The sequence below is a fragment of the Musa acuminata genome, chromosome BXJ2-1 (genome assembly GCF_036884655.1).
Source record: "Musa acuminata AAA Group cultivar baxijiao chromosome BXJ2-1, Cavendish_Baxijiao_AAA, whole genome shotgun sequence".
Taxonomy (NCBI): domain Eukaryota; kingdom Viridiplantae; phylum Streptophyta; class Magnoliopsida; order Zingiberales; family Musaceae; genus Musa; species Musa acuminata.
In genome coordinates this window covers 13,574,593-13,717,819 of record NC_088338.1, presented here as the reverse complement: position 1 = coordinate 13,717,819, position 143,227 = coordinate 13,574,593, and the positions used below count along the sequence as shown (strand labels likewise).

General features: G+C 41.8%; 7 protein-coding genes, 2 long non-coding RNA genes and 1 other non-coding gene across 16 annotated transcripts; 4 read left to right on the top strand and 6 right to left on the bottom strand.

The window, feature by feature from the left end:
• Positions 1-19,772: 19,772 nt before the first annotated feature.
• LOC103998893 (basic leucine zipper 23) lies at positions 19,773-27,839 on the bottom strand. The gene is made up of 2 exons (XM_009420504.3): positions 26,649-27,839; positions 19,773-20,029 (listed from the first exon to the last, which is right to left on the bottom strand). The coding sequence occupies exons 1-2, from the start codon at positions 27,436-27,438 to the stop codon at positions 20,001-20,003; spliced, it is 819 nt and encodes a 272-aa protein (XP_009418779.2). The 5' UTR covers positions 27,439-27,839; the 3' UTR covers positions 19,773-20,000.
• Positions 19,773-33,367, bottom strand: LOC135580898 (rac-like GTP-binding protein 5). Of its 4 annotated transcripts, XR_010481757.1 has the most exons (10): positions 33,108-33,343; positions 32,811-33,018; positions 32,261-32,348; positions 32,037-32,146; positions 31,858-31,921; positions 28,919-28,983; positions 28,741-28,806; positions 28,469-28,653; positions 27,812-27,988; positions 19,773-20,029 (listed from the first exon to the last, which is right to left on the bottom strand). XR_010481757.1 is itself a non-coding variant. In XM_065093590.1 (8 exons), the coding sequence occupies exons 2-8, from the start codon at positions 32,907-32,909 to the stop codon at positions 28,552-28,554; spliced, it is 594 nt and encodes a 197-aa protein (XP_064949662.1). In that variant the 5' UTR covers positions 32,910-33,018; positions 33,253-33,367; the 3' UTR covers positions 28,282-28,551. The 4 variants fall into 4 exon arrangements, 2 of the variants coding, with proteins under 2 accessions (XP_064949662.1, XP_064949661.1); XR_010481756.1 differs by lacking the exon at positions 27,812-27,988; XM_065093590.1 differs by lacking the exons at positions 19,773-20,029; positions 27,812-27,988 and having other exon boundaries at positions 28,282-28,653; positions 33,253-33,367.
• A 14,937-nt stretch (positions 33,368-48,304) lies between these two features.
• On the bottom strand, positions 48,305-52,465 carry LOC103999126 (beta-galactosidase 11-like). Of its 2 annotated transcripts, XM_009420789.3 has the most exons (18): positions 52,109-52,464; positions 51,933-52,028; positions 51,726-51,838; positions 51,569-51,635; positions 51,415-51,507; positions 51,187-51,327; positions 51,017-51,111; positions 50,819-50,924; positions 50,661-50,745; positions 50,476-50,594; positions 50,232-50,399; positions 49,962-50,143; positions 49,663-49,882; positions 49,480-49,587; positions 49,294-49,395; positions 49,081-49,226; positions 48,660-49,005; positions 48,305-48,572 (listed from the first exon to the last, which is right to left on the bottom strand). In XM_009420789.3, exons 1-18 carry the CDS (start codon positions 52,301-52,303, stop codon positions 48,441-48,443), a joined length of 2,514 nt encoding a protein of 837 aa, XP_009419064.3. In that variant the 5' UTR covers positions 52,304-52,464; the 3' UTR covers positions 48,305-48,440. The 2 variants fall into 2 exon arrangements, with proteins under 2 accessions (XP_009419064.3, XP_064949659.1); XM_065093587.1 differs by having other exon boundaries at positions 50,476-50,745; positions 52,109-52,465.
• Positions 52,466-53,908: 1,443 nt separating this feature from the next.
• On the top strand, positions 53,909-68,263 carry LOC103998903 (synaptotagmin-2). Of its 2 annotated transcripts, XR_672755.3 has the most exons (13): positions 53,909-54,263; positions 63,544-63,642; positions 63,786-63,836; positions 63,935-64,058; positions 64,511-64,629; positions 64,763-64,864; positions 64,969-65,043; positions 65,838-65,914; positions 66,017-66,263; positions 66,380-66,733; positions 66,830-66,958; positions 67,886-68,079; positions 68,156-68,263. XR_672755.3 is itself a non-coding variant. In XM_009420514.3 (12 exons), the coding sequence occupies exons 1-12, from the start codon at positions 54,090-54,092 to the stop codon at positions 68,012-68,014; spliced, it is 1,680 nt and encodes a 559-aa protein (XP_009418789.2). In that variant the 5' UTR covers positions 53,909-54,089; the 3' UTR covers positions 68,015-68,263. The 2 variants fall into 2 exon arrangements, 1 of the variants encoding a protein (XP_009418789.2); XM_009420514.3 differs by having other exon boundaries at positions 67,886-68,263.
• A 131-nt stretch (positions 68,264-68,394) lies between these two features.
• On the bottom strand, positions 68,395-73,763 carry LOC103998915 (protein ALTERED PHOSPHATE STARVATION RESPONSE 1-like). The gene is made up of 4 exons (XM_009420528.3): positions 72,335-73,763; positions 72,005-72,225; positions 71,392-71,615; positions 68,395-69,252 (listed from the first exon to the last, which is right to left on the bottom strand). Exons 1-4 carry the CDS (start codon positions 73,029-73,031, stop codon positions 68,523-68,525), a joined length of 1,872 nt encoding a protein of 623 aa, XP_009418803.2. The 5' UTR covers positions 73,032-73,763; the 3' UTR covers positions 68,395-68,522.
• Positions 69,188-72,034, top strand: LOC108953109 (uncharacterized). The gene is made up of 3 exons (XR_001978504.2): positions 69,188-69,340; positions 69,462-69,518; positions 71,898-72,034. It is a non-coding gene; the product is annotated as an uncharacterized LOC108953109 (long non-coding RNA).
• Positions 73,764-93,033: 19,270 nt separating the features above from the next.
• Positions 93,034-94,977, bottom strand: LOC103998924 (protein POLLENLESS 3-LIKE 2). Its single transcript, XM_018823299.2, has 4 exons — positions 94,692-94,977; positions 94,397-94,609; positions 94,151-94,306; positions 93,034-94,074 (listed from the first exon to the last, which is right to left on the bottom strand). Exons 1-4 carry the CDS (start codon positions 94,860-94,862, stop codon positions 93,238-93,240), a joined length of 1,377 nt encoding a protein of 458 aa, XP_018678844.2. The 5' UTR covers positions 94,863-94,977; the 3' UTR covers positions 93,034-93,237.
• A 1,727-nt stretch (positions 94,978-96,704) lies between these two features.
• LOC135598989 (myb-related protein 308-like) lies at positions 96,705-98,723 on the top strand. The gene is made up of 3 exons (XM_065093586.1): positions 96,705-97,246; positions 97,405-98,007; positions 98,077-98,723. The coding sequence occupies exons 2-3, from the start codon at positions 97,745-97,747 to the stop codon at positions 98,537-98,539; spliced, it is 726 nt and encodes a 241-aa protein (XP_064949658.1). The 5' UTR covers positions 96,705-97,246; positions 97,405-97,744; the 3' UTR covers positions 98,540-98,723.
• Positions 98,724-101,812: 3,089 nt separating this feature from the next.
• Positions 101,813-101,884, top strand: TRNAP-CGG (transfer RNA proline (anticodon CGG)). The gene has a single exon. It is a non-coding gene; the product is annotated as a tRNA-Pro (tRNA).
• Positions 101,885-101,999: 115 nt separating this feature from the next.
• On the bottom strand, positions 102,000-122,012 carry LOC108952428 (uncharacterized). 2 transcript variants are annotated; one of them, XR_010481496.1, is made up of 4 exons: positions 121,720-122,012; positions 121,479-121,642; positions 102,909-102,980; positions 102,000-102,830 (listed from the first exon to the last, which is right to left on the bottom strand). It is a non-coding gene; the product is annotated as an uncharacterized LOC108952428 (long non-coding RNA). The 2 variants fall into 2 exon arrangements; XR_010481495.1 differs by having other exon boundaries at positions 121,479-122,012.
• Between the last annotated feature and the right edge of the window lie 21,215 nt (positions 122,013-143,227).

Here is a 143,227-nt window from a genome sequence, read left to right as displayed (position 1 = left end):
TAGTCTCGAAAACTATGCCACGACGGTGCCACTTCTTGGGTCACTATTTGGACCTTTCATAGGGCCCAACACAGTCCTTATATAGGCCCAACTGGCCCATAATTGGGTTGGCCCTATTCCAATCCCAATTACGTAGTAACTACGAAATCTAAGACATTTACTAAGCTAAACAAGTCCATAAGTCTAGTTTCTTTCGGCGATCTTCCGGCGGACTTCCGACGATCTCTCGACAATATTCCAGCGGACTCCCGACAAGCTCCTGGACTTCATAACAATCTTCTTGGCGAGTTCCAATGAGCTTCTCTAGCAAGCTCTAAGACTTCTTGGCTGGTTCCTGCAGAACTTCCGACGAACGTCCGGACTTCTGACGAACTCTCAAACTCCCAACGAAATCACGTTTTTGACTCTAGGACTTCATTTTTCTTTATTCCTTGCTATCGTAGTTAATCCTATGCATGTAAAAACATACTTCGATCTAGACAATTAATACTAAGCATGAATTGTTGAATCTCGAATTTTGATGATGAAATAAATTGATGGGTTAATTGATCTAATCCATATTATTGAGTTAAGTATGCAGGATTAACTACGATAACCAGAAAACACAAAGCAAGAATACCGGAGTCAAGATCGATGGACGTTTAAGAGTCCAAAGAATCGTCGGAGATGCTGCCAGAACCAACCGAGAAGAAATCGGGAACCTATCGGAATTTTCGGAAGTTCGCCGAAGAGATCGTCGGAGGTTCACGGAGATCACCGAGAAGGCTCGGCTACTCGTTAAAGTCATCACAAGATCGGGAGCTTGATGGGAGTCCGTCGGAAGAAAGTTCGTCGGAAAGCTCGCCGGAACAAGACTCGACGTTCGCGGTTGAAAACTTGCTTAGGATGTGTTTTATTATGTAGTTCACTTGTAATTAGGATTAGGATTAAGAGATAATCCTATATCCTGGTTAGGGGCCAACTAGGCCCAAAGTCAGATTTGGTTTAGGCTAAAATTAAGCCAAACCAGTGAACCGGAGAGCCAGGCGGTGGCACCGCCTGGCTGGGCGGTGGCACCGCCCAGCACCCGAGAGCTGGGCGGTGACACCTCCTGGGCTGGGCGGTTGCACCGTCCAGCACCCGAGCGTTGGGCGGTTGCACCGTCCAGCACCCGAGCGCTGGGCGGTGGCACCGCTTGGCTGGGCAGTGGCACCGCCAGCATCGGGAACCCAAAGAGAATTCAAATTTTGGAGCCCAAATTTGAATCCTCTTGAGGCCTATAAATACCCATCAAATCTCAGCTGAGATTACAACTTTTGAGAAGCATTTGATTGAGAGAAAAGTCTTAGAAAGTCTTAGCAAGTCTTGTTTTCAATTTGCTAGAGAGTTCTCCTCATTCTTTCTTATTGAAAATTTGTAAGAGGTTGAACTGCTTGTATAAGGTTGTAAGAGGGGTATTTACCCTTCCATTTCAAGAGATTTGCTAGTGGAAGGTGGGAGCCTCATCGAAGAGGGGCCTCGCAAGTGGATGTAGGTCATTTGACTGAACCACTCTAAAATCGGCGTAATCTCTAGTTTGCATTTCATTATTGCTATTTACATTACTGCAAACCTTCTTACATGCTTTAGTTCCTTATTACCTTTGCTGTGCAACTTCAAGAATACGCTTTCAAGTTAAGCTTTTCAAGTTCCGTTCTTATCGTACGAAAGATTTTTCTAAAACCGAAGTTTTAATCCACTGCACTAATTCACCCCCCCTCTTAGTGCCGCTCCGATCCTAACAAGTGGTATCAGAGCGAGGTTATCTCTCATATTTGGTTTAATACCCAAGAGAGATGGCTTACTCCGGCATGCAAGAGGGTCATTCTATTGCACGACCACCTTTGTTTAATGGGTCGGATTACACATATTGGAAGACTCGCATGAGGATCTTCCTCATTTCTATGGACTTTTAGCTTTGGTCTATTGTCGAGAATGGATTTCAAAAATCTTCTCTTCCGATGAGCAAATGGAATGAATCGGAGAAGAAGGTTTTTGCTTTAAATGCAAAGGCTATAAATGCCTTGTTTTGTGTACTAGACAAAAACGAATTTAATCGTGTTTCAATTTGTGATTCGGCTTTTGATATTTGGAGAACTCTTGAGGTCACTCATGAAGGCACTAGCCGAGTGAAAGAGTCCAAAATCAACATCCTTGTGCACTCTTACGAACTTTTCTGAATGAAACCAAGTGAGTCCATCGGAGACATGTACACCCGGTTTACGGATGTCATCAATGGACTCAAAGCTCTTGGTAAAGATTTTACTAACTTTGAACTAGTAACTAAAATCTTAAGATCCCTCCCTAAAAGTTGAGATCCAAAAGTTACGGCCATTCAAGAGGCCAAAGACCTTAAAGTATTCCCTCTTGAAGAACTCATTGGGTCTCTAATGACCTACGAAATGACATGTCAAGCTCATGACGAGCTCGAGAACCCCCTTCCAAAGAACAGGAAGGATATGGCACTCAAATCACAAGAAGACCACTTGAAAGGAACATCAAGTGATGAGGACAGTGACAATAACATTGCACTTTTGACTCAAAAATTTAAAAAATGTTTAAGAAAGAACAAATTTAAAAATAATATAAAAAATAAATTTGAACAAAAGAAGGACCAAGTGATTTGCTATGAATGCAAAAAACCGGGACACTACAAGAACGATTGTCCTCAAGCCAAAAAGAGAACATCAAAGAAGAAGACGCTCAAGGCAACGTGGGATGATTCAAGCGCGTCCGAAGAAGAGGAGTCCAACACCGAGCAAGTTGCTCATTACGCGCTAATGGCTTTAGGAGAAGAGGTATGTGATTTATTTAATGAAGATTTATCTTTTGAAGAACTCTCTATCGCTTTTCATGAATTATTTGATGAATGTAGAACTGTTAGCAAGAAGTTAAGTATCTTAAAGAAAGAGCATGCTTTGCTACAAGATAAGTTTGAGAATCTTCAAACTCCTCCATGCTCTAAGTGTGAGCATTTAGAAGCAATAAAAAATGAAAATTTGCTTCTTAAAGAAACCTTAAACAAGTTTAAGGTTGGTAGCAAAGGATTAGATATGATCCTTGCACACAAGGGTCACATCGCAAATAGAAATGGAATTGGATTTGTAAAAGGATTACATCAAAATCCTACCACTTTCATAAAAGGACCTACATTACATGTTTCCTCTTATATGAAATGCAACTTCTGTTGCAAATCTGGACATATTGCCTACAAATGTCCATTTAGGAAAATTAGTTCACAAAAATTAATATGGATTCCTAAAGGAACTATAAAGGATTCAATAATAAATAACAAAGTTAGTGGGTCAATTTTTGAGGCACCCAAAATCAAATGGGTACCTAAAAATCATCCTCTTTTGTAGACAAACCCACAAGCTAGGAGCAAGAGATGGTATCTCGATAGTGGATGCTCAAGACATATGACTGGAGATCCATCACATTTCTCTATGCTCACTAGCAAAGAAGAAGGGTACGTCACCTTCGGAGACAACAACAAAGGCAAAATCATTGGCAAGGGAACTATTGGTAACAAATTTAATTTTTCCATTGATGATGTTTTACTAGTTGATAGATTGAAACATAATCTCTTAAGTATTAGTCAACTATGCGATAAAGGTTATATCGTTAGATTTGAATCAAATATGTGCATTATTGAAAAACCAAATCATAACATGACTATGATTGCTTTAAAACAAAATAATGTCTATACCATCAATCTTGATGAACTAAGTAATGAAATGTGTTTCTCCGCCGTAAATGATGATGCTTGGCTTTGGCATAGGAGATTAGGTCATGCAAGCATGAAAACAATATCTAAAATCCCATCTCAAGAATTAGTACGAGGGATTCCGAATATGAAGTTTATTAAGGATAAGGTATGCGATGCATGTCAACTAGGCAAACAAATAAAAACAAGCTTCAAACCAAAAAATCAAATTAGCACCACTAGACCAATACAATTGATCCATTTGGACTTATTTAGACCAATTGATACAACAAGTCTAGGTGGAAGTAAATATGCTTTTGTGATTGTGGATGACTACTCTAGATACACTTGGACCTATTTCTTAGCTCACAAAAGTGATTGCTTCAAGTGTTTCTCTAAATTTTGTAAACTCACTCAAAACGAAAAAGGCTTCATGATTTCATCAATTCGGAGTGATCACGGTGGTGAATTCCAAAACCGTGACTTTCAAAATTTTTGCGAAGTTAATGGGTACAATCACAACTTCTCAACTCCAAGAAATCCTCAACAAAATGGAGTAGTTGAAAGGAAAAATAGAAACCTACAAGAAATGGCAAGAACTATGTTAAATGAACATAGTTTACCCAAATATTTTTGGGCCGAAGCCGTAAATACGGCTTGTTACATCATGAATAGGGTCCTAATAAGACCATCTCTATCAAAAACTCCCTATGAATTATGGAATAACAAAAAACCAAATATTTCTTATTTTAAAGTTTTTGGTTGTAAATGTTTCATTTTAAATGAAAATGATGCCCTAGGTAAATTTGATGCTAAATCCGATGAAGGCATTTTTCTTGGTTACTCCTCCGTTTCTAAGGCCTTTCGTGTCTTTAACAAAAGGACCTTAGTAATAAAAGAGTCTATTCATGTAGTTTTTAATAAAATTTCTGATTCAAAGAAAAATGATTTTGATGATGATCTTGGTTTTGATAATTTGAATTTAAACGAACCCCCTCCTCAAAATAGCCATTTGAATGCATCTTCTTCCGAAATTTCTTTACCCAAAGAATGGAAGTATGTAGATGCTCATCCAAAGGAGCTAATTATAGGAGATACAACAAAAGGGGTTCAAACTCGTTCTTCTTTCAAGAATTTTTATGCTAACGCCGCTTTCCTTTCTCAAATTGAACCTAAATGCATTGACGAAGCCTTAAAAGATGATTTTTGGGTCATTGCAATGCAAGAAGAATTGAACCAATTTGAGAGGAATGAGGTATTGAAGCTTGTTCCTAGACCAAGTGACCACTTAGTCATAGGTACTAAGTGGGTCTTTAGAAACAAGCAAGACGAAAATGGTATCGTGGTTAGAAACAAGGCTAGATTAGTGGCCAAAGGTTTCAACTAAGAAGAAGGTATCGATTACGAAGAAACCTTCGCTCCCGTGGCTCGATTAGAAGCCATAAGGATGCTCCTTGCCTATGCTAGTAGTAATAATTTTAAACTATTTCAAATGGATGTCAAAAGTGCTTTCTTGAATGGTTTTATTTCCGAAGAAGTATATGTCGAACAACCTCCCAGATTTGAAAATTCTCTTCTTCCTAATCATGTATTCAAATTGACTAAAGCTCTCTATGGCTTGAAACAAGCTCGTAGAGCTTGGTATGAAAGGCTTAGTTCCTTTCTTATTTTAAATAATTTTACCAAAGGCAAGGTTGATACTACATTGTTTATTAAACATTTTGAAAATAATTTTCTTATTGTGCAAATTTATGTTGACGATATTATTTTTGGCTCTTCGGATGAATCACTATGTGAATCATTTGCCAAATGTATGAGTCATGAATTTGAAATGAGTTTAATGGGTGAATTAACTTTCTTTTTATAATTACAAATCAAACAACTTAGTGATGGTATATTTCTTAACCAATCCAAATATACATTAGAATTGTTAAAACGATTTAACATGGATAATTCAAAAGCAATAAACACCCCTATGAGTACTGCGACTAAGTTAGATATGGATGAAAATAGTGAAAATTTCGATCAAAAAATATATAGGGGAATGATAGGTAGTCTACTCTACCTCACCGCGACTAGACCAGATATTATGTTTAGTGTAGGACTTTGCGCTAGGTTTCAATCTAATCCTAAATTATCTCATCTGAAGAGTGTTAAAAGAATATTTAGGTATCTTAAAGGAACTCCAAATTTAGGATTGTGGCATCCAAAATCTGAAAAATTCGATCTAATAGCTTATGCAGATGCCGATTTTGGCGGATGCAGGATAGATAGAAAAAGTACATCCGGAACATGCCAATTTTTAGGACATGCACTTGTTTCTTGGACTTCCAAGAAACAAAATTCAGTTGCACTATCTACGGCGGAAGCCGAATACATTGTTGCAAGTGCATGTTGTGCACAAGTCATTTGGATGAAAAATACATTAGAAGACTATGGAATTCACTTTAAAAACATTCCCATAAAATGTGATAATACTAGTGCCATATGTCTTACTAAAAATCCAATTCTACACTCTAGAACTAAGCACATCGACGTTAGGCATCATTTCATACGCGATCATGTCCTTAACAATGATGTTGTTCTAGAATTCATTGACATAAAGCATCAATTAGCAGATATATTTACAAAAGCTTTGAACGAAGATCAATTTGAATTCATTAGAAGGGAATTAGGCATGTTAAATTATCCCTAAAATGAGCTTCACGAAAAATGACTCGTCCTTTTCCTTTCTTTTGTGGATTTGATTTCTTCCTTCTTCTTCAATTCAAAATGATCCATTAAAGTATAATTTATTATCTTGAGGGAAGAAGCTAAACAAAAGGGAGGAAGAAAAATTTTTTTCTTTCCTCCGCGGGATGCCAGCGGTGGCACCGCCAAATCCGGCGGTTGCACCGCCTGAGCGCTCGGGCACCAGGCGGTGACACCGCTCGGTTTGGCGGTGGCACCGACCGAGCGACCCTTATTAACCCGAGGGGTTAGGGCCGGAGGTGACACCGCCCCCAACCCGAAGAAAACGCTCTCAAAACCCTCTCACATTCCCTCTAACCCTCATTCTAACTCTTAGAAGCATTGGAGAAGGATTCTTAGTGGACCAAGCTTTCCATCTCTCAACATAATCTCCATAAGGTAACACTTGAAATCCCTCTTTTTGGTATCCCATTCCCTTTTTTCTTTTCTCTTTCCCTTGCTTATTTTTCACAATTTCATCATCATTTTGTCTAGATAATGGCTCCTAAGATATCAAAAGGAAAAAGGATTGAAGGAGATTCATTTGACCATGATCTTTTTAGATCAAAAGAGGTAGCCCTTAGCTTTCCAAAATTTGAAACACAATGTATCCATAAGGGAAAATATATTGATCTGGATGAACTAGAGGACTTAGAACCCATTAGGTGGTTTGCACACCTAGAAGCTCTACCTCTACTATAAATAGATGAACCAATCTATCTGCGATTAGTTAGATTGTTCTATGCCAACCTATATGAGGACAACGATAGCCTAAGCACTTACCTTCTAAGAACACCCATTAGAATATTTGACAGCACTATTTGTGAGCTAATTGGCATAACTAAAAAAGATAGGGGATGCTATTTTAAAGGTAAATGGGACGTCAACACAATAAGAGCAACCTATACCGAAGTCGTAGAAATAATTTTTGCAAATCCAAACCTTGACTTCCTACCCAAGAGCTATGAACACTTACTGCCTTTCAACTCTAAAATTCTTCATCACATTATCACAAGCATCATATTCCCCAAACAATTTCATCTTGATGAAATAAGTCAAATAGAGATAAGTACCATGTATTGGATTATGACCGGTCAGCATAATTGTTTTGGGTACTTAATTCACCAACACATGCAGGATATTATGGCTAAAGATACTATATTGCCATATGGGAGGTTAATCACTAGATTTCTTCATGCCTATGACATTTGCATTCCACCCGATGAAGAATCTATTCAAAATGATCGATATAACATAATAAATAAAAACCTACTGAAAAGACTTAGGTGCACTTTTAGCAATGGCATATGGGTTAGGCAGCCTAGAAGGACGGATCCAATTCCTCCACCAATAGAACACCCCGAAACACCAATTCTTATGGGAAATTAATCTCCTCCTCCTAGTCCCTTTGGCGCAGCACCTTCAGCTCCTGTTTCCTCCTCTGAAGATCTCATTATGGCGGAACTATCTCAGATCAAATCACAGCAAGAACAAATTCAGAATCAACAAGTTGAAATTTTGAAGACACTACGACAAATGAATGAAAAAATAGATATCATGTATCAGCACTATGGATTACCTCCTAAGGATTAAATTGATGTATCTTTTTATTCTGTTCTGTTTGCTTTTAACAACAAGTTCAAAGTTTGTCATCGATTGAACGATAACTGATCCTTCCTTTTAGATAACTACTATTTTGATCTGCATAAATGATGATGTCTTTTGGATAAACTATTTCTGGCAAATTTGAATGATGAACTTTGTTTCCTATTAAATGCTAAACCTTTTTTCTATGATCATCAATTTGCTGGCTTGTCTCTTTTTGTTGATGACAAAGGGGGAGAAGTGATGCCTAAGTGATGACTTACACCATAACGATAGCATGACTTATATGAATTACAAAAACTTGTGTGATATGAATGTCTTATATGCCTTGCAAAATCCTTGAAAATATCGCAAGATTGATTGATCATATTGAAGGCATGCCTTACATTTATATCATGAAATTCATGTTGAAAATCTTTATCTTCTATCGTAGTAAAAATTGTCTCTTATCATGATTTTCATCGAAGTTTTATATTTACTATTGCTTAATGAGAATAACGATAAGTTCTACGATTAGAACTTATCGGTTTATGCTTGAATTCTATGGATGGAATTCAAGTGTTTTCATCTTCTCATAATATGGCATATAGATAGGGGGAGTTATGTTTAACTCCGTCATCAATTGATTGTCATCATCAAAAAGGGGGAGATTGTTGAATCTCGGATTTTGATGATGAAATCAATTGATGGGTTAATTGATCTAATCCATATTATTGAGTTAAGTGTGCAAGATTAACTACGATAACCAGAAAACACAAAGCAAGAATACCGGAGTCAAGATCGATGGACGTTTAAGAGTCCGAAGAATCGTCGGAGATGCTGCCGGAACCAACCGAGAAGAAATCGGGAACCTATCGAAATTTTCGGAAGTTCGCCGAAGAGATCGTCGGAGGTTCACGGAGATCACCGAGAAGGCTCGGCTACTCGTTAAAGTCATCACAAGATCGGGAGCTTGATGGGAGTCCGTCGGAAGAAAGTTCGTCGGAAAGCTTGCCAGAACAAGACTCGACGTTCGCGGTTGAAAACTTGCTTAGGATGTGTTTTGTTATGTAGTTCACTTGTAATTAGGATTAGGATTAAGAGATAATCCTATATCCTGGTTAGGGGCCAACTGGGCCAAAAGTCAGATTTGGTTTGGGCTAAAATTAAGCCAAACCAGTGAACCGGAGAGCCAGGCGGTGGCACCGCCCAGCACCCGAGAGCTGGGCGGTGACACCTCCTGGGCTGGCCGGTTGCACCGTCCAGCACCCGAGCGTTGGGCGGTGGCACCGCTTGGCTGGGCGGTGGCACCGCCAGCATCAGGAACCCAAAGAGAATTCAAATTTTGGAGCCCAAATTTGAATCCTCTTGAGGCCTATAAATACCCCTCAAATCTCAGCTGAGATTACAACTTTTGAGAAGCATTTGATTGAGAGAAAAGTCTTAGAAAGTCTTAGCAAGTCTTGTTTTCAATTTGCTAGAGAGTTCTCCTCATTCTTTCTTATTGAAAATTTGTAAGAGGTTGAACTGCTTGTAAAAGGTTGTAAGAGGGGTATTTACCCTTCCATTTCAAGAGATTTGCTAGTGGAAGGTGGGAGCCTCATCGAAGAGGGGCCTCGCAAGTGGATGTAGGTCATTTGACCGAACCACTCTAAAATCGGCGTAATCTCTGGTTTGCATTTCATTATTGCTATTTACATTATTGCAAACTTTCTTACATGCTTTAGTTCCTTATTACCTTTGCTGCGCAACTTCAAGAATACGCTTTCAAGTTAAGCTTTCCAAGTTCCATTCTTATCGTACGAAAGATTTTTCTAAAACCGAAGTTTTAATCCGCTGCACTAATTCACCCCCCCCTCTTAGTGCCGCTCCGATCCTAACATGAATCATGTTGTTCGGCATGTCATTGGTCCATCGACGCTTCGTCCGATTCTTCGACGCATCATCCTCTCTTGTGGCGTATTGCCCAACTTGACTCCGCAACTTCGATATCCTTGGCTCAATATCCGCTCTTCTTGGCCCGATCCCTGAATCCATGGCCCGAAACCTTCTATCGATACGTCGACCAATCCTCCGGCCCGACGTCCAATCTTCTGACATGTTTTCCTCCGGCTCAACATGATTCTTCCTGCTTTAATTGTCTCATCCTGATCGAAGTATCCTGCATCACTCAAAACGCAGATCAAATCATAAATACTTATAAATTGGTTTCATCATCAAAATACGAGATTCAACAATATGATGGATACAATTGGTCTTATAGCTACTTGTATGGGGATACTAGGGATAGAGTGTAGGTGCTCATTGGAGAATGAGTTCACTGATTGATCCGCTCACGGAATATTGGATGGTTAATGATACCTCATTGTCAGATGGTGATTTCGTCGTCCTAGTGGTGTATCTGGTCCTTAGACTTGAGACACCAAGGATGTCCTGTATAAATACTCCACTCTTTAATATCAGACTTATAGGTTTGGAGGTTCTAGATCTAGCACAACCGGTCATCGGGAGTGGCAACCAACCTTACGATGCTATTGAGTGTCGATAGAGAATCATCCACTCTCAATGTCTGAGAGGAATATCTCATGTATTCTTGCTTAGACAAATCTCTAGCCAGGGTCATTCGGATTGAGAGAAAAAGGAGTTCTTCAAGAAAATCTGATTAGAGCGAGACTCGAGTAGAAACTATATGGGTCTGACAGTACCATGCCCGGTATATGGTCTTTGGAGTATTAGATGGATGAGGGACTATCGATATACGGTAACTGAGGATAGATAGGTTCAAAAGATTGGATTCCCCTATATCGTCTAAGGACTACGGCGTAGTAGCCTAGTACGTTTGTAGTCGATTGGTCGAGTGAATTATTATGGAGATAATAATTTATTGAACTAGAAAGAGTTATGATACGTATGACTCACAACCAACTCAATATTAGGCCTAGAGGGTCACACACATATAGCAGGTATTGCGACGAGTAGATGTTCAAATATGAGATATCCGTTGGAGCCTCTATCTTATTGGATATCCAATAAGCCCATAAATTATTGGATCCTATGGATGAGATCCAATAATAGCTAATAAGAGATTATTGGATATAGATCCACTAATCTTAGAGGCTTGGGTAATTGGATGGAGATCCAGTACCCAATATGGCAGGATCATTAGGGTTAAGTTGATAAGATGCCTCTATAAATAGGAGGGAACCAAAGACCCACAAGGTAGAGGTTCATTTTGGCTACCTCCTTCTATTCTCCTCTCTCCCTCTCCTCCTCATACTATAGCCCATATTTGAGGCATGTGGACAGTAAGAAGGGGCAACCCCTTCTTGATTACGTGGTGTGCACGAGGAAGAGTTTTGGCAGCAATTTGAGGAGCATCTTCGTAATCCCTATCATGTGGATCACCGCTAGAGAGAAGAATAGTTGACCTCCTTCATTCTCTCTCATAGATCTGTAGGTTTTTAGGGATATACGATCGCCCTAGGTAATTCTCTTATGCGTAGTTTTTCAGTTTTGCAGGTTTTTGTGCACCAACTTTTGCACGACGATGAAACCTTCTTTTCTGTAAGAATTCTGAGATTTTATTTCTCTATTCTTCCGCTGCACATGTGATGTCGCCCTAGATTTTCTAATAGGTTCATAGCCCCAAGAGGAGAGATCAAGTCACTAATGAACCCCATCAATAAAAAAGTCATAGGGGTGAGGTCGTTAGTCGAGATACCGAACTTTTGAAAAATATTAAAGTAGCGGATATCAACAGAGCTCTATATATCTATCATGACCCTCTTCACTCGACCATTAATTATCTTTATGAAGACGACCAAGCATCATCGTGGTTCTGGTCGAGATACTCAATATCTTTTCCTTCTTCAAGATTATTTTAGTGTCCTCCACCATTCATAGGCACTTTTCAATAGTAGCTCAATCGTAAGCTTTACGACCTGAGGAGAAATCTCCTCCCAAGATGGTTCCACCAATAATGACATTAACCTACCTTTCCATTGGTCCTTGAGATCGGGGTGAAGATTCCTGAAGCCTTCGGACAAATCATCTAAGGTGTCCCCAACGAATGAGTTCTTCAATATGTTCTTTTAAGTCATGACAATCTTAGCCGAAGCGATAGTACTTAGATCTATCTCTCTTTGCTAATGGAGTCATCATCGGTTGAGGATCTTTTAAGAGTCTCATTTCTTTAATCTATAAAAAGATTGTAATTCTGCTTATATTCAACGGGGTTAACTCGGGTCTTGAGCGAGACAATTTGGGTCTATCGTTCTCGCCTATAAATAAGATAAAACCTCTAGAGATTGAAAGATAATATAACAATGCATCTCACGGAGGACGCAGTTGAGATATTACGATTTCTCTCTCAATCTCCCTGAACCATCAATCTAAGTGGTCCTGTGAAAGGATAAGAAGAGAGGAGAAGGAGAGTTTAATTCTCATAGAGATCATTTTCAGATGATATCAAAAGGTATATATCGTAAAACCAGATCTAATATTATTTGATTTCAATCTTAGCATAAAAAGATTGTTTCCACATTTCATATAGCATATTACAGATGTTATGCTTACAATTGGTATCAAAGCCTAGGTTTTTGAAATCAAATACTTTAGATCTGTTATTTTCTGATTTATGATGTTTGAAAGATCCATATTTTGTCGATCTATATTTCTATCTATTCTGTTTTATCGTCTACTTGCGGGTAATGTTAGATTTCTTATAAACGCTATCTTCAATAATCACAAAGCAGTAATGGTCACTATCGACCTTGCTACGTATAGCCAGCAGTTCTGCTGGCGGCAGCGGCTGCGATAGGCAACATGCACGTCGCAGTATTCGTGTACTCAAACGGTAGTTGTGCAGGTGGCAGCCACTCACGGGCACAGGTCGAGTGTTGGGCTGATCGCGCAAGCAACCTCATCAGTGTCAGCGTGCACACACGACGGTCGCTCGCAGGCAGAACCTGCGTCTAGGCGGCGACCGCGTGAGGGCAGCAGCCACGCACGGACGAATCATGCTCGGGCACAGGCCGCGCACTAGGTTAGTGCTACAGGGGGGCCGTACAATCGGCAACCACCCGCAAGCAGAGGTCGCGACCAGGCGGCAACCCTGTGCGGGCATTGGCAGTGTTGCGGCCCCAACAATTGTGCGCAGGTGATGGCCGCGCTAGCAATGACGCAAGCATATTAGGGTTTTTGGCAAAATTATAGTTTTGCCATAGGATTTTATTTTGGTTAAATTATAACTTTGCCCTTCTATATTTTATTAATGTATTTTAATATTTTAATAGTCCTTTACAAATCTCATAATTTCAGTTTATGTCTTGTCAACATATTTACAGTTTTACCCTTATGAAATTGATAGTTTCTAATTTATCTCCTCAATTATAAAATTGATAAATATGATTTATTATAATTATGATTAAATTTGATCATGATTATATTTTTATTATTTGATTGAATTTAATTTTTATTAAAAAATTATAAATTAAGTTTACTTTTATAGTTTTCTCATGTGACTTATTGATTATATTTTTACATGTGGTAAATAAAATATAATTATTGTTCTTGGATATTCATTTGGTTATTCACATATATATATTTAAAATTATGAAATAATATTTATCTTTCATATTAAGGCATGATTTATATGTTATCATGAGTATTATATGAGTTTTTTTTTCTTTTGCTGATTAATGTTCAATAATTATTATGGTTTTTATTCTATTATTGAACTGCTTAGCATAAATTAAATTGAAGAAATTTGATGAATATTATTTGTAACTTATCTCCCTAAATTTTATCTGACTTGAAGCTACCAAAATGGCCTAGGAGGATAGGTTTTTGGGATATAAATTACAATAAAATTTTTATCATTTATAAGATATTTTAAATTATATTTTATATTATTGTATTAGTCTTTTAGCCACCAAAGTGACCTAGTCTAATAACTTATAAAATAACATTAAAGAACTAGTCCTAATTGACATATTGAAAATAATATTCACAATGACAAACATGATTAGGAGATTTAGATAATCCCAAAGGAGAATCTACTTTAAATAATTATGTGATGAGTTAGGATGATACTATTTTGGATATCCTTGTAGTTTAGGGTTGCATACCCAAAGGTAACAATACTATTCCACAAGAATGATATCAATCCTCCATATATGATCTTGAGTGAACCAATGTTTCACCTAAAGGTAAAATATAGATGATATCAATAGTTCATCATATTTTAAAAAACTTAAAGTATTAATATTATTTTATATTTTACAGTGGTACCTCCGTCCATATATTATTATGCTTCTAGTGTCCTTGTACTTTCTATATCAAATTATTCAGAATGGTTAGAGCATATGCAATTCACATTGGACATATTAGATCTTGACTTAGCATTGCTTGGTAAACAACTTAGCAGACTTGACTAATGGAAGTACTATAGAAAAAGTTAATGAAATGAAGGCTTGGGAAAGATCTGATAGGCTTAATCTAATGTTCATAAGAATGACGATTGCAAATAACATAAAGACTTTATTATCGATTGCAACTAGCGCACGGGAATGTTTAAAAGTTATTAAAGATAGATTTAAATCTACTGATAAGCCATTGGTTGGCACACTAATGAAAAAACTGACTACGACTCAGTATGATGGTACTCAAGGAATTTAGGATCATATTCTCAATATGACTGATAAAGCTACAAAACTTAAAGCATTAGGCATGAATGTTGATGAGTCTTTCCTCATGCAGTTCATTTTTAACTCTCTTCCTTCTTAGTTTGGCCCATTCAAGATTCACCGTAATACAAATAAGGATAAGTGGAACTTGAATGAGTTAACTAGTATGTGTGTTCATGAAGAATTGAGATTAAAATAGGAAAGCTCATATAACATCATAACTACTACTCAAGGAGTTGATAACAAGAAAAGAAAATTGAAGCATTATCCATCAAAAAAATTTATCGAGTATGGAAACATTCAATAGACTAATGAAAAGAAAGCTTCTATAGTAAAGTGTTTTTTTTGTGACAAGAAAAGACATGTGAAGAAGGACTATATTAAACGCAAGGCTTGGTTAAAAAAGAAATGTATAAACTCGACCTTTATATGTTTTGAATCAAACATTATATAAGTTCCTTCTAATACTTGGTGGATTGATTATATTGCTTCAACTCATATTACCAATAATATGCAGGAATTTCTTTCAATCAGGAAATCAAAAGAACATGAAATATTCATTATTATGGAAAATCATCTCAAAGCAAAAGTGATATCAGTGGAGACTTATCGTCTACGCATGGAGATGGGTCATCTGATGGATCTTATTGACACATGTTATATTCCTACTATTTCTACAAATTTAGTTTCTCTATCCTGAATTGTTGAGTTAGGATATTGTCTTTTTTTTTAAGTGATAAACTTAGTATATTTTATGATTCAATAAAAGTTAATTTTGAAATTATGTGTGATGGTTTATATATAATTAATTTGAATCTTGAGTTTACAAAGACACTATTGACCCTGCAATCAAATGTTGGATTAAAACATAGTTTCAATAATGAAATATCTTCTATATTGTGGCATAGACGATTGGGGCATATCTCTAAGGAAAGAATTGAAATATTAGTAAAGGATAATATTTTGGAATATTTAGACTTCACTGATTTTGATATTTGTATAAATTGCATTAAGCGAAAGCAAACTAAATATACAAATAAAAATGCCATAAGAAGTAAAGAACTCTTTGTAATTATTCATACTGATATATGTGGATCACTCCATATTCCTTGTTTTAGTGGAAAAAGGTATTTCATCATATTTATAAATGACCTATCCAGATATGGTTGTATTTATTTAATACATGAACAGTCTCAAACTATTAACACTCTTGAAGTGTACATAAATAAGGCTGAGAGATAATTAGATAGAAAAGTTAAAACTGTTAGATCTAACAAGGGTGGTGAATTTTATGGCAGATATGATGAATCCGATCAGAATATTGGTCATTTTGCTAGATTCTTAGAATAACGAGGTATTTGTGCTCAATATGTATTACCAGGTGTGCCACAATAGAATGGTGTTGCTGAAAGGCAAAATCGTACTCTTATGAATATGGTTACGAGTATGATGAGTTATTCTTATGTACTTGAGTCAATGTGGGGTGAAGCTCTTAGGATAGCTCTATATATCTTGAACAGGGTTCCTAGTAAGTCGGTTCCATCAATTGCATTTGAGTTATGAACTGGTAGGAAGCCTAGTCTGAGACATTTACATATTTATGGGTGTCCTACAAAGATAGGAGTATTCAATCCATATGAAAAAAAATTGGATCCAAGAACTTTTTTTTAATATTTTATTGGTTATCCAGAAAAATCCAAGGGATGCAGATTTTATTGCCCTAATCATAGTACGAGAATAGTAGAATCCAGTAATATAAAATTCCTAGAAAATGATGAAATCAATTGGAGTGAAAAATCTCAAAGAATTAATTTTGATATTGAGGAGATTCTGGTTAATTCTCTTGTATCATCTCTTATTCGAGAAATTATTGTTCCTCAAATCAATGAGAGAACTGACGAGGGTGAACAATAAAATAATATCGATGAACTCTCACATGTCATTGATGTTGCCGCTGATGATCTTGTAGAAGAATCACAATTGATAGCTTTGAGATGATCTCAAAGGAAAAGGAACCATATCATTTCTTATGATTATATGATCTATCTATATGAATCAGATTATGATATAGGAATAGAAAGAGACCCCTTATCATTTTCACAAGCCATAGAAAGTAACGATTCTGAAAAATGATATGATGCAATGAAAGAAAAGTTAAAATTAATGATCAAGAATGGTGTTTGGGAACTCATTGAATTGCCCAATAATTATAAAAGAGTCGGTTGTAAATGGGTCTTTAAGACAAAATGTGACTCAGCGGGCAATATCGAACGATATAAAGTCAGACTCGTGGCCAAAGGTTTTCTCAGAAAGAAGGCATCGACTACAACGAGACTTTTTCTCTAGTTTCTAGAAAAGACTCGTTGAGAATCGTCATAATATTAGTAGCTCATTATGATATTGAGTTATATCATGGATGAAAAAACAGTATTTTTGAATGAGAATCTAGATGAGAAAATCTATATGGAACAACCCGAAGGATTCATAGAAAAGAGAAAAGAAAGTTTGGCTTGTAAACTTAAGAAATCAATTTATAACCTTAAACAATCTTTCAAACAATGGTATATAAAGTTTTATGATACTATTACTTTCTTCGGATCTAATGAAAACACTGTTGATCAATGCATATATCTGAAGGTAAGTGGGAACAAGTTTATTATATTGGTATTATATGTGGATGATATTTTACTTGCCAATAGTGATCTTGGTTTGTTGCACGGAACCAAGATATTTCTCAACAAGAACTTTAAGATGGTCGATATGAATGAGGCAACATATGTTATTGGCATTGAGATATTCATGAATAGATCTCAAAGATTATTAGGATTGTCTTAGAAATGATATATTAATCATATCTAGAAGAAATTTAATATACAACTTTGCTCAGCCAATGATATACCTATTACTAAAGGTGAAAAATTCAACCAAAACCAATACCCAAAAAATGACTTAAAAAATAATCAAATGAAGAATATTCCTTATAGGTGCACAGTTGGAAGTCTATTATATGCTCAAACCTGTACAATACCATATATTAGTTTTACAATTGCAATGCTGGGAAGATACTAGAGCAACCTAGGAATCGAATATTGGAAAGCTGTAAATAAAGTATTAAGATATCTGCACGGGACGAAAGATTATATGCTCACATATAAGAGATCAAATCAGCTTGAAGTGATTGGATATTCATATGCTGATTTTGCAAATTGCCTCGACAGCAAGAGTCTACTTTAGGATTTATATTTATGTTAGTTAGTGAGGCAATTTCTTGAAAAAGTGCAAAGCAATTGCTTATTACATTATCAACAATGAAAGCTGAATTTGTGACATGTTTTTGAGGCCACAAATCAAGTTTTATGGCTACAAAATTTCATCTCAAGACTTGGTGTGGTCGACTCAATTGCTAGGTTGTTGAAGATATTTTGTGATAATACCGCAGCAATTTTCTTCTCTAAGAATGGCAAGTACTCTAATGGTTCCAAACACATCGAGATAAAATACTTATGGTTAGAGAAAGGATCCAGAAACAACAAGTGTCAATTCAAAACATGAGCACCACTGTGATATTGCTGATTCATTTACTAAAGCTTTACAGTGTAAAATATTTAAAGAATATGTTCTTAGAACGAGGCTTGTGAGAAAACCATAAAAGATATGGTAATGCTTTTAGATAGATGCTATTATTGACATTCTTTCTTCCTTAATTAAAGTTATTTATTTTTGATATCCTATTTTTATTTATGTTTATGTATATTATAGTTGAATGTAATAACAGCATTGACTTGACAAGACAAATTACAGGGGTCATTATGGACTATATTAGAAAAGACTAATAATGTTATGATACATAAAAGGGAGTATGACATTAATGATATACAACCGCTGTGATTTGCATTGATAGTTAGATTTAATATAATATTATTATGTTTGTTGGACTAATTATCTTACATAAAATATTATTTTTATATTTTATATAATATATTACAAATTTTAGGCTTAGAACCATCCAAGAGCTAAGTCCGGCCAAAACTAGAAACCTTTCCTGTGACCATTGGTCCATCGGTCAGCATTGTATCGAACCAAATGCTTTACTTCTCATGCTTTTTGGTTAAAAATCAAATCTAAGATTTATATTAACCCCTTTTGTGCTAGTTGTACAAACACTACTCTCTTAATATCGCATACTGTCTGTAAAGCCCGTAATAGTCGATGCCAAGAATGATGTGGCGCACTGAGGCTGCGGATCATCGGAACATGAAGGGGCTGCTGGATTTGACATGAATGACCCTATTAGAGATCCGCGAGACCTTCGACATCTAAATGACCTCACCCCTGGCGAAGTAGACGAGGTGCGGATCGCACCTCCAACCTTAATAGCACAAGGCAGGTATCCTCTGCTATGGTGCATTATCTTAATTTATCTAGGCTGCATATTTCTACCACTTGCATGCATCTAAGCACTAGATGAAAAGATTTAGCATAAATCAAATCCATGGTTGTGTATGAAAGGCTTAAATGAGTTTGTTGTACCCATCGAATTGTTCTACGAGAATTCATTCGTGAATCCTCGGTCCGCAGATCAACTAAGGGTGGCTTACAAGGGTCTTTTGATCAGCAAACAATGGAAGTGGTACTGCTCCTATGAGAATAATACAGAAAAAGCAAGCTAGCAGAACATCCAACATCCATAGAAACTACATCACATAATCATTATGCAAAAACAGAATTAAACCTGGGAGACAAACAATGATAAACTACATCACTTCACCAAGGCATTGTGAAAGAATCCAAAGTTCCAGAAAAGAATTATGATCATTGGGTAAAAATAGGGCAAGTTTATGGAGCTGTACAGTAATATGCAATAAGTAAATGCACACCGTACCAACTTATCAACAAAAGACTGATTAGTAGTTGCAGTCTAGCAATTAAGAAGCCAATTGATCTGCTATTGAAATATTTGACATCCCATCTGATTAAAGATTCATCCATCAGAGATTCGTTTGCTAAATTTTACCTTGTACACTATATTTAGTCTAAAAGGAACCAAATAATAGAAGTAACTCGAAATAAATTGACAGATCAAGTTCAAGGATCAAATAGAAACAGCTGCTAACTGAGTTCATTTAAGTTGTAGATGCCAATGAAAAGTCAGACCAAACAGAAAATACTTTTCAAGTTTAATGCTACAAACACAGCTGCTGAGTTCAATCTTATTGGCTGCGGATATGAATGAACCATTGTTTATGCATCGACTTGAACGGATGCCGGGTATCGGATCAGACATCCTCCTTTGTCACATAAGCTCCTACAGAAACCATAAAAGAATAATAAGATATTGCATATTGACCAAGGATCAAAGCAAATCAGCAACAACAAAAGTGAAAAATAGAAAGGGAGGGAAATGACTATGGGCATAAGTATACCGGAGTAACATGAGCACTTCGGAAAAGTGTAACAACATCATCAATATAAAAGTGAGCAACTCCAGGAGAATAATATGTTTTAACAGATTAAAACTTAAAGATATAAAACCTGTAATCTCAAATGCCCTATGTATCAACCATTCTATGGTGTACTTCTCATATCCAACATAAGAAAACAACAAAAGATAGTCAGAAACTAGGATCCCAAGACAGATATGATGGCCAAGGATAACAATATCAACTCAATTAGTTTATTGTCATCAAACCCTCCATGTTACTGAATTAGAAAGTTTATCCAGTAAAAGTCAGAAAAAAAAAAAAAAAAAAAAAAAAACATGCATCCACAAGTCAAGTTGTTACATCCTTCCACTGATCATATATGATACTCAGTTACCTAGAAGTGCAATAAAAATCTATAACTGTTTTTTCTTTTTTTCCATCACTATCATGTGCACTATTTTGATATGCCCAATTAAACAACAGCTAGATTATTACAGAGGGACCAATTGTGTGACATACTTCTTAAACTTACCAGAACTCCAATTGCCATCAGTTTAATTACGGACTCTGTTTAGATACATCTTTCAAAAATTAGAAAAGCTCGACTCAACTCGAGTTTAGCATATCTCTGCTTGATCTGGCAATACAATCCAAGTTAAATTCGAATTCATCTCAAATTTGATCATGAACATCCAAAGTAGAATTCCTACTCTGCAGATTGAAAGATCGTTTATCACAATATCAATTTCAAGGCTAACCAAAAGACAAATAGAACTATTACATGCCAATCATTTTGGATGCAGCAACAAATACATGCAAGCAGTGATTTAAAAAGCGCTAGGCGCCAAAAGACGCCAAGGTCCAAAAACGCCCGAGGCGCTAGGCGCTCGCCCGAGCGAAGCGAGGCGCTAAAATATAAAAATATATAATATAATTAATAAATATAATTATTTAAAATTTTAAATAAAAATATGCTATTAAATTAAGAAAATCTAAGATACAAAATCACAATGTCACATTAACAAAAAGTTTCAAAATTCAAAACAATAAAATTTTACATCAAAGTCATTCATCATAATCAATATTATCGTCATTTTCACACAAATCATCTTCATTGAATTCGTTTTCTTCCTCTTGTCCTTCGATTCCTTTCTCTTTATCAAGATATGTTTCATTCTCTATATCTTCAACAATAGCACGAGCCGAGCTTGATGCTTTTGCACTCATTTTTCTCTTTGACATATGTCTTGTATATGTTTGTAATTCTCCAACACCTGAAGCTCTTGCCACATCTCCCCATGTCAATCTATCATCTTCAAATACAAGCTCGTCTTCAGCATCTTACAAGTTAGCACCCATTTCTCCTACTAACCACTCATTTGAATCATCAATATCTTGCAATGAGATTGAATCAAATCTATTTTGCAAATCATAACGAGCCTTCAAAGCTTGATTATACTTTATGTAAACAAGATCGTGCAATCGTTGATGTTCTAACCGATTTTTTCTATTCGAGTGAATCTGTCATGTCATATAATTTAAAAATATATTAATATATATATCTAAATAAATTAATTAATTAAAATAAAAAAATTTAGTGATCCTTACATGCTCAAAGACACTCCAGTTTCGCTCACAACCCGAAGCACTACATGTCAAACTAAGTACTTTGATAGCAAATAGCTGTAAGTTTAGGATGGAATTTCCAAATAGACTCCACCATTCAGTTGTAAATTTTATGTTATTATTAACAATAGCATAGTAACATAATATATATATAATTAATTATATCAAATTATTAATACCTTGAGACGTAGTTGTCCTGGATCGAACGGCAATTGGAATTCCAAAAAGACCTTCGACATTTTTATATAAAGATAATTCATAAATAATCTTATCTTGAACCTCAAGGCTGGGAACTAATCTTGCAACGCACTGATATAACCCACTCAAAACTTCTGCATCAAATCCAACAGATTTAATCTTATAAAAGAATTCAGGGTTTAAATAATATCATGCTACATGTAAGGGACGATGAAGTTGACAATTCCATCTTTCGTCAATGATTGTAAAAATTTTCTCATATTTTTCTTCATTTTCATTAAAAGATCTTTTAATCGTCTCCTTTGCTCTATCCATAGCCTCATAAATATATCTCATTACAGGCTTATTTTTATTATCCACCAATTGAAGGACTCGAACAAGAGGGCTCATTACCTTTAATATATAAACTATATGATTCCAAAAGGATGGCATTAAAATGATATCAGCAGCCCTCTTGCCTTTTGCTTCTTTTTGCCCATTTGCTTGTCACCCATTTCTCAGAGGTAAACATATTTCTCAGAGTATGTTTTTGACAATGCACGCTCTGTAATGTCAAGAATGAAGTAGCAAATCGGATGACACCATGTCTCACTAATTATTTATTCCCTGTAAATTCTCTCATCATATTCAAAGCCCCAATGTGATTATAAAGAAATCCAACAAAAATTGCTCTTTCTAAGGTTTTCTTGATTTCTAAGATCTTTCCAATATCCTCCAACATTAAATCAATACAATGTGCTGCACATGGAGTCCAATACAAGTGTTGTTTTTTTTATTCAAGCAATTTACCTGCGACAAAAGATAACAAAAATAATAAGGCTTAAGAGTTTAACACACTTAATTGAAGATAAAATAATTAACAAATTCAAAAGATGAATATTATCAGCTAAAACATAGTTGCTTCCATTGTCGGTTATGATTTGAACGATATTGTGTTCTCCAATTTCTTCCACGAAGTTGTCAAGTAAATCATATATCTTATCTCCAGATTTTACAAAAGATGAAGCATCTATTGACTTCACAAACATATTCCGTAAAGAACAATTAACCATAAAATTAATTATACTCCTACGCCTCCTGTCAGTCCAAACATCTGACATAATAGAGCAACCATGTGTTGCCTATGATTCTTTATGACCCTTTAGTAAGTCATTTGTATAATTCAACTCTTTTTGCAGCAATGGAACTCGCATCTTATAATAACTTGGAGGTTTTAATCCTGCACCATATCTTCCAATAGCTTCAATCATATCCTTAAAATTGTTTAAACGAGTTGTACTAAGAGGAAGACCAGCCTGATAGAAGAAGCGAACAATGTGTTGAATTATTCTTCCTCTTATTTCTTTATCACAAGCATCACTTATATTTGTTTGTCTAAATTTCGAGCCTCCTGCTTGCCCTTGTTATTTCTAGGATCCTTGAAACATATATAGATCCATCGATCCTTTTTTACCTTTCTTAGTACTCATAACTTCTTTTTCTTTTTTGTCGTATACTCTTTTTTCACTTAGGTTAATACTCATAGAATAATCTTCTTCTTCATCCCTGAGATGTTCAACATTGTCTTCTGGTAAATTCTCGTAAGATTCATTCTTTTGTGTCTTCTTTTCATTCATATAACTCAGCAACTCTTCTTTTACCTCAGGTGGACACTTTTTGCAAGCTGCTGCATTCTTGAAATTTCCTACTAGATGTTGTTTTGCACGAAAAATACCACATCTAGTAGTCTTATCGCAGAATATGTAAATCACTGCATTATGACCTTTCGGATCCTTTAAATAATTATACTTCCATGCAGGATCTTTTTTTTATACCATTGGAGACTCTATTGAGTTGCTTTCTACACTTGTCATTTATGTTGAAACCTAGCAATAATTTCAAATAAATAAAAATTAATAATATTAAAATCAAAATAATATATTATTAATCTATTAACAGTATTAAAAATTAATCATTTCAAATAAACTTAATATTAATAGTATAAGCCTGCTGACTGAGAAAAGAGGAAGCAGTAGCGGCGAGCGGCAGAGGCGACAGCGGCGACAACAGCAACGGCAGCGGCAGCGGCGAGCGACGAGCAACGGGAGCGGGAGCGGCGAGCAACGGGAGGCGCGAGCGGCGACAGCGGCAGCGTTTGCGAGCAGCGACAGAGGCGAGCAACGACAGCGGGAGCAGGAGGGTTGGGGTTGGGTTCTCACTTATATCGATTTTAGTTGGTTCGATTGAACCAACTAACCATCAGAGACTGAACCAGACCTAAAATCCTAGTTCGGTCGCCTTGGTTAACCTAAGCGCTCGCCCGAAGCGCCCAGCGCTTGGGCTCGGGTGAGCGCCCAGGCGCCGCCTGTTTGAAGCGCATCGCCTAGGAGATTAGCGAGGCGCTCGGGCCTCGCCTCGCCCAAGCGCCTAGGCGAGCGCCCGAGCGCCTTTTTAAATCACTGCATGCAAGACATAGATTATGCGTCATTGACATTACGAATGGACTTAAGTCTCCCAAGAGTGATGAAATATCCAGTCGAGTATGGAAATAGCACCATTCACATGTAATTCACTATAGGCCAATGTTGACACATGTTGCATGGTTTACTGCTTATAATTACAGCGAGCAACTTCTACTATAATAGCTGGTGAATGAGAGAATCTTGCAACTCATATAACAGCACCTAGCAAACTGCTGTTCAGAAATATGCTCGAAGTGCCAAAATGACAAGGTCCATCATGATTGTAAAAAACCAAATTAGATTCTATCAGTCTATAAGCAAAGACTACAATATTAAACCTAGATCATACAATAATTCAATAATAAAATTCATGGTTGAAACCATAGCAGAATTGGTACCGGAATCTGGATAAGCTATGAACAATATGATCAAGACTGGCTTAGGATGATCAAACCAGATTGGTGGCAATGGAATCGGTTGAGAAAATAATTTCATAATAAAACACAAAAAAATACAAAAATGGCAAAACACAAAGATACAAAATATGATCAGAAAATAAAAAATGTGCTAAAAAGGTTTCTATCTTCACATTTGCAATATGTCTATCTTTTACAAGAACACATATGAAATTGAATTATAATGAATAAAAAATTTATCGAATTTACCTAAAAATATTACCCATTTTTATCTAGGAGTTTCCCTCTTTTCAGAATTTACCTGAGGATGGCTCAATATGTTCAAATGCCCAAAAGCCCATGAACCGGTTCACTGAATTATCCAGTTTAAATGAACTAAATTGGTTCAGATTCCATCAAATTAGATTTAGGAAGTTCCTAAAATAACCAAAATACAACAAACAGAATAATTGTTTAAATCATGTTTTCCTTTGACACTAAAATTTTGTGGTGAGTTGGACAAACTTTATGGTGTTCCAAATTGTGTTACACTAGATTGCATAATCAAGATAAAAATGTATCAAATTGGACTACAAAATTCACTAAAATTAATTTAAAAAATATAAAAATCAATGGAGTAACTATTTATATTGATGATTAAAGTCTGAGTCAAAAATCTGAGGTGAGTTGGAAAAAATTAATGGGATTACACTTATAAATGAATTCAATTGCAGACTTAACTCGATTGCAGAATCATAGAGTAATTTATTTTCATTTCAATTCTGAAATCAAATGTAATAAAATTCATTTATGGACATAACACCATAAATTTATTCAACTCACATCAATCTTTCAGCATATATGATATACTTTTTTTTTATTTTAACATAATTTTAGGAATATTTGAGTCAAATTTGACACGCTTTTATGTTGATATTGTAACCGAGTATACCGCAATTCATTTATGAGTATAGTATAGTACCATAAAGTTTATCAAACTCACCTCAATCTTTTGATATGCCAGGAAAATATGATACAAACAGCGATTCCGTTGATTTTTTTTATTTTAGGTGATTTTCGGGATTTTTAGGTCTAAATTCGGCAGATTCACACTCAAACCCTATAACCCACGTAATAATCCTTAAAAGGCCAAGGACATATTTTTACACATAATAATCCTTAAGAGCACCCCCGGTAGATTTTGAAGAAAGGGGTAAAAACCAATATTTAAGATCAAACTCCAAATCCTATGGCGTTTTTATTCTCTTTATTAGCATCTTTATTTCATTAAGATATGAACAATTAGTGTTTATCCTTTCTTTTCAATTTTTAAACACTTTTGTTATCTATCTTACATGGGGGGTGGATGACAAACAGTACAACAATGGTAGCAGATGGCAAATAAAATGGTTACAACAAAATACAAACAATAACAATATCTTTAATATATTTCACAAAGATGTTTTTGTTACTTGTGTTTGATCAATTCATATCCATTTGTGACTGACTGCCAACCACATGATTAAGAAATCAGCCAAAATAAAACTAGCCGAAACCTAATCGCTATTGAAAAGTACCGATACTGATTAGAGTTGGTAAACCAGAATCAAGCAACATTGCCAACTATGACCGAGAGAGTAGGCCATCTACAAAATCGCATATAATGAACTAGAGATGCAATATGATAGATCTTACAGCTAGACATTCCGAAAGGACCAAATAGTGTCTAACATCACAAGCTACTATTTGAATACTCAACTAAGCACAAAGAAAAAAAGAAAGTGATCTGGAGATAGCAGCATAACAAAAAAATTTCTATAAAGGAAGAGCAAAAGCCAGACCATCTATCTTTGTGGCATCACATGAACAGTCAACAAGTCTTGCAGACCCATTTCCGCAGCCCACAAATTCCTTAGGTCCAGAAGTTGACCTCCCCACACACTGCACCGTCTCAATCCCACACACTCGATTACCCTGACTGTTAAGTACACTGTTTTCTCCCACATTCTTCCCCTGCATCCCTGGATAAAGGCAGTAAACCTGATCATCACAACAGAAACCACATGAATTTAGAACCTGAGCACCACCCAGCATGTTTGCTTGGGTAGCATTAGAAACAAAATCCCCACTCCCTTTCGCTGGCTTCTGATAAGGAAATGATCCAATCTCTCCTTCAATCCTTCCCCTCATATCCACAAGCAAGCATCTAAGCCTTGCAACCTCAGCTTCCAAAGCAGCTTGGCCTTGAAGCCTCTTCATCAGTTGCTGGTTGATTGCTCTCAGATGAGCAACCTCCTCCTCCAAGGATGCAGCATGTGCCTTCTTCTTCTGCCTATACTTCCGAACAGCTTCTCGATTACCGCAAGACCTTTTCTTTGTAGAAGAGCTCTTCTCCATTGACTCGGCAGCTTCATCAGGGGGGGCCGAGACGATCTTGGTGTGGACATGGAAGCAGGTATGGGTGTGTGAGAGAGGGTTGCAAGTGTGGGTGTGGGTGCATGTATGCTGTTGCCCATCATTGAAGATGTCATCGAAGAAACTATCTATCGAGCGGCTGCCCGGAAGATCATCACCAGCGTTGGGTCCAGAGAAGACATCAGGATTCGAGAAATCGATGTCTCCGTCGTCCATGACCAAGCCCACAGTTCCTGAGATGGGAATTGGGGTTTCCTAACTGATGCCAACACAAAAGACAAAGCCTTCGAAAGGGCTCCGATCCGATGAAAGACAACGAACTAATCGATCATAAAAACTTCCAGATCATGAGCGCGACTCCGAAGTGAACGAACTCTGGGGAAGAAAGAAAGCCGGCGGAATATCTCAAAATCGATCACGCAGGAGAGGCATGAGGCCCATCAAACAAGAACTCCGGCGTCCAACCAAGAGGGTTTCTCTTCTCGCCGAAACCCCCCAACCAAGAGAGCAAAGACAGAGACGAGAAGAGCAAAAAGAACAGGAATGTAAGAGAGGATTTCGGAAGGAAATAGCTCGCAATCTTTCTGACCTAAGCATGGATCGATGGAGCCCAAGCGAAATATTACTTTGAACGGAAGCAAATAAGGAGGATTGGCTGCAGCGGAACGCCGAACCGCCGCTTTCCGGGATGAAGATGACGTCAGGCTTCAATGGTTCCCAGCGCTGAGATCGATCAGAAGCCGTTTGATCGACAGCCAACGTCCATCTGCTGATGCGCTTAGTCAAACGTCAAAACAGCAAAAGTCAACAATATTATAAGCATTGGCTATGGTCGTCCCGGGAAATATATATAAATACAAATATGCCCCTTTTCGCTTCATTTATCAACAACGTGGCATGCATACCAACATCATTAACATTGTTAGCTTAAGTATCACAACAAGAGACTGCTACTTTGGGTACAAATTTTGAGATGATTGCAAGATCAAACCAAGTATCATTTGCCATCACAATAACAAGTACTCATCGACGTCATTTTGAGATGAGTTACCAGTAGAATGCACAATGTTAACCAAGACTTTAGAGTAATTAAATTAAGGTACAGGAACAAAAGTACACAGTTTCTAAAAGCAAAAGAGACACATAGAAGATTACCCCAACAATTCCATGCAAAGAACGTCTATTGGAAAGAACATAGTCGTGAAGTCAGACACAGATCACAAGGGAGAAGGAAAAGACCAATCACCTAATGCTTCGGTTGTTTGTAGGCCACAAACAAGATCCGCAAAATGGAGCAAGGCACTTCCAAGATAGGGGGTCAGTCTATATTCACAAGATGGAGCAACTCGTATGTCCTTTCCCCTTATTTTTCTTCAGATTGGGTGGCTGAAGCACCACTTTAATGGCCGCATCAAAAACTGCCTTAACATTCTGCACATTGCAATTCATACCAAAGCCTGAGGTACCTCACTAAGGTGCAATGAATTCAAAAAGTTTCACATAGGGATGAGAACATACTTGCTGGGTCTTGGAGCTGCACTCGATGTAGGCTGCCGCGCCAATCAGCTTCCTCAACTCTTCCCCCTTGAATCATGCAAAAGTCATCATAAGCAACTCCAGCAATGCTGTTGAATGAATTAATACGATAAAAGGAAAAACGAAGTTAAAGCTGCAGATCTCCTGCAACAACTCTTACCTGAGCAGTACTCATAGGTACTGCACCAGGGTGATCTATAAAAAACTGCTTATCATCCCGGAGATCTGTCAACAAAAACATGCATGATTATTTGTGACATACAAAAATTAGAAGTCATCCTGCATCACCGAGATGGCATTAATTTGTATTGAGCAATGACCATCCGACAAGCAAATCGAGTTAGCATCATCAAGTGTGCGTTGTGGATATCCAGAGAAGAATGACCAACTCACAAAAAAAGATAATCTCCAAGCCAATCTCACTGGAAAATAGTTGCAGTTTTCTAGCTCATACACGGAAAGAAGACTTAAAAGCTGATTTTACGATGATGTCGTGAGTCAAAAATAAAACATTGTACCAAAGGATGTGAATCTGCAGGTGTGCCACTGCATAGCACCCACACACATACAATGATGAGTAACTCAAACTCGAATCTGTATGTGTTAATCTTCTCAAGGCTTTGAAGAGATGTGGCTAACCTAAAATCCCAACCTATTGATGTCTAAATGCTACAGTCCCACTACATATTTTAACAAACAACAACCAATTCGGTCCAACAGAACCACCACCACCAATTAATACTTTACCCATTGATTTGTCAGCTGTGATGTCTAAGATAAAGCAGAAATTCACAAGCTCAAAGAAAATGCATACCTCAATAACCACATTATTGATAAAAGAGCCATATAACAGAACTTTAAGCTAACATTTTCCTTCCAGTATGTTCATATCTTCAATTATTTCCTTTGCTCTCTCATATACAAGTAATTATGACATGAAGCATAAACAATAATCATAGGGCTTCAAATTTTGATTACGGTCTTCACAAGAAAGTCATTTTAGAACCCAACATAACAGAAACAATTGCCTCTCTTTGCAAGATTACTGCAATTTACTGATGTGCATCACCAAGTGATTTTACCCATATCCATCACAATATCAGCTCAACCTTTTTTCAATAGTGTTAGCAATAATGCTTCTTCTAATTGCCCAAGATTTTACCCAAGCATGCATCCACCCGTCTCACTTGTGTTCCCATGATCATCACTGACTCCAGTAGTTCTGTTTCAGATGAACAAATTATTTTCTTCTTGTATTTAACTTGGAGTTCTTTGAATTTTTTTCACAAGTATATCGTCCAAATGTTCCTCATACTGAAAACCATTAGTGCTTTCCTCCAAAACATTAATTCTACATTATAAAAAGCTGCCCCTCAAACTGCAGGAAAAAATATTGGCCTCCTAAGACTCATACTTCTCAGCGCTAAATGGTGTTAATGGAGTATCATTTTCAGGAGGAACATAATAGCTCAATTAAAAACATGATCCCTTGTTGCCAGAATCTTCATACTCATGATTGAATACTAAGAACTCTGAAGGTGGAAGTTTAAGATGCATAGTTGGATTCATGGATCAGGTCCATCGGTCCAGGTCAAGAAACTTGGCCTATATAGATGTCAGTTCAAGTTCAAGTCCAGCAAATGTTCCTTTGGTTCCATTCCCAACTCACTAGACCCATTCCCAGCACTACTGAATTCCTCTATAACTTTAACCAGAAACAAAAACCTGGAAGTCACATATATGAATCAACAGTTGCAATGCATCAAACCTCCATAGAAGTTCTCCAACCCATGCAGAAATCTTAATTAATCACGGCAACATTTCTTCGCTAGAAAGATGATGAGAACCAACACAAGAATATTTCTTTACCCTATTAATTCTAGAAAAGTTGTTCCTTTCCACAATGTCCAGCATATCCGTGATCATGCTTAAAACAGGAATAATTATAATAAACATCACTAAGATCAGCCATCAGACTTCACAAACTGTAAATCAATCATGTTCTGCCTTCTGTCACATGTATATGTATATATATATATACATATATACATATATATACATATATACATATATATATGTATATGTATATATATACGTACATATATATACACATATATATATACATATATATATATATATATATGTATATGTATATATATACATACATACATATATATATATGTGTGTGTGTGTGTGAACCCTCCCTCCAAAACCTCATACAAAGAAAAAGAAAAAACATCAAATATACAAAAATTAATAGCCAGAATAAAAAGAAATCTTTCTCACAAGTATTGCAAAATTAAGAGATGCTTCATTATTGCAACATGTATCTCATGGACAATGGTGAAGATTGTAGCACTGGAGCATAACTTAGTAGCAGGAGGATCCCACGGAATGGAAGAGAGATATGCTGACCATAGCTACTGTTAAAATATGCAGTGTCCTTAGAGTAGGTTAAAGAAAATTCCATTCTAATCCTTTTTTGTAGTATACCTCTTCAAAATAACATTAAAACAAATCAGTGCAATTAAACATTCAACATGAACAATGATATCCAAACTGTACACTTCATGAAACACAAAAAGTAGGCTTAAGATAAAGAAACAAATTAGCAAGAGCAGACTAGCAAGTCCCATTAGCATCTGGAATCTAAACCTAATGGAAGACATGATTCATATGGAAATACCAAATTGAAAATTTAATACTTAAGCAAAGTTCTACAAGTTCGTATGAATGTGAATCAATCATGTTATATTGTTACTATTAAAATGGCATATAATAGACAAAAATTACATTATAGCTTTTGAATCTAGCCCCAAATTATGTGCATTATACAAGCTAAACAATACAATTAAAGGGCACTTAGAAGTGACCTTGATTAATGGAAAATAGCTTTTCCATGATAACATATATATAGGCATTTTGGACTCTCCCAGCTAAGTTTGCTTCAGTATAGTGTAACAACACAATATGACAATAGGAAGTTCGACAACTTTGTGTGCTTATACACTATCATGTAATCACTGAAATTGTTTGGAGTTCAAATGTGCATAGATATAGCCATATACTTGACCAAAAAAATGGAGTCATGATGATTACCAAGCTTTGTTCCAACAAGAATTATAGGCACACCAGGTGCGTAGTGACTCAGCTCAGGAATCCACTGAAATGCAGAAAAGGGCAAATAAGGTAAGGAAAAGTAGAATGTTGACAAGTCAACAGCAAATACATGGTAAAAAAAGAACTTAAATACAGAGATGAAGGTAACCAGTTTTTGCCTTCTTAGCCACATTTTCATAGCTCGCTTTACTTATCAAAGAGAATGCCAGCAAAAAAACATCTGCACCTCGATAGCTCAAAGGTCTAAGTCTGTTGTAATCCTCCTGGCCTGACCCATGAAACCAAGACAGCATAGCAGGCACATTATAATACATAAAAGGGTCAGTGACTACAGAGAAAGAAACAATATGAATAACCAACAAGAAGAAATGCTAAAGATTACCAGCAGTATCCCACAGGCCTATGTTAACTGTGTTACCATCAACTACAACATTAGCACTGAAATTGTCGAATACTGTAGGGACATAATCCTGTCTCCAAAAAATAATCATAATAATAACAAAGCAAATATTTAGGCATATAAAGGAAGGCTTTGCTCTCTAAGCTGTAATCAATGGTAAACGTGTTGTATGGTAAATATTTCATCAGATGAACATCATTGACATGCATTTCATAAGGGATTGGATGCCTCAAAATATGAACCTGTATGTTGATAAGCAGATTGTTACTTCCTAAGCTGGAACTCTTTCAGATCCAAAGATTCAACAACAGTAACTTTCCAATCAAATGCATCAGAAAAGACAATATGAGATTTAAAAAAAGGATGAAATTTTCTGAAATGCAACGCCCCAAACAAACCACAAAATAACAGGTTCCCAAATCAAGATCAGACCCTAAAAATGACGCAAAGCTTGCACCTTTCCCAGAAACTCGATGAGACCACCAAGAAGCACCAGACAAATCACAAAAGAAACGGACTTTTCAGTACTCACCGTGGGGAAAGTGTTGCTGGTGTACGATATGAGCATGCAGGTCTTACCGACGGCGCCGTCGCCCACCGTGACGCACTTTATGAACCTGGACGCACTCATCTCCTCCGCCTATCTCCTCCTCCCCTCAGAAAGCAGTCTTTTCTTCCTCCTATTCCACCTGCTGCAAGGAGCGTGAACCCGACTCGGCGCGGATTCAACGGGTACACATCTGAAAGCCCCAAGAGAAAGCCCCACGTTTGTCAGCCGACTCGAAAGCCTCCATGGATGGCAAAGGAACAAGAAGAAGAAAGCCCTAACCCCAGCCCCGGAAGGAGAGGAGATGCACAAAACGATCGCCTTAAGGTCCCCTTCTCTCCCTCTCTTTCCCTTCTCTTTCCTCCGGCTCCGTGAAGAAACGAAAGAGAGGAATAGTGGGAGAGAGAAAGAGAGAGAGGAGGCGCACCTTGGGTTATGGGGAAGAACGGATCGGCCGGTAAATGGTGCGACGGAAGCGGTCGTCAAGAAGAACAGATTACATTATGCCATTAACAATGTGTGTCCGTTGTGTGAGAGAGAATTAATATTATTTAGAGGAGTAAAGAATGCATTCAATATACTTCCAACCCCTACCCAACGTCATCACCTCCCCCTCTCTCCTCTCCTTCAAGTTTAATTCTAAAAGAATAATTAACTGATCTAAGTTTAATTCTTGCTTAACAAAAAGTTAATTCTTACCTGAGAATCCAAATAATAGCAACCATAAAACAAATTTCTCAAGTATGTTATTATGTTATATATATAATAGTATTTAGCTAAATCAAAACTTATTATTATATCACTTCTAATTATTTTTTGATATTAATACAACACATCAATTTAGCCTAAATCAAACTAAATTAATTATCGATTATGATAATTGATATTAGAGCTGACATAATATCTCTTACGATATGAAGTCACTATTGTATTAGTCCCACAAGCACTATCTCCATTTAATTTTCATCGTATCGATGGTGGTATAAGACACAAATTGATTTATAAGAAACTAATAAATATATTATTTTAACTTGAATTTAATTATGAATGGGGCTCAATAAAATTACTGAGTCAATTGTCTCGTATAAAACAATTAGTATATACATTAATATCATATGCATTATATTTCATTATTATAAAGTTAATGATCCTTAGTGATGTTAAAAAAAATATGATTCTATGTAGTAATTATTGTTATCATCTTAATGATATTAAGAAATGATGAATTAGTATAATAATATTTTAAATTAATTTTAGAACTCAATCGATAAATTAATATATTTTAAAAATTCAATTGATCTAAGTTTAAGTTGCAAGTAAATAGAATAAAACAAAGTCACAAGTAAAAGGCAAGCGAAGAGAGATAAATCGATTTATAGTAGTTCAGTCTTTTCGACTTATGTTATTCCTTTTCTCTCATTGTTACCGGCTTTCGTTATTAATATTCTTTCCAATAAACTAAAATCAATTATTCTTTACATTTTTTTTCTTTTTTAAATTAAGAAAATAACCTTCATATTCTCTTTTTACATAAGATCTCTCACCTCCTATGACTTAAAATTATAACTAAACTTAAAAAGAGAAGGAGACTACTTAATATTAAATTTTATAATATTTTTTATTTAAGAATAGATGCTTCATCAACCAAGCTTGAGTAGGGTATTCATAGGCCCCAAAAGGCTTCAAGAATTAAGCAAAAAAATTAAATCCTTGAATTTTCGAGGTACACGTGGTACTATCATCGTAACCAGGTGGCTCTAGTATACTACTACCGACCTAGGTGATACTACCATCGATATAGGCGATACACTTCTGAAAACATCGAAAAAGCACAAATAATGATTTTTGATTGACTCAAGCGGTACTACCACTTAGGCCTAGTGGTACCACTATCCAGGCCTAGTTTAGGCTACCGATTTGACCTTCTAACAGGCCCAATACCAACTGAAATTGATCCATAATGATCTCGATTAAGACTTTAATAAATCAACCATGCATATGGCATATTAACGAAGCTTTTGGCACGTTATATGCTATTTTGGCATATCATTCGTTCTTTGGACAATTTGTCGAACCTTCGACACATTATCCTTTCCTTTGACACATCGTCCATTCTACCGACATATCAACTTTTCCACAATATCTAATTCTTCAATGTAATATTCGATCCTTTTAGCATGATGCCCAAATCTATAACACAAAGTCCGATCTGCAATATGTTGACCAATCCTTTGACTCGACGTCTAATTTTCGTTATGATAGTTTCTCAACGCAGTATTTAACTCTCCTACTCAATAGTTAGCCCTTTGATGATTCATGTCTGTGATCGAAATATTTCTTACGTCACTTATCTCAAAAGCATATTTAATCTAATAAATTTATTAATTAGTATCATCATCAAAATTCAGGATTCAACAATCTCTCTATTTTTAATGATAACAATCAATTGATAACGAGGTTTTAACAAGACTCCACTATTTATTTGTCGTTTTAAAATGTTATGATAAATTTGAACTCAAATGATCTTATATCCTTTTAAATACATACATTGAATTTAAATTGAAAGAAATTTGATCTGTCAATATTATGATTTAATCAGCCCAAAAATCAATGTTCAATTAAGTTTCAAATTTCAAGTTATAATCATAATCATTTTAAGTTTCAAATTTTAATAATTATCAATATGTAATATCAATCAAAATATAAATATAAGTTAACCATTTGCATAAATCAAACAATAATAACAAAAAAATCATAAGATATCATAACTCTCCCTATTAATACATGAGTCACCATTTTTCCCTCTTGTTAATAAAAAATATGCTTCTTCTCCTTCGTTAATAAAAAAAATATATGAGTTACTATTTCTCCATTTTCATCATCAGTAAAAAGAACAAAGTAATACCATGGTATTATGGTACTATTCCCCCCTCCCCATCAATGTTTCAATTATGTAAAAATAAAAATTACATTAATATTATTGTACATGAAGGATCTTAATATTGTGTCATCAAAGATAAATTCAATATATGGATATTGAAAGGTCAATTGATGATGAGGTTATAATAAGATTCTCCTTATCCATATGTAATCTTAGAAATATGATGAACTTAAATTCAAAATAATATTTTTTCAATAATAGTCTTGAATTCAAGTTCAGACAAATTCGATCTTATTGATATTATCATTGCAAGCCTAAATATTCAATTAAATTTTAAATTTTAAAAAATAATTAACAAAAGTTAGGCATGAGTCACTACTAATAAAAAGTTATAAAAACATCATAAGTCTCCTTGTTCAACACATAAGCTACACATGAATCACTACTTCTCCAGCTTTATCATCAACAAAAAATATGAGTTACTTTTTTTTCTTTGTCATTAACAAAATGGAGTATACAAGTCATGAATATAAAAGAATCATACAAAATAAATCTCAAGTCGTAAATACCAAAAGATTATGATTCAATTAGATAAATCTCATTCTTAGTCATTAAAAAAAGGAAAGAATCATAGGAGAACAAATAGTAAAAAGTCTTGATTCATACAATATAAATATTAAGTTGTGAAATATCATGATTCGTTTAGATAAATCTCCTCCTTAGTCATTAGCAAAAAAAAAAAAAACATAAAAGAATAAATAGTAAAAGGTCTTGATTTATACGAATTAAATCTCAGATCATGATTTGTTTAGATGAATCTTCTTCTTAGTCATTAACAAAAAAAAACAATCATAAGAGAACAAATATTAAAAGGTCTTGATTCATACAAAATAAATCTTAAGTTATAAATACCGAGAAGTTAAATGAAAGATCATGATTCATTTAGATAAATATCTTTCTTATTCATTAGCATAAAGAAAGAATTAAAAGAACAAATAGTAAAATGTCTTGATTTATATAAAATAAATCTCAAGTATTGAACAATGAGAAGTCAAGTGAAAGATCATAATTCATTTAAATAAATCTTTCCTTTAGTCACTAGCAAAAAAAAATCATACGAGAACAAGTAGCAAAGGGTCTTTAATCATGCATTGTTGAGATCCATTAGTCATCTTTAAGAGCATCATTAATACATCTAAGCTCAATTTGAGATAAAAAAAATTAGCATTTGTATAAATATTTTTTAACAAAGAATGAGTTTGAATACCTTTTAATGTATCTTCAATAATTAGCTCCTTAAGATGTGCATCTATATATTTTCATTCCTTAAGTGAGATTTCTTTAGAAGTAAATCAGCATTTGCATAAATATTTTTTAACAAAGAATGAGTTTGAATACCTTTTAATATATCTTCAATAATTAGCCCCTTAAGATGTGCATCAATATACTTTCATTCCTTAAGTAAGATTTCTTTAGAAGTAAATATATCCAAGTTACTTTAGAAAGAAGAATCATCATTCAAATTTAAAATCATCATCAAAATCATTTTTCTTAGTTGCAAGAGATTTATCAAAAATAACACGAATAGATTTCTCAATGACTAAGGATCTCTTATTGAAAATTTGATAAGTTTTAGAGATAGAGGAATATCTAAGAAAAATACCTTCACCCAATTTTGTATCAAATTTTTCTAAGACATCCATATCATTTAAAATAAAAAAACTTTACAATATGAGATGTTGAGTCTTTTATTCTTTTATAATTTATAAGAAGTTTTAGATAAATGAGGTCTTATATGAATCATTTTCATAGCATAGGAAATTGTATTAATGGTTTTGACTCAAAAGTATTTAAGTAGGCTATGTTCATTAAGCATTATCTTTGTCATCTCTTCTAAGCTCCTATTCTTTCTCTCAATAATTCTATTTTATTATGAATTTTTTGGAGTAGAGAAATTAAAGTCATACTCATTCAAATCACAATATTCTTGAAAATCATGATTTTTAAACTCACCATCATAATCATTACGAATTTAAAAAATCATAAAATATTTTTATTTTGAACTTATTTATAAAATTTGGTAAAATATTTGAAACAATCATTTTTATTTGCTAAAAAGTATATCTAAATATATCTACTATAATCATCAATAATCACAAAAGTATATCTACTATCTTCTAGACTTATAATATCAATAGGTCCAAATAAATCCATGTGAATTAGTTATAATAGTCTAGAGGTACTTACTTGATTTTTTAGTTTAAAGCTACTCCTTATATATTTTCCTAGTTGGCACACATCATAAATTTTATATTTAAAAAATTTAATTTTAGATGTTCTTGTTACAAGTTATTTAATTTTAATTTATAAAATTAATTTCATACCAGCATATCCTAATCCTCTATACCAAAGTCATGCATTATCATTTAAAATTAAAAAATAAGTTACATCAAGAAAATCATAAAGATCAATAGTATAAATATTATTACTTCTTAAAACTATCATATATTTATTCTTTTTTGGTATTTTTATTATGCAAGCATGATGTTCAAATTTAACATTATATCCCTTATCATAAAGTTGGCTAATGCTTATTAAATTGTATTCAAACCATCTACCAAAAGCACATCTTTAATTAAGATATTCGATTTGTTACTAATATTTTTTATACTAATATTTTTTTCTTTATTATTATCTTCGAAAGTAACATATCCTCCATCTTGACAAGTGAGTTTTAAGAAGTTTATAGGATCTACTATTAAGATAACAGCTTTTGCTCCTAGCTCTTGTTTGGAGATATAATTGTAAGAAAAAAGATTTTTTTAAGTGCTCATTTAACTTTGGGTTCTTCGTGGTTAAATCTACTTTGGGTTCTTCGTGGTTAAATCTACCTTTCTTGCTTTTTGGATTTAAATTATTTATGGTTCCTTTAGGAACCCAAACTAATTTAGAATGACTATATTTCTTTAGAAAGCATGTGTAACCATAGTGATTAAACTTTTCATAAAAATTATATTTAATTTTAGGAGAAATATATAGTATCGATCCTTTACAAATTTAGTTGGCTTTTGATATGTGCTATTACTTGTGAGACTAATACCTTATATTTTAAATATACAGTCTTATTTAAATAATATCAAGTGACTTATTTTTAATTTAAATTTTCTAATATTTATCATAAAATATGTTTTCCTTTTTAAGAGATTTTATTATCTTATTACTATCAATTGATTCTTGTAAGTAATTTTCTAGTTTCTCATTCATGACAATTAGGTCCTTTTTTTTGTATTTTCTAAAGCATATGATTTTTGAAATGACTCTTTTTTAAGTTTAAGATTATATAATTTTAAATCTTTAATATATTAAAATCATTAGTAAGTAATGCATGATCCTCTTTTAGTGAATTATATTTTTTACCAATCTTTTTGAGTTCATCATATAAATCATAAAATGCTTCAACTAATTCTTCATAAGGAAGTTTCGAGAGAATTTATTACCTCATTGTCGAAAGTTGCTAAGGCATAATTTGATACTTCTCTTTCATTAATTTATTCTTCTACTTTGGATTCACTTGATTCATCTTATGTTACTTTGAGTACTTTCTTCTTTTTTTTAGGTTGACGTCTTCTTGTTCAAATGTGGATACTCATTTTTTAAGTATCTCGATTTTTTGCACTCATAGGATAAGACTACTTTTTTTTTTGTTCACTTTTTTTTCCTTCTCATCTATCTTTTTTTTTTCTCGTAAACTTTTTGAATCCTTTTGTAATAAGTATTATCTTCATCATTATCACTTAAGTTTTTGCTCGAGTAATCTTGTTTGGATTTAAGAGCTATATTCTTCCTACGAAGGTTTTTTTCTTTTTCATTGTTTTATACATAAAGATCCTTTCAATTCTTCAAGAAGAAGGTTGTTTAAGTTTTTGGCTTCTTGGATTGTCATTACCTTTGGATCCTAGCTTTTAAGGAAAGACCTTAAGATCTTATTCACTAATTCAAAATTAGTATAAGTTTTACCAAGAGCTTTTAATCAATTGACAACCTCTGTAAAATGGGTTTATATATTACCAATAGACTCGTTCGGCTTTATTTTAAATAATTTATAACTATAAATAAAAATATTATTTTTAGATTTTTTTACTTTACTTGCATCTTCATTAGTAACTTCAAGTGTGTGTCATATATCATATCATATCATAAGTAAAAACTCGATTAATTTTTTTTTAATATAAAATAAAATATTCATAACTATAGTATTTAAAAAATATTCTTTTCCAAAATCATTTCATTCTTCCATTAGTTTAGAAAATTTTTGAAAACCAAACTCGATAATATTCCATAAATCAAAATTATTAAAAGTAAAAAATCATTATTTATGTTTTCCAATAGGTGTAATCCATCCCATTGAATATAGGAGGACGTGTGATAGAGTATCGATCTTGATTGCTTAAAAATATCATTTATTCTCTCTTGGGTATTAATCTAAATGAAAGAACCTTGCTTTGATACCAATTATTATAATCTTAATTAAACTAAGAGGGAGAGGGTGAATCAGTGCAATAACATATTTAATTGATTTTAAATCTCGATCAATAAATTAACATGTTTTGAAAATTTGATTGATCAAGTTAAAGTTGCAGAACAAAACTAAGTGTTGTTCTAGGCCACAGATAATGAGTAAGTAAAGAGAAATAAACTAATTTATAGTAATTCAATCTTGCCGACCTAAGTCCACTCTTAATTCCTCTTCCCTTGAGACTATCGGCTTTTACGATCGATCTTCTTCCCAATGGGCGAAGATTAACTATTATTTTTATAACTTTCTCATTTTTCAAGTTGAGGAGATAACCTTCACACTCTTTTTTTACACAAGATCAAATTCAAAAATTTAAATTATGTTTAAAATAAGAGTTTATAATATTTTATTATCTAGGAATAGATGCTCCATCAACCAAGCCAAAGTGAGGGTATTTATAGGCCTCAAAAAGCTTTTAAAATTGAGCCAAAAATTTAAATCCCCAAAATTTTGAGGTACGAGCAGTACTATCATCAGCACTAGATGATACTATCACTATAACCAAGTAGGTCTAGTGGTACTACCATTGAACCAGGTAATATCACCATCGATATAGATCGTACCACCATCAAAAACATCAAAAAAGCATAAATTATACTTTTTGATTAATTCAAGCAGTACTACTGCTTAAACCTAGTGGTACCATCACCCAAGCATGGTTTAGGCCATCAATTTGATATTCTAACAGACCCAATTCGGCCCTGATTCAAGCCCAATGGTTTTCTTGACAAGTTGGCATGGTTTCGGCTCGATACTAACTCAAATTGATTTATAATTATCTCAATCAAGACTTTGATAAATCAACCATACATATAGCATATTAACGAAGCTTTCAATATGTTGTACCCTATTCTGGTAGATCATTCATTCTTCCGGCATTTCATTCGAACATTTGACACATCATTCTTTCCTTCTGCATATTGTCATTTCGTCGACATGTCGACTTTCCCACGACATCCAATCTTCCGACATAATATCTGATCCTTCCAGTATAATGCCCGAACCTATAGCACTAAGTTTGATTTGCAGCACATCGATCAATCCTTCGGCTCGACATCCATTTTTTGGCATGATAAGTTTTTAGTGCTCGATATTTGACCATTCGATGATCCTAAGTCTATGATTGAAGTATTTCTTATGTCACTTATCTCAAAAATATAAATAAATTTATTAATTTAAAATTAAATAATTATCAATTTTCTTTCAAGTTGATAAATTAATATTTAATAGAGAGAAAGTATTGAATCTCGGATTTTGATGATGAAATCAATTGATGAAAATATGATCTAATGTGCATTTGAGTGATGTAGAATCAAACGTTGGGTCGGAGTAGAACATATCGAAAGATTGGACATCGGGCCAGAGAACTGGTCAATGTGCCGGAAGGACTTCGTGCCATAAGTTTGGGCATCGAACCGAAGGATCGGACATTGCACCAAGGAGATCGAAAGTTATGGGAGTTAACATGCCGATTGGGTAATACGCCGAAGGATTAGATGAAGCGTCGAATTAACTAATGATATACCAGATAATATAGGATTTATGTTTGTAATCAATTGTGTCTAGATCGAGTTAGTTTAGATCTAATTGAGTCAATATTTGGGTGAAATAATGTCAACTCAATTAGAGGCAATTGAGCCCGAATTAGGGCTATTTTGGGCTAAGTGGAAGGCTCATTCAGTAACTCATAACTGGCCCAAGCAATGGCACCGCCAGACTGGGCAATGGTATCGCCTAGACAGTCTCCGAAACTATATCAAGCGGTGGTACCGTCAGATTAAGCAATGATACCGCCTAGTATTAGTGTCAAACTGACAGGCGGTGATACCGCTAGTTGTCAGTCTATCTGACGATGGTATCGCCCAATAATGGTGGTTGTACCGCTAGTACCCCAAAAACCCAAGATGAGACTGTTAGGAACGAGTCAGCAATAAGAGGAGGAGGAGGAGGAGGGGGTGGGGGGGATGGGGGTTAAATTAGTGCAGTAGTAAAAAACTATGTCAGTTTTAAAAATCTTTTCGTACGATAAAAATCAAACTCGAAAGATAACTTAAAATCTCATATTCATAAATGTATTGAAGGCAATAAGCAAGTAAAATAGTTTGCAGTAAAGTAAATTACTTAAAAGAAATGTAAACCAGATTTTTATAATGGTTCGATCGTCGTGACCTACATCCACTCCACCGATTCCTCTTCTATCGAGGCAACCGGCATCCACTATCTATCTTCCTTCAATGGGCGAAGATTAACTACCGTTACAAATCAATTCTCCTTTTGACAGGTTCAGGAGAGAACCTTTAAAACCCCCCTTACTCCTCTCTTGAACTATATTAACACTTAAGTTTTAAGAGGAGTTTACACACAATTACAACAACGTTTTCTTTCCTTTTTTGCTCTCAAATGTATGTATGTTAACTAGGGATAAGATGAGTATTTATAGGCCTAAATTGATTCAAACTTGGAGCCTAAAAATATCTCATCCCGGGTTTCCCGGGTACGGACAGTACCACAACCTGTGTTGGGCGGTACCACCGCCTGCAGCACTGACACTGAGTGGTATCATCGCCCAGTCTGGCGGTACCACCGCTTGACACCCTGACACTGGGCGGGACCACCGCCCAGACTGGCGGTACCACCGCCTGACATAGTCTTAAAGATTGTGCCACGACTGTTTCACCTGTTTGGTGACTGTTTGGGCCTTCCACTTGGCCTAACATAGCCCAAACATGGGTCACTAAATGGGCCTTTCTCTTGGCCCAAAATAGTCATATTTTGGGCCCAATTAATCCCTAATTGAGTTAGTTTAATTACATTCTAAATCGACTAAATTAGACTCTAAACTAACTCGATCTAGACATAATTGATTACAAGCGAATCCTATGTTGTCCGACATGTCATTAGTTCTTCTAGTGCTTCGTCTGATCCTTCGGCGTTTCATCCTCTCCTTCGATGTATTGCCCAATTGGCATGTTGTCTTCTCGCAATATCCGATCTTCTTGGCCCGATGATCGAATTCATGGCCCAAAGCCTTCTACCGATACATCGACCGATCCTCCTGCCTAACGTCCAATCTTCTGACATGTTTGCTCCGGCCTAACATCTGATTCCTCCTACTTTAATCAATTTATCTTTTCTGATCAACGTTAGCCCTACGTCACTTAAACGCACATTAAATCATAAACACTCTCAATTGGTTTCATCATCAAAATCTAAGATTCAACAAAGATAATTTTTAGCTCCATTTTTGAAGTCATTTGGAGTCTATAAATACTCTAGCTATTCTTGTTTGAACAAGCAAGAATTACAGTGGAAAAGGGAAAGTATGCTTAAAAAAAAAGGTGTGCAATCTGTCTTGAAGTGTAAAGTCATCTCTTCCTAGTATTTAGAAGTTCTTCTAAAGGGAGAAATGAGGTCTAAGTGTAAAAGAGAGAGGTGTAAATGTTCTCTCCTGAGCCTATGAAAAGGAGAAAAAGCTGTAAGGGTAGTTGATCTTCGTCCATTGAAAGAAGCTTGGTAGTGAAAGCTAGTGGCCTCAAGTGAAGAGGAATCGGGAGTGGATGTAGGTAACGATGACCGAACCATTATAAATCTGGTTTGCAAATACTTTATACTTTTTCATTTATTTTGCAAACTGATTTCTTAATCTCACTATGCTTTTGTATGTTTTTAAGTTAAATATTTATCCGATATGAGTTCATCGAACAAAGTTTTCAAATCTACGTGATTTTACGAAAGCACTAATTCATCACTCCCCCCATAGTGTCGATTTCGGTCTTAATAGTTGGTATCAAAGCCAAGTTTTTCTCGATTGGTTTAACACTCAAGAGAATGACTTTTTTCGGCAATCTAGATGGTCACTCTATCATTCATCTTCTTATGTTTAATGGGATGGTCGACACATATTGAAAAATATGTATGAGAGTTTTTTTGCTTTTTATGGATTTTAATTTATGGAATAATTTTTAAAAGTCTTCTAAACTAATGAACGAATGGAATGAAGAAAGAGGTTTTTTCTTTGAATGCTGAAACAATGAATGCTTTCTTTTATGCTTTGGACAAAAATAAATTTAATCGTATTTCTATATATGAAACTGTATATGATATTTAGCACATACTCGAAATCACACATAATGACACAAGTAGAGTTAAAAATTCTAAAATTAATCTTTTGATGCATAGTTTTTAATTATTTTGAATAAAGCCAAGTGAAACTACTGTTGATATTTATACCCTTACAAATGTTGTCAATAGTGTGAAAGCTCTTGGCAAAGGACTTGAATAATTTTTTACTTGAAGAACTTATCGGGTCTTTAATAACCTTCCAAAGAATATGAAGGATTTGATACTTAGAACAAAAGAAGATTACTCGAGTGAAAGCTCCAGTGATGATGATCTTGAACTCCCTACAAGAAAATTCATAAAACATGAAACTAAGAACAAAAACAAACTTAAAAAAAGAAGCTATCAAAGAAGAAGAAAGCACTCAAGGTAATTTGGGACGAATCGAGTACATCCGAATACGAGGAGCAAACCGATGAAGTCGAAGTGGCGAACTTCGCTTTAATGTCTCTCAACGATGAGGTAAATGAATCAACCGAAATGTTTTTACCTTATAATGAATTATTTGATACATTCAATTATTTGTATGATAAATTTAAATTAGTTAGTAAGAATTTTAAATTGCTAAAAAAGAATCATGCTTCTCTTTCTAATGAATTTAAAAAATTAAAAAAATAAGCATGATAATTGCATGTTAAGCTTTTGCACTAAATGTGAAGAGTTAAATTCATATAAAAAGGAAATTTTGATATTACAATAAACTTTAGAAAAATTTAAAATTGATAGCAAATCTTTAAACATGAGTTCGTAGTAAGAAAGGAATTAGCTTTATAAGTAACACTCAACAAAAGCTAACTACTTTTGTTAAAGAATCCATATTATATGTTTCTCTTAAAAATAAATATATTTTTTTATGGTAGCATGGTCATTTTATATATAAATATTTATTTAAAAAATATAACTTGCATAAATTAGTTTGGGTTCCTAAAGGAACTATGAATGACTTAATGCCAAAAATTAAGATAGGTAGATTCAACCACGAGGGATCCAAAGTTAAATGGGTACTTAAAGGAAACCCACCTTTCTTGTAGACATCTCTATAATCGAAAGCTAGGAGCAAAAATAAAATTTTGATAATGGATGCTCAAGGCTTATGACTAGAGATCCAAGACACTTTACAAAGCTCACTAGCCGAAACAAAATAATCTTAATTTAAGATGTTTTATGTTCAATAAAATCATACTTGATGATTTTATATTATGCATGAGGATTTAAAGTAATGATTATTTAAAATCTTATGTTTCAGAATTATATGTTATACTTTTGATCTTGATGATTTTTATGATAAATCTTATTTTTCAGTTTTAAATATGATGCATGATTTTGACATAATAAAAAAAAACTTGGGCATGCTTGTATGAAATCAATCATATGAATTGAAACAACTAAAAAGAGGAAAGTGTTTTTCTTTAAAATTTCTCAATCGAGTTTTTCAATAAGTGATTGATGAATTTATGTTATTTTATGAATCACTTGAACTATGGAAGTGATTTTGATGATTTAAATTTGAATGACTTTTATCCAAATCTTTCACATGATACTTGAGATTTATTCCAAATGAATCAAGATCTTTTATCTCCTATGTTTCTTTTTTACTATTTACAAAAGGAGAATTATCTAAATGAATCATTAATTTTCTTTTGATTCTTTGAAATTATAACTTGAAATCTTTTATAAATCAAGATCTCTTATTATGTGTTATTGTATCATTCCTTCTTATTATTTAAGAGGAGATTTTTTTTATGAATCACGATTTTTCTTGTGAATTCTAGAAATTATAACTTGAATTTTTTTAATATATGAATCATGATCTTGACAACTTGAGATTTCTTATAAATGAATCAAGATCTTTTATTCTCCTATGTTCCTTTTTACTATTTACTAAAAAGAATATCTTTTTTCGAAATTCATGACTTCAGATTTTCCTTATTATTTGGTCTCCTAAGATTTCTTTTCGTTTTTTTTTAAGGAGATCAAATGAATCATATCTTTTGGTATTCACATGATCTTTGATATTATATCTTTCTTGACATTATTTTCATTATGTACAATTACCTTGTATTTATGATTTATTTATCTTTGTCATGATTTGAAAATTGATGTAAAAAGAAAAGAATTATAATATTATATTCTTCTTTCTTTTTGACAATTACAAATGAGGAGAAAGATTTGCTAGCTTACACAATTTAAGAAGAAGCAAAAACCTTGTAAACGCAAAAATTCCTAACTTGCAAAGAAAGAAAAGAAAACTTACTAGCTTGCTCATCTCAAAAGAGAAACAAAATTTGCTAGCTTGTACATTTCAATAAGATGTAAAAAAAATGTTATTTTGCACATCTAAATAGAAGCAAAAATTACAAACTTGCACATCATAAAGAGAGATAAAACTTACTAACTTACTCATCTCAAAAGAGAAGCAAAGATTGTTATCTTGCATATTTTAAATCGAGAAAAATTTGCATGCTTGTATATCAAAAGAGAAGCAAGAAGTGCTATCTTGTACATCTCAAGAAAAGCAAAAATTTTGCTAACTCATCTTAAAAAATTTGCTAGCTTATATGTTCTAAAATGATGTATATAATGAGAAGTTATGATGATACAATATAATGTACTTTGATATTTTGATACCATAATAATTTGTAATGGTTTGGAATTATGCATGTGTAACAATACAAATAGTATATGATGATGTTATTCATGATTAAAATCATTTTAACGTGAATTAGAAGGTAATCAATTGATAAATTTCAGATTTTGATGATGAAATCAATTGATGAAAATATGATTTAATGTGTGTTTGAGTGATTAGGGACTAATCTCGATCAAGGAAAGACAAATCGATTGACGTAGGAAGAAGGTCAAAGTAGAACATATCAGAAGATTGGACATCGGGCCGGAGAACTAGTCAATGGGCCGGAGATCGAAAGTTACGGGAGTCAAATAAAACATGCCGAACAATATAGAATTTACATTTGTAATCAATTGTGTCTAAATCGAGTTAGTTTAGATTTAATTGAGTCGGTATTGCGGTTCTTCTAATATATTTAATGTGAAATCCTACCTTTGATTTCTATTGATATTTCTGTGCCCTTAATGATGGAATCCTCTATTTCCAAGTCTCTTGCCGCTCGATGAAAGCAGAAATTGTTATCTTTGTAGGATTAATACTTCAAATTTAATTTTGTAGAGTCATGCTTGTTGCACAGATAATGAGGTTTAGCATTAATATAATATTTCTTTGAGGCATAACCGAAATCCTTTTTATCTGGCATTAACTTGGAACCACGTGCATCTAAAGCACCTTTTACTAAAATCAGTGTAGTTGTATGCAAACCTAGAGCAATAGCATGATGAACCAAGAAATCCCCAGGACCTATTGTTAAGAAGAGTGAATTACTATTCTCATTAACAGCATTCAACCAGCCCGGTAACCATATGCTTCGACCTGCATTGAATGCTGGGCCATTCGTTGAAGATAAGAGTACATCGAACCCATATGAAGTCTTACCATGAGCGGATTGTATCCATTGGTAATATACTAATCAATCGTTGATATAATATTGAATAATATCGATGTGCCGAGATATAATATGATGAGATATACCAACAAATCAGTATATACTGTTTGTATTGTTATTATTTTATTATCTAATGATTACAATCGACAAATAGCTTAAGATTAAGTGATCAGTACGTTAGTTATGCTGTATAAGAGATTTGGTTCATCTGAAGCAGTTGGTTTATGCTTATGATTTTTATTTCATTAATTTGATGTGGAATTAACTGCTCGAATATACACATTTTGGTGCATGAAGTGGATGGGAAGCATCCGCAATTTGGCTAAGCAGGAAGGGTTTTATTGAGATCAATGAAGGAAGGATTCATCTCAAGAAAATGATGGAGTGAAGAGTAATCATCAGATCCATTATCTATTATTGTGACAGAGTGCTCAAGACGAGATCGTATTCGATCCCTTCCTCGATAATTACAGCCGGTCGCATAGTTGCCGAACAATAGTAGTGCAAGAAACGGCATCAGCTCAATCCTTTTGGCTCGCCCGGGCACACTTGGCTTGGACTGCGAGAGTGGCTGTCGTCCCCTCACATCCCGCGTCCGCGCCGTAGGTCGCCGCCGACACCGGCAACACGCAGCTGGCCTTCCCCAAGCAGGCCTGCCATGGCAGCACAACATGAATGCATCAGTTGAGTTGCTTCACGTACGCACACGTTTATGATAAGTCGGATGTTTGAAAGGTTACCTGCTCCACCACACTCTTGGCCTGTCGCGCATGGCAACTCCCTACGGTGAAGTTGCCGCAGACCCCGCTGGGGTTGCCGAAGCTTGCGAAGACGATGGAGCGGATCACCTTATCTCCCGTGCACGTCAAGGTGGCGTCTGGCTTCAAGTCGTTGACGACGCTCTGGATCTGGCTGTTCTTGATGGCCCATGACCTGACTTGCGGAGGGTTGGACTCCGAGACGAAGCTGCAGATGTTGTCCCTCTTCACCGTCATGATCAGTATGTCCTCCGGCTTCCCTCCGCGCTCCTCGAAGACGACCATGAGATTGTCCTTTGACTTCAAGAAGGATCGCGGCACGTGATAGCTGCAGCATGGGGTACACCATCTTAGTAACCGTGCGTTCCTTCCATCGGCATAATGGCATTGGCTGATTACTTACATCGATTGAGAAGGCTTCCCGAGAGGGCTAAGGTAGGAGACCCAGTAGCGACCGATGCTTTCGCCATTGACCCACACCTGTCCTTTCCCCATGGACTTCAAGTCCACAGCAACAGGGTCCTTTCCGTTCGGAGCATCAAAGTATCTCTGGGAAGAACAAGGCTCAGAAACTCGATGTGACTGTGTTGAGACAAAAGACAATGACGTGCTTTACCTTGTACCATGTGATCGGAGAGTCACTCTTCGCGTCCTCCCACTTAAAGGAATCCACTTTCTTCTCATCGTAGATAGCCTTCCTCTCTCCTTCCATTGCAACCTTGGCGACGGGGAATCCAACGCCAGTGAGTTTGCTTGCATTTCCTTAAGTAGAATAGGGACCAAGGAGGAGAAGGTGAAGTACCTTGTGCCCCCACACGTTCTGCGACAAATCTAACGACCCTGCGTTGAGACCTTGGACGACGACGGTATGAACCCCGGAGAGTCTGTGTTCCAAGTACGCTCCACTATCCTGCATGGATGAAGCATCGAAAGAGTCACCTCATTGCACTGCTGTTAGTTTGCAGAACAACTTAGCTTGCTTTACCGGCAATCCCACTGTCATCCCCAAGATAGCCACGTCATTGGTTCCTGCCTGCAGATCCATCGGCTTCTGGAAGACAAAACTTTTCTCGATTTTGGTTCCATGTCCAGATCCTATGTATTTGCCGTTCACAAAGGCATGCATTGCATGGCCAAGGTGCGAGACTTGGAGCACAGGCCGGATGTCATGTCGCATCGATAGATCGTCTTTCTCCAAGTTGAAGCTGCCGAATATCAACTTATAATCATCAAACCATCTTCCTAGATGAGAATCTTCTGTAAAGAGGAAGACAGTTAACATACCTCGTCGCGTACCAAAGGTAATCCGTAGTATCTTTGGTCATGTTGACTAGTTCCTGAGGCCCTTTGGCTTTAATGGAGGTGTCCCGTACGCTTGGTGGCTGCTCCACGTACATCTGCCACTTGTTGTTCTTGCTGTCTTCCTTTGCTGGATTGAATGTTCTCGCATTGTGCTGAGAGTTAACCTGTGGAGGTGCAGCAAGAGTTACACTACTCTGCAACACCCTCTGTTCTCCAGCCTAAGAAGGATGACAGGTTTCACGGCCTACTCACCATCTGATTGTTGTACACCACAGTCTTGCAGTCAGGGAGGATGCTGATGGAGCGGCGAGGGAGGAAGTACTCCGTACCTCTGAACTTTACGGTCCCATCTCTTCGTGCGTTGGTGTTGGTTAGGAAAGCCACGCACACGTTGTCTTCGGGTATCTCATACAGTCTAGCCTGCAAGCCCAATAAACCATCTCATTGTCTCAGTTCCTCTCTGCTTTCAATAAAATGGTGATCGAGCTCATCTTACCTCAAAACCCGAGCCGAAGCTTTGGACGGAAGGAGATCCCTTTAGAAGAGCCTTGCTGCACAACTTCAATGCATAGTGCAAGTCCCTGAGATGACCCCATTTGGGCTCCTTCGGCAAACCTGAATCAACGTCATGAGTTGAGATGAAGATAGAAGAGACTATGGCGAAAGCTCCCGGCGTCATACCGTATTCATCAAGAGGGGCTTCATCGTAGTATCTCGTCATCACGAAAGCAGCTCCTGTCCTCCCAAAATTGGTTCCTCCGTGGTACTGCAAGCGCATAATGTCATAGATTCTCTAATCTTCTTGATATCTGACGAGTTCTCGGAGAAGGAATCCATACCATGTAGTAGTTCACCAGTGTTCCGTTCTTTGAGAAGAAGCGTGCCACAGAGTACGCGATGTCCTCTGCTGATCTTTGAGATGGTGGATCTCCGAATACCCTGTACCTGAAATAAGCAAGCATCGAGGTTGCTTAGATTCATTCCTGCAAAGATACACTGAAGAGAAGGCTGTCTTCTTCATGGAAACTTGGACTTACTGAGCTGTCCAGTTCTCGGTCCAAAGGGAAGGCTTCGTCCGATCGTCTGGGCCTTGAAATGTATCTCCACAGTTCCTTCCATTGCATGCGTTGATCTACACGCATGACACAGTGGTAATTAGATTAGACATACCTACAGCATCACCATCAATCTGCAAACCTGAACATACCACTTCACCAGGAGGATCATTCTGTTTGCACATCACCCACGGCACTCCGGTGTCGAGGCCGACAGCCATGTTGCCTGCCCACTTGATGTATCTTGCGCCGCCCTCGAACGCTCGTGCCACGTTGTTGTACTCGTTCTCGATCTGGTCGATGAACAAGCATGGTCGAGCAGTGAGAAGCAACAAGAGAAGAGAATACGAGAGAAACCGAAGGAGATGCAGAAGCTGAACCTGTGCTAGAATGATGGGACCTCCTTGAGAGGCGAACAGTTTCTCATCCTTCATCTTCTTCACGATCATCGTCGCGAACCTTTTCATATGGTCCTGCATCCACCAGCAAAGTCTTAGAGAAACACAGCGACATGTGGAGTGTACCGCAAATTACCTTGAAGGGTTTATTGTCCGTCCGGAAGGTGATGTTGGCGACTTCCCTGAGCCAATACGGCAACCCTCTGCGACAGATCAGAGAAGATCATGAGACTGATAGGATCTGAGCCGTTAGGAGTTGTAGAGACGAGGAAAGAAAGGTCATCGATGCACACCCATGGTTCCATTCCGCTTGAATGAAGGGACCGAGCCGAAGGGTCACGTACATCCCTTGCTTCTGCACCAGCTTGATGAACTTCACCAAGTCGTATCTCCCTTCATAGTTGAACTGTTGCAGGCAATCACATGGCTCGGCCAAATCATTTCATATAGATTGGAGAATCGTACGTTCATCCGGTTTCATCATTTAGAGCCAGCTTTACCTTTCCATATTGAGGCTCGTGACCGTTCCAGAAGACGTAAGTTTGGATCACATTCAGCCCTCCTTCCTTGGACTTCTTGATGATATCTGGCCACATCTAATCACCAGAAGCAAATCATATAAGACATCAAAGGTCGTGCACCATGTTGCTGAAAGAAAGCTAAGAGGATTTGCTACCTCAGGTGTGCTTCGAGGATAATGGACGGACCCCGAGAAGAGCAACTCTCGCTTCCCATTTATGATCAGAGAGCGGCCATCGTAGGTCACCCCTCCACCGCTATTGGCCTGGCGAGCCTCACAGGTGGCGGCCAGGACGGCGAGGAGGAAGACAACGATGAAAGACCGCGCTGTGGTCTCCGAAGACACTGCCATGGCTTCTCAGTTCTTTTGCTCCAGGAGTGGAATAGGATGTCTTCCTGACACTCTAAAGGTAGATAACAGACCGATGGAAGGGAGGGGGGGCCGCGCTCGTCCTCTGCATGAACGAGGAACGAGAGCAGGAGGCGGAGGCCCAGTACCCACTCGGAGGAAGGAGGAGGGGGGAGGCACTTAAAGGGAGGGAGGGGGAGGCGAGGAAGGCTCGGTCCTCGTGAGGCCATGAAAAGCTCCGGGAAAGAAGGCGATGCTGATAATAACAGCCATTCGCCGTTGCATGGAGGAGGAGCAGTATGCGGCCGAGCTCCTCGCTTTTTGACTACTCAACGACAACCACCGATAAGCCTCTCAAGATTTTGTGGTTGACCAGGTCACATTCCCACATATATTCCGCGGAAGCATGAAGCCACCATACCTAATAATGAGATTACAGTGTACTATATAAAAGTAATATCTTATTCTTTTTTATTGTCATATCCTAAAGATTTTCAAAATATAAGGCACTAAATTTAATATTAAGTGTGAAAAAATAAAATACTATCATTTATTTTAAAATATGTCAAAACCTTTATTTTTTTATTTGAAACCATTCAACTTCTCATACAAAAATATTTTATAATGCTTTAAAAACTATAATAAAATTGATAATTATGATTAGTGAGGATTTGAATTAATTGAAACTCGATTACGATATTTTGGTTCATTGTAACCAAGTAACGTCTCATCATCTTTTGGTGTCATTTTTATTCTTTCATGATAAGTAAATACGTACATTATAAAGATTATTTAAAAAATATAAATCTAAAATTAAGGTTAAATGTGAAAAAAAGGGATTTATCATCCTTTGTTTTGATATATATGTATATATATATAGTTTTTAATTTCCTTCTAAAAGAACTCAAATCCTCAAATAAATCATTATATGAAATAATTAAAGATGATGAAAATTTGAACTAATTAAAGCTATGTTATAATTTTTTTTTAAAACAGAACCACAATATGTTTTATTCAATAATATAAAAACATTGTGACTCTATTTAAAAATATTGTAACTGATTTAGTATGTTTTTATGATTTTGAAGAGTTGGGTTCCCCGTAGCCTTTTTTGAAATAGGTTGACATCCGTAAAACTAATTCAAAACATGAGGATTTTTCCAAAAAAAAAAAAATTGACCATAAAATTATATGTTTTGTCACCAAAGCAATAATTTCCCAAAAAAAACAAAAAAGTAGTTATTTCTTGCTAAGACACTGGTCCTGCCCGTCGGCCTACCCGCCTCGTAATAGGAGTAGAACAACGCGACCTGCACATGGTATGACAGGTACACGATAGGGTAAGGGAACTCTGGTTGATAAAGTATTGCTCGCGGAAAGCAAATTCTTTAAGGTCGACGTAAACTCTGGACACTCGCTGGCCACCTCAGCCAACAGCGCATCGCGATCCACGTGGCACTGAGAAGGTGCGCGTGTGTGTCAGGTGAGTGGGTGTAAGTTTGTGCCTCACTCGAACGTCGCCGCGCGTCCACGTGGTCCTCTAGGATTCATGATTCATTACTATGGCCCTAAGTGGCACAAATTGGAAGACGGCGACGTCGGGTCTCGATGTTGCGATTGCCGACAATGTTCATTCATCTTCTTGGTTGGGGCGCAGATGTGATGACGTGCAAGGTGGGCCTTGGTGTCGTTATCTTTCTCTCGCTCTCTGTCTGCGCTCGATATTAACAGAAGAAGGGGTGAAGAAGCGGGGTGCTCGTAGCGGTCCTGGTGTTCTTGTTCTTGGTTCATGTGTTTCTTCTTCATGTCAAGGGGATGGAGGGGTTTGGAGCCGAACTGGGAGGGGTTGAAGGTGGGGTTGGTGAGCACGGCATTGGGGTTCTTTGGGTTCGGGGCGGGGCTGACGGCGGGCGTCGTCGTCGGGTACTACATCTTCATTCACTTCCAGCCTTCCGATGTCAAGGTACGCGCCGCCGGGTTGATTTTGTATTCGGTGATGGTTTGTTTGATATGAGTTTCGCGTTACTTTTGACTTGGCATGGGAGGAATCGAACAGGTAATTGAGCTTCTTGATCCGATGACCGAGCTGCAATTCCTTGAATGATAATTTCTATTTTGTTTTGGTGGAAATTGAAAACCTTAGTGCTCTAAGTGGGATTCCATGGTGTTGAAATGTGATGTTCTATCTGAATTTTCGTGTGCCTCAATTGATTATCGCAAGTTCTTGTTGTTCACTGCTTTTGGAGGATAATCACCTTTACAAAGTATACAAGTTAGGGCTTTTCCGATGTGGAGCTTGACATATGAACTTCAGGATGATGATCTGGTTTAGGGTCTTTTGTAAAATGCAGATCAATTTGGTAACCCTATTAGTTTGTGGACCAAGCTATATGTGTTCTACTTTCAAGCTTTATATGATTTAATATCTCTTAGAATCTCGTGTGAGTTAGATTTTGCATAAATAATTACACATCTAGATCGGCAACTAGAAATTGCAATTCGATAAATCAACATTGAAACATTGGCAACAAGTTTATGTCCAGAAACTTAGATATTTGTTCATTTCCTGTATTATTTGTGCTTGTTTTCATAAATTTTGGTTGAAATTCCATGACAACATAGTTGTAGTGGTTTACTGTGTGTTGTTTATAGAGTTCCTTGCTTTCACAATTAACATAGGTCCAACCAGTTATGCCATGAATTATTTGTGTTGCTTGCTCTCTCTTTCCCATATCTTTTTAATTTTTCGTCATTTTCTTTACATGTGTGTCTGCATTCTTTTTTCTTTTTCTTCGCGTTTTGTAGAAGGTTGGTTCCATTTCTTTGGGATGTCATTTCCCATACTTGAGTGGCACATACAGTCTGGATTCTGGAAGCTGCTAGTACATATCTAGACAAATAAAAAAGGAGAGTGCATTTCTAGAAGGTGTTTCAAATGGTGAGTTTACTTGAGAAATATTTGGTCCTGAAGTGGGCCATAGTGTCACGGACTTAGTTGGAATTGCCTAAGTCGCGAGGCACCCTTGCGGCAAAGACGCGAACTTAGCTTGCGTTGCCTAAGTCGCGCTTCACCCTTGTGATCAAGTCCCGACGTCTCGCGAAAAGGGGAAGCTTTACAAGCAATTCAGCGAGCACCTTGCATGCACAAGAGAAAAGAGGGAGAGGAGGAAAACAAGGACTTTAGAAGGTTGAACGAACAGCTGCAAGTCCACAAACAACTGCTCACCAGGTGCCGAGCGCGACAACAAGTTCCCGTCAATGTAACGTGCGAACTTGTGAAAGATTGTTCAACGCCCGACACTATACCGAAGCCCCATCCCCCATGGTGCCACCCGGTGGTTCCAAGGTGATGAGATGGCTGATGTTTCGCGTGCAGCAACGGGTTGCAGAAAATAGCCCGTGGCACGCGAAAACGAAGCTATTTTGGGTTGTTTTGCTCGGTTCGGTGAGCGGTCGTACTGTAGCGGTGCAACTTGTTCGAACTTACATTTTTACAAGCAAAAGGACTTAAAACCATGCTAAAACATACTACCAAGCAGTTGTACATGTAGATTAGAGCGACGAATGGTTCGTTGAACGGAGTTGTTGCGGGTGCGCGACGACCGTTCGTGACATTCTCCCCCACTCAAACTGTCGACGCCCTCGTCGACGTTTGTTGGTAGTTGTTGATAATTGTTTCTTCATGTCGTAGGGCATCTTCAAGCTCCTAACTGGCTTCAGTTCGGGGAAGCTTTCGCCACTTCACCAAGTACTCGGTCTGCTCAGCTCCAATTGGTAGCTTTATCTTGCGATCCGCTAAAATAGTTTCAACTCGCTTCTCGTATGAGACTCTGGTGGGGGGTAGCCGAGTTGGAACACTTCGGGAAGCATCTTACGGATTCGAGTGGTAGGCTTTTAGGTTGCTGGCGTGAAGAACATTGTGAATTTTGAACCACGCCGGCAGCTGCAACTTGTAGAAGACGTTGCCCACCCTGCTGATAATTGGGAAGGGCCCTTCATACTTGCGCACCAATCCTTTGTGTACTTTGTTCCTAAAGAATTGGAGTGATGCTGGTTGCAGCTTTACTAGTACCAAATCGCTGACCTTGAACTCTTGCGGTCGCCTTCCCAAGTCTGCCCACTTCTTCATCCTTTTTGCCTCCTTCTCCAAGTAAGCCCGCGCAATATCTGCATTTTGGTGCCACTCCTTTGCGAAGTGGTAGGTTGACGGACTACTCCCAGTATACCCGATTGCCATGGTGTGAGGAGTTGACGGTTATTGTCCTGTAATGATCTCAAAGGGGCTCTTGTTGAACGCAGAGTTCCGCTGCAAGTTGTAGGAGAATTGGGCAATGTCCAACAACTTCACCCAATCTCATTAGTTGGCACTCACGTAGTGCCAAAGATATTGCTCTAGGAGCGAGTTTATCCTTTCGATTTGGCCATCCGTCTGGGGGTGGAGGTTTGTGGAGAAGTATAACTTGGACCCCAATAATTTGAATAGCTCGGTCCAGAATCGTCCCAGGAATCGAGCGTCTCGATCACTGATGATATTGTGCGGGACTCCCCAATACTTTACCACATCCTTCATCATCAACTTGGTCGCCTCCTCTGCTGAACAGTGTAGGGGAGTAGAAATGAAAGTTGCATACTTTGAAAATCGATCGACCACCGCGAGTATCGATCCGAGTCTCCCTACTGTGGGCAAGCTTGATATGAAGTCTAAGGAAATGCTCTCCCACGGCCTTTCTGGTACGGACAACGACTCCGAAAGTCCCACCGGCTTCCGTTGCTCTATCATGTCTTGTTGGCAAGTGAGGCACGTTCGAACATATTCCTCCACATCAGTCCCCATCTTCGGCCAATAGAAGGCCCTCTCCACGAGAGCTAAGGTTCTGTGAATGCCGGGGTGTCCAGCCCAAAGGGAATCGTGACACTCTCTTAAGAGTTCACGTCTCAGATTGTCCACTCGAGGAACATAAACCCTATTCCCTTTGGTGTAAACGAGTCCCTCTTGGGCCCAAAACCGTCGTGTCTTGCCTTCTTTAATGAGCTGTATCAGGGCTTCTGCTTGGGGATCACTGTACAGTCCATCCCTGATCCTGGAAAGGAAGTTGGAGTGCAACTGACTTGCTTGGCCTCTACCCTCCAATTGTACGGCATTCACATGCTCCACTTTCCGACTCAATGCATCGGTCACGACATTCGCTTTTCCGGGCTTGTACTCCATTGCCATATCAAACTCAGCCAGGAAGCCCTGCCATCGTGCTTGCTTTGGGGAGAGTTTTTTCTGAGTTTGGAAATAGCTTAAAGCAATATTGTCTGTCCTTAGTACAAAAAGCGATCCAAGAAGGTAGTGTCGCCAAACTCGTAGACAGTGGATAACCGCTGTCATCTCCTTCTCGTGCACCGGATACCGCCGCTCGGTCTCGTTGAGTTTGCGGCTCTCGTAGGCCACCGGATGACCCTCCTGCATGAGTACTCCCCCAATAGCGAAGTCTGAAGCATCTGTATGGACTTCGAAGGGCTCCCCATAATCCGACAATTTAAGCATCGGTTCTTCCAATATAGCAGCCTTTAGATCTTGGAATGCAATCTCACATTTATCAGACCACCTCCACGACTGCTCCTTCTTCAGCAACTCCGTCAATGGAGTCGCACGCTTCGAATACCCCGCTATGAAGCGTCGATAATAGTTGACGAAGCCAAGGAAGGATCTCAACTCTGGCACCTTCTTTGGAGTTCGTCATTCCGCAACCGCTTGCACCTTCGATTTGTCCATCCGAATGGAGCCATCACCGATTCAATGCCCCAAGAATAAGATCTCCGTTTGGGCAAAGTAGCATTTCTCCCTTTTCACGAACAAAGTGTTCTCCCTGAGAACCTTGAAAATTGTCCGAAGGTGCATGATATGCTCCTCGAGCGTTTGACTGTAGACGACAATATTGTCCAAGTAGACGACCATGAACTTATTCAAATACTCCTTGAATAGCTGGTTCATGAGGGTACAGAACATGGCCGGAGTGTTGGTTAAGCCGAAAGGCATCACCAAGAATTCAAACGCTCCATACCTGGTCACACAAGTAGTCTTCGCTTCGTCGCCTTCAGCAATGCGTACCTGCCAATACCCCGACTGAAGGTCAAGTTTTGAGAAATACTTGGCTTTGCCCAACTGGTCGAACAAGTCTGCGATGAGCGGGATGGGATACTTATTCTTCATCGTCACTTTATTGAGGGCTCGATAATCGACGCATAGTCGGAGGCTCCCATCTTGTTTCTTCTGGAATAGAACGGGAGCTCCGAATGGTGCTTTAGAGCTGCGGATGAGACCACCGCTTAGCAGTTCACCTAACTGCTTTCTGAGTTCTGCCAACTCTGGCGGGGGCATGCGGTAGGGTGGTCTCGCTAGAGGCTTCACTCCTGGCTCCAACTCGATGAGATGATCCACGCCTCTGCGTGGCGGTAGAGTTTTCGGCAACTCGGGTGGCATAACATCCGTGAACTCCTTCAGGACATTCGTCACCACAGCAGGTTCATGAGTGGCCTTCTCGTCGAGTGGCTCTAGCTTCATAGCAGCCACGAATGTTAGTTCGCCTTTTCGTACCCCTTTCTTTAGTTATAATGCCGATATATGTTGGGGTTCCCTTGTTCCTCTTCGAGAAACGAGAACCACACAGGGGTCGTCACCTCCCATCACACATAGGGAGTTAAGGAACGACATTGGCACTAACTTCGCCGCGTGCATAAATTCCATTCCAAGAATCACTTGGAAGTCATCCAATGGCACCGCCATCATGTTTGTGCTCCCGCTCCATGTTCCAATCTTGATGGGAACTCCCTTTGCCAACCCGGAGATTCGCTTGGCCTCCGAGTTCACCGCCTTCATTTGACTTGGGCTCTTATCCAAGATCAGCCCAAGTCGCTTTGCTTCTCGATCAGCAATAAAATTGTGGGTAGCGCCCGTGTCCACCATTGCACAGGTCGTTTGGCCATTGAGCTTAATGTCTACGTACATCAGCTCGCCACTTCTTGCTTTTTGTAACCTTGTCTTCGTGTTCTCCCCCACTTGACCCTGCATGGCGTTCAACAAACGTATTGCTCCCATCCGGGGTCCTTGCGACTCCTCATCGCCGGTGTTGGATTCAGAACTACTCGAACTAAGAGCGACAGCCTTGCCCTTGTCCGATCGAGGGGGGGGGGGGTGAACGGAAGCTGTTAAAGCATTGAGTGCCTGTTTTTGTGGGCACTCCCTCACCATGTGCAGCCCTCCGCACAAGAAGCATCCGCCAGGTTTCGAGGCCTTGCCTTTCGGGCTTGGCCCTTTGTGGGAACTCTTCTTCCTCTATTAGCCCCCGAGCTCCTTCCCTCGAGAATATTTCGGAGGGCGATTGCTTGAAGATTGTTTCCTTTTTCTCGGGTCTTCGGAGGAAACAAAGTCGATGAGCCTTTCTGCGGCAACAATTGCCCTGATCACGTCGGCGATATTCCTTCGATGTAGTTCTTGTTGAGCCCATGGCTTCAAACCATCGAGGAAGCTGAACAGCTTGTCCTTCTCAGACATGTCCTGTATATCCAGCATTAGCGCAGAAAATTGCTTCACGTAGTCTCGAATGGAAGTATTTTGGTGGAGTTGTCTCAACTTCTTTCTTGCGACGAACTCTGTGTTCTCCGGTGGGAACTGAGTTCTCAACTCCCGCTTCAGGTCCTCTCATATGTTAACTCGACACCGACCTTGTTGAATCTCCTCCCAACGGGTTCGCCACCAAAGCTTTGTATCTCCGTTCAGATACATTGTTGCTATAGAAACTTTGGTTTCTTCAAAATCAGGCCTTGTAGCTCGAAAGTATTGTTTCATATCAAACAAGAAATTCTTGAGTTCTTTGGCATCTCTGGCCCCTCCATAACCATGAGGCTCGGGTGCCCTCAAGTTATGTGGTGGCGCAACGCAGGTGTTGCTTCCTCCCGCATTTAGTGCTCTTGTAAGCATGGTCACCCTTGAAGTGAGTTCCGCCACAACTTCCTGCAGGTGTTGCACGGAGTCTTTGGTGTCATCTGACAATCGGTCGACTAGGGCCTCAACCTTGTCGATCCTGGACTCCGCTTCTTCTTGCGAGCTTTCTACCCCAACAAGCCTTCGTTGGCCATGGTAGAGTTCCTCCAAGCTCGCTTCAAGAACATCCAAGCGGGTTTCCGTTGTTGTGAGTCTCTCCTTGTGACTCTTTTTCCCGGTTGCGCCTCCTCCGCTCGTGGAGAGCAGCCAACTTCTCGCTCATCATGTTCGCTGCCGCGCTCCTCCTGAGCGGCTCCAACAGCATGAGAGCGAGTGTACACTTGTAGCCCACCTGCGGCCGCTTAGGGCAAGGGTCCGGCTTGCCTCGTCTTGCTTGATTCGCCACGATGCTTTGCCATGGCGAAGTTGCGAAGTTCCTTCGCTGCTCGCTCAAAGTGCTTGCCCGCTCTGAAACCACAATGCCACGGACTTAGCTGGAATTGCTTAAGTCGCAAGGCACCCTTGCGGCAAAGACGCGAACTTAGCTTGCGCTGTCTAAGTCGCGCTTCACCCTTACGAAATGCGTCCGCAAAGATCAGCCCACTTGCAACCTCTCGCAGGTCCCGAAGGACCTGTAAAAGAGAAAGTTGATTAGTTCGAAGAACGAGCGATGGACAAGTCCCGACGTCTCGTGAAAAGGGGAAGCTTTACAAGCAATTCAGCGAGCACCTTGCGTGCACAAGAGAAAAGAGGGAGAGGAGGAAAACAATGACTTTATAAGGTTGAACGAACAATTGCAAGTCCACAAACAGCTGCTCACCGGGTGCCGAGCGCGACAACAAGTTCCCGTCAAGGTAACGTGCGAACTTGTGAAAGATTGTTCAATGCCCAACACTATACCGAAGCCCTATCCCCCATGGTGCCACCCGGGTGGTTCTAGGGTGTTGAGATGGATGACGTTTTGTGTGCAGCAGCGGGCAGCAGAAAACAACCCGTGGCACGCGAAAATGGAGCTGTTTTGGAGTTGTTTTGCTCGGTTCGGTGAGCGGTCGCACTGTAGCGCTGCAACTTGTTCGAACTCACATTTTTACAAGCAAAATGACTTAAAACCAAGCCAAAACATGTTGCCAAGCAACTGTACATGTAGATTAGAGCGACGAACGGTTCGTTGAACGGAGTTGTTGCGAGTGCGCGACGACCGTTCGTGACAATAGTGTCACGGACAAAACTGTAAACGGGGTGTTTGATGTAATGTTTATGTATATCCGTGTCTTTCGGTTTTGTTTATGCTTTGCATAACATATAAGGGGTTAGCAGTAGGCTTAGCAGCCCTATTTTCTTTGGTTTTGGTGGTCGTCCTAGGCTTGCAAACAAAGGTTGTGTCATGTGGGCACTTGTGAGGATTTCGGTCTGTAGTAGACCATTTTGGACCCTTTGTTGTGCAACCGTTCAGAGCTTGTGCTGTTTGTAATTTGCATTGGCTATGAAGTGTTTACTGAGATGATTGCTTGTGGATCCCGAGTGAGACGCTTTCTCTAACCCGTTTTCTCTTTTGTAAGTCTTAAGGGACCATAAGAGGTTTCGGGGAGGCTGACCTTTACGGACGGACACGTAAGGGTGCCACACGACTTAGACAAAACCAGCTAAGTCCGTGACAATAGGGCACAAGGTTTAGTCAGTTTCTTTCACATGCTAAGCTAACAGTCGTGTTGTCAGAACTGCCTTTCAAGATCACTTAGCTGAGGAACATGTGGTCTTTGGTATCATCCTATGAACAACTTTAGAGAAATTTGTAATTATGATGGAAAGATGCCTGACAATATGAAATAAAGTACTGTTCATGAGAACAAATATTAATGTGTCAAGTTTATAAATACAAGGTGAAATAGAAGCAGTGGTCCATGTTAAAAATTGTTAAGGAGAACGAATAGCAAAATGTTTGAGTAGGCCAAATTGGAATTATGCTGATTCTTCATCTACTATTCTTCCAAAGATATCAGAGAAGTTATGCAGAAATGTTGTCGTTTGTGCTCAACTAGGTATAGTTCCTAATGAGTACAATATGACAGAAAATGTCTTTGTGGGTTTGATATGTTCGGATGAATTACTAGGCGATATTAGCCAGTTTAGAATGCTGGTGCTGCTCTAATGGCCCAACCCAACAGAGAGCTGAGAGTGGTACAGCATCACAATCTCCCATGATTTATCATATGAGAATGCAAGGCGTAGACTTGTATAAATAATTTACAAACATATTTATACACTTGGAATCATAATTAAATAAATAAAAGTTATTCATAACAGGCTCGGTCAATTATATTGCATCCTTAAGGATTTAAAATATTGAAATCCAAATAACATTATTATCAAAGTCAAATCCAAACTCAAGAAAATTCAAATGACAACACTTGCCCATATCTGGTCTAAAAAGCTTATTTAGGTACACCATTTGCTTCTTACTTTTGAGTTGGTGGTGGTCACACCGTAATCAATTTTTTAGAATACATGTGCACCCTGCAGTTGATCAAACAAATCATTAGTTCCTGGTATGGGATGTGTATTGCATAATATTGCTATTGGATTCCAGTAATCAATACAAAGTCTCAAACTTTCATCCTTCTTCACAAATAAAGTAGGTGCATCCCAAGGAGAGGTGCTAGGTCTAATAAATCCCTTGTCAAGCATTTCTTATAGTTGTTCCAACTCTTCCAATTTCATTGGTGCAATGCTATAGGGAGCTTTAGTGATTGACCCAATACTAACTATTAAATTCAATCTCTTTGTCATGTGGAAATACTAGCAATACCAGTTCCATCAACGATCAACTGCTACTTTCGCAATGTTAGTGCTCCTTTTTTTGTTCTATTATTTTCACTTAATTGAAATTTGAAAGAGGTACTTAATGGTTTGGCCACCTTAAAGGCAAGAAGCTAGTGTGAATCTCTCGTATATAGCGGTTGAGGCAACTGATTATTCTGAGTACCTGCTTCCCAGTTTATTTGACAGTTAGAATAGACAGATTGCTTAGGTGCTGTCCAGCTGCCTGGGCATTCCCCTAATTATTCAAGCTGAAGATGGGAGCCATCCTGTGTATGACAGCTGTCTAATTATCCTAGGCAGCTGATGTTAAAAACAATAGTTGTATGTTTTCTTGGTTATTGAAAATATGAAGTTTTGTACTTTGATTTGGTGCTTTTATGTTACTTCATTAGTGTCAAATCCAATATGGAAGTCGACAAGAAAGTGACTTATGCTTACCCATTTCTCATGTCAGGATCCTAAAATTCGTCCACTTGTTGAAGATGATACCCAATCATTGGAACGCATGCTTCCTGAAATCCCCCTGTGGGTGAAGTATTCAGACTATGACCGAGTATGTATGCCATTTTTATTTTTTTGAACTGGAGTTCATGGATGGTGTTGGTTGAATATCACAAACTGTAGCCTTACTTTTCTATCTCATAGTTAATGTCTCTCTTTTATCTCTTAGTTAATACCTTTTTTTTTCATTTGAAGATTGATTGGTTAAATAAAATAGTGGAATTGATGTGGCCTTATCTCGATAAGGTATGCTTTGATTCTAAACCTTGTAGAGATCTTATCATGCAAGTACATAGAAGTGTCTCATTTTACTTCCATATTAATGGTCTTAATATTTGTACAAGGCTATCTGCAGAACTGCAAAACAAGTTGCAGAGCCAGTAATTGCAGAAAATGCTCTGAAGTATAAAATAAATTCAGTTCAATTTGAAACGCTCACTCTTGGTTCACTACCTCCAGCATTTCATGGTTAGTATTTGTGTAATTCGTGGGTTTTTTTTTTGTGTGGATGTCTTGTGTTTTTCTTGAAGCGACTTTCTTTTCTGAGAAATTCAGGAAAAGACATTCTCTTTTCATTTCATTTTTAGTTCAATAAGTGTTGTCAAAAGAGATAGGACTTGGTAGTACTTTGACATTTTAAACCCTTTTTAGTAAGACAACACAAAATCCCCAGACTACCTATATTTGTTAAAAGGAAGAAATTAGTTTATATTGTCATCTATTAGAGTATCCTAGGTTAGCCTTAATAATTTAATGGCAATTCTACGGACAATAGATTATTTGTTCCATTAATCTATTATATTTCTCATTAATGTTCTCTCCTGTAATTTTGACTATTGTATGATTCCAACTCCATTCCTGACTCCTCATTTTCTTTTGTATTTTCTGATGAGCTCCATCCAAGTATGATCTTTTGTCAGGAATGAAAGTTTACATTACAGAAGAGAACGAGCTTACTCTGGAACCATCACTAAAATGGGCTGGGAATCCCAATGTCATTACTGTTATTAAAGCCTATGGATTAAGATTGACCATACAGGTCAGTAACATATGCCTTATTCTTGATACATCTGGCTTTGGTGCCTGTGTGCTGGTTCAGTTGTATATGACAGCAGAGGGTGACTTTGGAGTCAGAAATGTTTGTTAACCTTTTGGCAGTTTTATATTTTCAGATGGTAGATTTGCAAATCTTTGCTGCTCCACGCATTACTTTAAAGCCATTGGTTCCCAGTTTTCCTTGTTTTGCAAAAATCTGTATGTCTCTCACAGAAAAGGTGTGTAACAAAATGAAAACGAACTCCTCACTTGATATTATTGTTCCTTGTTATGCATAAGATGTGCAGCCATTAAAAAAAATTTGTTATTCCCTCTTTTACAGCCACATGTTGATTTTGGTCTCAAACTTCTTGGGGCTGATCTTATGGCAATTCCTGGTCTTTACAGATTTGTTCAGGTTGTTTACAGTTTATATTTTTCTTGTGCCATCATAATATTTCTAAACTTTTGTCTCTCTAAAATTGTTAAAATGCCCATTTAGTTCTAGAGATGTTTAAATAAGCTTTTAAATGAACCTGTTAATACTAGTTCAAATGTTATTTAGTAAATATTATATTCAATCAAATTATAATTGCTCTTAGAATCCTTATTATTTACATCCTGGACCCAAAGAGTTGATTTTGTTGATTTTGTTTGGCATTTTTTCTTTACGTAATCGTTACTTGGTTTTCTTACATGTGTTTATTCATTTAACTGCTCAAGTTTTTGTATCATCTATTTTAGCTTAATGACAGAACAACTCATAATATTAGGTAAATACACTTACTATTCAACCTTCATTTGTATACAACATGCCGTTGAAGATCTGGAATTCACGGTCAACTATATGTACAGTAAAAGAGGCCTAAGAGGACATGCTTTCACATATGTATTTGAGAACCTTTTTTTTGGGACTTCAGAAACAGAGTTGCAATGGAGTTTACAAAGAAGGCTTGATGCCTTTTCTTTGAAAATTGTTAATTGTATTAGACTATTGCTATTTTCATGATATGTCAGAGCATCTAGAAATCTCGTAAAGGTTTATCATTTTTTAGTTGATTTTGAATTCATTAAAATTCTTCTAATTAGGATTTAAAATTATTGATTCGCACTTGATATTTTTATTAAATATGCAGCAAATTACCTTACCTGTATTTTTATGGTTCCAATGCTTAATTCTTTTCTCTGACGATGATGTTGGACCATATGCAGGAGACTATTAAAAACCAAGTTGCAAATATGTTCCTGTGGCCTAGAATCCTGGAAGTGCCAGTTCTGGATGTCTCAAGGTAATCTGATGCTAATATGTAGTTTGAGAATCATTAAGTTGTTATTCAGAAAAAATAGATATTGACTTTATTATTTAAATTAAATCCTACGTGATTTTTCAGAGCCTCAAAGAAGCCTGTTGGCATTCTCCATGTGAAGATCATCAAAGCATACAAATTAAGAAAGTTGGATTTTTTTGGAAAATCAGACCCATATGTGAAACTTAAGCTTTCTGATGAGAAGCTTCCATCAAAAAAGACATCTGTGAAGCATAGCAATCTTGACCCTGAATGGAATGAGGAATTCAAGTTTGTTATCAAAGATCCAGAAAATCAAGTTGTGGAGCTTAATGTCTATGACTGGGAGAAGGCATGCAATTTTCACGATACATTTGTTTCCTATCATATTTTCCATAGGGTTTTGTCTGTATGCTTATTTATTACCTCATTGGATGTCTGTTATTATGTTTATGCATATGATTTTAGGTGGGTAAACATGAAAGAATGGGCATGAATGTTATTCAGTTGAATGAGCTTACCCCTGATGGGCCAAAAACTCTGACACTCAATTTGCTTAAGAATCTCGAAAGTAGAGATGTTCAGAGTGACGAATCGCATGGACAAATTGTTGTGGAAGTGACATACAAGCCCTTTAAGGAAGAAGATCTGTCAAAAGATATTAGTGAGAACGCAGATGCCGTAGAAGACTCTCCTGATTATGGTCCATCAGGTGGTGGTTTGCTTGTTATCATTGTTCATGAAGCTCACGATCTTGAGGGCAAACACCACACAAACCCATATGCAAGGATCCTCTTTAGAGGAGAAAAGAGAAAAACGAAGGTATCTTGTGAATTGGTTGCTGATTACCAGTTCTTTGTGTAATGTTTCTGCAATTTATAATTGATTAATGAGATGATTATCAATTTATGGATGCAGCACATAAAGAGTAACAGAGATCCAAGATGGGAGGAGGAGTTTCAATTTGTGTGCGAGGAACCCCCAGTTAATGATAAAATGCAAGTGGAGGTACTCAGTAAAGCACCAATTATTGGCATATACTCTAAGGTATATTTGACATGTCATTTCTGCAAGAAATCTGGTAGTATGTAAATAGGATAAATACATAATGTTTGTTGTTTAACTCATTATTAGATTGTGCATAATTCAAGTGTTGCTTAGATGTCAACTGCACCTATAGAATTATGTCATTTCTGATGATTGAGGTACCTGGTGATTCTCCAGGATAATGTGTTCTGAATACTAGCAAGATAATAGTGAAACAATTTGCAAGATAAATAACTAGAACTGTGTAATGTCCATCTCCATGATCCCATATATTCACCATAAAGGAAAATTAGAAGACAACAGTAGTAAGCAAAGAAATATCATCCATAATTTCTCTTTCATTTAAGTTGTAAAAGAAATTGAGATCCCAGAAATGTCTTTTTTTTTTATTTACTCTGTAAAAATCCAAGATATGTTCATTTTGTAAGAATTATAACGGACAATGATAAATAGGAAAGATGGGAATGTATAAACCAAGGTTCGCCGTACCGTACCGTACCGGCGTTTCGACCCGCGCTCGGTATGGTACGGTACGGGTGTACCGACCGGTATACCGAGGTGTACCGAGCGGTACACCCGGGTGTGCCGAGCACTGTAGCAGTACTACAGTACTACAGTACTGCTACAGTACCGGAACGGTAAGAGGCTGTCCGCGTACCGAAAGTCTGTCGGACCGGTACGTACCGCCCGTACCGGGCGGTACTGTTCGGTACGGCAAACCAACTATAAACACTATGAACTTTATAATGAAGGAAAGGAAATTTGAATGACTAATTTGTAGTCCAAATTATGTTTTCCATAGTTATTATCACAATGTTGATTTGTTATTACTGATTTTTTATTTGATGGTTATAGCAGCAATGTTTCTTTTGATTCTTGTAATTTCCTAGTCTTAATACTAATCTAAATCATGCCATTTTGTTTCAGGAAATTTTGGGATATGTCACCATTAGCCTCGCAGATGTTGTGAACAGCAAGAGAACCAATAATACATATCATCTCATCGACTCCAACAATGGCCAAATTCAAATAGAGATGCAGTGGAAAACTTCTTAGAGCTTTCAAACGAACTAATCCCAGCACCGGCTTAGTATTTGAAACATGAGGGAAGAAGTTTCATGGTAAAGATATTTGGCTCATGAATCACCTTTTTGTTTGTATTCTTGATAATATGATGTTTGTGTTATCGTGGTACAGATGTAAATTTGATGACAAAATAATCCAGTCTTCGTGAGTGTATGGGTCTCTTATTGGGTAAATAAATCTGGGATTATATCAATTTGAATCATTCCAGTTTCCCTTTCATATCTGAAGCCGTTCGTTCTATGTTGTGGGTACAGGACAACTAACAAGCAAGTATGATTCCTCGTGTCTTACATTCGAAACTGTTGGTAGGATGATCAAACAACAAGACAAGCAGCCAACACAAACACATGTCAGTGAAACGGTAAAGTGGTCTATTGACTCGGAAAGGACAGCTACACAAGTAATCCCAGCAAAGCCTTGAGAGGACAACAACACCGCCAACGGTGTACGATTTGCACGAGACGAGTTCGGCGCATCCTCATCTTCCCAAAGGCAGCAGCAGCAGCCTCTTGGGATCGAGCACGCGATACACCGACTCGAAGGCCTGCATGCACACACCCGAGAAACCCGTCATTGCTTGGAACACATGGGGAAGCCCCGTCTGCAGATTGTTCAGCGTCATCGCCCTCGTCACCCCGGCGCTCTTCTCGTACTTGCTCCTCTCTTCCTCCGCCTTTGCCTTCAGAGCCTCCACCTCCGCGCGCTTCTCTGCCTCCAAGGAGCCGCGCTTGCGCTCCAGTGAACTGAGCTGTTCCACCCTCTTCTCCAGCTCCTTGAACGCCGCTTCCGACCTCTTCTTCTGCTTCTGCTCCTCGGTCTGCTGAACTACTACGGCGCGGACCACGGTCAGGAAGCTTTTGATCCCCTCCGAGGCTACTCTGTCAGGAACTCGATCCAGGGCGAGCTGCCACTCCTCGCACAGAGGGTGGATGTCCGCGGTGGTGCGACCGTGGTGGTGGTGGTGGTGGTAGAAGAGGGAGAGGCGGAGCCAGCCGGTGAGAGCATGGACGTAGACTCTATGGGAGTCGACAAGGCGGCAGAAGGCGACATGCCAATTCTCCACCTCCGACTCGAGCTGGAGCGCCGCCTGCCGGCGCATGTCGCTCGTGGGACGAGTGCTCAGTGCGCAGTTGAGGTACTCCAGTTGCTGAACGATGTGCGTCTGGACCTGATGGCACTCATACATGCTCCTCCACATGCCCATCAATCTGCATCTCACAAGACAACATTGTTGGACAGTGACAAGATAGAGAATGCAGCAGAGTGACCCTCATGGTAGAATACTTCATTCTGATGGTAAGAGCATTACCAATTTCATAATCCATCATGTTGTTTATCTATAGATTCATATTCACGGTTAAGCCAATTCAAATATATATGTATCATTGGATACTAATGGATGCTTTACTTGCTGAAGGAAATGCGGCTAGAACGAAATACTGGGATTACAATGAGACATCTCAAGCCAAAAGAGGTAAAGAGTACCAAGACATTTTTAGACTTCCAAACATGCCTAGATCTTCCATGTACATTAATAAATAGCTAACACAACCTCGTTGCAATGTTCTTAAAAAAAACACTATGTAGGTCACTGTTCTGAATTATTGATTATATATATATATATATATATATAAAAGCAATAATCTGTATCATTTAGTAGAGAGTTGATGTCCCAAAGCCACTTTTAGCATTTACCTGCTAGGTTTATAGAAATTTTATTCATGTAGAAATGTTGATTAGTCCTAAGCTTTTGAAATCAAGTTTATAGGGAAGGACAATGGCATCATTTCCACCAACAGAATAGAAATACAAAACAAACAATAGAGAACCTTGAAGTCCCAACATTTTTGTAATCTAAAAGACTCTTTTCTACCATAAAACACCATATCATTGTCACCAGTTCAGTGCATTTAATAAAGATGAAACAGAGATGCAACTATCAAGATTTGAATTTTTGAAACATGATAAGAAGTTCTTGCAGAAGTCAGATGCCTTTCTGGTAGAATAGTTTAATGTGCTGATAACTACCTAATGCACATACGTACATGATCACCACTTCATGAGCTCAAAGCAGGATTAGAAAAGTTTAATTTTCTTTTTATTTTTTCTGTTCTGCTAAAATGACCGCAAGGTTGAATACTGAATAAACTAAAACCAGCATCACAACTATATTTCTATAACATTGATTCCATCGAACTGGTGTGGTTTTATGTTGCCACTATGATTACCAGCATATGTTTAATTTAATGTTGATGAGTAATAAAATATTTTTGTCCCGAGGTAATTCATAAAATCCTCCTGTTCTAAAATGTTTATCTCAGAGCTCACATCCTGAAAATGAGAATGCATCAACACAGATTTCCTAGTGCCAATCTTTTTTTTCTTGTACCCAAATATTCTTTCATACATGGTGAGGGACATCTAAATAATAGGAGGGGGGGTATGGGATGTCTCAAAATTTTGATGTTCCTCTTCTTACTTGAATCAACAGTTGCATTTAGATAGCAGTATCATGGATGATTATGGCAGAACTTACAGAGCTCAGTACAATCACAGGTATGGCACCAAAACACACTCAATTTGCCCTAGTGAAGAAGAAAGTGTAGTACACTGCAGACTCATTTCAGTATTTCTATGTTGCTAGTGCTTTCTAAATGACACTAACTATTAAGATCGATTCAAGTTAGTTTACATACAATGTTGTTAGTTATCAGAATCATATATTGACAATGAACTAACAAATGATCACCTACTCAAGTATTGCAAATTGCAGAAACCTATAGGACAACATACTGATCGTGCAAAGTTTGAACTGATACTTGGCATCTAAGTCTGCAAGACCATCACAAGTTGGACTACTTTGGTGTGTATGTGCAAATGATATCGATGTCCTGAGTTAGAGAAGAGTCCTCTTCATGTAAAGTAGCAGTAGTAGTAGTAGGAGTAGCAGATCAATCAGAGCATGCTGGTGCTGGTAGGAAAATCTTCTCTCTAGGAATTCATATTTCCACCCTACTAATTTCTTATTTACTCTTGAAGTTGCAGGACCGGATGAGTCTTGTAAAAAACTTTCAAAGGTTAAGAAGGTGGGGCAGTGTCAAGGAAGGGTGAAATGTACTACCCTTAGTTTAGCCTTGTTTGGAATATCTGACAGAACTCACTGTATCAGCAGGACCACACGACCAAGCAAATGCATGATGGCTTTTGAGTAGAAATGGCAAACATGTGACCCCTTCAACCTTTTTCCTGTCTTAGTGCCAGATAGATAGATAGATAGATAGATAGATAGATAGATAGATAGATAGATAGAGAGAGAGAGAGAGAGAGAGAGAGAGAGAGAGACTAACCCAGTAACCAGTTCAAGAAGCTGAGGGGAGAGCTCAGACTCCCTCAGCTTAATGATTGCAGAGGTAGTGGTCTCTATGGCCTGAGTGGCTACCATCATCTTGGATTCCAGTCTCTCAATCTCCATCTTGTTCTTCACCACCTTCACATAGTCCATGCCTTTGGCCTCTTGCTTCCTCAGTAGGCTCATCCTCTTCTCATGCTCCTCTCTGATCATCTCAGCATTCTGTGATAGAATAACAAACACCAAACAGGCACATGATTTATGCAAACAGAGCATGACCTTTTAAGTAGAAGCTTTCACCATAAACAACATGACAAGCATTCCATGTGGTCTTTTTCTGTCTAGTTCTGTTCTTTTTGGAGCTACCAATGTATTTGCCAACAATAAAATAAGCTAATTAATCATCAAAACTATACAAATGGTATGTGTTGTAATGTAATAAGCATATTATTGTGTCTAAGATTCGAACTAACATATGTTTTTTTCTTTGTCTGGGAATCGCAGGCTGCAGCACTGACAGAATTAAGGACAAGAAGTGAAGAAGAGAATGTCCTGTGAGAGAGCAAAGGAAATGTTTGAGTAAAACAACAACTTTCAGATGGCCACTGTACCTTAACCTCAAGATAGAGCTTCTTCTCCCAAGCATAGAGCTTCTCCATTGTGGAGGTATGACTCATGTGACCACTTCCAACTCCTCCATCTCCACTTCCATTTCCCCTCCCCATCTCCTCCCTGCACCTCCCAAACCTAGTGAAACCACCAGTAGCCTTCGAGTTGGATCTCCATGACCAATGCAAGTGTCTCAAATTCTTGCCATAAGCGTGCATTTTACCTACATCGTAGGCGGAGCACCAAAATCCAGTCGATTACGGACAACAAAATTTGCAGAACAATTGACCGATCTGTGAGAACTAGGTGTAGAAAGAACTCATGGAGATTACCTGCAAGGTCTTGGTTGGAAGATAGGTCACAGAGTGGAGCTTCTAAGATGAATGAAACCCGGCTTCCGGCCTCAGCCGCCTTGAGGAAGTAGTCGTCGAGCTCCTTGACTATCTCGGAGAGATCCTTTTTGCCTCTCGGGACAACCACCATGGCTAGCTCACTGGCTGAATCCTTGGAGTAGCCGCTGACCACCGACGGTGGCGGCCCCACTGCGGGCGCCGTGGTGACTTCCGAAACGGTGGTGGTAACCTCCTCCCACTCCTCCTCGGTGGCCGACCGGGAAGAGGACGGGACAAAGGGGTCCCAAAAATCCCAGCTTGAGGGTGGTGGAGGCGGTGGTGGGGGGAGGATCGGAGAGGCGGTGACCGAGGAGGTCCAGTTGTCGGAACTCGGGCTCACCGGGGGATGCGACGAAGTCGAAGGCGGCGGCTGCGGAGGAGGAGGAGGAGGAGGGGAGGGTGGGGGTGGCAGTGAGGAGGAAGTGGACGGGATGGGAGGGAGCTGGTGGTGGAGGTGGGTCTCGGCGTTGGCGAACTGGAGGAGAGCGGCGCCGGTGGCGCGAAGAGAGCGAAGGTAAAGGGAATGGGCGGCGGCGAAGGCTCGCCGCCCCCGCACGAGCTGCTTCATGTATCGCCGCCGGGCTTTGCACCGCGACACCGCCTCCTGCCTCTCGACCCTGGAATGCCAACAACCCATCTTCTCCTTCGTGTAAGGCTGTTCCAAGAGGAAAGACGCCTCCTTTTCCCCCCCTTGTGCTTCTTCTTCGACCTACCCTAAATCTCTTTTCCGGCCATTGGAGCACAAAGGCGGCTCCTTTTTTCCCCTCTGTGAGAAAATCTACCGCTTTCTTCTTCCACTTGCTTCCATCCTTGCTCTTCTCAAGCAAATATCCACTCCCTTAAGGAACTGTTCATGGCGACCGAAGCGTATCAATGCAAAAGCCTTAAGTCTAGATTTTGTACAGCGTTATTGCAGCAGGAAGAAGGCGCGCAGAGCTCCGTCGCTTGCCTTGATAGAAGAAGAACTGTGAGCAACACTCCAAGCCTCATCAGGTTCTTTTCGTCTCTCTCTTCCGCTTGATTGCAATGGAAGAGAAATGGAGGCACGGAGGAAACAGAGCAGTCGTCGGGGGATGAGAGGGACATTGGAGTCTTGGGCAGTGTGCATGAAGTCCATTTTACCACACTGCCCCTGCGTCATGCGCTTTCTATTTCTGGGACCGTTAAATGACTGCCAAACGGTAAAAGGCTTTCTTTTCGGCCGATCGATGCGGAGAAAGGGGTGAATCGTAGGGGTAGTCGTGTCATTTGATTAATCCAATGTTTGTGTGCTGAAGAAGAAGAAGAAGAGCTGGGCGTTTCGTTATTCTCGGCAGCTGTGGAGGTGCAATATTGGTAATTCAACATTTAGCTTGGGAGCCTTTTTTTAGCATGAAGTAATTTTGGAAAAAATATTATAATAAATCAATAAATTAATATTTGCAAAATAGGAAATACTACTCAAAGAAATATATGGGTTGGATGATCCGATGACATGTATTACATATATATATAAATTTAGGTAATTTACTTAAAACGATATGGATACCTAAAATCTACATGTCTTGCATTTTTCTACATGCTGTCAACTTGGTTTAATCTGAAATTATGCATTCAGATAAATTTTTTATCAATTAAATTAATTAATATTTAATATATATATATATATATATAATTTAATATTTCGATCATTCAATATTTGATTCTTTGGTAAGTGAGTTTGGTACATCATTATTATCATCATATAAATGTTTAAATATAAAAATTATTAAATGAAATTTTGAATCCTCGACTTTTTGCTAGGTGGGTCTGAGACATTATCACGAAACCAATATTTTAGATGTATAGAATATATTTTGATGATTAAATTTGATACATGTTATTAGAATCACGAAACAGAAATCTCAACCCACCACCCACCTGTGATGGTTTATGAAAAGAGCCATCCATATGTGTTAAGCTTGTAACGGAGGAGACTAGTCTATTACCCCTTAGATATGAAAGAAGGAATATAATCGAAGTTATATATACAATCAACACTCTCAGGGTCACAGCATCATGCTTTGCATGTTGAGATCACTTCCTTCCATGAGCTAGTGAGTGAATCCATGTGTTAAAAGTGACTGTTCAGCGTACATCTAATAAGTGATCACACTACAGAACTGAAGGAGCACTCAAAAAACAAGTGATTAACACTAACATAAGACACGCAGGATGGCTGGGACTTTTCATGACAACTGAAGTGAAGAACACTTTAGGGGTTCAGAAACCTGTTTTTTTTCTCTCACATCAGATGTGAGACCAAATAAACATTAATACCATCAATCCTTATCTTTTTTTCTTTTTCCATTTGGTTTCTCAAAGAAATGGCACAGAATATGGAAATCATTGTGCTATTTTTACTGGTATAAGGCAAAGAAAATTCAAATATTTTTTATTGTGTAACTTTACATCGTGAAGTCAGCATGACTCGATTTGATCCCAAGAATACAAGATTGTCCACCTGGTTTCTTGAGAGGAGGGGGTCGGTGCTAGGTTGAGTCGGAGCACCATAAATTGGGTCAACTCGAGGTAGAGCAAAGGTTCGACTCGACTCTTCTATGTTGGGCTATTTTTACTGGTCTATGTAAAGAAAATTCAAATACTTTTTATCGTATAACTTTACGTCGTGGAGTCAGCATGGCTTGGTTCGATCCTAAGAATATAATGTCGTCCACGTGGTTTCTTGAGAGGAGGGGGTCGGTGCCAGGTTGGGTCGGAGCACCATAAATTGGATCAACTCGAGGTAGAGCAAAGGGTCGGCTCTTCTATGTTGGGCTCTTCCATGTCGAACTTCTAAACACAAGCCAAAATTAAGAGGGGGATTCTCGACTCAATCTCTCCGAAGCTTATGTCAATATAAGGAGTTAGAGGATATTGTGAGTGTTTGAGGTTCGATCCCTTGGTGCTGGCCAGGAAGTTAGTTTTTATATCTATAGTTGAGGGTTGATCATACATGATTCGTTAAAGACAATGATGTCGCAAGCGATTGATGTCGCAAGCGATTGACGGATACTATATCAGTCAACTTGCACGATTCAAGGTTTCTAACCCTCTTTCTGGTATCAGAGCCACCACCATTTACCTGACAAGTCATGGCGTAAGGGCTTTACCAGGCAGAAGGTACTCCACAGCAGACATAAGAGGAAGGGATTGGACAATCAGACCCACTCAGGTGTCAATCCCTATACAGCCTGCTGAACTCAGAAGCAGGAACCTCATTGACGGAAGGATCTCCATCAGTTTTGACAATTATAAGGCGGCTTCAACATCAAGCAGAATCCACTACAGCAACGCTGATGATGAAACCTTCAGCGATGAAGAGGAGATAAGAAGCCACGTGATAGCTGTTAACATCCAGCTATCCTATGAAAGTGAAAATGAGGCGGAAGAACTACAAGAAAACCTGAACTGTTACTTCCAAAACATCTACACTTCAAATGAGGAAGTAGAAATGCCGTATCCACAAAAACCTCAGAAGGAATTAATTGCGGCAGGGCTAGAAGAGGACCTAGTTATGGAATACCCACAACTAGCAAAACTGTCACATCAGGTATAAATTGCTGGGTATTCTTTGGTTAATCATAGGTGTAATCATTCTGTTTTCATTCTGATACCAGAATGAAAACAGCGGAACTTCCAAAAGATTGCAAGAAATAATAAGCACAAAGAACTAGAGAAAGCTTAAATTGCTTACAAAAGTTTGGGCACAAAGGTGAGTACAAGGAAAGTTTCTTGCTCAAGTAAGGCTCTGGTGTTTTCATTCTGGTATCAGAGCTTGTGTACTATTTCAATTTAGTTTCCAACCAAATTATCCTGACATCTATGCTAAAATATGCTTGATAATAATATCTCTTACAATCTAAATCTGTGAGGAGCCCGAGGAAGGCAATCAGGTCAGGGAACCGTAGTAAGACCTTTGACGCAAGCCCTCAAGGTTAAGAAAGTAAGTAGATTTAAAACAATGCATATTTAGCGTATGTCTAGACTTTGGGAAGAAGCTATTCAAAAGTGGTAATAAAATCAGGGATCAGGGATTATAGTTTGGTACTGTACCATAACATTGAACGCTCAAGCTCTTATTGAATCACGTGAGGTACGCAAAATATTCTTTCCCAATTAAGAACAATTTTCTTTCCCAATTACTCATAGCCAATGCAGATGGAACGGGAGGTACGCAAAATATTCTTTCCCAATTAAGAACAATTTTTATATTAGAAGATCCGTTCCAGGGATCTACCACGGCTCAGGAAGAGGCCTACCGTGATCTTGAAAGGTTGTCATGCACTAACCTCAAATATATCATTCAGTTCTTAAATGATTATATGTGATTGGCATCCAAAACAGGAAGAATGTTCTTAGGACCTGAATTATCTGAAAAATTATGGTCCAAGATGCCAGGAGAATTGGGAAAAAGAATTAAAGAAGCATTCGAAACCAAGTATAGAGGGAACACTATAGGAGTGATCCCAAGGATTTTATTTTCCTACAAATATCTGGAGGCAGAATGCAAAGATGCCGCCTTCAGACGAGCACTGAAAGACCTATCTTTCTGCAGTGAAATCCCTATCCCGGGATATTATAATAAACCGGAAAGAAAATACGGGGTGAGAAGATCAACTACATACAAAGGAAAGCCCCATTCTTCCCATGCAAGGATTGAAAAGAGGAAGCATTTACTAAGAAATAAGAAGTGCAAATGCTATCTTTGTGGCGAAGAAGGACACTTTGCAAGGGAGTGTCCTAATGACAGAAAGAACATTAAGAGAGTAGCCATGTTTGAACAAATTGATATCCCTGAAGACTATGAGATATTATCTGTTCAAGAAGGAGAAAATCAAAGCGATGCTATATACTCAATTTCGGAAGGAGAAGACATTGAAGACCTACAACATGGTATTCACTCCTTTACTCATAAAATCTTTGCTTTAATAGAAGATAGTAGGACATGGTGGATTGGACCAGATACAGGCTACAGGGCAAGAATACAAGTTTCCCAGGAACAAGCGGAATGCAGGCATATATGGGAAATCAATACTGAACTACCACCAACACTGGAAGAATGCAAGTGCTGCAAAAGAAAATCACAAAGGAGGCATAGGAGACATTGTCCCCTATGCAAGATAACGTCATGCGGAATGTGCAGTATCTACTATTTTGACAAAAGAACACCCGTCATGATGGAAGAACCACCAAGGTATGAACCAAAGAACCTGCTTCAAACTCAGCAAGACTTTATTAATCACTGTGAAGCAGAGATAAGAAGACTCAAGCTAGCAGTCGAGTTTAAACAGCAAAAGTCCAAAGAGCTTGAGGAAATAAATATTCAAGCTATAATAACAGCACAAGAGAATCTTCAACTGAAAAAGGAGGTTTCAGAACTACAAGAGAAATATGGAAAATTGGAAAAAGAAATACTAGAGGTAGATCAACTACGACTGGAAAAGGTAGATCTACTAAGAGAAATACAAAAGCTCGGAAAAAGAAAAGCTGAAGAAAATGAAGAAGATGAAGAGGCCTTTGTCCTCTTAGAAGACGAAACTCAAAAGATCCTCTCTATGGAGACAAAAGAAACAGGAGGATCAAGAAAGTCCAAGAACATGCTCTTCAACCTCAAGGTACAAATGGAAATTTTAAATATTCCTACTTTTGAAATAAATGCAATACTGGACACAGGAGCCACAACCTGTTGCATAGATGAAAAGGCTGTACCAAAGTTGGCACTAGAGGAAAATCCCTATGTAGTTCACTTCAGTGGGATTACCTCCAAAACTACCGCCAATAAAAAATTAAGGGGAGGAAAAATGACCATTGGAAATAACAGCTTCAGAATCCCATACACCTATGCGTTCCCTATGAAGCTCGGTGATGACATCCAGATGATAATAGGCTGCAATTTCATAAGAGCCATGCAAGGAGGAGTAAGGATAGAAGGTAACACTGTTACATTCTATAAGAATCTGACGACTATTAACACTCTACCTTACATCTCAGCAGCCCCAGCAATAGAGGAACTGGATTTAGAAGAGGATGATTACATACAAATACAAGAATCAGTGTTATATTCAGCAGGAGCCCAACAAAGTCATGAAATTATAAGGGCTAAATTCGGAAGCCTACTAGACCAATTGAAGGCTCAGGGATATGTTGGGGAAGATCCCCTCAAACACTGGAAGAAAAACAAGATAATGTGCAAATTGGAAATCAAAAATCAGGATTTCACAGTAGAAGACAAACCCCTGAGGCATCTAACACCGCAAGCGAAAGAAGCTTTTTCTAAGCACGTAAAGGCATTACTGGAGATTGGGGTCATCAGGCCTAGCAAAAGTAAGCACCGAACAACTGCAATAATTGTCAATTCAGGAACAACGGTGGACCCCATAACAGGAATAGAAAGAAAATGGAAAGAAAGGATGGTCTTCAATTACAAGAGACTCAATGATATCACTGAGAAAGACCAATATAGCCTTCCGGGTATCAACACGATTCTCAAAAAGGTTAGCAACAGCAAAATTTATTCAAAATTTGATTTGAAATCTGGATTTCACCAAGTCGCTATGCACCCGGAATCTATTGAATGGACCGCATTCTGGGTCCCTGAGGGATTATATGAATGGTTGGCAATGCCATTCGGCCTTAAAAATGCTCCTGCGGTATTTCAAAGGAAAATGGACAACTGTTTCAAAGGCACTGAAGATTTCATTGCAGTATATATAGATGACATCTTAGTCTTTTCAGAAAATGAAAGGGAGCATGGACAACATCTCGCTAAAATGTTGGAGATATGCCAGGAGAATGGACTCATTTTGAGTCCAACAAAAATGAAGATAGCGGTAAGAGAAATTGAATTCCTCAGAGCAATTTTGGGAAATTCGAAAATAAAGCTCCAGCCCCACATTATCAAGAAGATTGCAGAATACAAAGAAGAAGACTTGACCACAAAGAAAGGCCTTAGATCATGGCTGGGTATTCTAAACTACGCCAGAAATTATATACCCAATTTGGGCAGACTCCTAAGCCCGTTATATTCAAAAACAAGCCCAACGGGAGAAAAACGAATGAATGAGCAAGATTGGAAGTTGATCAGAAAGATCAAAGGCCTAGTGCAAAACCTTCCGGATCTGGAAGTCCCCCCTGAAAATTGCTTCATAATCCTAGAGACAGATGGATGTATGGAAGGATGGGGAGGGATCTGTAAGTGGAAGAAACAGAAGTATGATCCCAAAAGCACTGAAAAAATATGTGCATATGCCAGTGGCAAGTTCAGCCCGATCAAATCCACCATTGATGCCGAAATGCACGCCGTTATGAAGACTCTAGAAGCTCTGAAGATATACTTCCTAGACAAAAGGGAGATTATTATAAGAACGGATTGTCAGGCCATAATAAGCTTCTTCAACAAGTCATCTCAGAACAAACCTTCCAGAGTCAGGTGGATGGCCTTCGTAGATTATATAACGGGGAGCGGCGTGGACGTCAAATTTGAACACATTGAAGGAGAAAGTAATGTCCTGGCTGATTCATTATCTAGACTAATCAATATTTTGGTTGCAGGATGGCCAAGCGAATCTCTGTTTCTGATCCTAGAAGCCACCCAGGAAGTACAGGCCAAGCCCAATGCTCGGGTATTGGCTCACCTGAGTCAGATGATAAATCAAGTGACCTCCTCCTACAGTACCAACAAGAATTGGATAAGATCACAGCCGGAACACGTGGAGGACTTTCATTCAACAAAATGGGATTATCAGAAAGAAGACTTGGAGCAATCCAGAAAGAAGCCTCCAGACAAGCGGTCAGTGCGCTCCAGTAATTCATCAACATCCACTCAATCAAAACAAAAGAATACAAGAAAAGAAGTGGAGGAAGGGACAATTGGTACAGGGATTGGTTACCGGTTATCATCCAACAGCAGCAACAGCTGGAAGATGCCTTATCCCTAGTAAAGGACGTAGCGCAGAGGACAACAAGCTTCAGCCTCTGAAGACAGCCAGCGCAAAAGCTTTTCTTAGCCGCCAGAAAAAGACAGACCTAGTGGACCAAGCATAGACTTTTTAGCCTCCTTAGTCACTAAGAAAATGAGCTGAGCCTCGGGGAGCCGCTCATAGTGCTAGTAATAATGGCTTGAAGGAATATTCCTTCCTTCTGCAAGAAGTCTAGCAATAATAGAGGAAAGGATAAGAATGCGATGGGGCCCAATGAGTACCCGGTTCTATCCTCTTCTTCTATATATTCGCTAGAACTAAGCTCTTGCAAGGCATCGGTCGAAAACACCAGAGCCTTACTTGAGCAAGAAACTTTCCTTGTACTCACCTTTGTGCCTAAACTTTTGTAAGCAATTTAAGCTTTCTCTAGTTCTTTGTGCTTATTATTTCTTGCAATCTTTTGGAAGTTCCGCTGTTTTCATTCTGGTATCAGAGCTTGTGTACTATTTCAATTTAGTTTCCAACCAAATTATCCTGACATCTATGCTAAAATATGCTTGATAATAATATCTCTTACAATCTAAATCTGTGAGGAGCCCGAGGAAGGCAATCAGGTCAGGGAACCGTAGTAAGACCTTTGACGCAAGCCCTCAAGGTTAAGAAAGTAAGTAGATTTAAAACAATGCATATTTAGCGTATGTCTATACTTTGGGAAGAAGCTATTCAAAAGTGGTATACAGATTCTCATACTTCTCATCTTGACTACTTGAACCTAGCAGAAACCATAAAACCTACCAAGAAAGAACTAGCTCATAATCTTTCGGTAATCTACGACCGAACTTGTTTATCAAGCAGAGTAAACCTTAGAAATTTCAAACTCCTGCTTGAAGAAAACCAAAATCTTGAAAAGAGGGTTAGAAACCTTGAATCTTCAGTCAAAACTTTATCCTCTCTGCTTATTGAAAATAAGCCACTCACCAAATCCAAAGTTCAGAAATTAGTTCTCGAACTATCTAAGCAACCCAGACTCATTGAAGAAGAAGCTATAAGACTGTCACAAAACCTGGATCAAAAGCTCCAAAGAATCGAAGTTCTATTAACCAAAATAGAAAAACAAATTTTTGGATGAGCCATATATCCTCAAGGAGTACTGAATCATACAAAGAGGCCCTTAGAGCAACTGAACCAATAGAACCACCATCACTCGGCTTTCTCAAACCAGGTGATTTATCAGGAACCATCAGTCATCAAATAGCAGTAATAAAGCAACACAACGTTCAGATCCAACTTCTGGTACAAATTGCTGAGGATATAAAAGGAATACGCACGGAACTACAAAAGATCCGTGAATCACAACAATCCAAGACAACACAATCTCAGGTGGTGCCGGAGGAACTCATCACTAAATTGGCAAATCTTAACCTAGGACCTACAGAAAGGCCTAAAGAAACAAAAGGAAAAATCCTAGTCTTCAAAGATCCCATAAAAAGACTAAGATGTCATCTATATATACTGCAATGAAATCTTCAGTGCCTTTGAAACAGTTGTCCATTTTCCTTTGAAATACCGCAGGAGCATTTTTAAGGCCGAATGGCATTGCCAACCATTCATATAATCCATCAGGGACTCAGAATGCGGTCCATTCAATAGATTCCGGGTGCATAGCGACTTGGTGAAATCCAGATTTCAAATCAAATTTTGAATAAATTTTGCTGTTGCTAACCTTTTTGAGAATCGTGTTGATACCCGGAAGGCTATATTGGTCTTTCTCAGTGATATCATTGAGTCTCTTGTAATTGAAGACCATCCTTTCTTTCCCTTTTCTTTCTATTCCTGTTATGGGGTCCACCGTTGTTCCTGAATTGACAATTATTGCAGTTGTTCGGTGCTTACTTTTGCTAGGCCTGATGACCCCAATCTCCAGTAATGCCTTTACGTGCTTAGAAAAAGCTTCTTTCGCTTGCGGTGTTAGATGCCTCAGGGGTTTGTCTTCTACTGTGAAATCCTGATTTTTTATTTCCAATTTGCACATTATCTTGTTTTTCTTCCAGTGTTTGAGGGGATCTTCCCCAACATATCCCTGAGCCTTCAATTGGTCTAGTAGGCTTCCGAATTTAGCCCTTATAATTTCATGACTTTGTTGGGCTTCTGCTGAATATAACACTGATTCTTGTATTTGTATGTAATCATCCTCTTCTAAATCCAGTTCCTCTATTGCTGGGGCTGCTGAGATGTAAGGTAGAGTGTTAATAGTCGTCAGATTCTTATAGAATGTAACAGTGTTACCTTCTATCCTTACTCCTCCTTGCATGGCTCTTATGAAATTGCAGCCTATTATCATCTGGATGTCATCACCGAGCTTCATAGGGAACGCATAGGTGTATGGGATTCTGAAGCTGTTATTTCCAATGGTCATTTTTCCTCCCCTTAATTTTTTATTGGCGGTAGTTTTGGAGGTAATCCCACTGAAGTGAACTACATAGGGATTTTCCTCTAGTGCCAGCTTTGGTACAGCCTTTTCATCTATGCAACAGGTTGTGGCTCCTGTGTCCAGTATTGCATTTATTTCAAAAGGAGGAATATTTAAAATTTCCATTTGTACCTTGAGGTTGAAGAGCATGTTCTTGGACTTTCTTGATCCTCCTGTTTCTTTTGTCTCCATAGAGAGGATCTTTTGAGTTTCGTCTTCTAAGAGGACAAAGGCCTCTTCATCTTCTTCATTTTCTTCAGCTTTTCTTTTTCCGAGCTTTTGTATTTCTCTTAGTAGATCTACCTTTTCCAGTCGTAGTTGATCTACCTCTAGTATTTCTTTTTCCAATTTTCCATATTTCTCTTGTAGTTCTGAAAGCTCCTTTTTCAGCTGAAGATTCTCTTGTGCTGTTATTATAGCTTGAATATTTATTTCCTCAAGCTCTTTGGACTTTTGCTGTTCAAACTCGACTGCTAGCTTGAGTCTTCTTATCTCTGCTTCACAGTGATTAATAAAGTCTTGCTGAGTTTGAAGCAGGTTCTTTGGTTCATACCTTGGTGGTTCTTCCATCATGACGGGTGTTCTTTTGTCAAAATAGTAGATACTGCACATTCCGCATGACGTTATCTTGCATAGGGGACAATGTCTCCTATGCCTCCTTTGTGATTTTCTTTTGCAGCACTTGCATTCTTCCAGTGTTGGTGGTAGTTCAGTATTGATTTCCCATATATGCCTGCATTCCGCTTGTTCCTGGGAAACTTGTATTCTTGCCCTGTAGCCTGTATCTGGTCCAATCCACCATGTCCTACTATCTTCTATTAAAGCAAAGATTTTATGAGTAAAGGAGTGAATACCATGTTGTAGGTCTTCAATGTCTTCTCCTTCCGAAATTGAGTATATAGCATCGCTTTGATTTTCTCCTTCTTGAACAGATAATATCTCATAGTCTTCAGGGATATCAATTTGTTCAAACATGGCTACTCTCTTAATGTTCTTTCTGTCATTAGGACACTCCCTTGCAAAGTGTCCTTCTTCGCCACAAAGATAGCATTTGCACTTCTTATTTCTTAGTAAATGCTTCCTCTTTTCAATCCTTGCATGGGAAGAATGGGGCTTTCCTTTGTATGTAGTTGATCTTCTCACCCCGTATTTCCTTTCCGGTTTATTATAATATCCCGGGATAGGGATTTCACTGCAGAAAGATAGGTCTTTCAGTGCTCGTCTGAAGGCGGCATCTTTGCATTCTGCCTCCAGATATTTGTAGGAAAATAAAATCCTTGGGATCACTCCTATAGTGTTCCCTCTATACTTGGTTTCGAATGCTTCTTTAATTCTTTTTCCCAATTCTCCTGGCATCTTGGACCATAATTTTTCAGATAATTCAGGTCCTAAGAACATTCTTCCTGTTTTGGATGCCAATCGCATATAATCATTTAAGAACTGAATGATATATTTGAGGTTAGTGCATGACAACCTTTCAAGATCACGGTAGGCCTCTTCCTGAGCCGTGGTAGATCCCTGGAACGGATCTTCTAATATAAAAATTGTTCTTAATTGGGAAAGAATATTTTGTGTACCTCCCGTTCCATCTGCATTGGCTATGAGTAATTGATACTCCTCTGGGTATGCCATTCTCCATTGGATCCATGCCAATTTCTCAGCCTCCCCGAGAAGATTTTCTATGAACTCCATTTTTGCTAGGGGATCTGTGAATCCTTGTAAAGATACTAAATTTTTTGTTATAGATTCCCATCTCATAAATACCTCGTCAAACATACCCAATTGAGAAGGGATTATGAAGATTGCTCCCTGTTGCTGAAAAGCTGAGGGAAGGTTCCAGGCTTCAGAAAAGCTTTTGGCTTTGAACCTTGGTCGTCTCGAGCCTCCTTCGTATTCAGGTCGTTGACTTGTAGATTCAATATTTACCGCTGGAGGGTAGTTTACTGGCCCCATTGTTGAGTCTGCTGGTGGCCTATAATTTGAGATGGCGGATGATGAGTATACCTGATGTGACAGTTTTGCTAGTTGTGGGTATTCCATAACTAGGTCCTCTTCTAGCCCTGCCGCAATTAATTCCTTCTGAGGTTTTTGTGGATACGGCATTTCTACTTCCTCATTTGAAGTGTAGATGTTTTGGAAGTAACAGTTCAGGTTTTCTTGTAGTTCTTCCGCCTCATTTTCACTTTCATAGGATAGCTGGATGTTAACAGCTATCACGTGGCTTCTTATCTCCTCTTCATCGCTGAAGGTTTCATCATCAGCGTTGCTGTAGTGGATTCTGCTTGATGTTGAAGCCGCCTTATAATTGTCAAAACTGATGGAGATCCTTCCGTCAATGAGGTTCCTGCTTCTGAGTTCAGCAGGCTGTATAGGGATTGACACCTGAGTGGGTCTGATTGTCCAATCCCTTCCTCTTATGTCTGCTGTGGAGTACCTTCTGCCTGGTAAAGCCCTTACGCCATGACTTGTCAGGTAGTCCACCACCCCTGCAATTTCATAAGCAAAGGCAACATTCGGGGTATTTGAAAGTCGCCCTACCATTCCCCTGGTGATTAGCAAATTGGCTTCCCCATTTTGCCATGTGTCGTAACCGCGGGTTAGTATAGAAAGTTGTATGTTACGGTAGAAGTCTCCTACCGTCATCATTGTGTCTGGTACGACGTAGACCAGCTGGCTTCCTCTTGTCAGATCTACTTCCATGGTTGCAATGATGGACCTGTCGTCCGCCCATCTGTTGTCACGGAACACCAATAGTGCTAGTGTTCCTTCTTCTTGTCGGTGGAGTGTCTGAATCCTTGTTTGAAGGATCCCGAGATGAATGTATCTCATTCCACTTCGGATCAGTTGGTCAAAACTTTGTTCTTGTATAAAAGATATGTCTTCTTGATTGTTTGTGACCAACATTGCTTCTTCTGAGCGATGCACGTAAACCCTATGATGCACATCGTCCCTCCTTGAGTGATAAAGTACTTCTGCCGGAGCAATCGCTGCCCTCTCCCTCATGGATAGTTGCAATTGTGCCTGAGGGTCTATTTGTTGCTCAAGAATTTGTGTGCTTGAGTCTGAATCTCTGGAGATTAGTTGTCTCAAACGTCTTCCAGCGTTGAATATTCTTCTTTGGTTCCTTCTGTAGTTGCGGATCTGATCCTCCACAAGAGGAGTTGATGTAGATACCTCTTGGGTTTGCGTTCTAGAAGTCATCTTTTTGCTATGAACTCCATTTTTGCTAGGGGATCTGTGAATCCTTGTAAAGATACTAAATTTTTTGTTATAGATTCCCATCTCATAAATACCTCGTCAAACATACCCAATTGAGAAGGGATTATGAAGATTGCTCCCTATTGCTGAAAAGCTGAGGGAAGGTTCCAGGCTTCAGAAAAGCTTTTGGCTTTGAACCTTGGTCGTCTCGAGCCTCCTTCGTATTCAGGTCGTTGACTTGTAGATTCAATATTTACCGCTGGAGGGTAGTTTACTGGCCCCATTGTTGAGTCTGCTGGTGGCCTGTAATTTGAGATGGCGGATGATGAGTATACCTGATGTGACAGTTTTGCTAGTTGTGGGTATTCCATAACTAGGTCCTCTTCTAGCCCTGCCGCAATTAATTCCTTCTGAGGTTTTTGTGGATACGGCATTTCTACTTCCTCATTTGAAGTGTAGATGTTTTGGAAGTAATAGTTCAGGTTTTCTTGTAGTTCTTCCGCCTCATTTTCACTTTCATAGGAATATTCCTTGAAGGAAAATGAGTATACCTGATGTATTCCGGTATAGATTCCGCTTATTCTAAACTGCCACATCAGAATACAAAGAAGAAGACTTGACCACAAAGAAAGGCCTTAGATCATGGCTGGGTATTCTAAACTGTCATTTGCCTTAGATCATGGCTGGGTATTCTGAGGACTTTTGCTGGGTATTCTGGGTATTCTGAGGACTTTTGCTGGGTATTCTGAGGACTTTTGCTGGGTATTCTGGGTATTCTAAGCTGTCCTTGTAAACTAAATTGGTACAGGGATTGGTTACCGGTTATCATCCAACAGCAGCAACAGCTGGAAGATGCCTTATCCCTAGTAAAGGACGTAGCGCAGAGGACAACAAGCTTCAGCCTCTGAAGACAGCCAGCGCAAAAGCTTTTCTTAGCCGCCAGAAAAAGACAGACCTAGTGGACCAAGCATAGACTTTTTAGCCTCCTTAGTCACTAAGAAAATGAGCTGAGCCTCGGGGAGCCGCTCATAGTGCTAGTAATAATGGCTTGAAGGAATATTCCTTCCTTCTGCAAGAAGTCTAGCAATAATAGAGGAAAGGATAAGAATGCGATGAGGCCCAATGAGTACCCGGTTCTATCCTCTTCTTCTATATATTCGCTAGAACTAAGCTCTTGCAAGGCATCGGTCGAAAACACCAGAGCCTTACTTGAGCAAGAAACTTTCCTTGTACTCACCTTTGTGCCCAAACTTTTGTAAGCAATTTAAGCTTTCTCTAGTTCTTTGTGCTTATTATTTCTTGCAATCTTTTGGAAGTTCCGCTGTTTTCATTCTGGTATCAGAGCTTGTGTACTATTTCAATTTAGTTTCCAACCAAATTATCCTGACATCTATGCTAAAATATGCTTGATAATAATATCTCTTACAAACTAAATCTGTGAGGAGCCCGAGGAAGGCAATCAGGTCAGGGAACCGTAGTAAGACCTTTGACGCAAGCCCTCAAGGTTAAGAAAGTAAGTAGATTTAAAACAATGCATATTTAGCGTATGTCTAGACTTTGGGAAAAAGCTATTCAAAAGTGGTATACAGATTCTCATACTTCTCATCTTGACTACTTGAACCTAGCAGAAACCATAAAACCTACCAAGAAAGAACTAGCTCATAATCTTTCGGTAATCTACGACCGAACTTGTTTATCAAGCAGAGTAAACCTTAGAAATTTCAAACTCCTGCTTGAAGAAAACCAAAATCTTGAAAAGAGGGTTAGAAACCTTGAATCTTCAGTCAAAACTTTATCCTCTCTGCTTATTGAAAATAAGTCACTCACCAAATCCGAAGTTCAGAAATTAGTTCTCGAACTATCTAAGCAACCCAGACTCATTGAAGAAGAAGCTATAAGACTGTCACAAAACCTGGCTCTGATACCAGAATGAAAACAGCGGAACTTCCAAAAGATTGCAAGAAATAATAAGCACAAAGAACTAGAGAAAGCTTAAATTGCTTACAAAAGTTTGGGCACAAAGGTGAGTACAAGGAAAGTTTCTTGCTCAAGTAAGGCTCTGGTGTTTTCGACTGATGCCTTGCAAGAGCTTAGTTCTAGCGAATATATAGAAGAAGAGGATAGAACCGGGTACTCATTGGGCCCCATCGCATTCTTATCCTTTCCTCTATTATTGCTAGACTTCTTGCAGAAGGAAGGAATATTCCTTCAAGCTATTATTACTAGCACTATGAGCGGCTCCCCGAGGCTCAGCTCATTTTCTTAGTGACTAAGGAGGCTAAAAAGTCTATGCTTGGTCCACTAGGTCTGTCTTTTTCTGGCGGCTAAGAAAAGCTTTTGCGCTGGCTGTCTTCAGAGGCTGAAGCTTGTTGTCCTCTGCGCTACGTCCTTTACTAGGGATAAGGCATCTTCCAGCTGTTGCTGCTGTTGGATGATAACCGGTAACCAATCCCTGTACCAATTGTCCCTTCCTCCACTTCTTTTCTTGTATTCTTTTGTTTTGATTGAGTGGATGTTGATGAATTGCTGGAGCGCACTGACCGCTTGTCTGGAGGCTTCTTTCTGGATTGCTCCAAGTCTTCTTTCTGATAATCCCATTTTGTTGAATGAAAGTCCTCCACGTGTTCCGGCTGTGATCTTATCCAATTCTTGTTGGTACTGTAGGAGGAGGTCACTTGATTTATCATCTGACTCAGGTGAGCCAATACCCGAGCATTGGGCTTGGCCTGTACTTCCTGGGTGGCTTCTAGGATCAGAAACAGAGATTCGCTTGGCCATCCTGCAACCAAAATATTGATTAGTCTAGATAATGAATCAGCCAGGACATTACTTTCTCCTTCAATGTGTTCAAATTTGACGTCCACGCCGCTCCCCGTTATATAATCTACGAAGGCCATCCACCTGACTCTGGAAGGTTTGTTCTGAGATGACTTGTTGAAGAAGCTTATTATGGCCTGACAATCCGTTCTTATAATAATCTCCCTTTTGTCTAGGAAGTATATCTTCAGAGCTTCTAGAGTCTTCATAACGGCGTGCATTTCGGCATCAATGGTGGATTTGATCGGGCTGAACTTGCCACTGGCATATGCACATATTTTTTCAGTGCTTTTGGGATCATACTTCTGTTTCTTCCACTTACAGATCCCTCCCCATCCTTCCATACATCCATCTGTCTCTAGGATTATGAAACAATTTTCAGGGGGGACTTCCAGATCCGGAAGGTTTTGCACTAGGCCTTTGATCTTTCTGATCAACTTCCAATCTTGCTCATTCATTCGTTTTTCTCCCGTTGGGCTTGTTTTTGAATATAACGGGCTTAGGAGTCTGCCCAAATTGGGTATATAATTTCTGGCGTAGTTTAGAATACCCAGCCATGATCTAAGGCCTTTCTTTGTGGTCAAGTCTTCTTCTTTGTATTCTGCAATCTTCTTGATAATGTGGGGCTGGAGCTTTATTTTCGAATTTCCCAAAATTGCTCCGAGGAATTCAATTTCTCTTACCGCTATCTTCATTTTTGTTGGACTCAAAATGAGTCCATTCTCCTGGCATATCTCCAACATTTTAGCGAGATGTTGTCCATGCTCCCTTTCATTTTCTGAAAAGACTAAGATGTCATCTATATATACTGCAATGAAATCTTCAGTGCCTTTGAAACAGTTGTCCATTTTCCTTTGAAATACCGCAGGAGCATTTTTAAGGCCGAATGGCATTGCCAACCATTCATATAATCCCTCAGGGACCCAGAATGCGGTCCATTCAATAGATTCCGGGTGCATAGCGACTTGGTGAAATCCAGATTTCAAATCAAATTTTGAATAAATTTTGCTGTTGCTAACCTTTTTGAGAATCGTGTTGATACCCGGAAGGCTATATTGGTCTTTCTCAGTGATATCATTGAGTCTCTTGTAATTGAAGACCATCCTTTCTTTCCCTTTTCTTTCTATTCCTGTTATGGGGTCCACCGTTGTTCCTGAATTGACAATTATTGCAGTTGTTCGGTGCTTACTTTTGCTAGGCCTGATGACCCCAATCTCCAGTAATGCCTTTACGTGCTTAGAAAAAGCTTCTTTCGCTTGCGGTGTTAGATGCCTCAGGGGTTTATCTTCTACTGTGAAATCCTGATTTTTTATTTCCAATTTGCACATTATCTTGTTTTTCTTCCAGTGTTTGAGGGGATCTTCCCCAACATATCCCTGAGCCTTCAATTGGTCTAGTAGGCTTCCGAATTTAGCCCTTATAATTTCATGACTTTGTTGGGCTTCTGCTGAATATAACACTGATTCTTGTATTTGTATGTAATCATCCTCTTCTAAATCCAGTTCCTCTATTGCTGGGGCTGCTGAGATGTAAGGTAGAGTGTTAATAGTCGTCAGATTCTTATAGAATGTAACAGTGTTACCTTCTATCCTTACTCCTCCTTGCATGGCTCTTATGAAATTGCAGCCTATTATCATCTGGATGTCATCACCGAGCTTCATAGGGAACGCATAGGTGTATGGGATTCTGAAGCTGTTATTTCCAATGGTCATTTTTCCTCCCCTTAATTTTTTATTGGCGGTAGTTTTGGAGGTAATCCCACTGAAGTGAACTACATAGGGATTTTCCTCTAGTGCCAGCTTTGGTACAGCCTTTTCATCTATGCAACAGGTTGTGGCTCCTGTGTCCAGTATTGCATTTATTTCAAAAGGAGGAATATTTAAAATTTCCATTTGTACCTTGAGGTTGAAGAGCATGTTCTTGGACTTTCTTGATCCTCCTGTTTCTTTTGTCTCCATAGAGAGGATCTTTTGAGTTTCGTCTTCTAAGAGGACAAAGGCCTCTTCATCTTCTTCATTTTCTTCAGCTTTTCTTTTTCCGAGCTTTTGTATTTCTCTTAGTAGATCTACCTTTTCCAGTCGTAGTTGATCTACCTCTAGTATTTCTTTTTCCAATTTTCCATATTTCTCTTGTAGTTCTGAAAGCTCCTTTTTCAGCTGAAGATTCTCTTGTGCTGTTATTATAGCTTGAATATTTATTTCCTCAAGCTCTTTGGACTTTTGCTGTTCAAACTCGACTGCTAGCTTGAGTCTTCTTATCTCTGCTTCACAGTGATTAATAAAGTCTTGCTGAGTTTGAAGCAGGTTCTTTGGTTCATACCTTGGTGGTTCTTCCATCATGACGGGTGTTCTTTTGTCAAAATAGTAGATACTGCACATTCCGCATGACGTTATCTTGCATAGGGGACAATGTCTCCTATGCCTCCTTTGTGATTTTCTTTTGCAGCACTTGCATTCTTCCAGTGTTGGTGGTAGTTCAGTATTGATTTCCCATATATGCCTGCATTCCGCTTGTTCCTGGGAAACTTGTATTCTTGCCCTGTAGCCTGTATCTGGTCCAATCCACCATGTCCTACTATCTTCTATTAAAGCAAAGATTTTATGAGTAAAGGAGTGAATACCATGTTGTAGGTCTTCAATGTCTTCTCCTTCCGAAATTGAGTATATAGCATCGCTTTGATTTTCTCCTTCTTGAACAGATAATATCTCATAGTCTTCAGGGATATCAATTTGTTCAAACATGGCTACTCTCTTAATGTTCTTTCTGTCATTAGGACACTCCCTTGCAAAGTGTCCTTCTTCGCCACAAAGATAGCATTTGCACTTCTTATTTCTTAGTAAATGCTTCCTCTTTTCAATCCTTGCATGGGAAGAATGGGGCTTTCCTTTGTATGTAGTTGCGGATCTGATCCTCCACAAGAGGAGTTGATGTAGATACCTCTTGGGTTTGCGTTCTAGAAGTCATCTTTTTGCTTCCTGAAAGATTTTTATGGGATCTTTGAAGACTAGGATTTTTCCTTTTGTTTCTTTAGGCCTTTCTGTAGGTCCTAGGTTAAGATTTGCCAATTTAGTGATGAGTTCCTCCGGCACCACCTGAGATTGTGTTGTCTTGGATTGTTGTGATTCACGGATCTTTTGTAGTTCCGTGCGTATTCCTTTTATATCCTCAGCAATTTGTACCAGAAGTTGGATCTGAACGTTGTGTTGCTTTATTACTGCTATTTGATGACTGATGGTTCCTGATAAATCACCTGGTTTGAGAAAGCCGAGTGATGGTGGTTCTATTGGTTCAGTTGCTCTAAGGGCCTCTCTGTATGATTCAGTACTCCTTGAGGATATATGGCTCATCCAAAAATTTATTTTTCTATTTTGGTTAATAGAACTTCGATTCTTTGGAGCTTTTGATCCAGGTTTTGTGACAGTCTTATAGCTTCTTCTTCAATGAGTCTGGGTTGCTTAGATAGTTCGAGAACTAATTTCTGAACTTCGGATTTGGTGAGTGGCTTATTTTCAATAAGCAGAGAGGATAAAGTTTTGACTGAAGATTCAAGGTTTCTAACCCTCTTTTCAAGATTTTGGTTTTCTTCAAGCAGGAGTTTGAAATTTCTAAGGTTTACTCTGCTTGATAAACAAGTTCGGTCATTCGACGTTATGCGAGTCAACTTGCACGATTCCGCATGTGTGGTACTGTACCACCATATGTGGTTCCGATGATGTACGGATACTATATCAGTTTCGAGGTGTCACATCAACTATGGGGTGACTGTTAACTGTTGTCACATGGGCAGTGCTAACTAGAATATGCCCCGTCACTTTTTATTTACATAAGCAAGCATTATGATGCTATTTAGAGTTGGGAAAACACTGCTACAGCTGCAGAGAACAGCACCTAAATAATCTCTTCATTCTTCTTCATCTGTTACTTACTGACAAGAAACCGTGTCTACTACGTATAACATCAGCTACTTAGTCCGTATGATTTGCTCATGTGATGCTAGTTTTGGTTTGGTGTCATATTCCTCCTCGTTCACAGGTTGATGGATTTTAATCACATATAGCATTGCCTTCACAATGTTGAAGTACTAATAGATATTACTTTCTCTTTTGGAAACAAGAAAAAGAAAGCCTTTTAGCTGTTGTGCTTTTTTACTTTTGCCATCAGATCAGATGATGCACAACAAGACATGAGAAGAAAACACATGAAATCTCGATGAATGACAAATAAAGAATTGTTATTAGTTGCCAACTACTACGGAACCATCATCAGATTACAACACTGTTAGATTAGAATGAGATCTACTGCTACTGCAAAAGCAAGCAAGACGTACCTCTGGAAGCCAAGGAGAACAAGCTCATCTCCTTCCCATTCCCTACTGATACCAACAAAGCTCGAATGCTTATGAATGATGATATCTGTTGTTATTTGGGTGAGTTCATCGCCTGAGTTATGTCCTGAAAGATCTTAAGCCTCTTCCCCATCTTCCCCTCACACAAAGCTGGACTACTCTTGCTGTTGTTAGCATCTGCTTTCTCATCTGCAAGAACAGGACCCAAAACTGCAGCCACGATCGCCTCGTCGAATGCGTTGTTGTCCGGCAACTCCGGCCACTTATCCACCGTCTCCTCGACCGAGGTACAGCTTCTACCACTCATTTCTCCCTCTGCGGCCACCTTGGCCTGTGAAGCCTTCTCCGGCGCCTGCCCTGACCTTGTCCTCTTCAGATTTCCCAGAGGATCATGGTCTTTCATCAGCTTCGAAGAAAAAAATGGCGGCGCGTCGATGTTGAGTGCATTGCCCGACGTGAGCTCCGGTTTTATGTTGCCGCTCGTCCTGTTCAGGCTGTCGACGTTCTCGTCGGAAAATTGGTCTCGAGGCGGCGGCGGTAGCATCAGGTAATCGACGCACGGCTGCGGCTGCCATATGGAAGCGGAACCCGTGAAGGCCTCGAAGAGCCAATTCTGATCGAATCGGCCGTGGCCGCTGTGGCCCGAGAGTTTGGCTTCGAGGTCACGGAGCATCTCCTGCGCTCTTTCGAAGGCCTTGAGGTGCGAGTCCGCTCCCCGTACGCTGTCGACCACCGCGGGTCTCACCCGCTTCAGCGTCTCTTTGGCCTCCGCGATGCGCCCTTGCTTCATCAAGCAGATGCCGAGGTTGCACATCTTGTTGTTGTCGGGGCCGATGACGAGCGCTCTCCGGTAGGCAGCCTCGGCTTCCACGAAGTTGTCCTTCTGCATCAGAGCCCAGCCCAAGTTCCCCTGCAGCCACCACACATCGCACTGCGTCAGTATGTGCCTCTCGTCTTCTCCATGGACGAAAGAGATGAGTGCTCACCAGAAGCCTCGTCGCTTCTTGCTCCACCGTGACTTGGAACTTCCTCCCCTGCGATCGGGCAGTCTTAGTGCGCTTCCCATTGAAGGCGAGCCCCTGTTGGATGAGCTGCAACTTTCGCCTCAAGAGAGAAATTTGATCGTCCAGTCTCCCACACCTCTGCCGAAAGCGTCATCGACAACCCAATTTAGTCTGCTCATTCGATCCCAGACAAGGAAATGGGAATTCAAGAGGAGTCCGAGGTGTGACCTTGTACAAGTCCAACAGGATGTTATCGAGGGACTCCTGAGCCTGGTCCGAGCACCTGCTCCGCAGCGACCTGATCGCCTCGATCGCCTCCTCCGCCCGGTTCTGCTGCTTCATGACGATGGCCATGTCCTTGAGGGCGCTGTCGACGCGGTCGCCGGCGTTGATGGCCGCCCAGAACAGCGCGATCGCCTTCTCGGGGTCCTTATCGACCAGCTGACGGATCCAGCGCAAGAGATGAGCAGGGAAGTAACAGGGGGAGAAGAGACCGATCGATCTCTACGAAAGGCGAACTCACCTGAACCCGCTTGGCTCTGACGTAAGGGGTGTCGCCGACGGGGACCTTGTGGGCGACATGGAAGGGATCGGACCGACTACTTATGATGGGTTTGATGGGCGAGCAAGGGGCTGACTTGGATTGCGTGATGCAGGTGAGAGCCGCATTAGCATTCCATGCCTCGTGCATCATCTTCCTCTTCTTCTTGACCACAACAATGTCGATGGGGATCAGAGGAAGAAGAAGAAGAAGCGTGCTTGCTTCGATCGGTGGGTTAAGGGGAGAGAGTTTGGCGTTGGAGACGAAGAGGAAGTGTGGTGTTATTTGGGGCGCTTAGTCGACCGTTGCTCGAGATAGCCGTTTGAAATATAGCCGTTGGAGGGTAAACACTGGGTTGGAAACGAGAATTAATTAATGGTCGCCGGTTGTTATTATGGCCGAATCACCCTCGAAAGCCATCAGGGGTGATGTGACCGAATCAGCCGACACGCGGACACGATCGCGACAGCCCTCCATTGCTGAGAAACACGAAGAGATCGTTAAGGATTGCAAGGGTTGGGTTAATAATGAAGTTAGGATAAAGCAAAATATATCGAATTGGGTTATTGGTGTGGAAAAAATATTAGGTAAATCTATGATGATTTATTAGATATTCCAGCTAAATATTGGGTATTCATCTTTATTTGGAAAACAATTATTAGGTAAATGATAATTATGGTGATTTATTAGGTGTTCATCTTTATTTTAAAACATATATTAGTTAAATCTAGGATGGTTTCACATCCACAACAAAATAATTTTTTATGCCACACAATGTACTGCTTTTTTCTTTTATTTTTTGTTCTTCTTGGATTTTGTACATTATATAAAAGAAGATTCATATAAATAATTCTATATAGTTGAGACTTTATGATAATAGTTTTGAGGAGCAGGTGTTTTGATATCTATGCAATCTCCTCCTACAAAGATATGAGCATGGTTCAATCTAAATCAAAATCAAAATAGAACTTGATTAATAATTTAACATTTTTAAATTGAATCGAAACTAAAATCATACTATCATTTTATTAATCAAGTTCAATGCAATCTCATTTTAATTGATTAATAATTCTATAAGATGTTTGATGCAATCTCATTTTAATTGATTTTTATGATCATGTTAGTCTTATAAACGTATGTTATGTGTAGTCGTCACGTAAAAATAAAATTATCTAAAAATAAAATATCTAAGTAATTATTTTGAGAATTTTTTAATTCTATAAAGTGATACAAAGTATCAATCAGTACGATACTATGGAGCTACCTAGGTGACACGTAGCTCGATGAGTTTTTTTGAATATTATTTAAAGTTAGTTTGTTGTCTTATTTTATAATAGTATTTATGATGTGATCATGTAAGCATTTATGACGATTTTTTATCGTGACGAATCAATATTTTATCGTATAATTATTCAAAACTTATGAAGTCTATATTTATAATTTATATTAACTATCAAATATTTACTAAGATATTTATTAGTGGGATTCTGAGTTAAACGTAGTCTATCTTTTTGGTCATAAATTCTTAAGAGATTATTTGAGGTTCTAAAAAACTTATTCCTTTTTGAACAATACTTAAGAGTATCGATTTAAACAAAACCAATTAAATCTATGTTAAATTTAAATTGAGATCGAACCAAACCTACTCCAACGTATCAGCATCAGTTTCTCTGTTAATATACTACGTAATCACCAGTCTCACCATTTACTTAAAATCTGCATATTGTCAACAGGAAAAAGAACTTTTCAGGTTGCACCGAAGAATGCAATGGAAGGGCTTCACGGGGACGTTGATGCCACCTCGGGTCATGAACATTTTGTCTTTCTTGGCACGTCCATTGCCATCCTTATCCGTGAGCTCGGAGTTGGAGCTATCTGCAGGCGATCATGGAGGCTGGAAGGCGATGTGGTGGATAACTACGAGCCCATGTGTGGTGGGGAAACCTCTCTCCTGAGACACTCCAGATAACGATGAGAGAGAGAAAGAAAGAGAGAGAGAGGGGAAGGGCAAATCCACCCACGCCCTCACGGCCTTCCTAACTCCACTCCCACTTGCTTGCAACCAAGACTTGCACCACGAGGCCATGGGGGCAGGGAAAGTGAATGGTGAACCAAATCATTCTAAGCTCTCTTTACCCACCACCTCCACCTCCACCTCCACCACCGCCACACCTCCCCTTCTTTCTCTCCCTCCCCCGTGATGAAGAAAGAGATGGTGGCCAACAGTAGGCAGGCAACAGTCCCTGTGGGGGGAAAGGAGGAAGAGAGAATTCCAAGACAAGCTTCTACCTAATGCCAATGACACACACCAAAATATCCCCCCTAAAGTTAGCCATCCCCAGTCTGTCTGATGTGTGCCATTACCTGCATCATGTCTCCTTCTTCCTGCAGCTCAACTCCACTGACATCTAATCAGGTTAGAAAGAAACGCATAGCTCACACTAAAAGTTCGTCTCAACATAATACTGCTGCCACTATTGGGCGACCAACCAAGCCAAATTGCTGTGATGCGAGCCATATGTTGCACATGGAATCTGGTGGGTGGCCCTCACACCCTCCCTCCCTCCCCCCTAATAGTCTCATCATCAACTGTACATCATTGCAACTGAGCTGAGTTGTTAAGGCTGTAGATTCTTGAAGCAAAGAGTGACTCTCTCTCTCTCTCTCTCTCTCTCTCTTTCTCTCTCACGCACAGGACATCCACTGTGGGCTTCTGCTGCCTTTACACCTACCGACCTTTTGGGGGCGGCCACGGGCAGCAAGCAATGATGGGGTGGGTGCCTTTTGAAGCTGGTAACTGCACGGGAGTGATGTCATCATGGCTCGTGAGGAGGAGGCCTACCATGCCGTCCAATTCCTCTCCCCCGCTTCTTTCCCAATCATCCAACCTTTTCCTCACCAACTTTGCCTCTAGAAGACCTTCCACGGCAGTCAAATGCTTATAAATCTCCATATCCTTCTTCTCCGAGAGGATAAGATATGTAAATGGATAGAGAGATTTACGGCAAAGGCGGAGCTTAGTGAGATAGCCATTGATGGGGAGGTCCCCGTGCTGCGAGAAAGCGCACACCAACAAGGGGGCGTGGACCAAGGAGGAGGACGACCGGCTCATCGCCTACATCCGCGCTCACGGGGAGGGGTGCTGGCGCTCGCTGCCCAAGGCCGCCGGCCTCCTCCGCTGCGGCAAGAGCTGCCGACTCCGCTGGATCAACTACCTCCGCCCCGACCTCAAGCGCGGCAACTTCACGGAGGAGGAGGACGAGCTCATCATCAAGCTCCACAGCCTCCTCGGCAACAAGTAAGCCTCCTCCCGCCACGTCCACCACGCGAGAATACCACCTGAACGCCTTCCTCGTGTCGACTGCAGGTGGTCACTGATCGCTGCGCGGCTTCCCGGGAGGACGGACAACGAGATCAAGAACTACTGGAACACCCACATCAGGAGGAAGCTGCTGAGCAGGGGAGTGGATCCCGTCACTCACCGCCCGATCAACGGCCATGGTTCCGATACAGCCACCCATTTCGAGAGGAAGCCTGCTGCGATTGGCTTCGGACCAGACCAGGAGTCGGACAAGATCAGTAGCAGCGAGGAGTCGTCGGCGTGGCAGCAGCGGCAGCCCAAGTGGCCGGACCTCAATCTGGAGCTATGTATAAGCCCTCCTTCCCAACAGCAACAACCTTTAGAGCCCGTTGATGGAGGGGGAGAGCAACCGCAAAGCCTGTGCTTTAGCTGCGGCGCTGCCGTGGGGTCGCAGAAGCGCCACAAGGAGTGCAAGTGCAGAGACCTCATTGGCCTCAGCACTGGAATGCTGGACTACAGAAACCCATAGAACTCCCAGAGAAGAGAATGTACTCAAAGAATCCTCCATTTCTTGGTGTGTGTGTGTGTGTGTGTCTGCGCGCGCGCATGTATATCTACAGGTATACTAGGCAGGTTTCTACCATGGTGGCATTGTCGTGGATGCCTGTCATCTCTTTGTCGATGAATGAAGCTATTATATATTGGCATCTCAACTCTTGTTTTAGGCTCTTTCCAAAGATCCTACCTTTCGTTTCTTGAGATATGAGATCAACAAGCGTATAAAGTAGGATCTGATAATAGATTTGGTCTGCAGTGGGGTGAGGCTTTCTGTAAAGTGCTGTGTACTATTAACCCATCTCATAATTGGAACCAATCAATCTAAGAATCCATGTGAGATAGATAATTAACCTGTTAAGCCATTAATCTGTGATGGATTCACCAGGCAACATGTGCTGTCTGTCTTCCTCCTTGATGCCTGGGGTCATGATGGGCCTGGAGAGGATGACACCATGAATGAGAGTGGTTGGTGATGAGGAGCTCCTGTCATTTGGTTGTTCCATCGGGTCAACAAGTTCTTATCTGAGTTACGAACATGTGGGGGGGGGGGAGGGGGGTTGGCATTGCAATATTACCAGACCAATGATTCATCGAATTCTCTCTCTTTCTTCTTGTTGAAGAAGACGACTAGGAATTCCCAGTGGGATGTTCATGTCGAGACAGCCCTTCTCCCTCAATGCAATAATGAGATGCCAACTTACGGAGGCTTTGCTTTTGAGGTAGAATAAAAGATGAGAGTCCTTTTCCATCACTCATGCTTTTCGGTATGTTAGGTATGCTTAAAGGAAGCGACGTTGGTCTGTCTCGAATGATATCATTAATGAAGATTTTTCTTGCATATTTCACAAGTATAGGAGCCATTTTGCCAAATATTGTTAGAATCAATTTTAAGATGAGGTAAAGAACAATTCCACGTTAGTAAGAGAAAATTAAAATTAAAATTGAAGTCCGATTTTGTTCTACTAGTATTCGATGATCATGCAAGATAACCTTTTAATTCTTTAATTCGTATCGATCTAAATAAGTAAATTTTGAGTTTTAACTCAGAAAAGAAAAATAACAAGAATGATGAGCTGATCCGAGATCGAAATTCAAATTTTTATGATGATTATAAAATAAACCAACATACTCGAAATAAATATTTTTTTGTTCAAAAATATTATTATGAATAATTTGATATGTGAAGGCTAGCCGACAAAAAGATCTCATAATGTTGAGAGATATATAAAATAAATTGACTCACAATATATTTTGGACTTGGGATTTATCATTGTGTTGGTGTCCAACTATTCATTCTTGATAACCCTAATCTAGTATCATTCAGACTTGAATTCCTTAAATTCTCAGCAAATATATTGCAATAGGAGAGGGCATGCATTTGCTTATCTTAGACAACTATGAGGCCACTGTGATGTTATTGTGTTGCTGCTGTGGCATCTTTTGTGCTTCTCTCACTTCACTAACAAAAGAAAAGGAAAAGGAAAATTAAATAACAAGGCAGTGAGCAATCATAAGTGATAGAGTTGAGCAAATTGATTTGGTAGAATGTAATGATCAATGTTTGGTTCCAACTTCCATTCTCATAAAGTGGACCATATTTGAATGCAGTGACGCTAGCGGTGTCAAGATAGTGCCAAATGTGTACATACCTACTAGCCTTTCGACCAACCGAGGTCAAAGCCAATAAGAGAAACTCTCTCGATGAAGATGAGGTGAAGTAGGTAGAGCTATAGCTTACCTATAAACACAATTAAAATGGTTAGGATTGTTTTACATTAGACACACAACCTTTTTTAGATGAATTTTTAGAAAGAAATTTTACTTTTTCAAAATTTGTCAAGGAGCATCCTACTTTTTGAAACAATGTCATTATCATGTAAAAATATCGTTTTGCTCCTCCTTTGATTGGACTTATCATCATCTCAATCGTCTAATCGTGCTCAAGGGCTCATCATCATTCATAGCCGCTCTCTAGTGTACAGTGCGCTAAGCCACCTCCGCTTGCAATCCTTGCATGAGGGTTGGCTACCTCTCTCTCTATTGTGCGCGGGGTTGCCCCCTCCGTCAATAGTCTTGCCTAAGAGTTAATCGTCTCGTTCCATTATAGTCCTCATGTGAGGGTTAGTCATCCTCCGTCGACTTCATGTGATCGTCGTTGCTATAAGCTATTGAGTTCTGATAAATACGACGAAGAAGACAGTAGCTAAGAAATAGGATATATGGAGGCAGGGTGGAGGGGAGGAGGGGCAGAATGATCATTTCAAAATATATATATATATATTATTTAAAAAAAATCAAAATAAAGGTTCTATATGAAAATTTTTGAAAAGTAAAGATATTTTTTAAAAATTCGATCGAGTGAGTATCGGAGTGATGCAACAAAATCATTAAAGACTAAGTAAGTTAGTACTCTTAAAATATGTCAGATAAAATTATAAATTTTCAATCTTTGATGAGCTTGGAATACTATATTAGAAATATATCATATGAGATTTAATATAGTGAATATAATGTGTGGATAATAGAGCAAAGAAAACTATCATTGCTCTTATATTTAGTATTGTAATCTCTCCATCCAGTATGATTGGTGTGGCAAAATCTTCATCACCACTCCATTTCATTAACGATGAATGATTGTGTTGTGAAGACAAGAAATACAAGTGCATTCACAAATGACAACAATTATCGTACTATATGATGGGTGGGAGCTAAATGAATGTGACGAGATTTTTCTTTCTTGTCCTAATAATTTGGTGACTGACTTCCGGCAATTAGTAATTGATTTCTTTTTCTTTATCATCACCGGTTGTGTTGATCACACATCCTGATTGGTAGTGAGAACAAATCTCAATTTTGAGACTGCACTTGAATAACTCTATAGGAAGATTTATTTTCTTTATTTTTTAGAATTCAAAGCGAAATTAACAACACATGCAAAATGTCGAATTATCTAATCATCAGAACTCATTTCAAACTTAATCGAAATGGAATTTTGTTAGACCCAAATAGGACGGACGTTCACAAAATTAACTCATTAACTTATTTTCCAGCCTAAGAAAGCATCAGCATATCAAACGCATAATTCATTCAGTACGTATCTTATATTTGATTATGATGCCTATAATTCTCGGTTGGATATGTATATTTCAAGAAAATCCAACAAGATTTTACGGATATTTCAATTTTTGTCATTATTTATTAAATAAAAATTATTTAGGAGATTTAGAACACAAGAAATGCAAGCGGGTGTTTGGTCTAGTGGTATGATTCTCGCTTCGGGTGCGAGAGGTCGCGAGTTCGATTCTCGCAACACCCCCTTGTACTTTTGTTTTTTTTAACAGTGCAAGTTCTAGGAAATGTTTTTTTTTTTAAAATCTGTTTGAGCCTCAGTGATGAAGGAAGACGAATTGTTAACAAATCTCGCAATTGCTTTCATAAGTTTTCTTTTTTGGTTTAGTTAACAATGCAAGTTGTAGGAAATGTTTTTTTTTTTGTTTTTTCGAGCCACAGCGATGAAGATGAATTGGTAACGCTTTCATAAGTTTTCTTTTTTGTTTTTTGTTAACACTGCGATTTCTAGACGAATTGTTAACGAATACTCGGAATCGCTTTCATAAGTTTTCTTATGAAATGTTTTTTTTTTTTTTTTTCTGCTTCAGTGTTGAAGACGGATTTGTTTTCTTATTATTAATTTGGCTCGACGAGTTGTTAACGTTGCCATCATAATTGTTGATAAGGAATTGCATCTTTGCTTAATTTTCTTTGGGAATTGAGTGACCATTGGTCAATAATTTTGCAACAAAAAATTGCATGGCACTCCATAGAATTAAAAAAGTCCATAAAACAAAATCATCCAATTACCATGTGGCTCAAATGCATTCGATCAGCATACTTCCTAAGCCTGTCTCACAGAAGTGACAAAAAACATTTTTCATTCTACAACTGTGAAGAGAAAACTATTTCCTGTTTCAATTACTGGACTACAAAAATCATGAGGTACACACACTCTGTGGAAAGCAAGGAATGTAACAATAACAAAAAATACAAAGATAAAAAACATATTCAGTAGGAGCCATTTGAGAATGTCACCAGTGGCTTTTCACCTCAGAAGGGCCTTTTTGGATCATGGAACAATGATGTATGAGTTAAAAAAGAAAAGAGATGCTTATTCTAAGAAAGCATTGTCTTGATCTTTGTCTTACTGATCACCTGTCGCGACTTGGGAAATGAAACTTCCTGATCTCTTTATGTTTAGTGATTCCCTGGAGAATTTCCTTAATTTTAATCAGGAAACTAAAACAAGAAAATTGGGAAATTAGTAGAAAACAAGACCGACTGACCTTGGTGCCATTTTCCACCAAATGTTCAGCTGGATGTTGGATGGTTTTCTCAAAACCTACCGAAGCTTGAAGCTGAAAGAAATCACAGAGATCAGTCATAACTCAACAAAGTTGCAGACGTATAACTAAGAAAGAGAAGCAAAAAACAAAACAAAAAAACAGATTAAACACCATAAGACCATGCAAACTTTAAAAGAAGCAGAATGGATTCTGACTAGTAAATATTAATTCACTACGAAGCAATCACTTCGTGATACCAACAGGGCTTTCACTAGGTGTGTGTTTAAGCCGAAGTCACCACTGCTAAAGCCCATCTGAACTTGATCTCTTAAGACATCAAAGTCTCCTCCATTAAAAGGCTTCCCATTCTCACACGGACGGAACAAATAGCCCACAACAATTCCCTAACTCACAGGTGAGGCTCCTTCCACCAGTAATGGCCTGACCATTTGACCTGCCTCCTTGCACCATTCCTTCCGCTCTCCACGTTTAAAATTCCATCTACATTCTTCATTCAGAAAGAAAAAGTTGTATCGTGAAGCCTTTGGCAGTTGATACTCTCAGTAGTCCTTTCTTCCATTGGGAATATCATCAAAGACAAGCACTTAATGCCAAGGTCCAGATTCTAAGGATGATTTACTCTAATTTTTGTACTAGAAAGTGAAAATCTCAAGATCACAAATTCAACATATGAAAATCGAGGACAACACTACAGATAAACTCAGAGTCCAAATAGATGTTCCACGCATGTTGTCTATTTACATACCGCATCCTCTAGACAGCTTGCTTCTCGTGACCACATTTTATAGTATACTTGTTCCTTTGAGATGAATTAGGTGAAGCATAATTAGTTGACGAAGAAGAAATGAACAACTTTTAATACTCTTTCTAGATAACTGCTACATCACCAAGTTCATTCCTTATTGTGACACCAACACTTACTCGCTAAAAAGGCAATCTAATCGACAAGCCTCTCACCAATGCAAAATCTCAGGAAAACCAATGTGAGTAGCTTTAGCCCCATAAATAGGAAGGTTTTAAGCAAGCTTTAGTATCAACAAAAATCAGTATATCGACATTTTGCTTCATAAAGTAGATATTCAGCATCCAGGAGGATGGGCCTTAGTACAATGGTAAGCATGCTCCTTGCAACCAGGATTCGAGTCCTGAAAATAGCATCTCTACATATAGAGAAAAGGCAGCATACATTGATGATTGATCCTCCCTAAATCTCATATTGACTGAAGTCTAATGCACTGGGTGCGCCCTTTTAGAGTAGATAATCATTCTCAAATTTACATGAAGAGAAAGAAAAGACATAAATCTGTAGTGTGATAAACTGGTATTATTGATTGATCTATCACAACAGTACCATTCATTACAGGAAAGATACAATTATTATGAGGATTCTAGACCAATATTGTCATGTCCTGATACCAAGAGCAATTACTAATACTGCACAGAAAATATACAAGGAAATAATAAATATCCAGAGCAAAAAAGGTAACACCATTGATAGGGCATATTTTGGCTCATGAATCACTAGCAACACCACACACCGTCAGCCACCAACGCAATGCCACACGCCGTCAAAACCACGGGGTGCACGCCACGTCAAGTTCGGTACCAATACACTGTGCGACTTGACCACCCCGAGAGCTCGGGGCGGTGCCGTCTGCTCTTGGGGTAGAGCCGTCTGACGCCACTCAAGCACCCCCAAAGATGCCATCTCGTCAGAGAAGTCGTCCCGCCCCCACGAAAGTCAGCGGCCACGCCGATTCGAGGCACGACCAACCCTCGCAAGCAGGTATAAATACCCCCGTCCGATGCCCGGCCGGGGGGGAGAAAGAAAAGGAGAAGAAACACAAAAGGGCAAACTGAATTGATTTACTCGTTGGAGGGGCCAAAGTCAGGAAGCACCCGACGAAGGCCTTTTCGCAGGGAGGTGGTCGCCCCCGAGCGGCGGGCGTCTTCACCCCGAAATCGCCATCTGGTGCGCGGAAGAGGGTGGTCCGTCGGTTCGGATCCCAACCAACGCCAGCCTGCACCTCCCATCCCAAGGGCACACCCACGTCACGAAGAAAGGTTGCCAACCACCCCAGGGACAAGAGGACACATCTCGCCACAAATGACACCCAAGTTGGCAGGCCTCGGAGCGCCAACCCCCAGCCACTCGCGAGGACTCAGCCGACCTCGCCGGTCCAACCCTCGCCCGAGATGCTCAAGAGGTGCAACCACCTCATCATCCTACTCATTCCACCAGAAGTTCCCGATGGCCCGCGGACCAAACTGTGCTGACTCACAGCCACGGTACTTTTGTTCACTAATATTTTGGCGCTAGAAGGAGGGCCCATGTCGCGGGAACAGCTGGCAGAAACTCGCCCCGGGAGGAAACCCCCGACCGACCTCCCTTCCGCCGAGCCAGAAAGTCAAGCCCTCCCCATCCCTGCGGACAGGAGGATATCGGCTTCGACACCTAATCGCTATTGGCGTCTGTTCAACGACCCGGGGCTTGCCCCGGGGCCCTCGACCGTGACACCCGAGGCATTCCTTAGCCTAACCAAGCAAGTGTAGGCTATGGCGGGCATGATGCAGACGCTCGCCCCGATCATCCCTCAAATCGTGCAACTAGCGACGCCTCCGACCGATCCTACCCGGCAACCCCCGAATGGGGAGCAGATCGGGATCAGAGAAGCCCGTGAGCGAGCGATGGACCCGAGGGGTCCTCCCGAGCAAAACGCACCTGCACCTTGCCGAGCCACGCTGCCTCATTTTGAGCCTGACACCATATCGTCCGACTCGGCGGACGACTCGCTTAGAGCCCAGTTGTCCCAGGTCAATCAACGCCAGGACACGTTCCAACGCGAGCTTCAAAAGTCGTGGAGCGAGTCCAGCGAGGGCACCTCAGGCGAGTCCCCCTTCACCCAGGAAGTACAGGACAAGCCGATACCCCTCAACTTCAGGCTCCTGACATTGGAAACATATGACAGAGGTTCCGATCCCATGGAGCACGTCTCTGTATTCCTGGCCTAGATGGCCCTCTATGGTGCCTCTGATGCGTTGATGTGCCGAGCGTTTCCGACCGCTCTAAGGGGTCCGACGCGAACGTAGTTCAGCCGGCTATGCCAAGCCTCGATCTTGTCCTTCGACCAGCTTGCCGAGGAATTTGAGCAAAACTTCCTCGCCAGCGCGCGGCCCAGGCCTTCCATGGCCACTCTCAGTTCGTGGCACGGTTCACCACCGAGATCAGGGCGTTTCTGGATGCTCACCCTTCTCTAATCTTGCAAGCCTTTCTGATGGGTCTGAAGCCTTCGAGGTTCTTTTGGTCGCTAATCAAGAAGCCGCCGGTCACCATCTCCGAAATGCTCCAACGTGCCAACCAGTACGTCGCCGTCGAGGCTCTAGTGGCGGGGAGGTGCGTAGAAGGCAAGAAGCCAAGGATGGAGCTGTCTCGGGGAACGACCTCGGCGGTCCCGACACCTCCCCGCCGTGGGCTCAATTGATAAGAGCTACTACTCCCAAGGCCCCCACCTCTCCCCCTAAATGCGTCCCGCACCGAGATCTTCCTCCAGATCAAGGAGATGGGTCTCTTGCAGCAACCTCGCCCTATGAAGGCCGCCCGCAGAGATCAATCAAAATATTGCAGGTTCCACCGAGACTACAGTCATGACACAAAGGACTGCCACGACCTCTGGAATCAAATAGAGGCACTAATCCGGAGAGGCCACCTCAGACGCTACCTCAAATCCCAGGAGGCGACTCCACGCCCCAAAGGACCCCCCGAGAGATAAATCGACGTCATCTCTGGTGGGCCAACAGCCGACGATAGTAGCACGACAACAAGAAAGGCCTACGCACGTAGCACGATGGAGAAGCGCCCCTGGCCCGAGCACGAGCCTAAAATTACCTTTGGGCAGGAAAGGTTGAGCGCTCCCACCATGATGACGCTCTGGTGATCTCCATCCAAATCGCCAACGCCCGAGTTAAGAGGGTGATGGTTGACACCGGGAGTTCCGCCGACGTTCTCTACTTTGATGCCTTCAAGAGGCTCGACTCGATCGAGGGAGATCTTACCCCTGTGGCATCAGCATTTACAGGGTTCACTGGGGATTTCATCTCCCCGCTCGGGACCACAGTACTCCCCATCACCATCGGGGAGGAACCGAGAGCGAAAACAATAATAACCACCTTCATGGTAGTCGACCTGCCCTCGGCCTACAACGTCATCCTCGGTCGCCCGACCCTCAACAAGATCAAGGCGGTGGTCTCCACCTATCACAGAACCATCAAGTTCCCAACCTCGGCTGGGGTTAGGGAGGCCTGAAGCGACCCAGGGGAGTCGAGGCAATGCTACCTCACCGCGGTTGCTCTCCTGGCAAAGCTGCACCCAACTCCGGTTCTTGACCCCCATGAAGCACCCATACCACAAGTGGCGCTGGAGCCCCCGGAGCCGCTTATCGAGGTACCCCTGAAGCGGAGCCGACCCGACCAGACCGTCAGGCTCGGGACCGCACTCCCCGAAGCGAACCAGCTCCACCTTGTCAATTTCCTGAGGAAGAACGCCGACATATTCGCATGGTCCCCCGAAGAGATGCCTGGGATCGACCCAGAGGTCGCGCAACACCGGCTCAATGTCGACCCTGAGGCATGGCCGGTAAAGCAAAAATTAAGAAGGTTCGCCCTCGACCGGTAGAAGGTGATCCGAGACGAGGTCGATCACCTTATAAAGGCCGGGTTCGTCTCCGAGGTTAAATACCCCCGGTGGTTGTCTAATGTAGTCCTCGTCAAGAAGACTAATGGAAGTTGGAGAATGTGTATTAATTACACCAATCTCAACCGGGCATGTCCCATATCCGCTCCCCAAGATAGACCAACTAGTTGACGCCATCGTAGGCCATGAACGCCTTACGTTCCTTGGATGCATTCTCCGGCTACAACCAAATCCGGATGGCGACCCAAGAACGAGAAGACACTGCCTTCGTCACCAACCGGGGGGCGTATTGTTACAAGGTGTTAGGACTCTAGCTTGGAGAGTCCTAATTGAGAGGGACATTCATGTAAAACTGTTAGGACTTTAGCTAGGAGAGTCCTAATTGAGAGGGACATTCTGTTAGGACTCTAGCTAGGAGAGTCCTAATTGAGAGGGGCATTCATGTAGGAGGTGTTTTCTTAGAGAAGAATTAGGAGTTGTAAGGGAATAGGAGTCTTGACTAGGAGTCCTATTAGGAGTTGGTTAGAAGTAAGAGTCTTAAGTAGGAGTCCTATTACGGAGTCCTATTAGGAGTTAGGGTTTAGAAGCCCTATAAATAGCCATGCATTCCTTCTCTTTTGATAAGCAATAGATGAATCTTTTCTGCAGCTTTTGAGCAGCAACTTGGAGGGAGGAACCCCTATAGAGTTCCAAGGAGGCCGATCCCCTAAAGAGATCAACCCCAAGAGTAGAATCTGCAAGGGTTCTAACACCTGGTATCAGAGCAGCGTTCTTGGCGTCTCGCTACCCTTCCACAGTCATCCATCAACCCTCCACAACCATCCAAAGCAATTCCCACAATTGTTTAAAAGATCGTCACCGAATTCCGCCATCATCTCCACCACCGTGGATCATCCTTTGATCTCCCCGTGAGTTGCAATAGGTTCTGGTTTCCTACCTTACTGCTGCTGCAATTTAGTTATCTTTATTCGAAAAAAAAAAAAAAAAAAAAATCGTTCTTATATTGCTGCATAAACTTTTCATCACAAGGTTTTCATCTCTACGACGAATGATACATTGCAGAATTCCAGCCGCATAGCACCATCTGTTTGATCTTGCTACTGTGCTTTTTCTATCCAAATTTCTACGAAATTTTTATGACATCTTTGACACTTCCTAAAAGTGGATTTCCCTTTGGTTTCATAAAAAAATTCTCAGTATAAACTACTGATCTTTTATGTCCAATCTGCTGCACTTGAATTGCAGAATTCAAGCCGCATAGCACCATCTGTTTGATCTTGCTACTATGCTTTTTCTATCCAAATTTCTACGAAATTTTTATGACATCTTTGACACTTCCTAACAGTAGATTTCCCTTTGGTTTCATCGAAAAATTCTCAATATAAACTACTGATCTTTTATATCCAATCTGCTGCACTTGAAAATCTATGCTGCAGAAAATTTCAGCTGCATATCGTTGCCTTAACCCATCTATTTGCAATCTTTTTTTAATAAAATTTCTTATAGACTTCATATATCATCTTGGCTTCCATCTAAGATTGATCTATTAAAAAATTCATCTCTAAAAACGATTTTATGTTGCTGCAAATTTTCATCGTAACCCGCTGAAATTTTTCGACGATAATTCTGCAATTGCAACTTGCACCAATTTCTTTGCTGTTATACTGCCGAAATTTTCTTGATTAAATTAGATATCCTTGCTGTCATATAAACTGTGATTTTGCTATCAATTCCCTCCTCAATTCTCTCAAGTTTTTGGTGGAAATTACGTCGAGAAACCGTTGTTTCTTCGATGACAATTCTACTCTTACAAGACAGCACATACTTGCTGCAACTTCCACGGATTTCTGTCAAACCTTTGCTACCATCTACCACAGATCCAAAACTTTCATCCACAGCCCTAAAACTCTACCAAACCACACCCTCAAACTGCACCCAAAACAGCCACAAAACAAGCCTAAACCGCAGCCTACATCCACCAATCCACCAACACTTTCGACCATCACTTCTCTCAACCTATACATGCCTTTAACCCAACAGCAAAAGAGAGATCTTAACATCATTGATTTGGGGCCATATACTATGGCATCTAAGGAGGTAATCAATGCTAAATTCGAAGCCTTGGAGGCACGAATGGAGGATAAGATTCGGACGCTCTTTACCGAACTCAGATTGGGCCGACCACTAAGCCCGAAGAAATTATATCAAGGAGAGAGCTTTGCCCAATCACACCAAGCCCGAAGAGATGACTTCCAAGGGACGGTAGGCTCTATGACCAACCCCAACTATCCATGCATGAGAGTGGACTTCCCTAGATGGGAAGAAGGAGACCCGATTGGTTGGATCTTGCGCACGGAGCGATATTTTCGGTACCACAAAACCACGGATGTATCTATGGTGAAAATTGCAGCTATACATCTTGAAGGGGATGCTATACAGTGGTTTGATTGGTTTGAACATACTTATGGAGTCCTTTCATGGCGTCAATTCAAAGAAGGACTGCTGATTTGCTTCAGACCAACCGATTACGAGAATATTGACGAACAACTAGCAAAGATCCAGCAAACCTCCACCATTCAAGAGTACCAAACCAGGTTTGAAAGGTTATCTAATCAAACTCATGATTGGTCTCAAAAACAGCTATTGAGGACCTTCATTGAGGGCTTGAAGTCGGAGATCCGAGGAGAAGTTAAAGCGCGACAACCGTATACGCTTATGGCAGCCATCTCTTTCGCACGACATCAAGAGGAGCAATTGAACCATGAAGCTCGGAGGACTAGGGTCGCTCCTCAACCAGTAATATTGAAGCCCTCAGCCCCCCCTACTGTCGACCAAGTCCCTGCACCAAAGAGGTTAACAGGAGAAGAGCTTCGGGAGCGATATGCGAAGGGGTTATGTTGGCATTGTGACGAGCCGTGGAGCCGTGAGCATCGCTGTAGTATAGGAGGACTTCTTATGATTGAATCGATAGAAGAAGAGGTCATTGAACATCCAAAAGAGAGCCTTGAACATGAAGAAGAAGATGCGGAAGAAGAGCCACAACCGACTGACGTTACAGTACACGCACTAGCCAGCTACTCAAACCCGCAAACGATGAAAGTTGGAGGCCTTCTCAAACAACAACCGATCACTGTTCTCATCGACACGGGCAGTACTACTAACTTCTTATATAGTAAGCTTATTGTTCGGATAGCATTACCTATCGAGAATCGCTGCAGGTTTGATGTTAAGGTCATCAACGGATGGATTTTGAATTGTGATCGTAGGCACCCGCAGAAGAAACTATTGCTGAAGGACCAAGAGATAATTGCATATTTCTTCCTTCTCCCTCTTAACAATCATGAGGCCATGCTCAGAATTAAATGGTTGACGACATTAGGTGATATTTTCTGGAATTTTATGAAACTAATTATGAAATTTTACAGTAAGGAGAAACAGGTGACATTGCACGGGAAACGTGGGGGCGACATAACAACGATTTGCACACAACAAATGGAGAATGTTTTGCATAAAGCATGCAGTGGCTTTTTGGTACAACTTGAGCAGCAAACTAAGGGAGAGCCAATAGAATTTGAAGATCCAAATCTACTTCCTTTGCTTGCTGAATTTTCAAATATATTTGATGAACCGTGCAACCTACCTCTTACCCGTCAGCATGATCATTGTATAACGATTCTTCCAGGCAAATCTTCAGTAAATACTTGGCCATATCAGTATCTACATCTCCAGAAGGATGAAATAGAAAGGATTATAAAAGAGATGCTCGAAACAAGAATTATTCGGCCGAGTTGCAACCTCTACTCTTCACCGGTGCTACTTGTACACAAGAAGGACGGAACATGGCGAATATGCGTTGATTACCGAGCTCTCAATGGCATAACCATCAAGGATAAATACCCTATTCCAATACTAGATGAATTGCTATATGAAAGGGAGCACAAATCTTCACAAAGATGGACCTTTGATCCGGGTATTATCAAATACGAGTGCACGAAGAAGTCATACCGAAAACCGCCTTTCGAACACACAACGGCCACTAGAAATTTTTACTTTCTTCAACAAAAGTTGGGATATCTTGGGCATATCATATCAGAGGAAGGTGTGACGGTGGACCCCTTCAAAATTGGAGCAATGCAAAACTGGCTGACCCCGAGAAAAATAAAATTGCTATATGGCTTTCTGGGTTTAACAGGCTACTACCGCAAGTTCGTGAAAAACTATGGAAAGATCAGTGCACCACTTACTTCCTTACTGAAAAAAGATGTCCTCCAATGGTTGGACAGAGCCTCCACGGCCTTCGACAAACTTAAGACAGCCATAACGACAACGCCGGTGCTAACACTACCAGATTTCAACCGACCCTTCATTATTGAGGCCGACACATCTGGAGTCAGAATTAGAGTCATTCTCATGCAAGATAGTCGAACACTCGCATACACTAGCAAGGCATTATCTCCCTCCTATCAAAATAAGTCAACATATGATAAGGAGATGCTCGCCATTGTGCGCACACCAACGCGGTGGAGACCCTACTTGATTGGTTGACGATTTCAAATTAAAACCGACCAAAAAAGCCTTAAGTACTTTTTGGAGCGAAAGATATCACCCCCTGAGCAGCAAAAATGGGTAACAAAACTTCTTGGATTTGATTATGAAATAACTTACAAAAGGTGGAAAGAGAATATTGTTGCAGATGCGCTTTCGCAGCTACTTGAGCAAGCTGAATTTTCGATCGTTTTACTTCCAACCAGCGACTTCCTTGAGGATATTAAGATGGAATGGCAGGAAGATTCGGAGACCAGTAAGATACAAAAAAAATTAGAGGAAGCACCAAGCTCCGTGGCTCATTACAATCGGGACTCAAAAGAATTATGCTATAAGGGACACATTGTGCTTGTGACAAATTCTACTTGCATCTTCAAGAGCAGATTTTGGACAAAGTTATTCCATATGCAGGGTACTAAATTGAAAAGGAGTACGACATATCACTCACAAACCAACAGCCAGACGGAAGTTTTAAATAGGTGCTTGGAGACAGCCCAAAGCCACCCACCAAATATGACTACCCAAAGAGAACTCCAGACCCAGCCAAGTGCCATTATTGATCGACGGATCGTGACTCGACGACGACGACCCACTAATGAAGTGCTAATACAGTGGGCGAACCTACCAATAGAAGATGCCACTTGGGAGAACTATGACGACTTGAAGATCAAATTCCCAGAATTCACGAATCATCAGCCTCGAGGACAAGGCTGATTTGAAGAGGGCGGGTCTGTTAGGACTCTAGCTTAGAGAGTCCTAATTGAGAGGGACATTCTGTTAGGACTCTAGCTAGGAGAGTCCTAATTGAGAGGGGCATTCATGTATGAGGTGTTTTCTTAGAGAAGAATTAGGAGTTGTAAGGGAATAGGAGTCTTGACTAGGAGTCCTATTAGGAGTTGGTTAGAAGTAAGAGTCTTAAGTAGGAGTCCTATTACGGAGTCCTATTAGGAGTTAGGGTTTAGAAGCCCTATAAATAGCCATGCATTCCTTCTCTTTTGATAAGCAATAGATGAATCTTTTCTGCAGCTTTTGAGCAGCAACTTGGAGGGAGGAACCCCTATAGAGTTCCAAGGAGGTCGATCCCCTAAAGAGATCAACCCCAAGTGTAGAATCTGCAAGGGTTCTAACACAAGGTTATGCCCTTTGGCTTAAAGAACGCTAGCGCGACTTACCAGAGAATGGTCGATAAACTTTTCAAACACCAACTCGGGAGGAACATGGAGGTATACATAGATGATATGATTGTAAAAAGCAAGGTTGCAGGGATACATTTGGCCGACTTGGCGGAAACGTTCCAAACGCTCAAGCGGTTCAACATGCGTCTGAACCCAGCAAAGTGCGTCTTCGAGGTCAGCTCGGAGAAGTTCCTCGGCTTCATCATTCACCAGTGGGGGATAGACGCTAACCCAGAGAAGGTGCGCGCCGTTACCGAGATGCACTCCTCCCGCTCGGTCAAAGAGGTACAACGACTTGCCGGGAGGTTGGCAGCGCTTAGCAGGTTCGTGTCGCGTTCAAGCGACAAGTGCCTCCCCTTCTTCCGGGTTCTACGGCGGACCGGCAACTTCACTTGGACCCCGGAGTGCGAGGAGGCCTTCGAAAAGTTGAAGGAGTGCCTCGCCCGCTTACCCCGACTCGCCTCACCCGAGCCGGGCGAGACCCTCGGCCTCTACCTGGCAGCCTCGGCACAGGCCGTCAGCTCGGTGTTAGTTCAGGAGGTACCACCGACGCAGCAGCCAGTGCATTACATCAGCCATATCCTCGGAGGGCCCGAGCCGCGATACTCCCCGATCGAGAAGCTAGCTCTTGCCCTTATCATGACGGCCCGAAAGTTGCGGCCCTACTTCTAAGCCCATACGATCAAAGTAATCACCGACCAACCGTTGCGGCAGACCCTTTCCAACTTTGACACATCGGGTCATATGCTGCGATGGTCGGTTGAGCTCAGCGAATTCGACATTCAGTACTCCCCCACGACCGCCATTAAAGCTCAGGCACTAGCTGATTTCATCTCCGAGCTGGCACCCGAGGACCAGGCTGTAGGGCGACAAAGCAGCCAAGGCACATGGACGCTGCACGTAGATGGCTCGTCCACTTCCGAGGGGGCCGGGGTCGGGTTTATCCTCAGAGACCCGTCGGGAGAAACCTACGAAAGATCTCTCCAATTGCAATTCGAAGCCACTAACAACGAAACTGAGTACGAGGCGCTACTCCATGGTCTACGCCTCGCTCTGGAGTTGCACGTAGACGATCTTGAAGCTTCAGCGACTCCCGACCGGTGACGGGACACGTCAATGGGAGCTACGAAGCCCGAGGCCCAACGATGGTATCATACCTAATGGAGGTAAAACGACTCGCCCACCGTTTTAACCGCCTTTCAGTCGCTAGAATACCTTGGGCACAGAACGAGAGGGCCGACGCACTGGCCAGATCAGCCTCCACCCGCACCCCTGGGTCGGTCCCAGCCACTGAGTCCGTGGCGGCCCCGACAATAGCGACTCGCGAGGTCGCGAAAACGAATCTACCCCCAAATTGGATGGAGGAGATCTTCCGCTACAAAGCGGGCGGGAAGGAGCCCAACGACCCGGCGACTGCGAGACGATTAAGGCGAGCTCAAGCCTGGTAATGCGTCATCGACAGAAAATTGTACTGAAGGGCTTTCTCTCAACCCCTCCTACGTTGCCTCGCACCGCCGGAGGCCAAAACCGTCCTCGCCGAGCTCCACGAGGGGATTCGTGGGGAGCATGTCAGGGGACGAACCTTGGCCTTCAAGACCCTCCGGCAAGGGTACTATTGGCCGACCATACGCCAGGACGCCATGTCATACGTGCAACAGTGCCTGCAGTGCCAGCGGCACGCCCGACTGCCACACCAGCCGACAGTTCCCCTGACTCCGATAGATGTGGCATGGCCCTTTGCCCAATGGGGGGCTCGATCTCCTCGGGCCTTTCCCGTCGGCATCGGGTCAGCGACGTTTCCTCATCGTCGGGGTCGACTACTTTACGAAGTGAGTCGAAGCCGAACCCTTGGCCTCCATCACATGGAAGAACATCATCACCCGGTTCGGGATCCCGAAGACTATCATCGCCGACAACGAGACTCAGTTCAACGACACTAAATTCAAGGCTTATTGCCAGACGTACGGAATCCAGTTAAAGTTTAGCTCGGTCGTACACCCCCAAACCAACGGCCAGACTAAAGTGATGAATCGAGCAATCCTTGAAGGCCTCAAGAGGAGAATCTCGGGCGCGCATGGGGCCTGGGTGGACGAGCTCCCCAGCGTCCTGTGGGCAATGCGAACAACTCCCAGAACCGCTACGGGGGAGTCTCCGTTTAGCCTGGCGTTTGGGACTGAGGTGGTCCTTCCGCCCGAGATGGTATTCCTAACCTTACACACCTCCAACTATGAGCGAGGGCACTCTGAGGAGGGACTGCGGGCTAACCTGGATCTCCTTGAGGAGAGAAGAGCCAGGGCACACCTGTGCGCCCTGGCATACAAGAAGGCGACTGCTCGGATATACAACCGAAGGGTCCATCCACGGCCGATCCAAGTCAGAGACCTCATCCTCCGAAGAGCAGAAGTAAGCAAAACCCGACCCGAGCAAGGGGAAAACTTGCACCCAACTGGGAAGACCCCTATCGAGTCTACGACATGGTACGAGAAGGAACCTACCGACTCGAAACTATGGAGGGAAAAATCCCCCGCCGAGAACATGGAATGCCACGAACCTGAAGAAATTCTACCCTTAAGGGGGGGCTGGTCGGGGCGCAGGAAAGATGTGGGAGCCCGCGCATCCACGGTCGGGGAGAAGAGCAAGCCAGAATTCTAAAATGAAAGTGCTTCTCGATCATAAAGGAGGTACATATAGCGGTCGGGCGACATGGCCCCAAGCCCGACCAGACAAAAAAAAGGGGGGAAGGAAAACAAAACTCAAAAGGTGAGGGGGTGCACCCCCTAACTCAAGGGAGGAGGAGTCGGCCCGTCGTCGAAGGGGACGTTCGCCGGCATGTCGACGTCCTAGTCCGCCTGGTTGTCAACAAAAGGGTCTGACTCCAGGTCCAGGTCCGAGTACTTTGCCCGAAAACGAGCACGGGCCACCCGATACCCGTACTTGTACGTGACCCAGCCCGACCTCACCAGGCCACGCTCGAACCCGACGGACGCTTTGTACCCGGCGATCACCTCCTCGACCCTTCTAGGCAACCCCAGCCGCTCCTCCTTGAGTGCCTCCTTGGCAGCTCGGGCCATCGCCTTGGCGGCCCGGGCCGTCGCCTTGGCGGCCTCGACATCCTAGGAGAGGGTCAGCAGCTCGTCATCCAACGAACGGATGTGTGACCGGCTTTCTTCTAGCTCAGTCTTCAAACGAGCCACCTCCTCCTCCAACGCCGTGGCGCGCTCTTCGGCCACGGCAACCGCCTCCGGACCCCCTTGGCTTGCAACTCTAGGTTCACCTTCCGGAGGGCATCGTCGAGCTCCATCTGACGCCCAATCGCCCAACCAGCGTCAAGGACCCGGTCGATCAGTGCCATTCCGTAGTGTAGGCTCTGCATGAGAATCATTGTCAGCATCCACAAAGGAAAGAGTTGGCGAGAAGGAGAGGCGATCACTTACCCAGACGAGCGACTTGGTCGCCCGTTCTACCAGCACCTTCGAGTCGGAGCAGTACAGTGACCTTGGCCAGCGAGGGGTGCAGCGCCCCTCGGACGAACTCCTGGGCGGTTTCCCCATCGCCCCAGGGGCAGCTGTCGGCCTTCAGAGTCGACCACCGGGTGGTGTAGGGGACTCCCGGCTCCCCGACCGGAAGATCGACCATAAGCTGGGCTTGGAACTGCCCGCCCTCGGGCCAGGAGAAGATGCGGCACAGTTCCCGCACCGATAGGAGGCATGCCGGCCCCCTCCTGGAAGGGTCGCTACCGGACGACCCAGCCGACCCCTTCCCCTTATTACTCGCCGAGCCCTCCCCCTGTGCAGGGACCCCGAGCGATGCCAAGGAGGCGCTCGAGCGAGTGGCTTGACTCGCCGGCGTCTTTCGAACTGCCATCTTCATTATCTTGGGAGGGCGCTTCGATGCCGGTGATGCCAGCGCCCTCTTTGACGTACCCTCCAGCCGGACAATCCCACCTCCAGAGCCCTCCCCGTCCCGAGACGGGGGCTCGACGACCCTAGTGCTAGCCATCTTCTTCATTGATCATAGGTCCACCATTTCTGCAAGAATAGACAGCGGTCAGACGGCATGGGATGAACGAATGAGCCATTATATATGAATGGCCATAGCCTCGGTGGCGGGGCTCAACTCAGCTCCAACCATCCACTCCTCGATCATCTCTTTTATTACCCGAGAAGAGGACAAGATACCCCTTAGACGATCCACCATCGTTGTGTCACCAGCAGAGAGCGACGGGAGGGCGTTATCGATGGACCGAATAGCCCACCCGGTGCTGAAGCCCCACTCTTGATCACAACTGATGAAGAAGAAGCGCCTCTTCCAACCTTTGTTGTTGGAGGGCACGCCGCTAATCTTGAAACCGCTGCAGGCGGTCAAGTAATATCCGCCTGGTCCCCTCCCTAGGCGGAAGCAAGCCAGAAACAGAGACCGGGACGGTACAATCCCAGCCCCCTGACACTCCCAGATGAAAGCCACCAGGTAGCGCCAGGAGTTGGGCGACACCTGGGATGGGGAAATCCCCTAGAAGTGAAGGCAATCCCTAATGACGGGGTGCACTGGAAACCGCAGACTGACTTCAAGCGCCCCCACAATCAGCCCGAACCCATCGGGGAACCGGTTATATGGTCGCTGCCCCGGACGAGGGGTGTGCAGGCCGTAGCACTCCGGGATGCGGTAGCGATCCCAGAGCACTCTGAACAAGTCCTCGGTAACCACCGAGTCCACATCGTGCCAAGACTTGAGGGCCTCAAGCTCGGCTAAACCCCTCGAGGCCTCGGTAGAGGCACTACCTGAGGACACGCTCACTACCTTATCCCAAGAGCTTGTAGGAGGAGAGGAAGAAGGCGAGGGAGAAGGGGTGGAAGAAGGGGACGAAAACGAAGACAAAGACGAAGAGGAGACGGAGACATCCCGACCTCAGAGTCGCAGGAAAGAAGCCCGGTTGCCGGGCGAGGGATTGAAGCAAGGAAGACGACGGAGTTGCAAGGAGGGAACCGAGGCATAGAACGAAAGGCTGATCGCAAGAGTGATGATAACCACCCTGGATGGGGATTATAAAATGGGCACGACCCACTACGAGGCGACGATTAGGGCTTCCCGAGGAGAGCAACAGTCGCGGTATTTACGACCCATCACAACCCCTCGGATTCGCCAGATTCGCCCACCTCGGACTCCCCACCAGAGGCGTCCCATCACCCGAGACCCCCCGCCGAGCGCCATTCAAAATGAAGTCTCCCGCTAAGCCCCATGACGCTCCGCTTGGCCCGCCACGTGGCACGACGGTGTTCAGGTATGGCTCACCACCCCAAGCTCGATCCTTCCCCAGGTTGCTCCAGATCGGTCCCGACTAGCGACCCGTCACCACCCCAAGCTCGATCCTTCCCCGGGTCGCTCCAGATCGCTCCTGACTGGTGACCCGTCAGCACCCAAGCTCGATCCTTCCCCGGGTCACTCCAGATCGCTCCCGACTGGCGACCCGTCACCACCCCAAGCTCGAGCCTTCCCCGGGTCGCTCCAGATCGCTCTCGACTGGCGGCCTGTCACCACCCCAAGCTCGATCCATCCCCGGGTCACTCCAGATCGCTCCCGACTGGCGACCCGTCACCACCCCAAGCTCGATCCTTCCCCGGGTCGCTCTAGATCACTCCTGACTGGCGACCCATCAGCACCCAAGCTCGATCCTTCCCCGAGTCGCTCTAGATCGCTCCAGACTGGCGACCCGTCAGCACCCAAGCTTGATCCTTCCACGGGTCGCCCAAGATCGCTCCCCACTGCGGACCCATCAGCAACCCATGCTCGATTCCTGCCCGGGTCACTCCAGGTCACTCCCGACTGGCGACCTGCCAGCGCTCAATTCGGAGCCAAGCTCACAAACTCGATCCCCAGAGTCAATTCGGAGCCGAGCTCACAAACTCGGTCCCCAGACTCAATCCGGAGCCGAGCTCATAAACTCGGTCCCCAGACTTAATTCGGAGCCAAGCACACAAAGTCGATCCCCATACTCAATTCGGAGCCGAGCTCACAAACTCGGTCCCCAGACGCAATCTAGAGCCGAGCTCACAAACTCGGTCCCCCGACTCAATTTAGAGCCGAGCTCACAAACTTGGTCCCTGGACTAGAATCGGATCCGAACTTATCCGGTCCCCAGGATTCAAAGCCGAATCTACCCTCTCGGCCCCCAAATCCGACTCCCGTCCAAAGCGTACGAAATCACTCTTAGTTTGCAACCCACCGACATCAAAACCCGAGCCCGGACGTAATCGCTCGGCCCACAGGCCCGACTCCAACGACCAAGCCACACCTTGCGGCTAATTTAACACCCGAGTCGCATCCTACTATCCAAGTCACCCCCTACGATGACCTCGACGCTTCGGTTTCGCTTCAGGCCCCTACCGTTCAATTAGCAGGGTCGGTCCTGCCTGCATCATGGGTCCTACCCCCGTAATCACCCCCGACGAGTCAATTCACCTCTCCCAAGGAGACACCCAATACAATCGCGTCCCTCAGCCCCAGGCATGCCTCCCGGTCCGTTGGGGATCCGTCGGCACGCCCCGAAGGGGGGGGGGGGGGAGAAGTGATAGGGCATATTTTGGCTCTAGATGAATCACCAGCAACACCACACACCGTCAACCACCAACGCAACGCCACATGCCGTCAAAACCACGGGGTGCACGCCACGTCAAGTTCGATACCAATACACTGTGCGACTTGACCACCCCGAGAGCTCGAGGCGGTGTCGTCTGCTCTTGGGGTAGAGCCGTCTGACGCCACTCAAGCACCCCCATAGATACCATCTCGTCAGAGAAGTCGTCCCGCCCCCACGAAAGTCAGCGGCCACGCCGATCCGAGGCCCGACCAACCCTCGCATGCAGGTATAAATACCCTCGTCCGATGCCCGACCAGGGGGGAGAAAGAAAAGGAGAAGAAACACAAAAGGGCAAACTGAACTGACTTGCTCGTCGGAGGGGCCAAAGTCGGGAAGCACCCAACGAAGGCCTTTTTACAGGGAGGTGGTCGCCCCCGAGCGGCGGGAGTCTTCACCCCGAAATCGCCATCTGGTGCGCAGAAGAGGGTGGTCCGTCGATTCGGATCCCAACCAACGCCAGCCTGCGCCTCCCATCCCAAGGGCACGCCCACGTCGCGAAGAAAGGTTGCCAACCACCCCGGGGACGAGAGGACACATCCCGCCATAAACAACACCCAAGTCGGCAAGCCTCGGAGCACCAACCCCCGGCCACTCGCGAGGACTCAGCCAACCCTGCCGGTCCAACCCTCGCCCGAGACGCTCAAGAGGCGCAGCCACCTCATCATCCTACTCATTCCACCAGAAGTTCCCGACGTTGGCCAGCGAACCAAACCGTGCTGACTCATAGCCACGGTACTTTTGTTTACTAACAACCATAAAATCCATTTAGATATTGGTCATTAACATGCAATTTTTATGAGTTGCTACTGCTTATAACAACTTAAAACAACTATTTTGACCCTCTTGCGTACATGTATTGAACTACATTTGCAGATTAAATAAGAGCAGCTACAGCTCCAAACAGAACATTAGAAAAGGGCAGGCTAGAAGATATGTTGTATAGAATCAGTAAACACAGCTTAGAAGGGGACATTCAGAGAGACTAAAATAGAAAATAGTACCAGCGAGATAGTCACATTCATATGCAAGTCATTGCCCTCTCTTCTGAAGCATTAATGTGGTAATGTTCAAATTCTGAACTTCTCAATGCAATTCTGCCTTTAGTGAAAAGTTATTTAAATAAGTCAATCTAATACTTCAGAAAAAAAGTAAAACAAAAAACAAAAACTTGAGATCTCCAAGCTTCTCCATCAATTTTAGGTTCACCATGCTCGCAAAATACAACTCCTAAAATGTGTGCAAATAATTTAGACAGTGTCATGGTGAACTGGAGAAAATTAAAAAAACCTCCAGCGCAAACATATCCAGAGAAACAGCCACTAAAATTTGCCAAATGAAACATATGGAAACAAAAGAAAATACATCAAGAGGTCTAATCTGCAAATATGTGGAGATTAAAATAGGATACAAGCAAAGCGCTACAAAACACACACAATGAAAATATTTGTTATAATGATGAAATAGTCATAATAGAAACAAATAATAGTACAGAGAAGATGTTAAACAGCTATATTCCGGTGAGGTTCGAAGAAGGGTGACAGGGCCGCAGGTCTCCCTCGCTGTCTCTCTCGGCACGGCTTCTAATAGAAACTATTTGAAGAGATTAGTGAGAAATGGGAGTGCGTTGACCGTCGAGAGTGGAGCAATGGGAGGATGGAGGCTGGGTGTTCTAACAAAAGCGGCGGAGCCACGTCAGAGGAAGCAACGGAGGGAAGAATCCTAACAACAACAACGACAACAACATACCCTCCGACTCCCGTTTCTTTCGAGCGCCAAACACCAGCTCTCTCCTCGACGCCTTCGCCCTCGAAGGTCGGCTGCCATCTCTCTCAATGGCTAAATCCACTAGCAGTCGTCGTGTTTTTGCTTTTTTTTTTCCCTCTTTGCCTCGGTTTCCTAAATCGATCGCCGATCGAAACGTACTTAAGACTTCTTCTAATCTTTGATCCGCTCAATTCCTATACCAGAAATCAACCTGTTTGCCGATTGTTTGTGAACAAAAGTACCATGACTGGTTAAATCCACGGTTCGATGTTGGAAATTTTTTGAGGAGTGAGTAGGATGATGAGGTGGCCGTGCCCTCGGGAAGGAATGTTGGTCGGTGTTGGTCGGGATCCGGGCCGGCTCACTGCTCTCCCTTATGTGATAGAAGGTATCTCTTGGGTCGAGATGCTCGTCGCTCGAGGGTGGCCATTTCGGAGCAACTCGGGCAAGGGTCGGGCTGGCAGAGTCGATTGGGCCCTCGTGAGAGGATGTTGATCAGCGTTTCTCGGTTTGCCGACTCGGGCGCCGTTTGTGGTGGGACACGTCTCTCCAACTTCAGGATGAATGGCAATGCGTCCTCGTGTACTAGATGACAATTTTCGGGTTGAGGCGCTCGTCGTTCGAGGGTGTCTGCTTTCCTGCAAAATGCCCTTCGTCGGGTGTTTCCCAACTTTGGTCCCTCTAACGAGCAAGTCAGTGGAGTATTTTTATATCGAGTTTTTTCCTCCCTTCTAGCCGAGCGTCGGCCAGGGGTTTATATACTATTGTGCGAGGATTGGTTGTGCCTCGGTTCGGTATGGCCGCTAACCTTTGTGGGATGGGACGACTTTTCTGATGAGCTAGTGTCTTAGGGGATGCCTGAGCAGCATCAGACGGCACCGCTGCGAGCCCTCGGGATAGTAGTGTCGCATAGTGTCTCGGTATGGAACCTGGCTTGACGTGTGTCACAGGGTTCTGATGGCGTGTGGCGTCGGATTCTGACATTGGTTGGAACGTGGCGTGTGACGTCGGTGGCGACTCATCCGGAGACCAAAATACACCTTACCACTTCTCTCTCTCCCTCCCCCCCTCCCAAGGCGTGCTGCTGGGTCCCTAATGGACTAGGAGGCATGCCTCGAGCTGAAGGATGCGATTGTGCCAGTTGCCCACGTGGGGAAGCTGGATTGACTCGTCCGGGGGGCGATTTTAGAGGGGCGGCGCCCCGTGATTTGGATAGAACTAATCCTGCTAATCGAACGGTGGGGCCTAACGAGGCGATACCTAAGTGTCGAAATCGGCCAAGCGAGACCTGTGGAGCGAACCCGATGTGTCTCAGTTTAGATGACGGGTTTCGCATGGCTCGGAGCTACGGCTGCTGAGTTTGCAAGTCGGCGAGCGAATCGAGGCGGCTTGGTTTAAGACTTGTCGGGCGGCGAATCGGAGTCGACTTGAAGCGACTTGGATAACGGGGTAGGCCGGTGATTCGGGCGCTGGATCGACCGAGATGTGACTCGGGTATAAGATTGGTCGCGAGGTGTAGCTCGGGCGATGGATCGGGCCTGTTGGTCGAGTGACCAAATCCGATTTTGGTTCTAGTGCCGACGGGTTATAAGTCGGGAGCGATCTAGAGCGATCCAGGTAAGAAACAAACTTGGGGACCGAGTGACTATGCTCGGCTCTGAATTGAGCCTTGGGATAGAGTGAGTATGCTCGACTCCGAATTGAACCTAGTGACCGAGTGAGTAAGCTCGGCTCCGGATTTGAACCTGGGGACCGAGCTCTGGGGACCAAGTGAGTAAGCTCAGCTCTGGATTTGAACATGGGGACCGAGTGAGTAAGCTCGGCTCCGAATCGAACCTGGGGACCGAGTGAGTATGCTCGGCTCTGGATTTGAACCTGGGGACTAAGTGAGTAAGCTCGGCTACGAATTGAACCTGGGGACCCAGTGAGTCAGCTCAGCTCCGAATCCAACCTAGGGACCGAGTGATTAAGCTCGGTTTCGGTTTCGGTGCCAGCAGGTCACTAGTCGGGAGCGATCTGGAGCGATCCGGGCAGGAATCAAACCTGGGGGGTGAGTGGTTAAGCTCGGTTCTGGTTTCGATGCCGGCGGGTCGCCAGTCGGGAGCGATCTATGTTGAATCTCGGATTTTGATGATGAAGTCAATTGTCATTTGTTATCTAATCCATATGTTGAGATAAGTGTGCAGGATTAACTACGATAAAAGTAAGACATACAACAAGAGTTGCACCGGAGTCAAGACAATGATCACGTTGGGAGTTCGAGAGTTCGACGGAAGTTCGGACAGTCGTCGGAGGTTCTGCAGGAACAGATCCGAGAAGTCCATAAGCTTGCCAAAGAAGCTCATCGGAACTCGCTAAGTGGATCGTCGCAAGTCCAGGAGTTTGCCGGAAGTCCGTAGGAGCATCATTAAGGGTTCATCGGATGATCGACGGAAGTTCGCCGGAAGCTCGCCGGAAGAAGCGATTGACGCACCGGAGCAAGTTGTAGTAAATGTCTTGGGAATATCGTAGTTAGCACAATGATTAAGTTGGAAATGGGAGGTGATCCCATTAACTTAATCTTGGGGCAATTGGGCCCCTGAAAAACCCAAATTAGGCCGAATGGATCAACCCATTCGGACCCTGATTTCTGCCAGGCTGTTGAACCGCCAAAGGCAGGAGGTTGCACCGCCTGAGCTCAGTCTCCGAGCGAGACTGGGAGGTGCAACCGCTCCAGCCAGGCGGTGGCACCGCCTGGGCTCAGTCTCCGAGCAAGACTGGGCGGTGCAACCTCCCGTGACAGGAGGTGGCACCGCTTGAGCTCGGTCTTCAAGCTCTACCAGGCGGTGCGACCGCCTTAATCAGGAGGTGCAATCGCCTGAGCTCGGTCTTCGAGCTCTGGCAGGAGGTGCAACCGCCCCTGACAGGAGGTGGCACCGCCCAGAGGCTCAGTCTTCGAGCTCTGCCAGGCGGTGCAACCGCTCCAGTCAGGAGGTGCAACCGCCTGATCCCGGAATTCCGGGATTGACAGTTTTGAGCTCCAAATTTGAACTGAGTTGGGGCCTATAAATACCCCACCCATTCAGCACTGAAAGGGAATAAACTTACACCGAAATCTTGATCTTTTTCTGTGATTCTTAGAGCTCAAAATTATTGTAAAGGCCAAAAGTTCTTCTCCCTCTTTTCTTCCAAGTTCTGAGTTGTAAAGAGAGGAGAGAAAATTCTATAAGGGTTGTCTCCTAAGCCCATCAAAAGGAGTGAAACTGTAAAAGGGTGGTTGGCCTTCGCCTATTGAAGGAAGGCCTCTAGTTGACGTCGGTGACCTCATCGGTGGAGGAAGCCAAAAGTGGAGTAGGTCAAGATTGACCGAACCACTCTAAATCTCGGTTTGCATTTACTTTGAGCATCTTATCTTTACTGCAAACCTCCTCAATAGCTTACTGCCTTCTGTGTTTTTACGAACGTGTTTCAAAGTTCAGTGCTTTCCGAATCGGGGTTTAAGACGTAAATCAGTTTTATCGTACGAACGTCGTATTTCAGTTCGCGCTTATGTTCTGATTTCCATTATAACTGCAAACTGCCTTTATATCTTTGCTTTAACTGCATCTCGCCTTATCTCAAGTTAAAGTGGTTTACGAATCAGCTTTTATACCGAAATAGCTCTTATCGTACGAACATCGTATTTCAGTTTGCACTTATATTCCGATTTCCATCATAACTGCAAACTGCGTTCATATCTTTGCTGTATCTCTCCTAGTCAAAAGTTGAAGTGATTTACGAATCGGTTTTCTTACCAAAATCACTTCTATCGAACGAACGCAGTTTTCGATTTTAATCGCAGAAGGTTTTCCGCTGTACTAATTCACCCCCCCCCCCCACCCCCCCCCCCCCCTCTTAGTGCTCTTGATCCTAACAATTGGTATCAGAGCGGGGTTAACTCTCTAACGGATTAAAACCCAAGAGAGATGGCATACGCCGGAAACCAAGAGGGCCATTCTATTACACGTCCACCCATGTTCAATGGGATGGACTACACCTATTGGAAGACCCGAATGAGGATCTTTCTTATTTCTATGGATTTTGAACTTTGGAATCTTGTCGAAAATGGATTTTCGAAGTCTTCTCTTCCAATGATCGATTGGAATGAATTGGAGAAGAAGGCTTTCGCTCTTAATGCAAAGGCTATGAATGCCTTATTTTGTGCACTTGATAAAAACGAATTTAACCGTGTCTCGACTTGTGAAACCGCATTTGATATTTGGCACACACTCGAAGTGACTCACGAAGGCACAAGTAGAGTGAAAGAGTCAAAAATCAATTTTCTGTTACATTCTTTCGAACTTTTCCGGATGAAACCGAGTGAGACCATTGGCGACATGTTTACCCGTTTTACGGATGTCGTCAACGGTCTAAAAGGACTCGGAAAAAGTTTTTCGGATTTTGAGCTCGTAAATAAGATTCTAAGATCCCTTCCTAAGAGTTGGGATCCTAAAGTCACTGCTATTCAAGAGGCGAAAGATCTAAGCAACTTCCCTCTTGAAGAACTAATCGGGTCATTAATGACCTACGAGATGACTTGCAAAGCTCATGAAGAGCAAGAAGACATCTTTCCAAAGAACAGGAAGGATATGACACTTAGAACTTCAGAAGACCACTTGAGAGAAAACTCAAGTGATGAGGACTGTGACGATGACTTGGCACTTCTAACAAGAAAATTTAAAAAATTCATTAAAAGAAACAAGTTTAAGAATGACGTAAAAAATAAACTTGAACCCAAGAAGGACCAAGTTATTTACTATGAGTGCAAAAAGCCGCGATACTACAAGAGTGATTGTCCCCAAGCCAAAAAGAGAACATCAAAGAAGAAGGCACTCAAAGCAACGTGGGATGACTCGAGCGCGTCCGAAGAAGAAGAGTCCAACACCGAGCAAGTTGCTCACTACGCCTTAATGGCCATTGGAGAGGAGGTAACAAATTTAATAGATGCAGATTTATCATTTGATGAATTATTAAATGCCTTCCATGACTTATTTGATGAATGCAAGATTATTAGTAGAAAATACAAATTGCTAAAAAAGGAGCATGACAATCTTGCTTGTATTTTTGATAAGTTAAAAGCTGAATATCATGATAGTTTAGGCTCATGCATAAAATGCCATGATTTAAACTCTCCAAAAGGAAAACTTACTACTTAAGGACACCTTGAAGAAATTCGAGGTTGGTAGCAAGTCATTGAACATGATCCTTGCAAACAAGGGTCACATTCCCAAAAGAAGTGGAATTGGATTTGTGAGAAGTCCTCACCAAAATTCAACCACCTTCATAAAAGGCCCCATCTTACATGTTCGACACCAAAGCAAATGCAACTTTTGTTGCAAACTTGGACACAAAACGCATTATTATCCATTCAAGAAAATTAGTCCGAATAAATTAATTTGGGTTCCCAAAGGAACCATGACAAATTCTATGCAACATGATAAACAATATAGATCTATTTTTGAGGCACCCAAAAGCAAATGGGTTCCTAAAAATCATCCTTTCCTGTAAAGATATAAAAAATTATTATAAGCTAGAGCAAGAAATAATATCCTACTCCTTGGATTCTCGATATTCATGACCCGAAGTCCAAAATGGAACTCGCGATGCTCTCTACCCCAAATAACAGAAGAGGATTAGAAAATTAAAATCACAAATACGATTTAAATACAATCCTATTTGATTTCTCAGAATTAGAAACTCATGATTCCCAATTCACATATCCTCTGGATTTTCGAACCCATTAATTTCATCCGTTTGTAACTTTCGAATCCGATTTTATATCATGAACTAAGTTTGTCATGAACTTGCAAGGCTTACCAACTTGAACAATCTATCACAAACATGTGTACGACATTGAGAGTATGCATCTTGATCGTGCAAAAATTCTTATTCTTACGTAATTACGTAAGTGAAGTTGATTGCTCCACAAATAAAAAGTCAAAAACATTCAAGACTATGCTCACTGCCTACAGCGGTTGAACCACCCCAGCTGGAGTAGCTGTCACGTATTGCAAGCGGTTGCACCGCCCCAGCCAGAGGTGCAACCACCCGCAACTCTACCCTTTTTAACCCAAGCTAGGGCCGGCGGTGAAACCGACCCCAACTCACTCCCTTCCCCTCTTTACTCTTCCAAAGCTCCTCCATCCCCATTTCTCCCCTCATAGCATCCCAAATACTCCTCATTTCAGAGCAAAACATCAACAATCCTTCCCTCTCTTGAAGATCTCACTAAGGTATTCTCTAAGAAGCCCTTAAATTCTGTTTTTGATTCATTTACTCTTGCTCATCATTATTCTTCTAAATAGCAGTAGTTATGGGATCTAGAAGATCCTCAAGGGACAAAGGGAAGAGGAGATTAGTGAAAGATTTTGATCTCACCCTTTTCGATTCAAAATATCATACTGAAAAGTTTTTCTCTTTCGAACTTAGGAGTGTCAATAAGGGAAAACATGTAGATTTAAATGAACTAAGAGACTTAGAGACAATCCAATGGTTTGCAAACTTAGATCTACTCCCTATTTTGCAAATTAATGAACCCATCTATCCAAGACTTGTTAGATTGTTTTACAACAACATACAAATAGATGAAGAAGAAAGAATGTCTACCTATCTTTTAGGACAACACATCTCCATTACAGATTAATTCATTTGCGACATGATAGGCATTCCCATAAAAAATAGAGGACTTTACTTTAGAGGATCATGGGATGATAAAACTGTTGGAACAACATATATTGAAGCCTTAGGAATAATTTTCGCCAATCCCAACTTAGCATTTGTTCCTAAAAGTTGTGAACATCTACTGCCTCTAAACACTAAGGTACTTCATCATATCCTAACTAGCATCATTCTCCCTAAACAATACCATCATGATGAAGTAAGCCAATTAGAATTAGGAACTATGTATTTGATCATGAAAGGACATGACATCTGTCTTGGTTATCTTATCCAACAAAACATGTTAAAACTATCTAAGAAAGACATGATGCTCCCATATGGTAGTATAATCACTAGAATAATGAAAGCCTACGATATTCTAATACCACCGGAAGAAGAAGTAATAAAAGTAGATAGGTTTAGCATAATAAATAAAAATCTACTTCACCGATTAAGATGTTTTTATAGAAACGGTAACTGGGTTAGAATGCCTAGAAGAACCGATCCCCCTCAACCAGAACCAGAACCGGAAACACCAGTCTTTAGGGGTACCCAATCTCCTCCGATCTATCCCTTTGAGGAAACACATCCATTTGAGCAGACTCATACATCATCTGTCGAAGATATTGGGATTCGGATGAACTGATTCGAACAAAGACAATAACGGCTTGAACATTGACAAGATCAAATCCTATCTGAGCTGCAGCAAATTCATTGACAATTTGACTCTTTATTTAGGCACTTTAATTTTTCACCTCATGAATGAGCTTGTATGAACACAAGCACCTGTTGTTATTGTAAACTCCTTATGTTACTCACCATGATGGGCTTTGCCTTGATCCTTGATATGGTTACCTGATATATTTTTTTTAGCATATCTCTCATTATTTATCTTAAATTTTACATTGAAACTAAATGTTTTGAAAACCTTGTGCCTTGATTTCCATGATAAATATAATTTGAGAAAATGATATACCAATGCAGTTGATAAGTCATGACATTGTCATGATATTAACATTAAACATCAACTAGCTGATATTTTTACAAAACCTCTAAGTGAAGAGCAATTTGATTTCATAAGAAGAGAATTAGGAATGTTGATGTGTCCGAATACATAAACTAGTTAAAATTATTTTTCGGACTTTATTGAATGATCAAATCACTTGATTGTCATTACATGCTTAAATAACATGTTGTAAATTATGTGTTTTGTCTTCATGATTGTATTTGAAAATCTGTAGCATAGTCTTGTCCGAATGCACGAAAGTGTTCATTTCATTTTCGGATTCGCTTAACAATTGGAATGCTAAAAATCGGATCTTCTCATACACTCTTATGAAAAATATTTTTCTGAAATGATTTGATGAAATGGTTCCTGCTTATGAATTCCATCTTGAAATATGGATGATAGTATTTTTACTTGCAAAAAGCTGTTTCACACACATATCTTGACTCAAAGTAAACTCACAAATAGCTGGTATTATAAATGGCTTTCCTCTTTCATGCAAAAAGATTATAATAAATAAAAAGGAAGAAGTATTCAAAGCAATCTACGTATCATGCCTTCCTTTATATGCTTGATTTCCTATCACTTACTATTGGAAAATAACATGAACCCAGTAAAGGCATGAACAATTATCGCACTTATGCTCAAAATTTGCTTATATTGTTCTCCTGGTATCACAACTACCATGCTTTTTATTGATGACAAAGGGGGAGAAATATATGAATTGATGCTATAAACACTAATGCTATGATTATGCCATGCTTGCATCACCAAGAGATATATGAACAGATGCTATGATTAATTTGCATTATGCCTTGTTTGTATCGTGTCAAGATATCAAACAAAAAACTTGCATCGTAATTCTACGAGTTGATATCTTACCATGTGATGAAATGCAATACTTGATAAAATATTTGAAATGTGTGCATCATGTAATGATATCAAAATCTTACTTCGCAGTTTTACATGTTGATATCTTACAATATGATGAATTGCTACTATTACCATCATTCAAACTTGAAATGTAAAATTTGAAAATGAATGTCAAGCCTTGACATCATCTTCAGAGAGATACATCATGATGGGAATCATGATGGGAGTATTGATAAGTTTAAATGATTTTAACTTATCAATATGTCTCTTGAATTCAAAGGTTTTGAATTCAAGAAAGACTTATCTCAAGTATGGCATGTAGACAGGGGGAGTTAAGGTTAACTCCATTATCAATTGATTGTCATCATCAAAAAGGGGGAGATTGTTGAATCTCGGAATTTGATGATGAAGTCAATTGTCATTTGTTATCTAATCCATATGTTGAGATAAGTGTGCAGGATTAACTACGATAAAAGTAAGACATGCAGCAGGAGTTGCACCGGAGTCAAGACAATGATCACGTTGGGAGTTCAAGAGTTCGACGGAAGTTCGGACAGTCGTCGGAGGTTCTGCAGGAACAGATCCGAGAAGTCCATAAGCTTGCCAAAGAAGCTTGTCGGAACTCGCCAAGTGGATCGTCACAAGTCCAGGAGTTTGCCGAAAGTCCGCAGGAGCATCACCGAGGGTTCATCGGATGATCGACGGAAGTTCGCCGGAAGCTCGCCGGAATAAGCGATTGACGCACCGGAGCAAGTTGCAGTAAATGTCTTAGGGAATATCATAGTTAGCACAATGATTAAGTTGGAAATGGGAGGTGATCCCATTAACTTAATCTTGGGGCAATTGGGCCCCTGAAAAACCTAAATTGGGCCGAATGGATCAACCCATTCGGACCCTGATTTCTGCCAGGCGGTTGAACTGCCCAAGGCAGGAGGTTGCACCGCCTAAGCTCAGTCTCCGAGCGAGACTCGGAGGTGCAACCGCTCCAGCCAAGCGGTGGCATCACCTGGGCTCAGTCTTCGAGTGAGATTGGGCGGTGTAACCTCCCCTGACAGGAGGTGGCACCGCCTGAGCTCGGTCTTCGAGCTCTGCCAGGCGGTGCAACCGCCTCATTCAGGAGGTGCAACCGCCTGAGCTCGGTCTTCGAGCTCTGGCAGGAGGTGCAACCGCCCCTGACAGGAGGTGGCACCGCCCAAAGGCTCAGTCTTCGAGCTCTGCCAGGCGGTGCAACCGCTCCAGTCAGGAGGTGCAACCGCCTGATCCCGGAATTCCGGGAATTGATAGTTTTGAGCTCCAAATTTGAACTGGGTTGGGGCCTATAAATACCCCACCCATTCAGCACTGAAAGGGAATAAACTTACACCGAAATCTTGATCTTTTTCTGTGATTCTTAGAGCTCAAAATTATTGTAAAGGCCAAAAGTTCTTCTCCCTCTTTTCTTCCAAGTTCTGAGTTGTAAAGAGAGGAGAGAAAATTCTGTAAGGGTTGTCTCCTAAGCCCGTCAAAAGGAGTGAAACTGTAAAAGGGTGGTTGGCCTTCGCCTATTGAAGGAAGGCCTCTAGTTGACGTCGGTGACCTCGTCGGTGGAGGAAGCCAAAAGTGGAGTAGGTCAAGATTGACCGAACCACTCTAAATCTCGGTTTGCATTTACTTTGAGCATCTTATCTTTACTGCAAACCGTCTCAATAGCTTACTGTCTTTTGTGTTTTTACGAACGTGTTTCAAAGTTCAGTGCTTTCCGAATCGGGGTTTAAGACGCAAATCAGTTTTTCGTACGAACGTCGTATTTCAGTTCGCGCTTACGTTCTGATTTCCATTATAACTGCAAACTGCCTTTATATCTTTGCTTTAACTACATCTTGTCTTATCTCAAGTTAAAGTGGTTTACGAATCAGCTTTTATACCGAAATAGCTCTTATCGTACGAACATCGTATTTCAGTTTGCACTTATATTTCGATTTTCATCATAACTGCAAACTGTGTTCATATCTTTGCTGCATCTCTCCTAGTCGAAAGTTGAAGTGATTTACGAATTGGTTTTCTTACCAAAATCACTTCTATCGAACGAACGCAGTTTTCGATTTTAATCGCAGAAGGTTTTTCGCTACACTAATTCACTCCTCCCCGCCCCCTTCGTAGTGCTCTTGATCCTAACAATCTAGAGTGACCCGGGCAGGAATCGAACCTGGGGACCGAGTGATTAAGCTAGGTTCCAGTTTCAATATTGGCGGGTCGCTAGTCGGGAGCGATCTGGAGCGACCCGGGCATGAATCGAACCTGGTGGCCGAGTGATTAAGCTCGGTTTCGATTTTGGTGCCGACTGGTCGCCAGTCGAGAGCGATTTGGAGCAACCCAGGTAGGAATCGAACTTGGGGGCCATGTGATTAAGCTCGGTTCCGATTTTAGTGCTAGTGGGTCGCTAGTCGGGAGCGATCTAGAGCGACCCGAGCAGGAATCGAACTTGGGGGTTGAGTGATTAAGCTCGGTTCCAGTTTCGGTGCTGGCGGGTCGCCAGTCAAGAGCGATCTAGAGCGATCCGGGCAGGAATCGAACCTGGGGGTCGAGTGATTAAGCTCAGTTCTGGTTTCGGTGCCGGCGGGTCGCCAGTCGGGAGCGATCTGGAGCGACCCGGGCAGGAATCGAACCTGGGGGCCGATTCATACCTGAATGCCATCATGCCACATGGCGGGTCAGGTGGAACATCACGGGGCCTAGCGGGAAACTTCATTTTGAACGGCCTTTGGCGAGGGGTCTCGGGTGATGGGACGCCTTTGGCGGGAGCTCCAAGGTGGGTGAATCTGGCGGATCTGAGGGGTTGTGACAGGTCTTTAATGTCGTGACTATTCCTCTCCTCGGGAAGCCCTAATCGATGCCTCGTCGTGGGTTACTTGCCTTTTATAATCCCCATTCAGGGCAGTTGCCATCACCTTTGCCGTCAGTTTTTCATCCTGCGCTTTAGCTCTTTCTTGCAACTCTGGCGTCCTCTTTGCTTCAATCCTTCGCCCCGGACCCCAGGATTCTTCCTCACAACTCTGAGGTTGGAATGTCTCCATCTTCGTCTTTGTCTTCGTTTTCATCTCCTCCTCCCTCTCCTTCTCCTTCTCCTTCTCCTTCTCCTTCTGCAAGTTCTCGGGATGAGGTGGTGAGTGTGTCTTCGGGTAACGCCTCCTTGGAGGCCTCGGAAGGTTCCGCCATGCTTGAGGCCCTCAAGGTGTGGCATGACGTGGACTCGGTGGTGACCGAAGACCTTCTGAGAGTGCTCTGGGACCGCTACCGCATCCTAGAGTGTTACGGCCTGCACGCCCCTCGGCCTAGCCAGCGACCGTACAACTGGTTTCCCGATGGATTCGGGTTAACAGTGGGGGCACTTGAGGCGAGGCTGCAGTTCCCGGTACACCCTATCATAAGGGACTATCTTCACTCTTGGGGAATCTCCCCATCCCATGTGTCGCCAAACTCCTGGTGCTACTTGGTGGCTTTCATCTGGGAGTGTCGGGGGGCTAGGATCGAGCCGTCTCGGCCCCTCTTTTTGGCTTGCTTCCGCTTGGGCAGGGGACCAGACGAGTATTACTTGACCGCTCATAGCGGTTTCAGGATTAGTGGTGCGCCCTCCAACAACAAAGGTTGGAAGAGGCATTTCTTCTATATTAGTTGTGATCAAGAGTGGGGTTTCAGCACTGGGTGGGCTTTTTGGACCATTGATAATGCCCTCCCCATCACTCTCTGATGAAGACGTAGTGGTCGTGGATCGTCTGAGGGGTATCATGTCCTCTTCTCGGGCGATTAAGGAGATGACCGAGGAGTGGATGGTCGAAGTGGAGCTGAGCCCCGCCACTGGGGGTATGGCCATTCGCATGTAATGGCATGTTCGCTCATCCCAAACTATTTGACCGCTGCCAACTTTTGCAGAAATGGTGGACCTGCGATCGATGAAGAGGACAGCCAGCGCTAAAGACGTCGAGCCCCCGTCTCAGGACAGGGAGGGCTCCGGAGGCGAGGTTATCCCGCTGGGGGGCACACTGAAGAGGGCGCCGACATCTACGGCATTGGGGCACCCTCTTAAGAAGACAAAGATGGTAGTTCGAAAGCCTCCTGTGAGTCGGGCCACCCGCTCGAGCACCTCCCTGGAATCGCCTGGGGCCAGTGCCTATGGGGAGGGCTCAGGGAGTGTGAAGGGGAAAGGGTCAGTTGGGTCATCCGGTATTGACCCTTCCAAGAGGGCGCCGACGCGCCCATTGCCGGTACAAGAACTACGCTGCATCTATTCCTGGGCCGATGGTGGGCAGTACCAAGCCCAGAATATGATCAATCTTCCGGCTGGAGAGCCAAGGGCCCCCTACGTCGCTCGGTGGCCGACCCTCAAGGCCGACAGCCGTCTCTGGCGCGATGGGCTAACCGCCCAGGAGTTCGTCCGAGGGGTGCTGCACCCAACCCTGGCCAAGGACCTCTACAGCTCCACCTTCGAAGTGCTGGTAGAGCGGGTGGCCAAGTCGCTCGTCTGGGTAAGTAGTGGCTTCCTTTCCCTACCCGATCCCATCTTACTTGGGTGCTGAAACCGATCCTTGTGCAGAGCCAGCACTACGGTATGGCGTTGATCGATCGAGTCCTCGGTGCTGGGCGGGTGATCGGGCGCGAGTCGGAAATTGACGTTGCCCTCCGACTGAAGAACTTGGAGCTGCGAGCCAAGGGGGGTCTAGAGGTCGTTGTCGCGACAGAAGAGCATGCAACGACATTGGGTGAGGAGGTGGCTTGTTTGAAGACCAGGCTGGAAGAAAGCCGGTCACACATCCGTTCACCGGATGACAAGATGTTGACCCTCTCCCAGGATGTTGAGATCGTCAGGGCGACGACTTGGGCCACCAAGGAGGCCCTGAAGGAAGAGCGGTTGGGGTTGCCCAAAAGGGTCGAGGAGGCGATCGCTGGGTATAAAGCGTCCGTCGAGTTCGAGCGTGACTTGGTAAGGTCGGCCCGGGTCACGTACGAGTATGGGTACCAGGTGGCCTACGCTCACTTCCGGGCGAAGTACCCGGACCTGGAGCTGGGGTCGAACCCGATTGTCGACAACCCGGTGGATCAGGACGTCAACATGCCAGCGAACGCCCTCTTCGACGATGGGTCCGCGACTCCTCCCTCGAGCTAGGGGCTGCGCCCCCTCTCCTTTTGTCTTTTGCTTCGGTCAGGCTTGGGGTCGTGCCACCCGACCGCAATGTGTATCTCCTTTATCATTAAGAAGCACTTTTATTTTGAAATTATGACTTGCTATTTTCCCGAACCGTGGGTGTGCGGGCCCCACATATCTTTTCTGCATCCCCACCAGCCTCCTTTATGGGTAGAATTTCTTCAGGTTTACCACATTCCACGTTCTCGGCAGGGGACTTCCCTCCATAGTCTCGAGTCGATAGGTCCCCTCTCAGACCGTGTCATAGACTCGATAGGGACCTTCCTAGTTGGGTGTGAGCTTTCCCCTTGCTCGAGTCGGGTCGCTCACTTTTGCTCTTCGGAGGACAAGGTCCCTGACCTTGATCGGGTGTGGATGGACCGTTCGGTTGTAAATCCAAGCTGTCGCCTTCTTATATGCCAAGATACGCAAATGTGCCTTGGCTCTCCTTTCCTCAAGGAGATCCAGGTTTGCTCGAAGCCCCTCCTCGGAGTCTCCTTGCTCGTAATTGGAGGTGCGCAGGGTCGGGAATAACATTTTGGGCGGCAGGATTGCCTTGGTCTCGAATGCTAGGCTGAACGAAGACTCCCCCAAGACGATTTTGAGAGTCGTTCGCATTGCCCATAGGACGCTGGGAAGCTCGCCTAGCTAGGCGCCATGTGCGCCTGAGATTCTCCTCTTGTGGCCTTCCAAAATCTCCTGGTTCATCACCTCGGTTTGGCCATTAGTTTGGGGGTGCACAACCGAGCTAAACTTCAATCTGATCTTGTACGACTAGCAATAGGCTTTGAACTTAGTGTTGTTGAATTGAGTTCTGTTGTCGGCGATGATAGCCTTCGGGATCCCGAACCTGGTGATGATATTCTTCCATGTGAAGTTCTGGTTGCTTCTCGGTAATGGAGGCCAAGGGTTCGGCTTTCAACCACTTCGTGAAGTAGTCGACCCTGACTATGAGAAAGCGTCGCTGACCCGATGCTGGAGGGAAGGGTCCAAGGAGGTCGAGCTCCCATTGGGCAAAGGGCCAGGCCACGTCTATCGGAGTAAGGGGAAACAGGTAGCTAGTGCAGCAGTCGGGCGTGCCGCTGGCATTGTGGGCACTGCTGCACGTATGACATAGCATCCTAACGCATGGTTGGCCAGTAGTACCCTTGTCGAAGGGTTTTGAAAGCTAAGGTTCGTCCCCCGATGTGCTCCCCACAAATCCACTTATGCAGCTCGGCGAGGACCACCTCGGCTTCTGATGGCGCTAGGCAACATAGGAGGGGTTGAGATAATTGCTAGTCATAGGTGCCCAACAAGCCAATCGCGTGAGTGATGGCACGTGTGACTTGACACTGAATCTTTTTGCTTATTATATTTTGACATTTATCACTTTATATTAACTATTGCATATATGCATGTATATATTGTTATGTCCTTGGATCTGTGCAATAGAAATCGGATTGTGATGAGATCACGATAACGAGATCAATTCACCTTTAAACACAGATCCTAAATAATCCCGGTCATAGGTTACTCGAGAAGGACATCGTGATAAATGGACAGACTGGTGTGCTGTATACCCGTCCATATGATGGATGCAGCTGGTCTCATAGTTGCTCATGTGGGGACACTATGGATACAGTACAGATGCTCATTGGAGAATGAGTTCACTAATTGATCCGCTTACGGAATGTTGGATGGTTGATGATGCCTTATTGTCAGACAATGATTTCGTAGTCCTAATAGTGCATCTGGTCCTTATACTTGAGACATCAAGGACGTCCTGTATATGTACTCCACTATTTGATACCAGACTTATAGGTTTGGATATCCCAGATCTAGTACAGTTGGTCATTGGGAGTGGCAGTCGACCTTACGAGGGCTATTGAGTGTCGATAGAGGATCATCTACTCTCGACATCATGAGAGGAATATTCTATGTGTTTTTGCTCAGACAAATCCCTAGTCAGGGTTATTTGGATTGAGAGAGAAAGAGTTCTCTAGGAGAATCCGATTAGAGCGAGACTCGAGTAGAAACTATATGGGTCTGACAACACCATACCCGATATACGGTCTTTGGGATATCAGATGGATGAGGTACTATAGATATACAATAACTGAGGACAAACTGATCCAATGGATTGGATTCCCCTGTATCGTCTAAAGACTACGGCGTAGTGGCCTAGTACGTCCGTAGTCGATGAATCGAGTGAATTATTATAAAGATAATAATTCACTAAGTTAGAAGGGGTTCTGACAGGTATGACGTATGGCCATCTCGATATTGGGCCTAGAGGGTCATACACATATGGTAGGCATTGCAATGAGTAGAGGTTCGAATATTAGATATCTACCAGAGCTCCTATCTTATTATATATCCAATAAGCCCATGAGAGATTATTGGATAGAGATCCACTAATCTAAAAGACTTGGGTAATTGGATGCAGATCCAATACCCACTAGGGGAGGATCCATTAGAGTTCGATAGGGGACCTTTATAAATAGGAGTGATTCAGTGGTTCATAGGCTAGAGCCTTTGCTTGCCTCTCCTATTCTCCTCCCCCTCTCCACCTCAGAGCAGGCCTGGAGTTTTGAGGAGCATCGTTGCAGCCCTACTGTGTGGATCACCTCTAGAGAGGAGGACACTTGACCTCCTTCACCCTCTCCTAGAGATCTATAAGGAAACAGGGATATACGATCTCCCTAGGTAACACAATATATTCTTTACGTAGTTTGTTTTGTATATTTTTTTGCACCAATCTTTGCACGACGACAAACATCTTGTTGGGAAATTAGGGATTTTGTTTTCTTGTTCTTCCGCTGCGCATGTGATGTCGCCCCAAGATTTCCTAACAAGAAGGCCCTTCGATATAACTTTCCGCCGATGATGCAGGACCAGGCTTGAGTTCGCCTTAATCGTCTCACAGCCACCAGGTCGTCAGGCTCCTCTCCACTCGCTTTGTATCAGAGGATCTCCTCCATCCAGCTCGGTGCTGAATTTATTTCGGCGACCTCGTGAGTCATCACCGTCGGTGTTGCTATGAACTCAGTCGTTGGGGCCGACCCCGGGTTGCGGGTGGAGGCTGATCTAGCTAGCGCATCTGCCCACACGTTTTGCGCCTGAGGTATTTTGGCGGTTGAAACAGTGGGCGAGTCGCTTTGCCTCCATCAAGTATGCCACCATCGTCGGGTCCCGGGCTTCGTAGCTCCCATTGACATGTCCTGTCACTAGTTGGGAGTCGTTGAAGACTTCAAGGACGTCTACATGAATCTCTAGAGCGAGGCGTAGGGTGTGGAGTAGCACCTCGTACTCGGTCTCATTGTTAGTGGCTCGGAATTGCAATTGGAGTGACCTCTCATAGGTTTCTCCCGACGTGCCTTTGAGGATAAGCCCGACCCCGGTCGCTCCAGAAGTGGACGAGCCATCTACATGCAGGGTTCATGTGTTCTAATTATTCTCCCACCCCACATCATAGTCCTCAAGGGTTAGCTCAGAAATGAAATCAGCTAGTGCTTGAGCTTTGATGGCAGTCCTGGGGGAGTACTGAATGTCAAATTCGCTGAGCTCGACCGACCATCGCAGCATACGACCTGATGCGTCAAAGTTGGAGAGGATTTGTCGTAGTGGTTGGTCGGTGATTACTTTGATCATATGGGCTTGGAAGTAGGGCCACAACTTTCAGGTCGTCTTGATAAGAGTGAGAGCTAGCTTCTCGATCGGGGAGTACCGCACCTCGGCCCCCCCAAGGATATGGCTGACATAATATATGGGTAGTTGCGCTAGTGGTATCTCCTGAACTAACACCAAGCTGATGGCTTGTACCGAGGCCGCCAAGTAGAGACTGAGGGTTTCGCCCGGCTCAGGCGAGGCGAGTCGAGGCAAGCGGGCAAGGCATGCCTTCAACTTTTTAAAGGCTTCCTCGCACTTTGAGGTCCATGTAAAGTTGTCGGCCCGTCGTAGATCCCGGAAAAAGGGGAGGCACTTGTCGCTTGAACGTGACACAAACCTGTTGAGCACTGCCAACCTCCCGGCAAGTCGTTGCACCTCTTTGACCAAGTGGGGGGAATGCATCTCAGTAATGACTCGTACCTTTTCTGGGTTGACGCCTATCCCTCGCTGGTGAATGACAAAGCCGAGGAACCTCTCCGAGCTGACTCTGAAGATGCACTTTGTAGGGTTCAGACACATGTTGAACCGCCTGAGCATTTGAAACGTTTCCGCCAGGTCGGCCAGGTATATTCTTGTGACCTTACTCTTTATAATCATATCGTCTACATATACCTCCATATTCCTCCCGAGCTGGTACTTGAAAAGTTTATCGACCATCCTTTGGTAAATCGCCCCAGTGTTCTTTAGGTCGAAGGGCATCACCTTGTAACAATACGCCCCTCGGTTGGTGACGAAGACAATGTCTTTTTGGTCTTGGGTTGCCATCCGGATTTGGTTGTAGCTCAAGAATGCATCCATGAACGTAAGGCGTTCATGGCCCGCGATGGCATCGACTAACTGGTCTATCTTGGGGAGCGAATAGCAGTCCTTGGGGCATGCCCAGTTGATATCGATGTAATCAACACACATCCTCCAGCTTCCATTAGGTTTTTTAACAAGGACTACATTTGATAGCCACCGAGGATATTTAACCTCAGTAATGAATCTGGCCTTTATAAGGCGATCAACCTCGTCCCCGATCGCCTTCTATCGATCGAGGGTGAACCTCCTTGGTCTTTGTCTCACCGGTCGTGCCTCGGGGTCGATATTGAGCTGGTGTTGGGCCACTTCTAGGTCGATCCCGGGCATCTCCTCGAGGGACCATGCGAACATGTCGGCGTTCTTCCTTGGGAAATCGATGAGGTGGAGCTGGTCCACTTTGGGGAGAGTGGCTCTGACCTTGACGGTCCGGTCGGGTCGACTCCTCTTCAGGGGTACCTCAATGAGTGGCTCAAGAGGCTCTAGCGGCACTTGCGGTACGGGTTCTTCACGGGGATCAGAAATTAGAGTTGGGCACGGCTTTCTTAGGAGAGTAACCGCAACAAGGTAGCATCGCCTTGACTCCCCTAGGTCACTTCGGGCCTCCCCAATCCCTACCGAGGTCAAAAACTTGATGGTCTTGTTGTAGGTGGAAACCACCAGCTTTATCTTTTTGAGTGTTGGGCGACCGAGGATGACGTTGTAGGCCGAGGGCAGATCGACTACCATGAAGGTGGTCATTATCGCCATAGCCCTCGGCTCCTCCCTAATAGTGACGGGGAGGACCGTGGTCCCGAGCGGGGAGATGGAATCCCCTATGAATCCTATGAGGGCTGATGTCATAGGGGTAAGGTCTCCCTCGGTCAAGCTGAGCTTCTTGAAGGCGTCGAAGTAAAGAACGTCAGTGGAGCTCCCGGTATCAACCATCACCCTCTTAACTCGAGCGTTGGCGATTTGGATGGAGATCACCAGAGCATCGTCATGGTGGGAGTGCTCGGCCTCCCCGACCCCAAAGGAGATTTCAGGTTCAAGCTCGGGTCGAGGACGTTCTCGATCGTGCTACGAGCGTAGGCCTTTCTCGCTATAGAGTTGTTGTCGTCAACCGCTGGTCCCCTGGAGATGACATCAATTTGTCTCTCAATGGGTCCCCTGGGGCGTGGAGTCGCCTCCAGGGATTTGAGGTAGCGTCCGAGGTGACCTCTCCGGATCAACGCCTCTATTTGATTCTGGAGCTCATGGCAGTCCTCCGTGTCATGACTGTAGTCCTGATGAAACGTGTAATATTTAGACCGATCTTTGTAAGTGGCCTTCATAGGACGAGGTTGTTGCAAGAGACCCATCTCCTTGATTTGGAGAAAGATCTCAGTGCGGGATGTATTTAGGGGGAGAGGCGGGGGCCTTGGGAGCAGTAGCTCTTGTCGACCGAGCCCGCAACGGGGTGTCACCGGGGCTGCTGAGGTCGTTCCCTAGGACAGTTCCGCCCTTGGCCTCTTGCCTTCCACGCGCCTCGCCGCCACCAGCATCTCAGCGACGACGTACTGGTTGGCGTGTTGGAGCATTTCGGAGATGGTCGTTGGCGGCTTCTCGATCAGCGACCAGAAGAACCTCGAAAGCTTCAAACCCATCAGAAAGGCCTGCAAGATTAGAGAGGGGCGAGCGTCCGGAAACCCCTGGATCTCGGTGGCAAAACATGCCATGAACTGAGAGAGTGACTCGTCTTCGCGTTGGGATAGCGCAAGCAAGGTGATCATGGAAGGCCTAGGTCACGCGCTGGCGAGGAAGTTTTGCTTGAACTCCTCGGCAAGTTGGTCGAAGGATGAGACTGAGGATTGGCATAGTCGGCTGAACCATGATGTGCTGGCCCCCTCGGAGTGGTTGAAAATGCTTGGCACATCAATGCATCGAAGGTGCCATAGAGGACCATCTGGGCCCGGAATGAGGAGACGTGCTCCATGGGATCGGAGCCGCCGTCGTATGTCTCCAATGTCGGCAGCCTGAAGTTGAGGGGTACTAGCTTGTCCTATACTTCCTGAGTGAAAGGGGACACGCCCGAGCCACCTTCCCTAGACTCGCTCCGTGATTTTTGAAACTCGCGCTGGAACATGTCCAGGCGTTGGTTGACACGGGACAGCTAGGCCCTAAGTGAGTCGTCCGTCGAGTCGGACGATATGGTGTCAGGCTCGAGATGCGATAGCGTGGCTCAACAGGGCGTGGGTATGTTCTGCCCGGGAGGCCCTCTCGGGTCTGTTGCTTGCCCTCGGGCTTCTCCGATCTCGATCTACTCCCCGCTCGGGGGCTGTCGAGTCGGGTCGGGTCGGTTAGGAGCATCTCTAGTCGCACAATCTGGGGAATGACTGGAGCGAGCGTCTGCATCATGCCCACCATGGCATGCACTTGCTTGGTCAGGCTAAGGAGCGGCTCAGGTGTCACGACCGAGGGACTTGTGGTGAGCCCTAGGGGTGACAAGCCCGGGTAGTTGAACAGACGCCAGTAGCGATCTGGCATCGAAGTCGGTATCCCCTCGTCTCCGGGGGCGGGGAAGGCCTGACTTTCTGGCTCGACGGACGGGAGGTCGGTCGATGGTTCTCTCCCGGGGATAACTCTTGTCAGTTGCTCCTACGACATGGGCCCTCCTTCTAGCGATCGGTTTACCGACCCGGGCGTCGTTTGTGGTGGGACATGTCTCTCCGACTCCGGGATGAATGGCAGCACGTCCTCGTGTACTAAATAGCAATTCCCGAGTTGAGGTGCTCGCCATTCAGGGGTGTCCGCCCTCTTACAAAATGGCCTTCGTTAGGTATTTCCCGACTTTGGCCCCTCCGACAAGCAAGTCAATGGAGTATTTTTTATATCGAGTTTTTTCCTCCCTTCTGGTCAGGCGTTGACCAGGGGTTTATATACTATTGTGCGAGGATTGGTTGTGCCTCGGTTCGGTGTGACCCCTGACCTTTGTGGGATGGGACAGCTTTTCTAACGAGCTCGCGTCTTGGGGGATGCCTGAGCGACGTTAGATGGTACCGCCCCAAGCCCTCGGGATAGTAGTATCGCATAGTGTCTCAATACGAAACCTGGCTTGACGCGTGTCACGGGATTCTGATGACGTGCGATGTCGGATTCTGACATTGGTTAGAACCAAAATACGCCTTGTCACAATCATAAGATTGTGGTAAACAAGTCATTAAGCTGCTTTTAATTTCAAACAACGTGATCAGAAATAGTACATACAGATGCTTGATTTCTCACTCATTCAACAAATCATGTGGCGCAACATCATCCAGAGAGAAGGATACGAAAGAAGCGACCAATCGCTCGATCAAAAACGGACGGCT

Bases quoted from the DNA above. Each gene is read 5' to 3' on its own strand.
- LOC103998903 (XM_009420514.3), top strand. From the start codon at position 54,090: ATGTGTTTCTTCTTCATGTCAAGGGGATGGAGGGGTTTGGAGCCGAAC. The intron at 63,837-63,934 runs GTATGCTTTGAT...TATTTGTACAAG, and splicing joins TGTGGCCTTATCTCGATAAG to GCTATCTGCAGAACTGCAAA. The intron at 65,915-66,016 runs GTAATCTGATGC...GTGATTTTTCAG, and splicing joins CCAGTTCTGGATGTCTCAAG to AGCCTCAAAGAAGCCTGTTG.
- LOC103998893 (XM_009420504.3), bottom strand. From the start codon at position 27,438: ATGGACGACGGAGACATCGATTTCTCGAATCCTGATGTCTTCTCTGGA. The intron at 20,030-26,648 runs GTCTGGCTTTTG...TGGTTTCTGTAG, and splicing joins TGATGCCACAAAGATAGATG to GAGCTTATGTGACAAAGGAG.
- LOC103999126 (XM_065093587.1), bottom strand. From the start codon at position 52,303: ATGGCAGTGTCTTCGGAGACCACAGCGCGGTCTTTCATCGTTGTCTTC. The intron at 51,112-51,186 runs GTATGTTCAGGT...TCATGCGTGTAG, and splicing joins ATGATCCTCCTGGTGAAGTG to ATCAACGCATGCAATGGAAG. The intron at 49,883-49,961 runs GTATGTTAACTG...GATATTCGGCAG, and splicing joins TACCTTTGGTACGCGACGAG to CTTCAACTTGGAGAAAGACG.
- LOC103998924 (XM_018823299.2), bottom strand. From the start codon at position 94,862: ATGATGCACGAGGCATGGAATGCTAATGCGGCTCTCACCTGCATCACG. The intron at 94,307-94,396 runs GTCACACCTCGG...CGCTTTCGGCAG, and splicing joins TCCTGTTGGACTTGTACAAG to AGGTGTGGGAGACTGGACGA. The intron at 94,075-94,150 runs GTGAGCACTCAT...TGGTGGCTGCAG, and splicing joins AAGAAGCGACGAGGCTTCTG to GGGAACTTGGGCTGGGCTCT.
- LOC135580898 (XM_065093590.1), bottom strand. From the start codon at position 32,909: ATGAGTGCGTCCAGGTTCATAAAGTGCGTCACGGTGGGCGACGGCGCC. The intron at 32,349-32,810 runs GTGAGTACTGAA...TTTTGGAGACAG, and splicing joins CCAGCAACACTTTCCCCACG to GATTATGTCCCTACAGTATT. The intron at 31,922-32,036 runs GCAAAAACTGGT...TCTGCATTTCAG, and splicing joins ATGAAAATGTGGCTAAGAAG to TGGATTCCTGAGCTGAGTCA.
- LOC103998915 (XM_009420528.3), bottom strand. From the start codon at position 73,031: ATGGGTTGTTGGCATTCCAGGGTCGAGAGGCAGGAGGCGGTGTCGCGG. The intron at 71,616-72,004 runs GTACAGTGGCCA...ATTCTATCACAG, and splicing joins AGCTCTATCTTGAGGTTAAG to AATGCTGAGATGATCAGAGA. The intron at 69,253-71,391 runs GTTAGTCTCTCT...TGTGAGATGCAG, and splicing joins CTTCTTGAACTGGTTACTGG to ATTGATGGGCATGTGGAGGA.
- LOC135598989 (XM_065093586.1), top strand. From the start codon at position 97,745: ATGGGGAGGTCCCCGTGCTGCGAGAAAGCGCACACCAACAAGGGGGCG. The intron at 98,008-98,076 runs GTAAGCCTCCTC...TGTCGACTGCAG, and splicing joins CACAGCCTCCTCGGCAACAA to GTGGTCACTGATCGCTGCGC.